The 143,214-nt window shown below is 42.9% G+C and overlaps 8 protein-coding genes across 9 annotated transcripts in view; 5 read left to right on the top strand and 3 right to left on the bottom strand.

Moving 5' to 3' along the window:
* comp (cartilage oligomeric matrix protein) overlaps nt 1–17,557 on the bottom strand; it is an 18,837-nt gene extending 1,280 nt beyond the window's left edge. The window contains 12 exon segments of the mRNA XM_083768037.1: nt 3–54; nt 491–602; nt 998–1,159; nt 5,472–5,579; nt 7,293–7,397; nt 7,964–8,116; nt 9,109–9,186; nt 9,876–10,013; nt 10,605–10,753; nt 11,470–11,595; nt 16,739–16,925; nt 17,423–17,557. Coding sequence (XP_083624163.1) covers nt 3–54; nt 491–602; nt 998–1,159; nt 5,472–5,579; nt 7,293–7,397; nt 7,964–8,116; nt 9,109–9,186; nt 9,876–10,013; nt 10,605–10,753; nt 11,470–11,595; nt 16,739–16,811 — 1,256 coding nt within the window. The 5' untranslated portion in view covers nt 16,812–16,925; nt 17,423–17,557.
* A 5,842-nt stretch (nt 17,558–23,399) lies between these two features.
* tmem38a (transmembrane protein 38A) lies at nt 23,400–37,086 on the bottom strand. 2 transcript variants are annotated; one of them, XR_014569384.1, is made up of 7 exons: nt 36,678–37,086; nt 32,663–32,819; nt 29,929–30,113; nt 28,401–28,488; nt 26,924–27,041; nt 24,928–25,461; nt 23,400–24,324 (listed from the first exon to the last, which is right to left on the bottom strand). XR_014569384.1 is itself a non-coding variant. In XM_083767361.1 (6 exons), exons 1-6 carry the CDS (start codon nt 36,799–36,801, stop codon nt 25,270–25,272), a joined length of 864 nt encoding a protein of 287 aa, XP_083623487.1. In that variant the 5' UTR covers nt 36,802–37,086; the 3' UTR covers nt 23,400–25,269. The 2 variants fall into 2 exon arrangements, 1 of the variants encoding a protein (XP_083623487.1); XM_083767361.1 differs by having other exon boundaries at nt 23,400–25,461.
* A 1,068-nt stretch (nt 37,087–38,154) lies between these two features.
* On the top strand, nt 38,155–40,761 carry smim7 (small integral membrane protein 7). Its single transcript, XM_083766456.1, has 5 exons — nt 38,155–38,231; nt 38,730–38,771; nt 38,880–38,935; nt 40,075–40,165; nt 40,607–40,761. The coding sequence occupies exons 1-5, from the start codon at nt 38,206–38,208 to the stop codon at nt 40,620–40,622; spliced, it is 231 nt and encodes a 76-aa protein (XP_083622582.1). The 5' UTR covers nt 38,155–38,205; the 3' UTR covers nt 40,623–40,761.
* A 1,870-nt stretch (nt 40,762–42,631) lies between these two features.
* LOC310860308 (mediator of RNA polymerase II transcription subunit 26) lies at nt 42,632–49,796 on the top strand. The gene is made up of 3 exons (XM_083767157.1): nt 42,632–42,944; nt 46,261–46,335; nt 46,536–49,796. The coding sequence occupies exons 1-3, from the start codon at nt 42,882–42,884 to the stop codon at nt 48,156–48,158; spliced, it is 1,761 nt and encodes a 586-aa protein (XP_083623283.1). The 5' UTR covers nt 42,632–42,881; the 3' UTR covers nt 48,159–49,796.
* Nucleotides 49,797–51,718: 1,922 nt separating this feature from the next.
* slc35e1 (solute carrier family 35 member E1) lies at nt 51,719–66,165 on the top strand. Its single transcript, XM_083768229.1, has 6 exons — nt 51,719–52,152; nt 53,773–53,843; nt 58,383–58,520; nt 61,461–61,586; nt 62,201–62,446; nt 64,175–66,165. The coding sequence occupies exons 1-6, from the start codon at nt 51,822–51,824 to the stop codon at nt 64,391–64,393; spliced, it is 1,131 nt and encodes a 376-aa protein (XP_083624355.1). The 5' UTR covers nt 51,719–51,821; the 3' UTR covers nt 64,394–66,165.
* A 10,069-nt stretch (nt 66,166–76,234) lies between these two features.
* On the bottom strand, nt 76,235–81,696 carry LOC310860138 (prostaglandin E2 receptor EP4 subtype-like). The gene is made up of 2 exons (XM_083766914.1): nt 80,345–81,696; nt 76,235–76,613 (listed from the first exon to the last, which is right to left on the bottom strand). Exons 1-2 carry the CDS (start codon nt 81,128–81,130, stop codon nt 76,275–76,277), a joined length of 1,125 nt encoding a protein of 374 aa, XP_083623040.1. The 5' UTR covers nt 81,131–81,696; the 3' UTR covers nt 76,235–76,274.
* Nucleotides 81,697–95,384: 13,688 nt separating this feature from the next.
* Nucleotides 95,385–114,255, top strand: LOC310860846 (uncharacterized protein; the record flags this gene model as incomplete). Its single annotated transcript, XM_083768036.1, has 9 exons — nt 95,385–95,478; nt 96,779–96,933; nt 106,766–106,864; nt 107,917–108,048; nt 109,425–109,547; nt 109,681–109,743; nt 110,295–110,348; nt 110,428–110,524; nt 113,711–114,255. The coding sequence occupies 9 exons, from the start codon at nt 95,385–95,387 to the stop codon at nt 114,253–114,255; spliced, it is 1,362 nt and encodes a 453-aa protein (XP_083624162.1).
* Nucleotides 114,256–115,437: 1,182 nt separating this feature from the next.
* Nucleotides 115,438–134,497, top strand: LOC310860975 (uncharacterized protein). The gene is made up of 15 exons (XM_083768200.1): nt 115,438–115,479; nt 118,048–118,756; nt 121,774–121,885; nt 123,521–123,576; nt 124,678–124,715; nt 125,213–125,250; nt 125,926–126,055; nt 129,503–129,662; nt 130,575–130,863; nt 131,303–131,325; nt 131,429–131,483; nt 132,026–132,068; nt 133,261–133,423; nt 134,213–134,246; nt 134,384–134,497. Exons 1-15 carry the CDS (start codon nt 115,477–115,479, stop codon nt 134,469–134,471), a joined length of 1,941 nt encoding a protein of 646 aa, XP_083624326.1. The 5' UTR covers nt 115,438–115,476; the 3' UTR covers nt 134,472–134,497.
* The last annotated feature ends 8,717 nt before the right edge of the window (nt 134,498–143,214 follow it).

The following is a 143,214-nucleotide window of genomic DNA, read 5'->3' as shown; positions in this document are numbered from 1 at the left end:
CCTTGTTGGTGTCACAGGGGTCACCAATCAAGTCATTGTCCTGATCCAGCTGATGGAAAAAGAGGGAAAATAATGTCTCTCAAGTATTCATCAATACTCCCTGCAGTGAACATTTATTCGTTCATATTTTATCATTGCTATTGTTTATCATCATTTGTTTAGTCATCAGCGCGGTTATTAAATTATCATTCATGATGACTATCATGTCTTCCATATGTGAGTTCTGAATGAATCAAATTTAAAAGCATTATTTTGAATGAAAGGTTTGGATGGTATCGTTGGCATACAATCATCAGACTGTAAAGCTGTCGCTGATGACTCGTGTTTGGTGTCAAGCTAAGGACTGTACATAATTCCTTCTCTTCACTTTCAACATTCTGTTGTATGCTGCTACATGAGCACGTTAAACCCAAGTTACAGTATCATTCATTTCATAACAGCTTATATAATAGTACTGTAAATATCAATAAAAAGACAGATCGTCACTGATCAGGGTTGGGGACATAAGGACAACTATCACAGGCGTCTCCCACGTTGTCTCCGTCCCGATCCTTCTGGTCAGTGTTAGGCACCCTTTTACAGTTGTCCCTTTGGTGAGAATTCCTAACAGCCAACACAGTGGAGAGGACTTGGCTTTTATTGGTTATACACAAAGTGCTGATGTGGGTGATAGAAGCAAAATGGTTTCAAAAGTTACGTGGTAAGATTTTTTTTTTTCTCGAAATAATTAAATGATAAACAAATATACTTATTAAAGGACCACTTCACCACTTTTCAACCTATCTTCATATAATAGGTCCTCACTAATAATCATAAAAAATGTCACGATTTTTGTGTCTGTCTGTGTCTCATAGGACGGCTGCCCACAGCCCTCCTATGAGACACAGACAAGAGTAGAAAAGAATTGCACCATGTTTTCATGATTATTAGTGAGGACCCATTATATGAAGATAGGTTGAAAAGTGGTGAAGTGGTCCTTTAACTGATTGACATACTAACCGTCACCATCGATGTCCTCGTCACATTCGTCTCCCAGTCTGTCTATGTCGGTGTCTTTTTGGTCGTTGTTTTTGATGGCACGACAGTTGTCACAAGCGTCACCAAAATCATCCTCGTCGACGTTCCTTTGATCTACGTTGGGCACCAACACACAGTTGTCCTATAGTGTCCAGAACCAGAGAACAAATAGATAGATTTACATTATACAGTTCATAACATCCATTCATGGAACTGTCTGCACAGGCTTCCTGTGCGATACAGGATTGATCAAGGTTTTGCTTTTTGTTTTTAAATGTTTAAATGGTTTGGCACCCATTTATCTCTCTGAACTACTCAAACCGTATGTTCCCACAAGGACCCTCAGGTCCTCTGACCAGCTTCTCCTGGTGGTGCCTAAATCAAGGCTGAAGCTTAGAGGGAACCGGGCTTTTGCAGTCGCAGCTCCAAGCTCTGGAATGAGCTGCCCCACTCTTCAGGTGTTTAAATCACGCCTCAAGACATATTTTTATTCTTTGGCTTTTTTTTTGTTTTTAATAATAATAATAAAAATGTCCCCCCCATTCTGTGTTTCCTACAACTGGAGGTCTGAAAAAAATCATTAACATGGTGAAACACATCTTGATGATGTCATCAAGATGTGATTCACCATGTTACTTTGGTGAATGGTACTTTATACAGTTAGTAGCCTAAAGAAATGTATGGGTTTATATTCATTCTATATTCACATTCATCTACTTGTGTGTCTCTTTGAGAGTAGTCTCTCAAGACAGACTGTTGCCTCGCATTTCGAGGAACAACAGGGGAGGCGCTGTTTTCCCGAATATTTGACGATGGGATTCTCAGATTGCTTTGAGAGAGCTGTGAACTCTCCAGACCAGACGGTGGCGGTATACACCTTATGGTATAGTAACCCGCCATAAAACTCAAAGAAGAAGAAGAAGAAGAAGAAGAAGAAGAAGAGAAGAAGAAGAAGAAGCTGTGAGGCGCTCTGAATCAAGCCATGAACCATTGACCCTAATTGCATGCTGCAGAGCACAGAATGTTCTGGAGAAAACAGGAAAGAGAAGCCTGTTGAACAAACAATTTGGCAAACAGGCCTATATGAATGTGAACAGATTGTTTTCATTTAAAGAGATTCTTTGGTTGATCACAGTCTATTTTGAAAGAAGAGTGCTGTATTTTGATCTTTTGAGAAGTTTGATCCTGGAAGGCGCTGGCTGGAACCCTGTCTATTGTGTGAACTTTGTGAACACTGACTTGGTGAGTGAACCAAGCAGCAGCCATGTTACACTATGTATAACTTTCATGTTTTGATTTAATTGTATATCGTAATTGTATATCCAGCTAATTAGTAGTAGGTAAGATGAAGACGATGTTTTATTTTTGTTTTCTAAACTTTTAAGGGTGTTATCCTAATTATATGACCGTTTTTTAAACAGGTCAGGTATTTTGCTTTGTCTGGTGACTCGAGTGGGCATATCACTCTGGTGAGCTACCCAAGATTCTACCATCAAGATCCTCAACAAAGCAGAACCCTTCAAATGGATAGAAATGGAGGTTTTGGTAGTGTGGTGTGGTAGGACTCAACACTACCACTGCAGCACACAGTGAGACTTTGTATTGCACCTTGCATACACATTGCACACTACCCATACCTGGATGTACTCTTAACCCATTCTGAGTGACCTGAGATCAGATTCACACGAGGTTTCCACTGGACACACACTGGTCTGATTAACCCATTCTGACCTGAGATCAGATTCTAAAAAGTCAGTCGTTCTTCGATTTTTCTAAAAATAGCAGACCTACAAGCTCGTATCGCGATATGAGCTTGTAGATCTGCTATTTTTCAATGGCTAAAGCATAACATGATGCCCAACACCAAATGGGTGCCCAGTCAGAATGGGTTAATACCTGTGAGAGGGTGTTTATGGGTTATTATTATTATTGAGTTCAAGTGAATTGTAATGTGATGGTATAATATAGTGTAGATATTTTATTTCTGCATTCCCTTGAGTGATATTGTGGATATTTGATTATTTGATTTGTTGGGAAATTGATGCCTTTACTTTGAATAGTTTAAGGTGAAACAAGAAGGTAATTTGATAAATAAGAAGGTATTTAAATAATAATAAAATAAGAGGAATACATTTGTTAAGGTATTAAATAATAAATAAAATAAGAGGAATTAATCCTTAACTAACTTATACATAATAAAAAGTATTTACCTGCTTTTCCTGTGGAGCTAATGGGGTTAATAGGAGCTACTTATCTGGTCTCTCACAGATTTCTAAGTACAGATGTTTTGGTTGAAGACCTGACGCCTATAGATTTCTTCTCCACTGTGCCACAGGTAATGAGGCGGTAGATGACCACATTCCGAGTCTGCCCAATGCGGTAGGGCACCGGCTTTAGTTTCCACATACTATTGGTTCCGACTTGCGGTATATGCGCGGTCTACGGCGTGGGCATCGGTGGCAGGGTTCCAGCTGGGGTCATAGATGACCATACGGTTGGCAGCGGTCAGGGTGATGCCTACGCCTCCCACTTGGGTGGTCAGCAAGAAGACCATGTAGCGTTTGTCTTTCTGGAACTTCTGGATGGACCTCGAACTCCATGTTGGAGATGAGACTCATTGTCGCCATCTCCCTCAGACAGACATTCCAGCAGACCCGGCTCAGATCCAGCTTTAGTAGGGAGCGACCTCGGCTAGAACTTCAGCCTCAGGACCTTGAATTCCATGTTGGAGATGAGCGTTTCATCCGAGATGCCCTCAATCCTGCATGCTGCAGACACATTGTCGCCATCTCCCTCAGACAGACATTCCAGCAGACCCGGCTCAGATCCAGCTTTAGTAGGGAGCGACCTCGACTGGTCGCACAGTTTCTTCAGGACCATAAGCTCAGCAAACGGTGACCTGGTGGTGGTGAGCAGCTGCTTGATGTAATTCAGAGACAAGAACTGACGGTAGATGTTCTCCTGTAGCTTGCTCAGGAACATCCAAAGTAGGCCTACGACCTTTCTGGGCATTTCTGCATTCCCTTGAGTGATTTTGTACATTTGTTGGGAAATTGATGCCTTTACTTTGAATAGTTTAAGGTGAAACAAGAAGGTAATTTGATAAATAAGAAGGTATTTAAAGAATTAATAAAATAAGAGGAATACATTTGTTAAGGTATTTAAATAATAAATAAAATAAGAGGAATAAATTCCTTAACTAACTTAAATGACCTTAGATTAGATTTAAAACCTGACAAGGACAACTAAAATACGACTCAAATAGGATAAAAAGTATTTACCTGCTTTTCCTGTGGGAGCTAATGGGGTTAATAGGAGCTACAAGAACTAACGGTAGATGTTCTCCTGTAGCTTGCTCAGGAACATCCAAAGTAGGCCTACGACCTTTCTGGGCATTTCTGCATTCCCTTGAGTGATTTTGTGGATATTTGATTTTGTACAGTTGTTGAGAAATTGATGATGCCTTGTATTGCCGTCTCCAGGCACAAATCATACATTTTTCCAAAGGGGGCACTTAATTTTTCAACCCCCCCCCCCTATGTATAACAAATAGTCGCCTATTAACAAAGTGATGCATTGGAAAAAGGCTACAATTATGCAGAATCAACAACAAATGCATGCAAATATGTTGAGCATTATAATGTCTTCTGCATATATTACCATGTATTTCTATTAACTATTCAATTAATTTGAACATGTATATATTTATAATAATCATGAAGAACTTTAACATTTGTAAAGAATAATAAAATATTGGTAGGGCAGGGCACAAAGTCCCCCCTGTAGAGACTCCACTGATGCCTCCCTTTACTTTGAATGAAACATTAACAAGAAGTTAATTTGATAAATAAGGTTTGTTTGATTTCATAAAAATACAATAAAACAAATACTTACCGGGAATCTAAAAGAGGGATAAATTGCTTAACTAATGTAACTTACGGTAGTTATACTTACCTTAGATTAGATTTAAAACCTGACGAGGACAACTAAAATAAATGGTGAATAAATAGGACTAAACTAGAGACTAAAATAGGATAAAAAGTATTTATCTGCTTTTCCTAGCATAGGGTTAATAGGAGGTACAGTACTTATCTGATCTTTCACAACTGTCTTAAGTACAGTTGTTTTGTTTTGTATGAGTATTGTCATTGTTGTGTATCTGCTATTCTATTGTATGTAATACAAGCTGTCGGGCTATTACTAAACCTTACCCATGGTCTGTGGTCTAAATTATTCTCCCTGCTTACTGCTCCTCCGAACCTAGTATAGCCCTGTAAATAATAACTAAGGGGTTATACACATGTCTGCTGTAGTCTAAATTGTACTGTAAGTACAGTACTTGAGTAAATGTACACAGTGAACTGTGATCACTGTGAGGAATGAATTGTGAACATAGTATTTATGTTGTCATGTAGGAACCTGTGAACATGGTATTTATGTTGTCATGTAGGAACCTGTGTGTTGAGGATTCCATCTCCATCAGCATCCTCGTCACACGCGTCTCCTTCTCCGTCTCTGTCTGCGTCTTCTTGACCAGAGTTTGGCACGGTTAGACAGTTATCCTGGAACAAGACAACCCATTTAACCAAACTACTAAGTATTCTAGAGATCCATAGTGACTTGTATCAATATGTTCAGGCTGTTCTACCGGACAATGCATATCTAGATCAGTGGTTCCCAAACTGTGGCACGTGCATCCCTTGTGGTGCTATGGTTTTTTATTTTAAATATATTAACCCATTTAGGCCTGACGTCGAAATTTAAAAAAACGTCTTCTAAATCCTGACAGTTTTCTGGAAAAACCTTATGTTTCTGTATCAGTGGTGCTCAATATTTCATGTCAACGACCCCAAAGATTATATATGCCTCCGCCCCCCCCCCCCCCCCCCCCCATCTGAACATATGTTGTTCCAGGGACTCAAAGATTTGAGTTAAAATGTTCACTCTGTAATAATAAATATTCAATGATTTGAGGCACATTTTCACGATTCTTCTAAAATAGCAGACCTACGTCGGTGCCACGCTATGAGCTTGTAGATCTGCTATTTTTCAATAAATGGGTTAACATTATGCCAATATATGGCAAATACTGTATATGCAGAATATAGCCATATATATGCCATATTCAGGTTCATACATGTGCATACTGTATATGTGGATAAATAGGAAATATCTGTCTTTATATAGCTTATACTAATATATATATATATATATATATATATATATATATATATGTGTGTATGTATACTTGTATGTGTGTGTGTGTGGGGGTGCATCAGCTGGGTCGGGAGGTAACTGGGTGCATGGCCATAAAGGTAATATGATATGGTGCAAGTGTTGACGTTTACTGATTTTAATCCCTTAACCCATGTAGCCTATGGTATGGCATAAGTGTTGACTTTTACAGATGTTAGTCACTTAACCCATGTAGCCTATGGTATGGCATAAGTGTTGACTTTTACAGATGTTAGTCACTTAACCCATGTAGCCTATGGTATGGCATAAGTGTTGACTTTTACAGATGTTAGTCACTTAACCCATGTAGCCTATGGTATGGCATAAGTGTTGACTTTTACAGATGTTAGTCACTTAACCCATGTAGCCTATGGTATGGCATAAGTGTTGACAGATGTTAGTCACTTAACCCAGTCAGAATGAATTCTACAAATGTCTTATCTAGAAATATCAGTTCTCTGAAAACACTTGAGTTGCTATCGGTGGTATTCAAACTTTTTCATGTCAAGGACCGCCAAAATATCAATATTTTGTCCCAGGGACCCCCAGATGCAAAGATTTGAGCTAAACTTGTTATTATGGATGTCAGATATTATTGGCCTCCCGATAGTATCGGAAATTAGGAGTTGGACAATATCGGGATATTTGTAAAAAAAAAAGTCAATATCGGACATCCCTACATATTATATAATATATATAAATGTTTAATATAAAATATTAAATTGGCACAGATTTTCAAGATATTTCAAAAATAGCAGATCTACAAGCTATTTTTGAATAGCCAAAGTATAAAATAATGGTTAAAGTGGTTAAAATTAAACGGATGCTTTCCTGACTACTGGGTTACGCCTTTTTTATACTTTAAATTGTTTTCAGAAATGGTGTACTGCGAGTCCTTCCAGAATATGCCATACACACAACTGGTCACTCCATCAAGAATTATTCATTACATAATGCATTAATAATTAATATCATTCATTCATAATTCTTTCCAGTGTGTTTGTTTATATGTTTTCCCCTGGACCTCCAGAGTGACTCACCTTGGCACAGTTCCTCTCGGGACATTCCAGCTTGGCGTCGGGGAATCCATCGATGTCTATGTCAGGCCCACACAGGTAGCCGTTACCAGCCCAGCCCACTCCACACTGCCAGGATGGAAAATGGTTGATGTGCATAAAAACAGTGAGTGAATATGAGAACACACAACGCCATTATGACGGCTTTGATAGCAACAGGACTGTAATCCATTATATCGTCGCTGTTGAGTGGACAAAATGGTTACTTTTCAGGAAATGGGGGGGGGGGGAAAGAACCATTCATTGTATAGTTATCATCCAGTCACAAGCTCTTGTTAATACTTTTCATTTATTAAATACTCAAAACCCAAAGACACCCCTCCTAACCATATACTGTACACTTTCACTTTAAAAAGTCTCCAAAAGCGCACCATGTTGAAAGGTTTTGGAACGTGTACTGTAGTAAATGTTGGTAAATCAATCTGACCTGAGTGACCACTAGTTGCTTATCCCATTTTGGGGCGGGAACCCCTTTTGGTGTTTTAAATTTAAATTTAATGTTATAATTTTGAAAATTTGAAAAATCGTGAAAATTTCAGAAAACTGGAGGATTTAGAAGATTTATTTTTTTTGTAATTTTGAGGTCAGGCGGCCTGAATGGGTTATTGACCCCTAGTGGTGGACAGTGCACTGACCTGACACTCTATGCCTCCCTCGCGGTGGACGATGCACTCTGCGCTGGCATGGCAGGGGTTGGGTTGTCCGTTCCCGCAGGCCCTCTCTGGTTTACAGCCCCTCTTCTGGTCCCCAACGTAACCTGGCTTACAGGGGCCACACCTGAATGAGCCCTGAGACAGACAGATAGATAGATAAGTCGGTGATTCTCTAGTTTCGCGAAAGACACCATCAGCAGTGAATGATGACAGTAAATGGTGCATTTATATAGCGCCTTTATCCAAGGCGCTTTACAGAGATTGTGCATTACATTCACCCATTCACACACACATTCATACACCGATGGCAGCGGAAACCATGCAAGGCACCAACTAGCACATCGGGAGCAATTAGGGGTTCAGTGTCTTGCTCAAGGACACTTCGACAGTAACTCTGGGGGAGCCCGGGTTCGAACTGGCAACCTTACGGTTACCATCCAGGCACTCTACCCCTGAGCCACCACAGTATACATCTGATATACAGATCTGCACTGCAGAAAGAAATTCACACAACAGCATCATTACTGTATCCTGCACTAGTCCATATGCAGTCATTGACAACGGCATCAACAGAATGCACTGATGTCAATACAACGTCAACATTATTGTCGCGGTACAATTACCGCAGTGTTACTTATACTGAGGAATAAAATGCACAGATAATATTACGATAAAGTCAGTATCCAAGCAGTAGCCTATGTCCGAGAGATTACAACCCACATGGGCTATTACATCCATCACATAGCTTGGCATTTAGAAAGAGAGAATTTGTTGAATAATCCATTCCACAAAATTATTTTGAAATTTCCGACAGCAAGGGTGTTTTTCAATGTTTAAACAACCGGGGTCCTCCCAGGGGTCTGTACTTGGCCCCTTTCTTTTTGCCTCTCCAGTGACAGTCTCCATCTCTTTGCCAAAAAGAGCTGATCTACAAGCTCAGTTGAATCTACAAGCACTGTGAACTTGCAGATATGCTGTTTTCACGGAATGCAATGCATCGTTATGCTATTTCTGCAAGCTGCTTACAGATTTTCACACAGCATGCCCAGGATTGGGATGCTAGCTAAATTCAATGTGGTTAAGTTCAGAACAAAACTGTCAGATAGCCTATTATTCTGTAAACTTACAGGAGTGTTCATGCAGATGGAGTTCTCCACACAGCTTCTGTTTTTGGGACCCTCGCACTCATTAATGTCCTTGCACACCTTTGTGGGAGAAGAAACGGACACTTTGATTGATTGATTGATGTTTGATTGACAGAAATGCTGAAGCATAACTATCAGTAAACTGATACAGTAAATAGCAAAAAAGAACATGTATACTGTAAATTAAACATTTTCCAACTGGAGCCTCAAAGCCCATTGAGGGTTGGTACCTGTTTGTTGGCAGCAGCGTAGGCCTCAAAGCCTCAAAGCCCATTGAGGGTTGGTACCTGTTTGTTGGCAGCAGCGTAGGCCTCAAAGCCTCAAAGCCCATTGAGGGTTGGTACCTGTTTGTTGGCAGTAGCGTAGGCCTCAAAGCCTCAAAGCCCATTGAGGGTTGGTACCTGTTTGTTGGCAGCAGCGTAGGCCTCAAAGCCTCAAAGCCCATTGAGGGTTGGTACCTGTTTGTTGGCAGCAGCGTAGGCCTCAAAGCCTCAAAGCCCATTGAGGGTTGGTACCTGTTTGTTGGCAGCAGCGTAGGCCTCAAAGCCTCAAAGCCCATTGAGGGTTGGTACCTGTTTGTTGGCAGCAGCGTAGGCCTCAAAGCCTCAAAGCCCATTGAGGGTTGGTACCTGTTTGTTGGCAGCAGCGTAGGCCTCAAAGCCTCAAAGCCCATTGAGGGTTGGTACCTGTTTGTTGGCAGCAGCGTAGGGTTTAGGGTTAGGGTTAGGGTTAGGATTGAGGGTTGGTACCTGTTTGTTGGCAGTAGCGTAGGCCAGGCCCACTCCCTGCACCACCGGGCCGGTCCAGCCTGCATTACACGCCCCACAGCGGAACCCTGGCGACGTGTTGATGCAGCGCACACCCATGTGACACGGCATCACCGTGCACTGCACACACACACACACACACACACACACACACTTATTGTGAAGTAGGAATTCAGGACCTTTCACATCCAGATTCCATTGTGTATCCTATGGAATTTGCAGAATACATTATGATCCTGCATATCTTTCCTTGCGACTTTTCAGTTCCATCGACTAGAAGCAGATGAACTGAAAAGTCTACTAGTGGTCTACTACATGGTTACAGCCATTTATTATCCTTTTAAATAAAAATCAATTATGATAAAATAATCAATTTAGAAAATAATGTGTCAGCAATGTGACAAAAAAACTAATTTGAGGCTTCATGTGTCTGTGTAATTGATAGAAAATGTGTCATTTTGAGGGTGAACTACTCCTTTTACGTGCACGGTTGAACAAAAAACGAATGAGAATTGAGAATTTATTTTGGGTCAATTGGTTGATGAAATCCTTAATCTTCCCATGGGATGGTTTCAGCAGCGTCTCCTCTCACCTCGTCCACGTCCTCACAGCTTATAGATTATTATATTATATATATTATTATATAGATTATAGATATAGATTAAATCCTTAATCTTCCCATGGGATGGTTTCAGCAGCGTGTCCTCTCACCTCGTCCACGTCCTCACAGCTGGTTCCGTTGCCCACCATGCCATCGGGACAGGGACCACAGGAGACGCCGTCCACCGTCTCCGTGCATTTCGTCCCCGGGGGACAGGGGTTGGGGTCGCACGAGGGACGAGGTGCCGTCCCTCCCATCGCTATGCAACACACGACACCGGGTCAGTGATCTGCTGCTCATTTCATTTGATTCAGTTTAACCCATTCTGACCTGAGATCAGATTCTAAAAATGTCTTCTACATCCTGACAGTTTTCTGAAAAAGCTATGTTTCTATGTCAGTCGTTCTTCGATTTTTCAAAAATAGCAGACCTACAAGCTCGACATATGAGCTTGTAGATCTGCTATTTTTCAATAGATAAAGCATAACATAGTGCTAAGACTAATGTACTAAAGCACTGTGTATGTCTCTAAACAAAATGGTGTACAAATGGAACCAAATATGGTCTTTTTCTTATTTTATTTGGACAGGATAATGAACATTAATAAACACTAAAACATGATTTATGTAATCGCATACACATGATTGAGTAAGTGTAAATATGCCGGATTTCCATCCGTAGTCCCCAAAACATACAAAGATAATAGAGAATACATAGATAACACAGCACTCACTTACAGTGAGACAGAGAGGCATATTTAAATACATAGATAACACAGCACTCACTTACAGTGAGACAGAGAGGCATATTTAAAAAAACATTTTAGAACGCCTATAACTAGAGAATTTGTTTTCCAAGTGACCCATTTGGTTACATTTGAAATACTCTTGAGTTATGGGTCCTTGAAATTAACAAGGCTCAGAACCATTGATCCAAGGCCAAAATAATCAGCATTAGTGAAGTTTGTATACTCACCACATGCTTCACACTCCATGACAGTGTTCTTCAGGAAAACAATTTCTTTGATCTGTTGCTTCAGAAGTTCCTTGATCTCTGCCAGGGCCATGTTGGTTCCTTTGATCTGATTGATAATTTCCCCATCTGAATCACAAAACAATGAACACCAATAAGCCATCGTATGAAGCGCTTTGTTAATTCCACCATCACACCAAACATGCCCAGCAGCTGTGGCACGCCACTCACAAAATATAGCACATTAAAGCCAGAATTCAATGGGTATTTAACCACCATACCCATATTTGACTATTTAGATACATACCTTTACATAACATAGCCATGTGTGTAACTAATTTCCCAAAATATTTGTAACATGTACATTGCCATTGCAGTATACATGAGTAAACAGAGCACCATACACCTGCATGAACCATTAGTAATTTGTTCATTCATTATGCCTTTTCTTTCTTTGCTTCTATTATCTATTTTCACTCACTTCTATTTTTATTATTTTATTTTTAAAGATTTTTTGGCATTATAGATTGCAGTGTAAATTTAGGAAGGAAACGGGGGGAGAGAGAGACGGGGAGAGAAGGAAACGGGGGGAGAGAGAGACGGGGAGAGAAGGAAACGGGGGGAGAGAGAGACGGGGAGAGAAGGAAACGGGGGGAGAGAGAGACGGGGAGAGAAGGAAACGGGGGGAGAGAGAGACGGGGAGAGAAGGAAACGGGGGGAGAGAGAGACGGGGAGAGAAGGAAACGGGGGGAGAGAGAGACGGGGAGAGAAGGAAACGGGGGGAGAGAGAGACGGGGAGAGAAGGAAACGGGGGGAGAGAGAGACGGGGAGAGAAGGAAACGGGGGGAGAGAGAGACGGGGAGAGAAGGAAACGGGGGGAGAGAGAGACGGGGAGAGAAGGAAACGGGGGGAGAGAGAGACGGGGAGAGAAGGAAACGGGGGGGGGAGAGAGACGGGGAGAGACATGCAGCAAAGATAAAGGAAACGGGGGGAGAGAGAGACGGGGAGAGACATTTAGCAAAGATAAAGGAAACGGGGGGGAGAGAGAGACGGGGAGAGACATGCAGCAAAGATGGTTGGGAACAGGACTCGAACCCAGGATGCACTGCCAGGCCTTCATGTAGGTGCCTGGACCGTTGGACCACCTGCCCAGGCCTTGACTCTGTCTCAATCCTTTTCATCTTTACCAGTTTCGCCACATATTGCTTCAACGTTGCGTTATCTAAACAAACTTGAATTAAAACTCTTTCCATGCCCATGACGTCTTTAACAACTTTTTTCAAAGTGTCAATTTGTGCCCTTGACGACGTTGATGACTTTTTGATATTTTCGGGGTACAGACGACCGTCGCTTCCACTAACCGTAGGCGGTAGGTAGGTCGTTTCCATAGGAGCCGATTTCCATAATGGTGAGCGATCCAAAAATGTCCCCTCCATTCAATCCTGTTATTACCACGGTCTTTTCTCTGAATCTTTTCTCCATCCCCACCTGGATTGGCAATTAGGTGATATTTGGACCTCAATGAAAAATCTTCGATGCCCCGCGGTTAGCATATTAGTGCTTCTAGCAGCACAGAAGGAGCTCCAGAGTGTCTCAAAGATAGCGGATAGGGATTCTGTGCCAGTGCCTTGCGTTTCCTGGTGTTTTGAGTGCAGAGGGGGCCAGGCACAGAGCGCATCCATATACTGTAGGCTGCACCTTTAGTAGCTAAAGAGTGCAGGGACGGGGGACACCGAAAACAGCTGATCTACAAGCTCTCAGCGCATCGCAGTGCGACACATTGTGAGCTTGTAGATCAGTCGTTTTGAGATTTATTTTTGGCTACAATTGCCCCTTTTATGGAAGTTCAGCCCTTGCCTCTCTAACATTCTCTGCACGTCCCTAGTGGAGAGGCAGGCTACCATTCATCATGTGTACACTAGAGGCAGGCTACCATTCAACATGTGTACACTGTGTACAGTGGAGAGGCAGGCTACCATTCATCATGTGTACACTAGAGGCAGGCTACCATTCAACATGTGTACACTGTGTACAGTGGAGAGGCAGGCTACCATTCATCATGTGTACACTAGAGGCAGGCTACCATTCATCATGTGTACACTAGAGGCAGGCTACCATTCATCACGTGTACACTAGAGGCAGGCTACCATTCATCATGTGTACACTAGAGGCAGGCTACCATTCATCACGTGTACACTAGAGGCAGGCTACCATTCATCATGTGTACACTGTGTACAGACGGACTCATTACCATTCATCATGTGTACACTGTGTACAGACGGACTCATTACCATTCATCATGTGTACACTGTGTACAGACGGACTCAGTCATCACACCACGTTCCCTCCGGTCCCATGCCTGCCATTCCTACAAACCATAACACTGACTGAAATAACATCCATCCACTACCACCTCCTCGGCAGTATTCTCAGTAAAAGCCTCCGCTTTTGGGGAGGAATGAGCAGAAATCTCTCAAAAACAAAACAAGGTTTTCCTTTACAGAAATGTGCAACGCAACATGATCTCAAGTTGTTAATGGTGTTGTGTAAGTGATTCCGCCATGGAGTGTCTGTTCAGTAACAGGGGTCTTCCTGTCTCTCCAGGTCTTTAGTAAACAGAACATGCATTTCAAGGTCACATTTTTAGCCAATCGGGAGAGAGAACCCATACGGAATACAGGATAAACAAATGAAATGGAAGTAATGAAAACAAATAAGAAGTGAGCAGAGCAGACTGCAGATTTGATCTGGAAATCTATAAAGATTTAAGATGATAATTGGGTACTCTCTGAGTGGAAATTGGGAAACCACCTGAAAATGTTTTTTTTTTTTTTTTTAAGAACTGTAGTTCTGAACAAGTCTGGCACTCATCAGTTTGAATTACAATCAGAGCCCACTATTCAAAGTGAGACTTTTTGCTGTGATATTTTCAAATGACTGAAATGTATAGAGTGTCATGGTCTGTCTCCCTACAGACTATGTTTTCCTTGTCAGCCACTCCCACTCTCCATTCCCTCTCTCAGTCATTGTCACACACTTGTTTCCACCCCCTCTCCAGCCCTACATTGCCATGCCCATTCCACACCTGTGAACACTCCTGCAATCACCCTGCTCCCTATAAGACTGGACTCATTCCACACCTGTGAACACTCCTGCAATTACCCTGCTCCCTATAAGACTGGACTCATTCCACAAACACACTGTCAGATCATACTTCCTTGTCCCCGAGCTGTCCCGTGTTCCTGGTTCTGTGTTTTCTGAGTGGTTCTGCGTTATTGGACTTGTGATTACTCTTCTAAGGTTTGCATTCCTGTTTCCTGTTTTGTTCCTGTTTTTGTACCTTTTGGAAGAGTTCTTTGCTTTTTGGAATTCCCTGAGTTTTGTTGTGAGCTTAACAGTTTTTTGGCTTAATAAATCATTTAATTTGAACATTCCTGCTCTTGTCCTGCATTTGGGTCCTACCCCCCCTGCCTATCGTAACATAGAGCTGAAGTGCTTAATTTATGTTTTGTAATAATAATTTTGGCCTTTATTGATTGATTGAAAGCAATCTGACTGGAGATGGGGAGAGAGAAGAACGATATTTGCCTCTGAGATGTAGCGGAGCAGATCTACTAAAATCACACCGGTGTGAAAGTGAGGGGCGCTCTTATCATCGTACATTATCTCATTCCGGCCACAATTTGCGTCCTCACCTTCGTCATCAATGTTTACACTGACATCAAATTTGACGTAATATGACTATGCGGTCAAATTTACACTATGACGTAAAGTTCTCCATCATTAGGAATGTAATGCTTGTGTGGTCACACACAAAGCTGGACATAGGAGGGTATTGCTGTAAAGTAAAAATTACACTTGTGTGAATTGAAGGGCGCCCAGATTCTTGGGTGCATGTTCTCATGTCCGTGAAAAATGAAATACTTTTTTTTACAAGATGTATTTATATCAGCAAGATGACGTCTTACCATAATTTACCCTAAACAAACATTAAAGTCCATAGACTTTGGCTAGCCTATGACGTAATTTTGGAAAGCCATGCGGAGAGAGGGGGGGCAGCGCCCCTCAAAAATGCCTCAAAAGTGTATACTTAAGTACAGTACTTGAGTTAATGTACTTAGTTACTTTACTACACCAGTGCAGCCCTACACAGAGCGAGTATAGAAATGCTAATGCTCAACTAGTTACAGTATAATGAGAATTAATGACCACCAATTTTATGACCCGTCACCCTATGAGCTATGAATGTTTTTGGGGTAAACTCCTACAGTATCCTAAGTTCCTCCTACACTGTATACAAATGTATGAGGGGGAGGTGCTCTATAAAAAACATTAAGAACATATTCCTTTTTAAGGTTTGTTCCAAGAGCATAGCACCAACACATCCTACAAGCGGAATGCCTAAATTCTAATTGTTAAAAATGTGTATTGATAAATGCCAGTAATCAAATAATGGAACAATGTATAAAGATAGATATTTGTCCTATCTGACACTCTCTCACACACACACACACACACACACACACACACACACACACACACACACCCTCCAGGGAGCAGTGCAGGGACGTGTGTGTGTGTGAAGGGAAAAGAAGTGTGTTCTTTCCATCAGGGGCATCTCTGTTTTTCTGAATGAATTCCATGAAGAGGAGAGCTTCTAGACATGGTGGAATGTACTGGAGTCATTACATCTGACCCCATCCACTCACACAGCCACTGAGGTGAATATCTGACCACCTTTTTAACCACATTTGAAGGGATAGTTCACCCCCAAAATGGCCTTTTTCTATCGATTACTCACCTCATGGAGACTTGAAATCATGGATATTCATTTGTTTTTGTCGCATTCCTAAGCCAATAATTTCAGGAGACTCTTCGTGTCTCCATAGGGAACCACTGCTGGCCATCCAATTATTGGCTTAGGAATGCGACAAAAAAACGAACAATATCCATTATTGTCTCCATGTAGACTGTAGAGAGTAGTCGATAATAAATAAAAAATAAACCTGCTGTTCCTACTATTGGTATTAAAAATTATGAATTTCTTGTGCAGTACTCGCATTTGATAGAGGAGAGGATGCCACGTTATAAATCTCCCAGGGGGAAATTGAGGGTGTAAATAAAAATGACAGTGCATAACAGAAAAAACCATCAACATAGCTTTTCAAGCATCTTCATGGTGCTCTTCGTCAACATAAATAAACTGTGTTTCTATCATCATCGGATACAGTAACGTCTCCCGCTGCAATATGAAGTTAAATGTTGCACTCACCCCGGCTCTGTGCCGCTGCGGTTTGTCTAGTATCCACACACAGGACCCCAAACAGCACCAGACTCCACAGCATGATCCCAAATGACCCCCAACGACGACCCAAGACAAGAACGAGACCCCCGCCGCTCTGCTCTGGTCCTACAGAGACCACCAGCCTTCACACCACTGACCAAGTTGATCTCCTGCCCTGCCGAAAGAAGGTTTCCTTTACATAAATGCATATTGCAACATCTGAAGTTGTTGTTATACTATAATGAATAGAATGGTTGTTGATATTAATTTTAAACCCTAGTCAGGAATGCTGACTCAGGAATGCTGACCAACAGTAGGGAGCCCAAAAAACACCAAAAAGTGTTGAAAAAAATTCATGTCCTAGGTCCTTTAAGGCAAACAAATTAATTTAATTCATTATAAAATAAATCAATATCATTGTAATACCTGCAATGTGACAAGTTGTGAGCTTGTAGATAGACTGTTTTCACACAACATCCGTAGAATGTATAAAAATAGGGCATACATAGCTAATCAGACTAATCGACTTATTTGATTAACAAAAGGCAATACTGATTGTTTCATATTAAATAAAATATATCAATAAAATATGCGATTGGTTAATTAATTAACGGTTAAGTATAATGACAGAGTAATCTACGGTAAGGAACTAATGGATAGCTGCAGCCATACCTATGAAACAACAGACGAAAGGAAGAGTGGAGTTTCTGCAGTTTGCAGAGCTGTATATGTGGTCCAGACAGTCCTCTATCCTGGCCTGAGATCAGTTCATGGAGACAACTCCTCTTCCAGGTCTGTATCCGTCTCCTTACAGAAGACACTGTGGTGCCTCCTTTCCTGCTGCAGGGCTCTTATAGCCCCCGCCCCCCACCCCCATCACTATACAGCCTGCCCAGGGAGGGAGTTCAACCCACAACCGCTTGGCTACTGGGAATTATTAATCATCATGTCGCCCTGTTTAAAGGAATTCCGACGAAAATCCTGATATGGCGGTCTGGAGTCGATGTTAGTTATTTTGGCAACAGATGAAAACATTGCAGTTGCGTCGGTGGCTCACTAGTGGCTCATGTACCATTGTGAGTGTGTGTGCAACTGTGCATGACTGCATGTGCGTGCATGCTCGTGTGTGTGTGTGTGTGTACGTGCGCATGCGCTCATGCATGTTTGTGTGTGTGTGTGTGTGTGTGTGTGTGTGTGTGATTAGTATGTTTGCCAGTGATTGGTTCAGCAGATGTTGGTAACATTCCACTGCGGCACCCAGGAGGCTGTGGTACAAACAGATCTCAGGGCTAACGGTGCATTCGTCCAGGAGCTCCACCGCGCTCAAGGAAAACTGGAAACACAAGCAGTAAAAAACAAACTACTAACATGCTCTGATCGTATGCCAACGCAGCCAAAGCACATTTTTGTCCCCTTTGTTTTTGTTTGTTTTGTTTTATTTCAGTTGGTGATTGTGAATGATACATCCTGATCCTTGTCTTTTTTTAAGTACACATTTTTGGGGGTTTTAGCACCATAAAACGGTTTCATTCTGGGAAGATGCGTCCACCTCCTCCATTGCAAACTAGTGTCTGACACACTTCGATGCTTTGAGTTTCACAGTCGGCGACCGTGTGTGTGTGTGTCATGGGACAGATTGTAGGACAGTGAGGTGTACACTACTGACCAAGGTGTACACTACTGACCAAGGTGTACACTACTGACCAAGGTGTACACTACTGACCAAGGTGCACACTACTGACCAAGGTGCTTGTGCAGTGAGTGAGGTTGTCCCACAGTAGGCCACAGCCGCCACACAGTAATGTTTGTTTATAGAAGGAAGTGATTGGGGCCGCACTGGAAGCTGACACGATGGTATTAAAATACTCACTATTTATGAACTAAATACTTAACAAGACCTCTGTTGCATGTCTTTACATCAATTTAAAGCGGTCTCCAGCAGGAGAAAACACGGGGGATGATTGTTTTAACTCCATGATGATGGCTTCCACTGCTGTGTGGACTGTAAGGAGCAGGGGTTAAGGTGTCAGATGACCTCCTGTTAAGTTAATCAGCGATGGTTTATTGCTTGCTCCTACAAAGGTTGGACAAGGAGGCCATTCGGGCCAAAAGGATACTCTCTTTCTCAGGGCATACGACCCCGGATTCACCTCTGACCTCTGCTGTAGGCCTCCTATAACAGCTTGTGGGTTATGTAATGGAGATGTTGATGTTGTGTACTATGGCCCAGTTCCTCCAGTTCCTTCACACTGACATTTCCACCAACATGATTCACAGAGCTAGAAGGTAGATAAGTAGCTATAGCCTGGGTTCCCGCCTGATTTGCTGCGTTCCGCGGATCTGAAAATGTCACAGTTACATTTTCAGATGAGCGGAATACAGCGAATCAGGCTGGAACCCAGGCTAATATGTAGCCTATAGCGGCCAACCGTTCCCGAGCCATGCGGCCCATACTGTAGGCCAGGAGCCTATAATCTCCTGTTTCTGAAGTGTGAGGCGCCTTGATGTGTACATTGCCTGGACATGGCGCTAGTATGTTGCATTGTATTGTATTGTCTTTGTTGATTCATTGAGTACAATGGACCGAGCTGCCACCCTTAGATCTCCATATATGGAGCTGACCTGACATTCCATTATGTTGATCTGACCTCATCAAACCCTAATGTACACTCAAGACACACTCCATATATGGCCAGTACAGAATTCATTCCATATGTTGATCTGTAATAAACTGCTTCACTTCATTATAACCTAAATTCAAATATTATAAGCACATTTTTGTAAGTCAGTAAAACGTATTCCATACAAAAATCTATTAAGTCAATCATGTCAAACTAAACTGAAGCATTGGTTGTCAGCTCTATCTGCATGTATGCCAAACCTCTTTGCACAAACAATCTTTATCCATATTCCATAAACGAGTCACCTCGGCAAGAATGGAGTAAAGAGATAAAGCACGCACAGGTGCAAAGGACAGGAAGAGGGGCCCCTAGAGGAAGTGGGGCCCCTATAGAGAAAGAGGGGCCGGGGGGGAAGACAAAGAGCCAATGGTTCAGATGGCATCCGTGTCAGTCATTGATCATGTCATCAATCACAGCCTTTTTTGGTGACCTTTTCAAATTAAATGTGTCATTTTGGCTAACAGGGCTGGGTGTTTCTGGACTTCTGGTAGTATTTAAATGATATTTTAGCAGCCTATTATTTCACTACCATGATGAAACCCAAACAACTGTTTCTAAAATACTGTAACGGTGATGATGACAGTATAGTATGATAACAGTAATGCCTGTGTGCAAAGTATCCTTCTTTATGGTGCTGAAACATGGACAATGAATAAGGAGTTTCAGTTTCGGGATCGTCTTGATGGAACATACACAAGACTCCTCATGCGTGTCCAGAACCTTTCATGGAGGGACCGTCCCACTGAAGCTCAGATTTATGGAGGCATCCCTCCCATCTCAGTTGTTGTGGCACAAAGAAGACTTTGAAAGAAGACACTGTAGAACACCAAGTCGGTAACGATGGAAATTGGGAGATCCATGCCCCATCCGGCTATAATACCCGTTCTAGCCGTGTCCCTTTTATGCCCATATATGAAGATTTCTGTATCTGTCTCCCTTTATGGAGTTCTGTGTCAGGCATGCCCAATTCTGCTGTAGTGTGATGTCAGAACAGGCCAGCTCCATATATGGAGCCTGGCCAGGGGCCCTGTCCAGAGCACGGGCACGGTGCCTTTTGTGGCAGTTCTGGACAACCGTGGGAACGACTGACTCGACACCGGGCACTGCGCACGGACATACGTACACACAGAGACATGGTGCATTTATAGATCGATAGATTCTTCTGTGGAGACTACCTGCCCATCAAGAGGAACAAGAACGCTCACATTTCCAGATGTTCCGAGTAGGGACACAGGACTGACTGTGAATGAACTTGGTGTGGCAATGAGCAACTTGTGTCGCAGATCTCGAGGGCACTGGAATGAAGAGGAGTAATGATGAGGTCTGTTTGGCAGTGGTGTCACTCTGTGTCCACCAGAGGTTGCTAAAACAACCCAAATATGCACACCTCTAGATCAGGCAAATATCCTCAACAAGTCAACATAATGGTAACTGCTTGTAATTAGGTATACATTTTTATCTCAGTATGAAGCTAAAATGCTTGATATATTTTTGTATATAATATTACAATTACTATATCAAGCAATTTAGCATAATGATATAACTTTTACAAATTGAGTAATCTATATTAACATTAGAGAAGTTGTCACGTGGCGCAAGCGAACTAGCCAATTAAAAGATGTGCGCATGGCCCAGGCCGTAGCGTAACGGTCTGGGCACCGGACTGGTAATCCAGTCGCAGTGTGCCGCGGGTTCGACTCCCGGACCCGACACGGCCTTTACTGCATGTCATCCCCCCATCTCTCTCCCGTTTCCTGTCAGCCTACTGTCTGTCCCTTCAAAAATCAATAAAAGGCGTAAGCCGCAAAAAAAAAAAAAAAAAAAAGATGTGCGCATGAAAAACTGTTCGCAACACCCCCACACAGGAACACTGTTGCCCTTTCACCACGCTAAATTCGCCAGGTCTATGCAAGTGAGCACAAATGACATGTGAGAAAATGCATTCACAAGCCCACAAATGCCATTCAAATGCCATTCAACACACACTACGACTCGCTTACAATTCGCGAACCTGGCAACTACTACTCCGTCTTTTAATTGGCTACTAGCTCTGCCTCTCAGCCTGTGCTGCTCTGATCTAGCCTGGTTAATAAACCAGACCGAATCAGCCGTTGGCAAAAATAAATTGCCTGCCGGCGGATTACGGTCTGGAGAGGCTCAATTGTACGCCCATTTCCTACGCCAGAGAAATGGGGCGGCCAATCGGGACACAGTATGCAATATGGGCGGGCGAGTACATTTGATTGCACACACACACACGCACGCCTGGAAGCCACGATCTCTCTCTCTCTCTCTCGCCACGCCACGCACGCACACACACACACACACACACACACACACACACACACACAGGAATAGCCGTGCAGCCTATACACGGCGTCAGTGAGACAGGACGTTATAATCTTGAATTTCAGTAAATAACTGTCTTTCTCCGCACGCGCACGTGCGCACACAACATTATTCAAGTGAAATGCGTAACGACAATATTGGGCTAATATAGGCTACCAATATGTGGGTAGCCTACAGGGATTAATGAATATATATATAATCATCTATACCAGGGCTGCCCACACTTTTTTTTAGCTACTTTCCAAACGACCAGCCCATATACCCACCAAATAAAACTATCATCCCATTGCTGAAAATAGTTACAAAATGTAATTGAGGAGCCTTTCATAGGCTACATACAGTGGTGTCCCGTCCGTCTGTACCAGGCTGACTTCTATAGGTTTTGAAAGGTATACCTTTCATTTTTTTATTCTTTATTTACCCAGGGAAGTAGCTGAGCACAGGTGCTCATTTTCAGCAACGCCCTGCACATCGAAACACACACACACACACACACACACACACACACACACACACACACACACACACACACACACACACACACACACACAAACACACACAAAATGTCATGTCAAAGGTACCTCTGGACGCCACACCTCTGATGGGTGGGGTTTAGTCTTAAGGGGTGTGTTTCTTTCACCCACTGTGTAATACAATAAATGGACGGTAGGTGGCAGTAGTACAGAGGCCAGAGAACTATAAGACAAACGCACATGGAATGGTAAATAGAGGGGGGGAATGGAAATGGTAGGGTTTTTATTTTTGGTATTTGACTTTGCTACTGATGATTGTACGCAACAACAAGTATTGCATTGTGTTTGAGCTGACAGGCCCTTTTTGATGTCAATCAATCAAGTCATCTCAGGTCATCTCAAGCGGCAGATGCAAAAATCTTTTTTATATTAAAATTATATATATTTTTAGGGCCATGTCATGTGGTCTAACTGCAAAGCCTGCAAAGTGCGCGGCAACGTAACTCTGGGATGAGCGACCGCGAAGCGGCCGCGAAATTCTAGTATTACAACATTTGTAAAAGTTACTTGTGAAGGTATTCCCAATAGTGCTGATTGTAGCTTGTTTGTTTATTTTAAATTAGGGTTATAGCACACACCTACATGTCTTTTGCTCTCTCTTTCATCGAATTTATTAGCCTGACACTCAGACTGAAAATTATTTTACTACTTATGTATCTTATTATACTGTCTCATATGATCAGCATAGTTCTAGCATCACAGAAATAGTACACAGTATAACAGTGTTAACTGTGTGTAACTGTTTTGGTATTTCTTTCTTTTTTTACTCCCAGTTTAGTAGTTATGCCGGCTATAATAATCCAGAGTCAACATTAAGGTTTTTGAGCCTCAGGGCTGTATTTTTCATGTCTTAAGTACCAGGTCTTATTACTTAACTTAAGACCTGGAGGCGTGGTCAATGCTCTTTGGCCACTCAGAATAGCCAAATGGCATTGATCACGCCTCCAGGTCTTAAGTTAAGTAATAAGACCTGGTACTTAAGACACGCAAAATACAGCCCACTGTCTCCAGAAACTATAACCCTGTGCCCGACAAGAACAGTTGCGTTTCATAACGTTGGTGATGAAATGGAATGTGAAAGCAACAGGTTTTCAACATGACTTTATTCAAAGACATGGTGTAATTGTCTTTCCTCTCCAGTGTAAAAAGCAGCAATGTTTCTTCACATCTGTTGCTTTATTGATTTTTTTCTCTGATTTTGTGTCAGATTTTGTGCTTTTCTTCCAAAATGCGTTTCTGTTCAGAAATAAAACTTATATCACAGATATCCGGTGAAGGAGGGCCGTGTTCAAGGCAGAAGACGTCCCAAACCATTGGTTCTCAAACATGTTCATGTCAAGGACCCCCAAATTGATATGTATTTGGCCGCCATTTGAAAGTATTTCGTGACTTATTGTAAAATCTGTCAAAAATAGCTGAAATATAAAGTGATTAAACTGATTGCTGGGGACCCCCTGGAACCCCCTCAGGGATCCCCGGGGGTGCCTTGGACACCACTTTTAGAACCACTGTCCTAAACAATCCATGCTTCTTCCACAACATGGTTTACCACAGTATACTTATGCACTGATAAATACACAAATAAATCAAAAGTCAATATGAACAGTTTCATTCCAAAACAAGATGTATCCAGTGTGGGAAAACAAATGCTTTTCTGATGGCAGAAATTAAATTATGAATTAGTTAATAAATATGCATTTATTCATTCAGCTTTGCACCCTATAAAAAACAGGTAGTTTTCTTCCACTAAGTATTGAATAGCTCTATATTCGTACGGGCTTTGCTACAGAGTGTAACTCTGTCTCTCTGTCTCTCTTTAGTAAACAGAAGATAGATTTTCAGGTCAGAATACCAATTTCTTCCAATCACAAGAGAACTGATACAGGATAAATTATATTGAAAGTGGTGAAATGAGCAGGAATTGAAGCTTGAAACAATCGTTTATCTCTCCTGATTGGCTGAAATTGGCAATCCATCTCACTAGCACTCTATAGCAATGATTACTATCAGACTATTCAAATCACTTAAAGGACAACTTTAGTTTTTTTCAACCAAGGTTCATGTTTTAGGTTGTTATTAGAGAAACTAAAAGGTGAGTGTTAATTTTCTTTCATTTGCTGCTTTCTTTTGTTTTGGGGATTTTAGCAGTTTTTGACAGGGGGGCGGGGGCATTCGAGCATGGGGCTAAATATGTATTTTTTTACAAATTATTATGGCGATTTATTTTTTTATTATTTACTATAGTCCTAATAAACCCCAAGAAATTACATCTGACCACAAAAGATCACAGGATCTACTGAATGTGACAAACTGACATATTGAGCCTATACACACAGTATAAGCCTTCCCCCAGTAGGCTACCTTCACATTCAGTAGATCCTGTGATCTTCTGTGGCCAGATGTAATTTCCTGGGGTTTATTAGGACTATAGTAAACAATACAAAGATAAATCACCATAAGATTTTGTAAAAAAAATACATATTTAGCCCCATGCTCGAATGCCCCCGCCCCCCGGTCAAAAAGAGCTAAAATCCCTAAAACGAAAGAAAGCAGCAAATGAGAAGAAATGAACACTCATCTTTTACTTTCTCTAATAACAACCTAAAACATGAACCTTGGTTGAAAAAAACTAAAGTGGTCCTTTAAAAATTATATTCTATAGTAGCGTCTATGTTCATGCTAGCAGTCATTATTTCCAATTATCACATTTTGGTATGAAACATTAGTACTGGCTGGCTCGATGTCTCCAATGTGTTGAGTCCTCGTGCTGTAAAATATGCAGAAAGCCCCATTTGTCCTGAATAGAAAGGGCCTCATTTGGCATACGCCAAACTTCCCCTGTTCCCTCGGTGAGGATCAGGAAAGCCCCATCATCATGTGTGTGAGCCACGAGAGGAGGTGTCTCTCTCTCCTCTCGCTGGTGGTCTCATCTCAGGGGGGAGTGGAGGGTGGTGTTCTACTCGGCTTTCTTGGCCTTCCTCTTGCGAGTGCCTTCGGTCAGTTCCTCCTTGGCTTTGGCGGGTGAGGACGCGGCGCCGTGGTGCTCTTCCTCGCCTCCGCCCAGAGCGGAGCCAAAGAGCAGGTGGCACACCCACGACTCGACCAGGGCGAAGGGAGAGGCGTGGGAGTGGCGGGCGGTCAACGCCACCTGGGAGAGAAAATGTGCTGGTTTAGAGCAGTCGTTCTCAAAGTTTTTTTTTGTCTCGGGTCACGCCTGTATTTCACTTTTTCATCCAAGGCACCCTTGAATTACGTTGTTACTTTATAGAACCTTTCATTTAAACCCCTTATTTGTATTTAAAAAAAGCAGACACGTCTGAACTGAGTGGTGCTGTTGGGATGTCGGACTATTTGCTGTGGGACTATTTGCTGTGGGACTATTGGCTGTGGGACTATTGGTTACCAGACTATTGTGTACTGTACTGTACTGTACTGCCTCTCATCATCATGCACCTGTGCATGTGCTACACCGTAATTTGTACTGCACTGTGCTCTGTGCTGGTATTACACTAAAAACTCAGCTTCCCATCATCATGCACCTGTGCAGTGTGCACAGTATGAAGCTCAACAGTCACTTTGTCCCCGGTTGGTACCCTAAACAGACATACATTCATACATAGTGACACACATTGCTGTTCTTTGGAGTGGCTGCACCACTGAATAAGAGAGACTCTACGAGTGTGCTGTTTGTGAAACAAGCTTCTAAATATCTGAAATCCTTTACTTGAACATTTTTTGTGGTAAAAGCGCTCAAAATGTCTTCTTTCTTGCCTTGATCTCCTTACCCCCCCCCTCTCTTCTTCCCTTTCTTTGTTTTCTTGGAAAACAAAAACAAATTTCCCACACTTTTTTACTTTTAACTAACAATAAAGCTAATTCTGATTTATGTCATATTATGTACATCTTTTCCCCTAAGATACAGTATATGTCACGAGGAAAACCCGAGAGAATCATGGTTTCCATTACGACAGATTGAAAATAACTTCATACTTGACATTTTACCACTGGAACACATCCCTATTCTGGAGGGAACATTCACCAAGAATAGCAGATCTACAAGCTCACAATCAGCTGTTTTTGGCAAGGAGGTTTGGTGGTCTGTCTTACTAAGTAATGAGGGAGTCTAAGTGGTTAAACTGAAGTGATATTATAATCCAAATAATTAGGTAAATATTAGGTATTCTGAGGCATCCCTGGACATTGAATGTTTTCATGAACCTATTTTTATTGTACTATTTTGACATTGCTTGTAACGCTGCATCCACCCTGTTTGTTCCATTCAACAACAGAATAGCAGAGCCCTCTAGTTTCTCCATAATGAATCAGCTGTTAGATTGTACTGTCCTTGCAGAGCTATGGGATTTCCAGTCATCATTTTATTGGTTGAAATTGGTTTGTACTACTAATGTACCAATGTAATCACACATTAGTTTGTTTTAGAACAGATGTTAACAATTAACTAACCACTCCCACCGAGTTGCTTGGTGGGAGTACACAGTAGAGTGTGTGTGTGTGTGTGTGTGTGTGTGTGTGTGTGTGTGTGTGTGTGTGTTCTCACTGATTATTTTATTGACTATTTTACAGGAGATAAGCTTGGTGAAGGAGCTCACCTTGGACGTGACCATGAACAGTGTGAAGACGACGATGAGCAGGCTCTTGGACACAGGCAGGTAGTGAGCTTCCTGCAGGGTGAACAGTATGGCTCCGTACAGGCTGGCTTTGGTAGGGCTGAGACAGAGACACAGGACAACATTCATGTTTAGCCTTTGTTGACAGTGACAGTAAGAGAGTAAGGGAATGGTATTCAGCAATTGGTTTGTCCGGCTAGCAATGGAACAAGGGGAATCACCGATTGCATTCTATGTACCTGAATGTTGTAAGCGTGTTTTGATCTGAAAGGATTTCGACTGAGTGAGCAATAACAAATTAGTAATTCTAGTCCATACCCGTTGGGGGTTAAGAACAGCCAAAGTAACACATACGCAGACTGTATTGTTTCTGTCGCAAAAGCATAACCTGGCAACCGGTCATAGTTAAAAGATGATGAACAGGGTACAATTTGGTAAAGTGAAAAAGGGCTTCGAGAAGCCCTGCATATAAGCTAATGGTCAATGCCCATGAGTGCAAATTCAGATAAATTGCTGCAGGCACTCAGGAGATATATTCTGAGGACAAAAGTTCCATGACAGAATCTGTAAAGTTATAGGGTGAATGGGTGATCATAATATACAATTCTCACTGAAAAATGATATTGATTGAAATGATATGATAACAACGTCCTCAGGGTTTCTCATCAAAGTGTACTGAAGACTAGCTAAAAGGACATTCTCCTTTTAGCTAGTCTTCAGTACACTGACACTCACCGTTTACCTTCCATTTCACTCCTTCTGCTGCAATCTAATTGAAAGTATATTCCATACATGAACCACCTTTGAGATAGCCTATAGTTAGAACAGGTGTGTCATTGCAATTCCGTTTTTACTAAGTAGGCCTACTCTACTTAGGTACAATGTTGAGGTATTTCACTTGAGTATTTTTGTCAATGCTTTATATTTCTATTCCACACCTCAGAAGCAAGTAGGCCTATTGTACTGTTTTCACAACTAACCTCTCCCACAACTTTATTTTAAAACTTTAGTTACAAGTTACTTTGCAAATTTTGATTATTATTATTATTTATTACTATCATAAAACAAGCATTAAACAAACAACAAAAATGGCTGATCTACAAGCTCTGCACTGTTTACCTAAATGAATCTCATTCCTTGTGCTGTTATCCAACACAAAGCTGTGTGAACCCACTTCCGGCCAATGATAAGTATTCATCTGCATGTAGCATGTCTGTCCTGGTAACTACAGTCTAGTCTTTGGTTTCTCTCAGCTCTAACAACCCTCCATGCTTGAGGAGATTAATTTACACATCGACACTCGACAGTCATCGGGCCTCTGGAAGATTGACACACACACACACACACACACACACACACACACACACACACACACACACACACACACACACACACACACACACACACACACACACACACACACACACACACACGAACACACACACACACACACACTCACAATGACATGTTGAGGATTTCATTGGTCTCGGGTCTCCACACGCCACGCAGCAGCTGCTCAAAGTTGGATATGAGAGCCACTCCAGATCCTAGACGGGATAAACATAGGAAGTGGAAATAATTAGGACAGAAAACCCCTGTGTCTCGCTGCCCCTGGGTGCATTCCTGGGGGTCTGGATGTTCCATAGTTGCATTTATTTCCCACAACATTATAAAGGCTCTGCTATTCTGTTGTTGAATGGAACAAACAGGGTGGATGCAGCGTTACAAGCAATGTCAAGTGTTTTAGCGATAACATACATCCTTCCATAAATGTATAGAGACAGGGGGCACCTGCCAGTTGACTGTATTACTATATACTGTACATACAGCATGAGTATGAGTTTCATCCTGGCATTTGCCAATGCAGAACTGCCCGTCAAAGCGAAGACTGGCCAACTACAGCGCATCCTCGCCAGACTCTTGCGTAAAGAAGTCAAAGACGTACCCCAAACTACATAGTGCTGCTTTAACGTTCTCTACCATACAGATTATTAAAAATCACACCCACTGGTGCTGCCACGTGGTGGGGTTTTGCTGATTTTTGGGGGCATGTTGTTCTTATGTCCGTGCCACAATTAATTCCTGAGATGCAGTAATTTTATTGCCTGTCCATCCTAGCTTGTTTTATGCAACACATTTATTACAAGATGTATTATTAGCCAGATTACTTCTTACGTTACATTTACTGCACTAAACAAACGTTAAACTGTATAGACTTGGCTGGCAAACAAATTACATCATAACTGCCCTAAACAAACTTTAAAGTCCATAGACTTGGCGCCGCGGGGGCATACATTAGTCCGATGTACCAATAGTCCGACATACGTGGCCGGTTAAGACACATGCGTGGCCGGTTAAGACACATGCGTGGCCGGTTAAGACACATGCGTGGCCGGTTAAGACACATGCGTGGCCGGTTAAGACACATGCGTGGCCGGTTAAGACACATGCGTGGCCGGTTAAGACACATGCGTGGCCGGTTAAGACACATGCGTGGCCGGTTAAGACACATGCGTGGCTGGTTAAGACTCACCCGTGGCTTCCGTGTGCGGTTAGGGTTAGGTTAGGGTTTGGGGTTTGGGACGTCGGACCAAAGATATGCACCCAGACTAGGCTGGCAAACGTTTTCCCTTAATAATGCTCTAAAACATTAAGGGCTGTATTTTGCGTGTCTTAAGTACCAGGTCTTATTCCCTAACTTGAGTAAACTAAAGACCTGGAGGCGTGATCAATGCTCTTTGGCCACTCAGAATAGCCAAATGCCATTGATCACGCCTCCAGGTCTTTAGTTTACTCAAGTTAGGGAATAAGACCTGTTACTTAAGACACGCAAAATACAGCCCTATAATGTCCATAGACTTGGCTGCCACATGATGTCATTTCTGAAAGCCGTGCATTGGAGGGGCTAAAATATCATGAGTTTCTCTCAGACAAGTCCCAGGTTGTAGGATAAAACGGAGCATAGTCGGAGAACGAGAGACACCGACCTTTGACGTAGCCGACGATAACCATGATGAAGAAGCCGTGGTGGTAGGCGTGGTGGGCGTGGTGGACGCCTGCGGCGATCTTGCGGCAGCGGACCACCTCCTTCAGAGCGACCAGCACCAGCTTGACGGGCAGGAACGCCACGCATCGATAGAAGAGGTTCAGAGGGCAGAAGAAGACCAGGTACCTGACGGGGTGTGTGGGGGAGACAGAAACACCGTTTGAAACATCCCATTTCTTCACAGCGACATGTTGTTGTAGCCACTAGCCAGTGGTGTAAAGTATAACTACATTCGCTCATCGTACATTTTATGCACTTTTACTTCTACTCCACTACACTACTACAACTCAAAGACAAATATTATACTTTTACTCAAGTACACTACAATTATTTGAATACTAACAAATAGTTGCTTAAAGGTATATTCAGTGATTTCACTCAAAAAACCTTAGGTTTCGTTTTTGGCTGTGGGACCCAGCCTTTCGTCCAATCAGGATAGAGAGTCAAAAACGAAACCTAAGGTTTTTTGACCCCCAGGGGTTAACTGGGGACAGGGAGGAACTCCTTATATGGCCAGCACACTCTATAGTAGGGAGGATTATCACAACAAAACAAAGAAATAAGTGATATTTGAATTAAAGGTATATTCAGTGATTTCACTTAATTCAAATATCACTTATTTTTTTGTTTTGTTGTGATAATCCTCCCTACTATAGAGTGTGCTGGCCATATAAGGAGTTCCTCCCTGTCCCCAGTTAACCCCTGGGGGTCAAAAAACCTTAGGTTTCGTTTTTGACTCTCTATCCTGATTGGACGAAAGGCTGGGTCCCACAGCCAAAAACGAAACCTAAGGTTTTTTGAGTGAAATCACTGAATATACCTTTAAGTGAAATCACTGAATATACCTTTATTTTTTTTATTTTTTTTTTAAGATATTTTTTTGCGGCTTACGCCTTTTATTGATTTTTTAAGGGACAGATAGTAGGCTGACAGGAAACGGGAGAGAGATGGGGGGATGACATGCGGTAAAGGCCGTGTCGGGTCCGGGAGTCGAACCCGCGGCACACCGCGACTGGATCACCAGTCCGGTGCCCAGACCGTTACGCTACGGCCTGGGCCGAATATACCTTTAAAGACACATTGCGAGCTTGTAGGTCTGCTATTTTCAAAAGATTTTTATACATTTTCAAAACTTGTGAAACAGGACATTCCGCGTGTTGAGTACTTCTACTAACTTTTATTATATTTTTGTACTTTATTCCAGACTTTTACTTGTAACAGAGTATTTCTACATTATGGAATTGATACTTTTATGTAAAAAAATGTCAGTACTTTTTCCACCACTGACAATATGGCCTGAATGATTACCTGTCTATTATTATTCTATTAACATAATCATATAATATATTAATATTATATTAATAATAATATATGATATATATTATTAACATAATCTATCTATTATGTCTATTAACCACTTAGTTGACCTCCAATGGCTCTATAGACTATACTCCCTTCTTTGTGCTACTGGACACTAAATATTTTAACTAAAAATAGCCAATCTACAAGCTTAGCTTACAATGAGTCCTGTTGTGAGCATATTTTGCCAAATGTTCATCCCAGAATAGGAAAAATATATAGATTATTTATTAATCTATATTCTTAAAGCACTAAAACGCAACTCGGGCTCCCGCTCAAGAAATTTCTACTGCTGAGCTATAATGTTAATAACCTGACTCATAACCTGAAAAAGCTGGCAGAAGCTGACACGTTCTATCTTTCTCTGTGTGGATCAAGGCAGGAAACTAATTGTTTCGTCCTCTGGTCACAATGTTATGGAAATTCAATGTATTATACCAGCCTTATACAGACATTTTTAGAATAGAGGGGAAGCTCTAAATGGTAGTTGGCTTGCTTACTTGTGGCTGGAGACCATGAGGACCAGTGGTCTGTTTATCTTTGCTAATCTGTATATTTTATCCCCATTTGAGTATCCTGGTTTATTCTGAAGAGTCATGCTTAAATCTACAATCCGGGACTCATTTTAATGTTAGCTGTCACTGTGTACAGCCAGTGCAGCGACGGATGCTGGATCTGCCTTCCAACACGCTGTGGGAAATTTGAGAAAGTTCTGAGGTTTGGACATTTCTTGCAGATTGTGTCTATGCACGGTCACTCAGAGAGGGATTACAGAGGTGTTTGTGCCTCCTGGAGGTTGGCTCGTGAGACTAGCACCTCTCCTCAGACAACATCTCTTCAAAATGATCGCCGCTTTCACTGCTGGCAGAATGAAACTGGGAGTGTGGAAACAATACTAAATAAATCACTACTTTGACTCGTCAGAACATCTCGATCTAGAACAGCCCAAAAGACTTCAGAGAGAGACTCGTCCAAAGTTCTGAATGACCTAATTTAGAAGTTATTGCCAATGCCTACCCAAACAAACTTTGGCTGTTCGGACGGAGTATGTAGCTACTGTAAGTAACTCTCTCCACTGAGAGAAAGAGACAATGTATCGATCGTACATAAAAACGCAGGCAACACAAAGGTAAATGTCCCATTCTGGTGAAGGACAGAAGGACACAGACATCCAGCGAAGGTATGTGGTTCATCACAACATTGAAACAAAAAGCTGTGTCTCGCCAAATGTTCCATTAAGTTTTATAATGTACAAACTTGAAACTTTATCTCTTCCTCGGTGAAGGGCAAGAAAGGCATTCTGTGAACTTTCTCACCAGACAGCTGAGGCCAGGAGGATGTGGCTGTTGTGTTGGAAATAGTCGAGGGGGCTGACACCGAGCATGATGTCTGCCAGGATGTAGCTTCCGAAGCAGTAGAGCATGGCACACAGCCATGACGCCACCGGACTCCGACGGGACACTTCCACAGCGCCTGCACATAACAGTTAATACAACTAATTCATTTAATTGATTTTTTTCCCCCCAATCAAATAATCTAAATTTTGTTCATTTGTAGATTACATGGTAGTGTAAGTGCTATTTTTGGGTTAATAGAAAAGTAATCATTCGTATATAGCATGTTTGTTCAGTAACAGGGGTCTCCCTGTCTCTCCAGCTCTTTAATATCCAGAGATAAACCCATTTATCAGCTTCAGTTTGATGTTCTAGTTTTGTCTGCTCTCTTTGTGTCATCACTTCCAATTTGACTTGTTTATGTATGAGATCCACCTTTAATCCAAATTTGAATCGATAGCTAAATAAAATAATAGCTACAGCTGTAGAAACTATTCATGATATAACTGTATACATCATAAATATTATCCAATAAAATCCTTTCCAATGAACTAAATTTAATGCCTACATTCTCCCAAATGTATTCCTTAAGTGTGACTTTTATCAAATGTTATGCCTGCTTTGTTGTATTCTGTTGTAGCTCTTTTATTCAGTTTGCTCTATTGATGGTCTATTGACCCTGACCCTGATAGGAGGGCAGGGATCCATGTGTCCACTAGTCTGCATTGCAACTATTGATAAGACATATATTGATAAGCATCTATGGAGAAGACATCTATTGATAAGACATATATTGATAAGCATCTATGGAGAAGACATCTATTGATAAGACATATATTGATAAGCATCTATGGAGAAGACATCTATTGATAAGCATCTATTGAGAAAACATCTATTGATAAACATCTATTGATAAGACATCTATTCTTACCAATTTTTATCTCATACATAACAGGATAAACAAGTCAAATTGGAAGTGATGACACAAAGAGAGTGAGCAGACAAAACTAGAACACTATCAAACTGAAGCTGATGAATGGGTTTATCTCTCTTATCAATGGATATCTTCTCAATACATATGGAATGTATTGAGAAGACATCCATTGATAAGGCACAGCGCTAAGGGCCTACAATCACGTACTGTACATGAAGAAAGCTTAATTCATACTTGTACAGTATAGGCGTGTTCAATTTAGAACATTCAAATAATTATCTTTAAAAGGGTCATGAAACCCTAGGCTAAATTTGTAGTTGTGCGGTAATAATAGGTTTGTTAAATTTAGGTGTGCCAAATTGGCACATTGGCACTACCAATGTGCCAAATCAAACACGCCCACACCCAGTATTAATTTGATTAGGCGCAGCTGTCGTGTTGCTTGGTCTGCATATGCTTGGTCTTCTGTTTATGAGAACATAAACAGAACTATTTTATAATGGCGGCACACTGTCATTAGAGGAACAATGCAGTGGAGACACAACAGAAAGCCACTTAGGGTAAGACTTCATTCCAGGGCACCGATGTCAGACAAATGTCTTAACAAATACATGAGCTTAATCTAGATTGTCTAATCTCTATACCACACACGGTTGGTTGAACATGTTGGTGCACACCCTGATAAAGAAATACAAAACAATTCACACCCTCTCTCTTGTCAAGTAGCCTAACATATTACTACACAGTACACTACAGACTGTGTGAACATATGCCTAGTCAAAAGCCTCCAAGGGTACTACAGATCCCCCAACAACAGGTGGGGGTATCGGGGTTGTGGTGCGATTAGCGCCATGGTTCGAGTCGAGCAATCTGATCCTAAGGAATGTCACCCTATAAATACATGCAGGTTCCCTGCTTCTCCTGCTTTGCAACTGTTGGGCCCGACTTAAACTTTGACCCCTGTGCTCTCTCTCTCTTTCTCTCTCTCTCAGTGTTTAGTCTGTTTAGTCCCATAGTTTGTTCTTTCTTTTGGTTATATTCTGGTGGAAACGTTAGACAAAGAATAGCAGATCTACAAGCTCACAACAACGGATCGGCCATTTGTGGTGACGGGATTGGATGTAAACAGAATAAAGCAAATCCAAGCCAACTGTGTTTCCGTTTACGAACTCCCTCGAAGGTTTAAGTTGTGCATGAAATGATCAAAGATAGGTTTCTCTCTCTCTCTCTCTCTCTCTCTCTCTCGCTCTCTCTCTCTTTCTCTCTGTCTATAGCTATCCACTCTTCTCTCACTCTGCTCAAGTTCCCTCAAAGCTGTGTAGCCTATATTCCTCAAAGCTCATTGATGTGTGATGTGTTATCCTACACTGGAGTCAGTGAAGTGAATAGGAAACTACAGTGACATGTTGGTGAACTCTGTGTGCCGGGCCGTAGCTGCTCTTGCAAAGCAACAGGTTTCTCATTTGCAAAACAAATGGTCTCTTCGGGCAGGCCTAGTGCATACGTGCAGTGTGCAGGGTTGCCAAGTCTGCTTGTTTCCCGCCAAAGTTGGCTTGTTCTTTTCCAGAGTCGCGTTTTTTTCCCCCCCGAGTCACGGGTTGCGGTTTTTTGGGCTTGTTTTAGAAATATGTGAGTATGAATCACATACTATGTGTTATAGTATAATATGTATAATATATATATATATATATATATATATATAAATATATATATATAAATATATATAATTTATAATAATAAATGACCAAAACATTCATAATTATAGACATACATAGAATATTTAGTTATTAGTATTCTATGGCAATATTATTGTGCTTGTATTGGCTTGTTTTTCGAGAAGATTTGGCTTATTTCTCTCTGGCTTGTTTTGGGCTTGTTTTTGGAGGTGGGTTGGCTTTCTCTCACAAGAGTTGGGAACAGTGGCAGTGTCCCAACCATGGAGGCTTGGAGGATGAATCTTTTGTGTTTGTACCAAAACACAGTCATCAACTGATGTGTACACAGCAAAATCACAGGTGTTAAATTTGCCATCTGAAAATGTAGAAATAGAACCAACTGGATTTGGTTCAATTTGTACACTCTCTGTGAGTTATGGGACTGTGTGATGAGAAGGGTGTTATTACAATGAATACATCAGATGGTGCAAAGTGTTACAACTTTCAACGGTCACTGTTAGCCGCGTATGTGTACAAAACCCAGTAATTTGACTCTGTGAGGGTGTAAAAATTACCAATTTGAGTCCAATTTGACCTGGAGTTAAACACTGCAGATTTATTTACTATGAGAAGGGACAAATATTGAGGAACGTAAAAGGATTCTCGCCTTCAAAGGGGCCGTTCATCTCTATTTAAATGTCCAGCTATTCTGTGTGTGTGTGTGTGTGTGTGTGTGTGTGTGTGTGTGTGTGTGTGTGTGTGTGTGTGTGTGTGTGTGTGTGTGTGTGTGTGTGTGTGTGTGTGTGTGTGTGTGAGTGTGAGGCCCACTAACTTCTATTTAAGGATCTTCTATTTGCAGTCTGAAGCTGTTGGTATGCACTGTCTGTCTATCAGATTTCATGCTGCTCACTTGGTATATAGTTTTCAGAGTCAAATCATGAATAAAAGCATTAAGTTTAAAAGCATTATGTAATAAAGTTGGTTGAGATAATCCCCTGCAGGGACTGGTTCAGTGGCTGGCCACCACGTCTCTCCTCTGTGTAAAGTAGTTCATGTTGCTGCTATGAGCATAATGACTGCTAAAATAGGAGATTGCCTTTTTTGGAAATATCCTGTTGGTGCATGCAGTAGCAGCCTGTGCAAAAGGGGTTCCCTCATGCTTGTGTATATAGGCCTATAATTTCAAATTAATGTATCAATAACTAACTAATTGAAATGAGAGATAGATATGATTGAACAATACATAGTACACAAACACACACACACACACACACACACACACACACACACACACACACTGTGACTGTGTGACACACACAGCTAGTGTATAAAAAACTAATGCATGGAGAATGTTAGAAGACCAAAACACGCACAAGACTGACATTAAGAGGAAGAACTGCGCACTTACCGGGTTCATACTTGAGGTAGAGACATGAGACAATATAATAAGCAACGTCAAAAACGGGAAACATTCCCAATTTCGAGAAAGTGGCGGCGAGATCGCCCAGATTCAGAGCTGCCAGTACTTCCATGGTGTTCAGCGTCTGTTACAAGTGTCGCATGTAGTAGTTTTGTTGATAATTACAATGATTATTATCCCTGACTGTCCCCCTTTTCTCCGGCGTGCGTGTCGCCGCGCTGGTGCACCCGTCTTCTTCACCAGTCCTCCACAACAGTGACAGACACTCAAGCCTCCTATTAATACACCAGTCCACAGACATATAGGCTACATCTGCACAGCCGTACAATCCTATTAATAGGCTATATGCCCACATCTGCACGGCGCTGCTGTGTGAAATGTCTACATGTGCGCGCTGTCGCTTGCAAACAAGAGCCGATCTGCAAGCGCGCAACTTTTGTCGGCATTAATCTCGCATGAGCCGCCGTCGTACCACGACCGGGCTTGTGTCAGACTCATAGTCATACTCATAGCCTATGATGCGATGCAGAGATATTTTGTTTTGTATTATCGTAGCAGCCTATATTTCTGGCTTAGAAAACAACCGAAAGATCTTTATATCTGCGTGATCCTGTCTATTCATGTTCCAATCCGGATGCTGAATAAAATGCTTTCAGGCTGGACCGTTATTGCTGCATGTTGACAATTAGATTCATTGGCAATGAGCAACGACATCCAATAGAAATTAGTATAATGAATAGTCGTCCAATAGGCCGTTGTTTTCCAGGCCATGGAACTCGCATCCATCCCCATCCATTAAAGGTGCAGACTGCAGACATGTTGGAGGTCTAAAATGCCAAGACCGTATAGGCCTGTGTGTGCTAAAAAATCAAATAGGCGTACAATTGTATTTATGTGAAACTAGGCTACATATAGTAGGCTATAGTGTTTATTATTATTATTATTATTATTATTATTATTATTATTATTATTATTATTATTATTATTATTATTATTATTATTATTATTATTATTATTATTATTATTGGTAGTAGTAGTAGTAGTATACATATTTTAAGCTAGAGCCGGCTAGGTTTATTGAATCTTGAATCTAATAAAAATAATAAAAAGATAATGCATGAAAGAATAAATAAATGAAAAAATAAAGCTGTAGCCTATTAAATAAACCAACATAATTATAAATCAACTAATGAATAGAAAATAGGATAATGTGTAATTGTGTATTGTGGCATGAATCCGTGAATCGCATGAATAAAGCGTAGATAGCCAATTAGCAATTAGCCATAGCCTGCCCTGCAGTGACCTATGCAATCTATCTACTTTCACTTTACTATAATGCGTAATATACATTTGCCAAGATGGCGTAACAGCGCCCTCTGGCGTCACATAATTGTTTAGCCCAGTTCACCAAATTCCGAAAACAAAAGCCTGCTCATCAAAACACCTATTGGTCAGATGCACTGATGACGTATGCGGATACGGATGTGTGGCGTCTATCTAATGTGATGTGGACAAAATGTTGGGGGATCTGCTGATATTCGGGTAAATTGAATTGCAATCCATTCAGAAAGACGCCGTGCATTACTTTAGACATGTATTTTAATGTAACATTATGTATGCTGTCGTGTTTCTGTGAATGTAAAATGTGTGGTTGTACGATGGCAATAAGCTGCCAGCTCACCACGTTAGCTTAGCTGTAAACACAACAACACAAACACATATTCTCACCAACACCAAGGTTGTGTAACTATCAGTTATTTTGTCAGTGATTATTCTAGCGATGTTTTTAATTGATCGAATAGAGAAAAAAAATAGAGTTTTTTTGTAATCTATATTTATTTTTTAAAACATTTGATATATCAACTTTGTACTTCGTTGCACAGCAAACATGTACAAATAATGAAAATAGCATATAGGAAATAATCTATTATTCATTTATGTTATTCATTTATTGATCATTATTGTATCTGTTAAATCGATTAGTTTGATTAATTGTTGCATGCCTAATTGTCACACTATTTCTCTGTATTGTACTTGCAGGACTTTGCTTGTGAATGCAGGAGCTGTGTTGAATTTCAAACTGTAAGTACTTAGTATACGTTATAGCCTGAGAAAATAGTTTTTTACAAATATCAATTAGCAAAATCCACAATAAAAGAAATAAGTACAAACGGATATTTAAATTTGCAGAAAGAGGAAGGAGTCACACCAAGGAGGATTTGGAGAAGATCGAGGACTGACAACTGGTGTGTGCCACAAGAATGTGACAACTGTGTTTGTTTTATGGTTTAGTCTTGTACTGTAGTGTAGACTATATTGCTTAGTCCATTGTGTCCTTGAGAATGGTTCCATTTGTACACTCTCAGGCCCCTTTTCCACCGGTTGGTTCCCAATGGGAACCGGTTCAGTTCTTTTTGGTTTTTAGTCCATGAGCCAGAGCTACAAAATTGAAACATTAATTATGAATTGATTAGGCAAAACCATACCTATATTAGATTGTTATCACCGTGAAACTTCCCCAATTGAGTACTTACATGAAGACAATGATCTATTGTATTCAAATTTTTACATTTTGAAATATGCAAATGGGGCATAATGTAGGAAAATATGCAAAATAATCGAAAATATGAAAAAGCTACTATTGTGGAAGGGTTATCATTTATTAATTTACTTGTATTGATCCTATAAACAATTTAATATAGGGTATAGTTTGCCCACCAATTTTGGAGCTTTGGCTCATGGACTAAAAACCAAAAATAACTGAACCAGTTCCCATTGGGAACCAACCGGTGGAAAAGGGGTCTCAGAGTTAAATAAGTGTTGAGAAATGTACAGTGTAGTGTAGTCCTCCCAGGGATAATATAGTTTCATCAAGCTGTGGTTTAATGAAGTGGTTCTCAAACTCGGGGTCTGGAGACATCCCATGTTAAATGTGTTACTACAGGATCACAATTCACAATAATTTTAATCCCGTTTATACATAGTTTATAATTTGGCTAAATAGCCAAAATAGCACATATATGAGCTATACGAATTTGCATCTCCTTTTCCTTTTTTTCACAATTTAGACATTTTTTAAAGTTTATTTTTATTTTTACTAAGAAACAAGTAATAAAAAACAAATCTTCTCTTCTGTGGGTCCGTGAAGCAAAATATTTTCAGATGGGGGAACACCACGTCCAAATACCGGTACAATTTGGGGGTCCTTACATGAAAAACGTGATATTCCATATCAAAGTGTACTCTGTACTTGGACTGCTTAAATTGCAGATCAACAAGGCATATCAAGGCATACATCACAACGTGCATTGCTACTTTTAGCAAACATTACCTCCAGAATATACACTATGCTTCAAGTGGTTAATTTAATTCTCTTTTCTTTCAGGTGACAATATCAGGGAGTTCCTGCTCAGCTTACGATACTTTCGGATCTTCATTGCGTTGTGGAACATCTTTATGATGTTCTGCATGATCGTGTGAGTTGGTGCATTTTCATGCTTTTTACACAATAACTGTATCTCCATTCTTCTACTTTTTATGTTATTTTGATTATTTAATTCCCTACAGTTTCTCACAAAAGTAGGTGTGTGTGTGTGTGTGTGTGTGTGTGTGTGTGTGTGTGTGTGTGTGTGTGTGTGTGTGTGTGTGTGTGTGTGTGTGTGTGTGTGTGTGTGTGTGTGTGTGTGTGTGTGTGTGTGTGTGTGCGTGTGCGTGCGCGTGCGCTGTATGTTATGTTATGTTAACAAGAGCTTGTGACTAAATAATATCTACATTGGAACACGCAGGTCCTTTTTTTCATTTTCTGAAAAGCAATGCTTTTGGAATTTGGACAGACAGTGATGATATGTACAAATGTATGTCCAGATTATTAGTATAGATATTAAGTGACACTACATGTTTGTTTTTAATGTTTGCAGATTGTTTGGGTCATGATTTCCCATCTGGAGCCTGGGGTCTTCCAAGGATGCAACATGCACACAAATCAAAGATGGACACTAATCTTCTCTTTAATATTCTGCTGTGTTCTTTTTGGCTCTTTTAACTGTTATTGTATTACATGTACTTGATTAACCTCAAATGTTGACCTCTTTTTTTGTATCATCAAATGGTGTAAACCAGTGGTTTTAATTCCACGGAGCCCCAGACTTGTAAAGGTCCATTTGGACTTTGGAACCCTGAGGGTCTCTGGAGTCTGGACCACACTTTGAGAACCACTGGTGTAGACCCTGTGTCTTCAAAAGTGGTCCTAGCAGGTCCTCAAACTTACGTTTGTAAATACAATAATACACATTAACATGAATCCAACAAATTAGCAAAAATAATTTGCAAACAGACAACAACAAAATTAACGTCGTACACACCACTGATGATGGTGAAGTCAAATGAATCTATGAAGCCATCAAATCTGCATCAGTTCACTTGGAGGAAACCCATAATCACTTAAAAGAATTAAAGACCTGTGGAAATACTTCCTAGCTTTACTCAGATCTCTCAACGGTCAACACATTGATGAGACAACCAGCTAAATATTGAAGAACTAGCTTTGAAAGCCTGAAAAACATTGAAGACCTCTGGTGTAGATGGTTTAGAATAGATGTTTACAAAACCAATATATTTATTTTGTCTTAATTGTTCTTAGGCAGAACTATAGAATTCTGTTACATTTGGGCTTCTTTCTTTAGGTTGTAAATATACCGTTTTCCCTGACATCAGTGGTATTTCTTGTACACACCTATTCTCTCCGGGACTGAATGCTTAACTTATACTGTAGCATAGCTCCAGGGCATCGCTTCACTTATGAAAGTCTCCAGCTTCACTTTTTGATTATTAGTTGTTTTTCTCGTATTTTCTTTTTTGTTGTATTGCATTTGTATGTGTATCTATTTGCAACGATTCTATACTGGAGTCAACATGACACAAATGTAGGCCTACAATTATTGTGATCTCCATCATTACTGCTAGGCTTTGAATCAATTTGTATTATTATTTATAATAAATATTGTCAAGAATACAGGTGTAAGAAAATTAGGCGTGAAATTATTTTATTTTTTATTAGCGCCAGTTTTCAGGAAAGGGGAGAAGCATAGAGATGGAAGTGGGTGAAAAACATATCGTTGATGTCGGGCAGCCAGAAACCTATCCATATTTCATAAATTGACGCCCTGCTTGATCATACCACGTCACACAAAAGGATTAAAAGTAGTTAATACAACAGCTGGAAACGTGCCATAATGCATTTTGAGTTTGTACATCTGATACTTTTGCCGTTTTTTAATTTGAATGCTGAAAAGTAACAGTTTTGGACAAATCACTTATAGGCTTGATATATTTGTGTGTTTTTTTTGGTTTAGTTTCTAAACTACTTACATGGTAAATCAGAATTGCAAAAGTCCATAACCCTCTGAGATTAAAAGAAAATGATGCATAATGTCATTAGCCAGTTTTGTAATAAAGTTTTACTCTGAAAACCATACTGTAGATGTCCTCTTATCCTTCTACATATAGAAAATGAACTGAACATAATACAATGCTATAGTTTAGAATTTACATCTACCAGACAAAGCTTGTGCATTTAAAGAAAACATAATTTACAAGAAGATCCTGTAAATGTTGTCAGAGTGGAGGACTGGGGGTTCTTATAGTTGACATGATTGAACATTGAAATAACTGTCATCATCAGGACCACAATGGAATAAGCCCTCGGTGGGGATTTTTGTGTTTAGCTTGTATAATCGTACCACTGTACTGTTTTGCAAACTGTTAATAAAGTATTCAAGCTATTAGCGTGAATCAATCAAAACCTCAGGTACATGACATAGTACATACAGTAGGTGTCGGTGTCGGTTTGCAACCCAGACATCTAAACAAAAGAAGAAGCGGAGAAATGTCCCGTCATGCAGCGCGGCTCAGAGGAGCGCTCAGCAGAGAGCAGAGAGGGCAGAACAGGAGCACCGTGATGATGGAGGCCATGAAGCCTGTCTGACAAGCCCGACAACTCTCCCAAAGAGGATTATTCACTCTGCTCGCTCACTTTAAAGTCTACCAGGCGCTCTCCGGGGAACGTGGGAGCGACGCGCCGGGCATCATACCACCATGGTGCGGTGCTGGCTCTCCTCGGGGCGGGTTGTTTGTCGCCGATAGGCCGCCCGTAGTGAAGCGCTGTTTGCTCTCTCTCTCCCGAGAGGCTGGAGGATGACAGCGACCCCGCAGCAGATGAGAGACCGGCTGCTGGCGGCCATCGACGGCCAGAGCAACGTGAGTAACACCGCTGACCCCAGCCCGACCAGAACCCCAGCAGAACCGTTGCTATTGACGAACATTTAGAGAGTGAAAAAACACACAGAGAAGGCTGTTGCCGAGCCCGAATCCTCCCCCAGAGGCTGACACTCCACACAAAGCGGAGTGTAGTAGAAGCATAATATGAAGTGTCAATAAGAAGAGTTGGTCAGATGAATAACGGCAGTGTCTGTGTTGTTGTTGACTTGGACGAGATCACAACCTGACGGCCAACATCGATGTATATTGAAACAAAATGACGTGTTTTAATGAAAGCCTTTTAACTCCTGCGAGCTGACAACTGTTTGGTTTTGTAGATAATGTTCTTGACGGATAGCGAGTCAGCGACACCACTGTACTGAGGATTACAAATCAGTTTAATGAGCTAGTGAGCTAATGAGCTAGTCAGTCACTTGTACTGTCTGGTGGTGGTAGAAATGAATGGAGGCTTGCTTGGGAACAATGTCAGACAAGATGCCTAGAGGCTAATTATACGTTTGTTACAAGTTTAGTCATTGGTTATTACAGTTAACTTAAGTTAACTAGAACATTTACTTATGGCAGGTCTTGTATTAAAAGTAAATGACTTATCATAACCCTTACATTATTGGAAGTTCAGGGTTGGGTCAGATTGCTGAAATGTAGTCAGTTACTGAATACAAATTACAAAGCCAAATTGCAATTAGTAATGTAATCCCTAATTTGATTACAAAATATGTAAACTGGTCTGAATATTGCGGAATCAAACATGGCAGCAGCCACAGGGAGTTGAGTTCAACTAACAATTTTTCTTTCTTTTTTCCCCCCAACCATCTCAAAACATTTTTAATGCAACTAAAGCACACAGGTCAGGATAAACAATAGGAGCCATTCATTGACTGTGGATGTGGTTTGCTTGTCAACTGGTCCTTACAGGGCTGAGAAACACAGTATGGCAGTTGTTCTTTTCATAAGTAAATAGCATTGTTTATCCAATCAACAACCCATCAACTTGGTGAAACCACCTTCACAGCAGACAGTGCTGTCGAGCTTGTATAGATGTAATTAAAAATGTAATCAAGTTTCCTTGACAGTGTATAACTATATAATCTAATTACACATTTTTAAGATTGTAAATCAGAGCTGATTATAGAGTAGTTATTACATGAAGCCAGTTACTGGTTGTTACAGATCTAGATTCGGAATAATACTAATACATTAATAATAATAATAATAATAATACACTTGTCTTTATAGCACCTTTCATGACATGAAAATGACATGTCAAACATCAAATGAGCAAAACTTGAGCTTAGTTTGCACAAAGTCTGAGCATGTGAGTTGGCCCCTGCATGGGCCACCACTAGTTGGCCAAAATTCTGTGCAAACTTGTTTTCACCTAGCCAATTCTTTCTCCAACTCAGTCAGAGCCCTTCATACGGCCTGTGAGAGATGTTCAGTTGTTTGGTTGATTTATTATTGTGTTCTCCAGAGCAGTGGTTCCCAACCTTTTCTGGATCAGGTCCACTTGAAAAACTCACCCACCCATCTGACCACTTAACACAGCGGCCATACACAGTTTCAGAGCCGCGGGCATTTTCAGAGTACATTTTATTTTAACGCTGCTGCTCTCCAGAGTCATGTGTACATACTGTCTCACTCAATGGGTAAACTTGTACATTTCTATGAACTTTCAGTTTGAGTCTGAAACCAGCAGTGGCAGTACATTTTCCATGTGCAGGTGCACATATGAAAGTTCATACAAATAACGGTTTAGCCCCCCATCTGGTCCCAGCCAGGTCCCATCTCCCCATTGTATGCGCAGTCGAATCTATTTATATTAATCTGCAAACCATAAAAATGACAAATCGGGTCCCCATTCTCAGTATGATTGTAGTACTATTTATATTGTGCTGAATCACAACAAAAGTTCTCATGAGGCCTGCGCCATGGCTCAGTGGTCCAGGCATCTTGGCTGGCAATCCAGTCTGGCAGTGTGCCGCGGGGTCGACTCCCGACGCCCGACGGCCTTTACTGCATGTCTTCCCCCATCTCTCTCCCCATTTCCTGTCAGCCTACTGTCTGTCCTTCCATAAAAAATATGAAATGAAGGCGAAAGCCCCCAAAAAAAAGTTAACTCATGACACTTTACATATATAGAGCAGGTCAAGACCACAATCGTAGGCTTTTAGGCCAGTCAATCTAAGCTAAAAAGGGGTGTGACCCAAAATAAATTGCAATAGTAATCGTTCAAGGTTTCTATGATCCTTAGGGTCATCCAAATAACATATTCAAAATTGTGAATGAAATATTAGTGGCGAACACAGATCCGACACAGGGGTAACTTGACACTATAGCAAGTAAATACAATGTTGGGACATGTGGAGTTTGCTTTGGAGTTGCCCAAACTGCAAGTGCACATTTGAGTGAGGAGTCTGCTATAAACACAACACTATATATATATATATTTATAGATTGCTATAAACACAACATGAGATCACGACACTGGTATCGGCTAACACAGCAATTGTGGTATCGGATCGGAAGTGACATCCCTAATTTATACTTTCGTATCATGACGATGTTAGTCACTCGCTGAAAATGGCCAATCTACAAGTTCAAAAGGCTTGTGATTTGTAGTTTGTTTCTATTTATCGCGAGTGACACTGTCATACGATGATGTATAAATCAGACTTCAGACCAATCTCAATTGGCCAAAGATCTGATTATTTTGGACTGACAGTCTGAAAATAGCCGTAGAGACCCAACATTCCCACATGCGCCGGCGGAAGAAGTCGGAAAGCGTCTCCTGCCGACAAGCTGCCGTCGATATTGCCGTGCTCCCGGGTCGTAACCCGTTGATGAGGAACTGAGCATGTTCGGTCGTTGCCGACCTCAGTAGCCGTCAATATCCGTGTGATATATCCGTATTGACACACTAGTCATGAGGATTCAGGGCTGACTATTGGTGCAGAAGCACATTTGAATTAGATGCCATATTCTCAACTCTCAATTCCTATACCAATCGATCAACTTCAAAGCAAAGCTAGGCAAAGATTTGTCAGATTCTGTGAGTGAAACAAGTGACCAGGTCTATGAAAACAAGCCCAAATACGCAACTTCAGAAACAAGCCCATACTAAAGCAACCCACGTCCCACAACTATGAATATTTAAGTGACTTTTCCAGGTCTGCTTATAATAAGCAGACTTGGCAACACTGGGTGAATGTAATGCACATTGTTAAGTACTTTGGAATTGGATAAAGGTGATACTAAATAATGCACCATTTACTAATGTAATATGTTGTTTGAGCAGATCCGCAACATGGTGATGGTCCTGGAAGTGATCTCTTACCTGGAGAAATATCCCATCACCAAAGAGACACTTGAGGTAGGTTATTTTAAGAATTGTTGTTTTTAATCAAATAAGAACATCAATTAATTAATCTAGTTCTTCAGCTCTTCAAATTGTATTGCTTTGGCAGCTCTTTTAAACATTCACTCTATTCTTACCTGTACCTATCATCATGCGTTTCACGCTTCGTGCTGTTGCTGCTAAGACACCAAAGATTTTATCTTATGTCTTTAAAGGAAACCCGTCTGGGAAAGCTGATCAATGACGTCCGGAAGAAAACCAAGAATGAAGACCTGGCTAAAAGGGCCAAGAAGCTCCTGCGGACCTGGCAGAAGTTGATTGAGCCGGGCCCGGGTCACGAGGTGCTGTCCAAGGGCCACACGGAAACGTCCGGTTCTTCCAACGGCACTTCTCACCCCTGTCGGACTGATTTCTCCGCCCCTGCCACTCCACCCTCAGCAAAGGCGCTACCATCGGCAAAAGCGCTTCCGGAGTTGAAGAGCAGAAATGACTTCAACAACCGTCACTCCCCCAAAGCGGAGAAGCCGCCGAGCAGCCAGAAACGGAGAGGGGAACAGAAGGAAGGGCCGCGCTTGCCAGCGAAGATCGCCAAGACGGCAGTCTACGATAAAAACCAGAACTCGGTGCGACCGCTGTCAAACGGAATCTCTGCCGTCCCTGACGCTCCAGAGCGGGAGATATCTGAGCATCCGGACAACGACAGGGTCAACAAGATTCCCGTCAATGCCGTCAGACCGCACCCGAGTTCCCCGGGTTTCAGCAGACCCCCGAGCACTTCCTCCTTACTCAAAACGTCAGTGTTGCAGCAGCATGCCAGACTGGAACAGGCTGCGTCAGGGGTCCCACACCTGCCCAAGAGCCCCAGGACTGGGAGCCCTCGTTGCTCCTCTCACAGCCCTCGAACTCCAAAGCAGGACATCGTCATCATCAAACCGCCCGTGGCCAAAGCGTCAACTCTATTGAGCCCCGCCGAGAGCACCGTGTCTCTGGACAGCTCTGGACTGGGATGTTCTCCTTTGCCTTCTCCACAGCCTTTAACTGCTTCTGTTCAGGGTTTGCACACCATGGACACTTCCTGGTACCCCTCAGATATGGACTCTCAGAGCAGCTGGACATCCAGGCCTCCTGACACTCCCGCCTCCCCTTACACCGAGGGGGTGAGCGTCGAGGCAGACGACACCATAGGAAAAACAGGAAAAAAGAAAAGGAAAAAATACAGGCCTAAGGACTATGTGGTGAACTTAGACGGACAGAGCACGGCAGACAGCACTAAACCAGTCAGGTTAAAAGACAGGAGACTGACCTATGACCCCTCCACAGGTCAGATAAAAACTTCCATCCATAAAGAGTCTTGCCAACAGGAGGCGGAGGTCTCTGAACCACACAGGACAGAAGCGCTACACAGGACAGAAGCGCCGAAACAAAACGTGCCTGTTCCCCCTAGTCCGTTCCAGCAGACCAACTGGAAAGAGCTGTCAAGGAACGAGATCATTCAGTCGTACCTGAGCCAGCAGAGCAATGTGCTGACCTCGTCGGGGGCCCAGACTCCCGGGGCCCACTTCTTCCTGAACGAGTATTTGAAACAAGAGGAGCACCACATCAAGGAGGCGAGGAAGACGCACGTGCTGGCATCCAACCTCCCTGTTACTGACTTACCGGGGGTCAGCCGAGAGGTCACAGACGACGACATGCAACGATTACACACACAACACTGGCCCGGGGTCAACGGTTGCCGCGACACCAAGGACAATTGGTATGACTGGACAGAGTGCATATCTCTAGAGCCGCACGGAGATGAGAGCAAGCTGAACATACTACCATATGTGTGTATCGACTGAAACATCCTTTATGAAGCGCTTCCGCCTCGCATATCTCCTTACTCTTTTCGACTACGAAGGGTTAACCCAGAACCTTCCAGAACCTGAAACCTTCCACAACCGTGAAGTTCTGTGATGGTGTTTTTGTTTGTTCACATTTCTATTATTACCAGAACCAATCCTGAAGTAGTTGTAAACAAACTAAAACAAGAATAGCTGCCCTACGTGCACAAAGAGTGTGTTGTGAGCATGTAGATCACCTATTTTCGCGAAACTCACAACAAAGCCAATACAAGCTCACAACACATTGCGACGTGGTGTGAGCATGTACATCTGCTATTTTGGCTATTTAGAACATTTTTGTTCTGGGTTCCCAGTACTCCGTGTTAGTACTACCTCCTGAGCAGGCCCCAAAGTAGGTTCTGAGAACCTCATCTGACTGAAACCCAACCGTTAGCGTATGGAAATAAGTCCAGAATCTGTGACATAAGTTCCATGCTACGGTTCTCTTGGTTCCTGTAGTCGAAAAGAGCCATGTCTGAGAGGGCCGAGGTTGAGATGTGTCTCAAGGCAGTTCAGGAAGGCCTGTGCTGCTTCTTGACACCTAAAATGACACGCTGCCTGTCATAATAGCAGTTGCTGATCAGTGTTTGATGGGAAGTTATCTTAACCAATTCATCGCTGTAGTTGTGGAAATAAAGGTATAAGGCTATGCATAAGCTGCCAGAGTTGATGTTTCGAACCGTTGGTAGTCTTGAGACAATACAAGCCACGATATGTGCTTTCCTCTCTCTCTTTGTACAGGAGAAAATGTCACGTCCGAATGCACGCTGACATTGCCCAATAGGAAACATGCATACCTCAAACTATCACTTATATTCTTTATTTCTTTTCGTTTTAGGGTCCACTCCACAGTTCTGGGCTTCTGGCAATGCCTGAACAACACTTAGTTCAGCAACAATTTCAGCTTTCAAAGAAAGCTGAAAAAGAAAGAGAACATGATTACATGAATCCATGAATACGTATGCTATACGTAACTACTGTACAAGTACACATACTGACATGACATTCTTTCCTCATTCATAGCCTCACAGGACACATACTGATTACAAAGGGGTTTAGGCCATCATGTATGACTTTATTTATCTTAACTTTGCATATTCTCTTCATTTTGCAGTTTTACATATATGTTCATACTAAACTCAGTCATTTCTGTTAGATTTATTAAACCTGTTATTTACAATGATTTGGTTAGATCATCTTGGATGGTGCAACAGCAACATTCCACCTGCAACCTATCTTATACAGGTAAATGATCTCCAGAATGACACATTTTTATAATGTGAACTTCTAGCTTTTTGTTTTTCAGCTTTTCCCCCCCACGTATTTAGGTTGTAAAATAATTGACAAATGGCAGAGCAGATCATGTGACACGGCATCTTTTGTACGGTGAGGAAAACTGAAAGCTAAATTAACATGCTGGAAATTGTACTTATTACCATTCCTTTAGATATTGTTTGCCTTATGGAAACCTGTGTTTTCCCTAAAAACAGAGCCTTAGTGAATGTACAGAAATTAGCCTTTTGTGTTCAGTCGAATGCAGAAGGGAACATATTTGCTACTTAGTCCTTTTAAGTGGACATGTTCATATGTGTTAATAAAAAAAATGCTGAAACTGTGGCTGTCTTTTACATTTTCTGATACAGAATTTTGTATTCATATTCTGTAAGAATGTAATCCATTGTTGTCTCACTGAGGGCTGAACATGTCTATGGTGGTGAAGTGGTGAAGCCTGAATAGAGGAAGTGACGTTGTGTTCTCACTACATCCCATCACCTGGAGGGACTACTGCTCTAATTGGTTTATTGTCTAGCTCAGTGGTTTTCAACCCTTTTCATATATCGAGGTCCATTCAGCATTTGAGACATGGAACAACATTTGATGCCATTTAGCCTCAGAATATTTTTGTTGGAAAAATATTTTGTCCACAATAGAAAGTATGTGCATGCATAAAGCGAGTGGCAAAGCGAGTTTAATGTAGTTTAACGTTGTTTAATGCAATCTTATTGGACTTTTGTTTGGATGTATGGGCTGTCAAGGCCAGAAAGTAGTTTTTTGGCACTCAGTAGGCGTTCCCGCATAACTTCCTGGTTTGTTGATGATGTCACCCTCTAATATACCCTCTATTCCATGCTGTATTGATGTTGGTACCAAAAAGTTGATCAAAATCACTTTGTCTGACTTTTTGTAAATTAACTTAAGTAATGCAGATGTTTAACACCATCGGGGCCCATGACGTAAATCACTGTCAAGTTCAAGTGCACGGTCATGTGCCCAAGACGGAATCTCCATCAAATTAGTGCTATGAAAACTGATCGCATCGCTCTACAGCCAATAATTTAACTCTTGAGTGTCAAAAAAACCAATTGGACCCTGGACCTATAACCTATAAAAACCTAATGGACCCTGGACCTGTAAGAGTCCATTTGGTTTAATTTTACACTCAAGAGTTAAAGATCGTTTGGTTAGCAACTCCATCATTTACTCTAGGGACCACCTGGAACCTCCCCAGACCACTGGTGGAAAACCACTATCTGCATACTGAGCCTGGGCAGCATTCCATTTCAGGTTCATGATCCGGTCGGGTCTGCCAGGAGTGGAGGATGGTAACTTTCGTCATGTTGTAGTCAATGATTTGTAGTCCTCTGGCAGGAAACCACAAGGCGGAATCAGAAGTACCCAAAATACTTCCGTGATCATAATTTTAGGGCCTACCAAGGTTAATTAAATGAGGTTTGGACGCGAAGACCGTATGGTGGACTCCATGTTGCTCCCTGGAAGGAAAGAAACATGCGCAATGTGGGCTATATGCAGCCAACACTTCCGCGTTCAGCTTCCTTTGTCTCAATTGCGCATGTTTCTTTCCTTCCAGGGAGCAACATGGAGTCCACCGTACGGTATTCGCTGTCTAACCTTATTTAATTAACCTTGGGGCCTAAAGCAGCAGCTTCCTCCAAGGTGGAATGCCTGGTGACGCGAGGTTGGCTCTAGTGGTTCCACTTCTCAAACATGTTCATGTCAACTTTAAATGTATGGGGGGTCCTTGACAATTTTGCCTCCTGGGGGTCCCTGAACCCCAGTTTGAGAACCACTGGTCTGGCAACATCCAGAAAACAGTAAATAACATTTGACATAGGAACAATTTAATCAATACACATCAGGCATTGTACATAACGTAGTTGTAATAACTAATCTCTGATCTGATGAGTTTAGCTTCAAAACAGTTTTAGTAGATCTTTGAAGGTAGCTGTCGACTGGGGTACATTGTAATGAATGATTAATTTGACCTAAAATTACTCAATTTAGTATCAAAATGGATCTAGTAAATATGTGCTGCATACAACGTATTCAAAACGTGTCGTTTTCTTCGTGCCATATTACAAAATGAGAAAAAGTAAGCTTAAAAGTTTAAGAATCAATTAAACCCCGTTGCCCCTGACAACCAGCCAACCAATGGAAGCGCTCACTTCGTCCGGGCTATGGGAGTCTTTCGATACAGTACTGTCACCACGTATGGTCACCACCCACCAGCACACAACACCAACACGCACGCAACAACACAGCCTAGCTAGCGTGCCGGTGGTGCGGTGACTCGTCTCGTCCTCCTCGGCTTGGAACGTGAAGATGGCTGCGGTGGGGGAGCGTCCCCCGGGCAGAGAAGGGGTCCGCATCTTCTTCCTGTGCACGTGCTGGTATACGGTAAGCTCCGGTGGCAACATAGTCAACAAGATCATCCTGAACAGCTTCCCGTACCCGGTGACCGTGTCGCTGTTCCACATCTTCTCCATCGTCGCGTTCCTGCCGCCGCTGCTGCGGGCATGGGGAGTCCCGAAGACGGACCTGCCCCGCGACTACTACCGCTGGTACATCCTCCCGCTGGCGTTCGGGAAGTATTTCGCGTCCGTCTCGGCGCACTTCAGCATATGGAAGGTTCCCGTTTCGTATGCGCACACTGGTGAGTACGTGGGACTGGTTTTTATTTGAGGGACTTTTGTTTAGTTGTGTGTTTACACACTGTGTGAAGAAGAAGCACCGGTGGGGGACGGAGCGGGAGCGGAGGAGAAGCTCTTTGCTGATGTGTCCACCCCCCTTTAATGCGCCAGCTGATGTTAGCTAGACGCTGGTTACACGGACATTGGCAACTTGGAGAATTCCGTGACTCTTCAGTTCATGTCAATATTTGGATAAATGCAAATCTAATGTGTAATTCAAAATAAGTTATGAATAGAGTTCTCGTTTTTTATTTAAATTGATCCCTTGACTCTTGCAGCAGTAGGACTAACTATTAAACTACTATGGTGGAAGCTGGTAGAATAAGAATTATTGTATGGCAAAAAGTGTTTGACCAAATAAATAACGTCACAACATTCAAATGCATTTGATTCGATTTTGACATGCAAAATAACATATATAAAATGCACCTTTTTAAAAACACAACATATTTCCCATTGTTGTAGTAATAAAACCTATCTTTTAAATTGCTACTCATTCAACTTCGTGCACACCTAGTCACCGAATTGGATAGGTCACCAATTCTGAGGTAACAGCCCTGCTAATGCCAGCTAGGCTAGCTCAGTTTGCCCGATCAGTCACAGACTAGTGCCAACAGAGAAGCGACTCTTCTTGTCAGCAACGATGTGATTGGGTTAGTTTCCCCTTAAGTCATAATTAAAAGCACGCTTGGTGTGAAATTCCCTTTTGCGTGGACTTCAATTACTCCTAAAGGGACAGCTTGTGACTTCTTTTAAGATGACTAAATAGCTCCTGATGGCTAGGGACCGTTAGCAAGGGGGGGTTAACACACGTCCCTAAACTTGTCTAGCACACAGCAAAATCTAAAGTCTTAGTTTAACTCCTGAAAGAACATTCTTCCAGCTAATAGACTCTCTCATGGTTAAACTACCACTCAGGATGTTGTGTGGTCCTGTCACTCAAAACTCAGCACAGCACTTCTCCACTTCTCTTTTTACCCTACTTGTAAAGGGCCCACGCTGCCCACCACCACACCAACTATAAAACATGAACATATGGTTTTAGTAGTGGATGGAAGAGTCAACTATGATGATGACCGTGGTGAATGATATATTTACATTTATGGTTGTAGTGCTTTGTGTGTGGACAGCCCTTTAGGTTGATACATATGAACTGTTAAAGACATTATGTGACTGACTTACACCTTCACTGCTAAATAATGTTTTGTGTCTTTTAAAACACTGTAGATTGCTCTTACACAGTACACACACGTCAAGGCACAGTGGAATCTTGCTTATCAACGGTGCGGTAGTTAATGACGCAGACACTGCCTTTAGGGTTAGGAGGATTCTCAAGTGTGACACGTTTTGCTGTTTGACAAGGGTGTGTACGCCACATTGAGACATTCAAATCACGACATAGGGCTTTATTGTAGTTCATGTAAAGAAAGTATGTCTCCTACGTTTTGAAAGCGATTAAAAATTCCTTTCATCCGTGTCCGCTTTCTAACATTCTTTGGCACAGAACAACCTCAAGTAAACAAACTGGTCGCTGTGTGTATTTTAAATGTGACATGATCCCTTCTCCCTGTTAACCCCCACAGTCAAAGCCACAATGCCGATATGGGTCGTGCTGCTGTCAAGAATTATCATGAAAGAGAAGCAGACGACTAAGGTGAGTGGGCCCAATCTGGGAAATCTGGCACAGGACCTGCACTGTACCTGGAAGTGTTATAGAATGTGTGCCGGAGTGGTGATGTGGCATAACTTGAGCCGGAACAACATCTCGTATTTCTTTCGTCTGTAGAGGCTTTTGTCCTATATAGTGTGTGTGTGTGTGTGTGGGGGGGGTGTGTGTGTGTGTTTGTGCGCACGCGACTGGGTGTGTGTGCACGTGCGCGACTGTGTGTGTGTGTGTGTGTGTGTGTGTGTGAGTAGCCGGCCATGACCATGCGTGCTCTTGTGCAAGGCTGGAAACTGCATTAAACTCAAAATATGAAACAAATGTTATGCAGCATTACTGGCCAACTTGAGACACCTGGCATCCACAACTAACAAATCACCGTCTGCATTGTAAGTCTACTAGTAGTCTAACTAACCTACTTAATGTCCTGCTAGTGCGTCCCACAAATCACTAGTCGCTTTTAACATTGTGCTAGCCAGATGTATTTTCAAGGTAGATATGTTTCAGATAGAAATGTTTCTGATCAATGGCAATGAATTGGCTGGTTTATTTATTTCTACTTTGGCTGAAATGCTGCCTTTAGGAGTCCCAGCCTCAGTCTACCATCAGTCTGTCATGTTTAGTTAACACTAACAGTGCGGGGTCTGGCTTGGTCGTAATGCAGGGTATGGACAAATGTCAGAGATGTGCTACTGTGTCTGACTGTTGGCATGCTGCACTGTTAGGAAGCAGTCTGACTGTTGGCATGCTGCACTGTTAGGGAGCAACACGGAATGCTGTTGAAGTACGCTTTAACAAAAATGAGGAATTAAAGTATGAAATCTGTAAGCCAAGATGTTGACGGGGCTTTAAAGAGTCCAAACAAGGGTATGTGCTGTAAAAAGTACAGCCATTCACACTAAAGGTTTTTTATACATTCAAATTGATTAAGAATGAAAGTACCGGTATATTGACAAAAGACATACGCAATGCACGCACTCGCTGTACTCTTCAGTTTATGTTTGCATCGTTTATGATGTTGGTCAGCTCTGTCCTAGCCTCGGTACCCAGGCCTTTATGATGTTGGTCAGCTCTGTCCTGGCCTCGGTACCCAGGCCTTTATGATGTTGGTCAGCTCTGTCCTGGCCTCGGTACCCAGGCCTTTATGATGTTGGTCAGCTCTGTCCTAGCCTCGGTACCCAGGCCTTTATGATGTTGGTCAGCTCTGTCCTGGCCTCGGTACCCAGGCCTTTATGATGTTGGTCAGCTCTGTCCTAGCCTCGGTACCCAGGCCTTTATGATGTTGGTCAGCTCTGTCCTAGCCTCGGTACCCAGGCCTTTATGATGTTGGTCAGCTCTGTCCTGGCCTCGGTACCCAGGCCTTTATGATGTTGGTCAGCTCTGTCCTAGCCTCGGTACCCAGGCCTTTATGATGTTGGTCAGCTCTGTCCTGGCCTCGGTACCCAGGCCTTTATGATGTTGGTCAGCTCTGTCCTGGCCTCGGTACCCAGGCCTTTATGATGTTGGTCAGCTCTGTCCTAGCCTCGGTACCCAGGCCTTTATGATGTTGGTCAGCTCTGTCCTAGCCTCGGTACCCAGGCCTTTATGATGTTGGTCAGCTCTGTCCTAGCCTCGGTACCCAGGCCTTTATGATGTTGTTCAGCTCTGTCCTGGCCTCGGTACCCAGGCCTTTATGATGTTGGTCAGCTCTGTCCTGGCCTCGGTACCCAGGCCTTTATGATGTTGGTCAGCTCTGTCCTGGCCTCGGTACCCAGGCCTTTATGATGTTGGTCAGCTCTGTCCTAGCCTCGGTACCCAGGCCTTTATGATGTTGGTCAGCTCTGTCCTAGCCTCGGTACCCAGGCCTTTATGATGTTGTTCAGCTCTGTCCTGGCCTCGGTACCCAGGCCTTTATGATGTTGGTCAGCTCTGTCCTGGCCTCGGTACCCAGGCCTTTATGATGTTGGTCAGCTCTGTCCTGGCCTCGGTACCCAGGCCTTTATGATGTTGGTCAGCTCTGTCCTAGCCTCGGTACCCAGGCCTTTATGATGTTGGTCAGCTCTGTCCTAGCCTCGGTACCCAGGCCTTTATGATGTTGGTCAGCTCTGTCCTAGCCTCGGTACCCAGGCCTTTATGATGTTGTTCAGCTCTGTCCTGGCCTCGGTACCCAGGCCTTTATGATGTTGGTCAGCTCTGTCCTGGCCTCGGTACCCAGGCCTTTATGATGTTGGTCAGCTCTGTCCTGGCCTCGGTACCCAGGCCTTTATGATGTTGGTCAGCTCTGTCCTAGCCTCGGTACCCAGGCCTTTATGATGTTGGTCAGCTCTGTCCTAGCCTCGGTACCCAGGCCTTTATGATGTTGTTCAGCTCTGTCCTGGCCTCGGTACCCAGGCCTTTATGATGTTGGTCAGCTCTGTCCTGGCCTCGGTACCCAGGCCTTTATGATGTTGGTCAGCTCTGTCCTGGCCTCGGTACCCAGGCCTTTATGATGTTGGTCAGCTCTGTCCTAGCCTCGGTACCCAGGCCTTTATGATGTTGGTCAGCTCTGTCCTGGCCTCGGTACCCAGGCCTTTATGATGTTGGTCAGCTCTGTCCTAGCCTCGGTACCCAGGCCTTTATGATGTTGGTCAGCTCTGTCCTAGCCTCGGTACCCAGGCCTTTATGATGTTGGTCAGCTCTGTCCTAACCTCGGTACCCAGGCCTTTATTTATGATGTTGTAAACACTTTAGTGCAGAAACACTTTATTGTCAATCTTCAGAGTCAGGATATCTCAAATACACAATGGCACTGCCACTGACTGAGATCAAACGGGCACATCTGGGTCTGGTGACACTGGCCCTCATTTATCATTTTATCAATGGAGTGTACGTTTCACCGTGAGCTTTGGCGTGAGGTACGTCAAAGTCCCAGTAGAATGATAAAATGTCGAAAATTGCGGCGATCTCGCTGTACCTGCGCCCATTATTTGGTCTACACCACGTTGATAAATGAGGGCCAGTGTGCTCATGCTGACAAAACAATAAAACGCGCGCAGACCAGTTGAGTGCTCAAGTATATTTTCTTTAGGTATGTGTACATAACACGACGGCGGGTGTATACAGCGGTTATTGCCAGTGTGGCCAAGCCCATTCATTCAGTTTCCTTAAGTCGCATCCTGTTAGGAATAACCTTGGTTAAATAATTAACCAAACAAGTTGGTCTGCTTAGGACCTTGATTTTACGCTCCACACTTTATTGTTTTTACTACACTCTTTTCATTCTGGAGGTGTACTGTACATTAGGTCTGCTGTATTTTATTGCATTTAGACATTTGTGTGAAAGTTCTATGGTACTGTTATATCTAGAGTCCTCTCGGCATGCTTGCTAAACTTTGTGTTACAGTGCTACCGAGTTGTGCTGTGCGTACGTCACGTTGACCTGTGTTTCTCTAACTCTTGAGGTCAGAGCACAGTCTTTCTTAACCCATTCTGACCCGAGATCAGATTCTAAAAATGTCCTCTACATCCTGACAGTTTCATTATTAACCCATTCTGACCTGAGATCAGATTTTAAAAGTGTCTTCGATTTTTCAAAAATAGCAGACCTACAAGCTCGTATCGCGCCACTCGGTGGCGCGATATGAGCTTGTAGATCTGCTATTTTTCAATAGCTAAAGCATAACATGATGCCGACACCAAAATGGGTGCCCGTTCAGAATGGGTTAATGACATTTTCTCAGAGAAGCAGGTCTCATGGTTTACAAGATTTCAAAGACCTTTATTTGTCACATACTCATGACATGTATGTGCCGTGGAATTGTGCAGAAAACTCTGTGCAAGTACTGTACTGTCCAATATAATAAATATAGTACAAGTAATCTATTAATACATTATCATACAAGTAAGGTACTAAAAAATATAATAATTGTGCAGAAAACATCATTATAAATCTATAGTTTGTTGCAGGCAAAAAAAAAAAAAAAAAGTTATGTGTGTGTGTGTGTGTGTAATTGTGTATGTGTATAAAAATAAATAAATGCCTGTCCGCCCACCCAACAGAGCACAGTAATTTGGGCGGACAGGCATTTATTTATTTTTTATATTTTTGGGTTTGGGATCACTGATAGAGAAAGTAGACTGACAGGAAATGTGGGGAGAGAGAGAGATGGGGATTGACATGCAGCAAAGCTTGTTGGAATTGGGAGTCGAACCCGTGACACGCTGTCAGGTGGCATTAGCAGCCCTAGGCGCCCAGACGGCTACGCCAGCCGTTCAGGCCGGCATTTATTTATTTTTATTTACGTCTGGAAAAAGTCTTAAAAGTCTATTAAGGAGGATTTATTTAACGGAATGACTGCGCTGCATATTCATGAGGTTCTTGTATCTTCCCCTGATTATCTGTGGGACCTGCAAAGGCGATGCTTTTCCACCCAAACCTTGGTTAATAAAAAACCTTGTTGTGTGCTCTAGATTCAGTCTACTTAACATGGGAATGCTATTTGTCTTGTGGCTGCTTGCGCTTGCTGTCTGACACGGCCTACTTTCCCCCTTGTGTTGTTGTCCTCTGTTTAGGTGTACGTGTCTCTCATCCCCATCATTGGAGGGGTGCTGCTGGCCACAGTGACCGAGCTGTCCTTTGATCTGTCTGGACTGATCAGCGCTCTGGCCGCCACCCTCTGCTTCTCGCTTCAGAACATCTTCTCTAAAAAGGTACAGTTAATGAATGAATTAATGATTGCATCACATCTGAGCCAGATCGATGCCAACAGTTTGAGTAGATCCCACTTTCGGAGAGTCCAAGACCACTGACATTTTCTGGTCAATTTATAAAAGCACAATATATTTAATGCCAATAAGACCTACAAATGCCTTCTAAATCTGTGGTTTTCACGCATTCAAGATAAAAAAAAAGAAGTAAAATCTGACATCTGATATTTTTGAATAGCCAACGCAAAATTATCTAAAATTACATGGGTGCGCTTTCCTAGTTTTAACCCATTTAGAGTAGACCTGTTGCAACCTATACGTTCTACATTTCAATCTGGGAGCTACCTCTGTGTCTCATTAGTTGTTGCTATACATGTAGCAATAAAAGTATGTTTTAAAACATTTTAATAAGAATTTGAGTCTCAGGTCTAAACATTTTGTGGAAAAAGTGAAACATTTTCTAATCAATTCTAGGTTTCTAAGTTTGAGAATATTTAACTAGAATTTATTTTATTTAAAAGGGAATACCACTCATTTTCAACATTTTACTATGTCATTAATTTACCTTGGAGTTGATGTGTGGAAATAAAATAAAAAAAGTCCCCCCCCATTCTGTGTTGAAATTGAGTGGTATTCCCCTTTAACCCATTCTGAACGGGCACCCATTTTGGTGTTAGCATCATGTTATGCTTTAGCTATTGAAAAATAGCAGATCTACAAGCTCATATCGCGCCACCGAGTGGCGCGATACGAGCTTGTAGGTCTGCTATTTTTGAAAAATCAAGAACCATTGACATTTCTAGAATCTGATCTCAGGTCAGAATGGGTTGATCAGACCAGTGTGTGTCCAGTGGAAAACCTCGTATGAATCTGATCTCAGGTCAGAATGGGTTAAACACTTCAGCCCTATTACAAAATGGAGCAATTACAGTGAAGGATGGCATCTCATTTATTGGTTGGGTAGAGAGAGCACTGCAGCACCAACACATTTATTAGTTTATTTATTTATTTAGCAAGGGCAGCTCAACGACCATCCCAGAATTAGCTCCAGAACAGTCCCTGGCCAGCAGATAATTACATCAATCAACCACTTTTACAGCCATGTGAGACTACAAAGTTCATATCAGTGTAATGCAAAACATTACATTATTCATTAAAACCTTAATTTAACCCCAATTAAAATGAACAAATAAATTTCATGAATAAATAATAATGATCATATGATTGGTTTGATTCGAGCCATGATTGTAAAAATAGAACATTGTGTCTGTTGGTGCTGGTTGTTCAACATGAGGAACTGCTAAACTGCTGGCCCAGAGTTGCTTTCATACACGGCCTCAATGTAACATCTCTTTTCAGTTCAGCTTGTGTGGATAGCTCTGGCAATTTGGCATTAGAAAATGTAACCTTTCCATTGTTAGTTCCTTATCAACTGTATATGTGAACATTTGAGTTTATTCAGAATGGATAAGATAAGATAAGACCATGCAACGGCCTGAAGCATTTATCTATTTGTTGGCAAAGACAAAATGGCAAAATTAAAGCGCTCGCTCCTCTGCATTTTCTTTTTTTAAACACCAGTACATCCAACATAATTTAGCGGGAAATTGCATCATGACAGTTAAATGTTATGTACAGTAGACAAAGCCATTACATTTACCAGAATAATATATATGGCAATATTCTCTGTTTTAATTTGTGATATTTGGAAGGGATCATGAGGGCATGAACTCGGAACCTTGAGTTAACAAGAACTAATGCCAAATATGTCTTATCGGGGAGTGCAGGGCTACTGTACATGAAGTTCTGGTAGGCTGGACAGCATTTAGTACTTGCTGTATTTATGGTTCGATTCCTTTGGCAGTTGTTTTTTTCCAGGCTTTATCGTCTTGTCAGATGAATATCAAATTGGAAACAAGCACTCGTCCGTGGTAAAGTCCCTGCCCACCACCACAGAGGTTGTGGGGTCGATTGGCACTGTGGTGCAACCGGCTTTGTCGGGCGTCTGCGAACACAATTGGCCCGTGTTTGGGCGGGGAGGGTGATATTTGTCACTGCATGCGTTTCTACGGGCTGGGGTGGCAGCTGTCAGCATGGAGTGATGGGGCGGGAGGAGTAGGACGAAGGCTCTAATTCCTCCTGGTGGGGGCTCCTCACTGGCAGGTGAGTCAGTACAACAGCAGTGACAACACAGACATATGTGTGTGGGGAAGAATTAAAAGAAAGTCTGTGCATGCATAAAGTGAGTGGCAAAGCGAGTTGAACCCATTTTGACCTGAGATCAGATTCTAAAAATGTCTTCTACATCCTGACAGTTTTCTGACAAAGTTTCTGTCAGTCGCTCTTCGATTTTTAAAAAATAGCAGACCTACAAGCTCGTAGCGCGCCACTCGGTGGCACGCTATGAGCTTGTAGATCTGCTATTTTTCAATTGCTAAAGCATAGCATAACACCAAAGGGGTTTCCACCAAAAATGGGTTAACGTTTAACACAATCAGATTTTCTGTTTGGATCATTGGGCTTTAAAGGCCAGAAAGTCACTCTGTATCGTTCCCGCTTAACTGGTATGATGATGATGTCATGTCTGGGAACAAGGTTACTTGCCAAAGAGGAATTATTAATCTGGACATTAACGTCGTCTTGTTTACTGGTCTGCGTTGAAAGAATGTATTGCAATGGTCTGTTGAGCATGTTTCCCTGGCTGCTTCCGTTATGTCTCCTCATAATGGGATGTCTGTCCTTGTTGAGCGTATGTTTTTATTTATTTTTGTATGCAAGGTGTATTTATATAATTTATATAGCTCTTACTACTAAGCTTTTACGGATAAAATTTTCTGATTACATAAACGCATAAAAACAACTGCCATTAAAGGCACAAAAGCCAAAAAATAATAATAATAATAATAATACTATAACGAGCGGCTGTCGCTTGCTGTGTTTCAGGTGCTGAAAGACACAAGGATTCATCATCTGAGGCTCCTCAACGTTCTGGGATTTAATGCTGTCATCTTTATGGTTCCAACCTGGGTGCTGGTGGACCTGTCTGCTTTCCTAGTGAATGGAGATATGGTGAGTTTGGTTGTTCTTTCCTGCTCATTTTCTTTCTTTCTTCCCTTCTATCTTTCTCCCCTGTCCCATCCCGTTCCCCTTCTCTGGGAAAAAACGGCTAAGAGGGAGGGCGTGTAGGAAAGCTGCAGGGAGACATTGTAGTAGAGACGGACAGTAGGAAAGCTGCAGGGAGACATTGTAGGGGATAGACGGAGTGGCAGCGGTGGCCGAGTGGATTGCGGAGCGGGCTAGATATCGGAAGGTCGCCAGTTCGAATCAGCGGTCCGACACGTTAAAATTACCACCGTTGAAGTGCCCTTGGACAAGGCATTGAACCCCTACCATGAAATGCTCCATGTGGGCCTGGCTGTAAACAAGTATCTGATGCTTAGTCCAGTTACCCTTGGTAAACTTGATTTACCAGAACGCATTTCTTCTCTTCTCTTCTGGTATTCAGTTTTGGACCAGGAAGACTGTCGTCATGGTATAGAATGTACAAATGAATAAATAAAAACATGATTGCGTGTGTATATAAATACATGATCATGTGTAATCGATACAGTGGTTCAGCGCTGCTCTAGCTGATGATTTGACCGTGCCGTGCTGTTCCCCGTCTCGCTCTCTTCCCACCCCAGGCGGACATTTCCAATTTTGCCCCCACCTTCATGCTGCTGCTGGTCAGCGGCTTCTGTAACTTTGCGCAGAACGTGGTCGCCTTCAGCGTGCTGAACCTGGTCAGTCCCCTGAGCTACGCCGTGGCCAACGCCACCAAGAGGATCATGGTCATCAGCTGCTCCCTGCTGCTGCTCCGGAACCCGGTCACGTCCACCAACCTCATGGGAATGATGACCGCCATTGTGGGTGTCTTCCTCTACAACAAGGTAAGACTCTTGTTTGATGGGTAAAGGCCTTTTGAACCACTTGAATCCTATACGTGGTTAATGTCCACGAGTCCTTCAGGACTCTGTGCTAGTGGCCTTTCTGTGCGTTTTCCCGCAGAATATGGATGCTGGGGTTTAAGTGGTTAATACCTATCCGAGTGGACCAGATTTAGATATTGGGTATTAAAGCTATTATTTGATTAATCAAACCTATATTTCTCTTATTGACATAATGTTTGCTGAGATAATTCTGTGACCACAGATGGGATAACAAAGTTATCCTAATTGGGTTTTACACAACATCCAAATCTCAGATCATGAGAAAGTTTTGAACTTATGGGCCCTGGTATCCAGACATCCTGCCCCACAGTCAGCTCCTGTGAAGAATACATCTTTAACTAAAGCAAAGAAAAAATGAAAAGGAGGTGGAATGTTTTTTGTTATTTTGTTTTTATTCATTTATTGCATTTTTGGAGGTGAAATCCAGTACAGCCGGCAGTAGGGCATTCACTTCTAGTCATTTTTACTAGTTGACTAGTTGCCTAGTTTACTAGTCGACTAGTTGACTAGTTTTTGTTAAAAGTTTTGTTAAAATAAATATTTGTACATTTAAAAACTGTGTACATTGGTGACTATAACTATAATCTACCTGATCTTGAGGCCTACAAGATCAGGTAGATTATCAACTAGTCAACTAGTACCAGCAAGGTCAACTAGGGGGTCTACTAGTCGACTAGTAAACTAGTCGACTAGTAAAGTAGTTGCTTAATGCCCTAGCCGGCAGTAGCAGTCATTCACGGTAGACTATGATATCAACGTGAGTTATTGCTTCCAAGGTTATCGGACACACTTTCTGATATGAACAATAAGGCCATCACACGCTTAGCACTTTCTATTCACCATATTCCATTTCCACATGGTGCCCATTTAGCTATTAAGATAAATTAATGAAATGCCACCACGTTGTGGTGACATTTCTTCCCAACCCGCAAATGACGTGAGAGGTTTTTGTCCCCTCAGCCCAGCACTAAACACATTGCCCCCTCGAGGATGTTTTTCTGTGTACAGTGGGTCTGTGGGGACCAGTTGCACCACCTCACACTAAGTTCAAACTAGTTATAAGTTATAACTTAAATGGCTTTTAGTAATGTGTAATGATTGACTTAACCCATTCTGACCGGGCACCCATTTTGGTGTCAGCATCATGTTATGCTTTAGCTATTGAAAAATAGCAGACCTACAAGCTCATATCGCGCCACCGAGTGGCGCGATACGAGCTTGTAGGTCTGCTATTTTTTGAAAAATCGAAGAACGACGACGACATTTTTTAGAATCTGATCTCAGGTCAGAATGGGTTCATCAGACCAGTGTGTGTCCGGCGGAAACCTCGTATGAATCTGATCTCAGGTCAGAATGGGTTAAAAGCCATTTAAGCTATATAACTAGTTTGAACTTAAGTGTGAGGTGGTGCAACTGGCTCCATTTGTTGTGTGGTTTTTGGTTATGTGTTGATGCCTTTGAACAGACTGAAGACTGCGAAGAATGTGAATCCCGAGTCAATCATGAGTGGAACATGTTGGCACTGTTGTGTAACGAATACCTAATGTCTTATTCCAGTAGTGTCTTTTAACCGCTCGTCCCGCTACTGCTCTGAAGCCAGCCCGTGTGTGTTTACACATTAATGATGTGTGTGTATAACTTTACACCGGCTCCTTTTTGTTCCAACAGGCCAAGTATGACGCCAACAAGGAGAAGAAGCTGCTCCCGTCCAGCAAGCAGGACCTGGCGTCCTTCGACACGCCGGCCCTGAACCTGGACAAGGTCCAGATGAACGGCGTCTTGGACGTCCAGCATGGCCGCAGCTCCGTGCTCACAGACCACTTCCAGTACAGCCGACAGGCCTACACGATGAACTACGGAGCAGGGAACCACCAGTACGTGGTGTAACCTCCCCCCCCCCTTTCCCCGAACACCCACCCACCCAGCCAGCCAGCCTTCTCTGATGGACTTTACTGTACGTATATCCTGGGCGGGTGGGAGGGGTCCGTGATGAACCCACCCCCCCCCCCCCCCCTCTGTCTCCCTCACCATGCCTGCAGAGACTGAAAGGCAAGTGCTCGTCGCTAAAGGTGCCGCGGGGGCAAAATGAGACGTGTGGAGCGGTGCAGAAGACGCGCACGTCGTCCCATACCTAGTAGGGCGAGAGGTGTCTTGGTAGTTTGTCATGTGAGTGACATAAATAAAATCTGCACACCAAAAAAAAAAAAATGCTTCGAGCCCCGGTGGAAACGTTGCTCTAACAAATACTGGCAGACGGGAGTCTTTTTCTTTTTTTTTGTGTGCAGATTTTAATTTTGCCTACAGTGAGATGTGTCAATCATGAAAGGGAGCCAGTGTGGTCAACCCCCCCTCGCTTCCTCCTCCTGCGTAACGTTGCTTTCCGACAGCTGCATATCATTGTTAATTTATTTCCAGGGAATAGGGCTGGTCGTGTTTGAGGAGGTTTCAGTAGTAGGCTATAAGGTGTTAGGGCCGATTCATACTCCTATTTTACCGCTGTTTCGGCGCTGTAGTGCCGAAATGATTTCGGCTCGTCAGAAATTTTCAGTAGCACCGAAGAGCCGACTTTAGGACGGTACCCGCCCCCCCCCCCCGAACCTCAAATGACGTCAAATTGTAGGCTCTTCAGCGCCGAACCGACTTTTATTCGGCTCTAAAATAGGAGTATGAATCGGCCCTTAGTTGGGCTGGGCAATAATGGACAAAATAAATTGTCAGGATTTCTGTGCCTGTACATCTGCTCATTTCAAATGCCTTTAAAAAAAATCACACCCGTGTGAACTGAGTGGTGCAACTCCCCTCTCCCCCCCCCCCCTCCCCTCCTCTCTCTCTCTCTCTCTCTCTCTCTCATTAACAGGCAACAGTGCAGCACTGTCTCTCTGTTTCTGGCACAACAGCGCCCCTACTGGTACTCATAGTCATACTGGTGCTCATTAACCCATTCTGACCTGAGATCAGATTCATACGAGGTTTCCACTGGACACACACTGGTCTGATGAACCCATTCTGACCTGAGATCAGATTAAAAAAATGTCAGTCGTTCTTCGATCTTTCAAAAAATAGCAGACCTACAAGCTCGTATCGCGCCACTCGGTGGCGCGATATGAGCTTGTAGATCTGCTATTTTTCAATAGCCAAAGCATAACATGATGCCAACACCAAAATGGGTGCCCGGTCAGAATGGGTTAACGTCACATAGGTGAACACCGACATTGCTGTTCCTTGGAGTGGTTGCACCACTCAAAAAAAGGCTTAAGTGATTAATACCAGGAAAAGACAACACTATTACAAGTCAAAAATCCCAGGTGATATCTGCGTCTCATATCACAATATAACATTGATATATTGCCCAGCCCTAGGCGTTAGACAGAGCAGTAATGTTGTGTAAATGCCACGTGGAGAATAGAAATGGTCCTCACTGACTACCTGAAAGCATCTCATTAACCTTTGTTTCCACAGCAAGCCATACCTTAATATTCTTTTAGATTATTTTTATTTTTATTTTGTTTTTAGCTTGTTTGTTTTTCGTTTACTTTCAGAGGGAAGTATGTAACATTACTGTTGATGAATTACTGTGAGGGTATTGTTGGCATGGGAAAAGGAGCCTTTGACCACAAGAGTGGTTCTATTTCTAATAAACGACGATTTAAGGGACCCTGTGACATTTTGAATTTTAGTTCAGCGATTTGTCATCAGCAGGCACTTATATATATATAAATATATATATATGAAAAAAAAAGCTTTTTGGAAAATGGGTTAGATCGTCATTAAGGGTATGTGCTTCCAGAGTCAGACCCATTTAAGTGTTATGTTTTATTTTCTTCTTCTATTTTGTCTGGAAATCTTGTTAAACAACATACCTTTTTAAAACAGGTTTAGAGGAGCTGTGTGAACTGTCTATTCAGAACAATCATCCCCAATAAGTCTACCGAAGGCTGAGGTTCAAAATGTCCACTCCTTTATCTACTTACCCGCGTCTCTGAGAAGTGTGACTCATGTGTTGAATAACTTGAATGGGGCAAAGTCCTCCCTCATGAGGATTGATTGATTGTTACTGCCACCTGGCATCTTGTCAATGAATGTCTTCAAACTTTTACGGTAATGAAGACACTTTTTTTTTAAACATATCCCGCCTCCGGGAAGCAGCACCTTCATAGAGATGCCGCAGATACCTTGACAGTGAGACGAGTTACGCTCACTAATCCATTCTGAACGGGCACCCATTTTGGTGTCGGCATCATGTTATGCTTTAGCTATTTAAAAATAGCAGATCTACAAGCTCATATCGCGCCACCGAGTGGCGCGATACGAGCTTGTAGGTCTGCTATTTTTGAAAAATCGAAGAGCGACTGACATTTTTAGAATCTGATCTCAGGTCAGAATGGGTTTAATCAGACCAGTGTGTGTCCAGTGGAAACCTCGTATGAATCTGATCTCAGGTCAGAATGGGTTAATGCAGTCTATGCCCTGTCTAAGGACATGTGGCTAGTTGAACAGAAACAGCTCTTAGCATTATACTTGGTGGACTGGAGTCTTCCAGGGCTTCCAGGGCTTGGTGGACTGGAGTCTTCCAGGGCTTTGTACCCCTCTTGTTTTCGCTCTACATTAAATAACTTCTCTGCCTCCCCAGATATTCTGACAGACATTCTGATATCAGAATGTCCCTAAATTGTGGAGCCTCGATATGAAAAGGAAATGATATTAACCATTAAAATATGTGTGACGATGGCCAATGACAGATTGATATAATAGATCGTTTGACCATAACCATAACCATGCATAAAAACCACAGACACACAACCACTTTTCAACCTAGCCTCACTATTTTGGGCCTAGCTTTATAGGCAGACATGGAAAACAACATAGATCTAGTTTTGCATGGCACTGGGGGTTGGTTGTACAAGGTTTTTGTCTGACAACAAATGGTATCCAGTATACATGTTCCAACATAGCCAGTTATCACATACTAACTGCAATGGTTATAAGGAAATGACAACCACAGTGGTCAAGGAAGTGGAGCTAATCCACAGATCTGTGCTTCAGCATACCAGGAGCCAAATTGTATTACCAGTCAAACTAGAGACTACCAGTACTTATCTCTCTCTCTCTCTCTCTCTCTCTCTCTCTAAGAAGCACCTTTGCAAGTAGCAAGCTATGGAGGTGATTCTGAAAGTTTATTAAGGCGGGTATGATAATTTAAGTAATGTGTTTTGGTACGCTATACAAATTCCAAATTTCCTTCCCTGATGGTAAGATAATAGCCTCTCTGGCTGACACAATTGTTGGTTAGATTTGATCTTTAGCCAGCCCAGGAATGTTTTATATTGGTTTACATTTAGTCATTAAACATTAGTCAATAAGCTCATGGGTTGTTGGAGAATTTAACCTGTGTCCTGATGTTTTACTGAGCAGTCTTTCTAACCCCTGAAATTCCCTTTATTTGTCATATTTCTATGTAGATAGGATGGGGATGAGGACGAGTATCACAGGAATGTAGTCCCGCTTGGAGACAATCGGAGGCCTACGTCTACCGACATCTAAATATAAGGTAGTTGCTAGAACAGAGGCGAACAACGGCCACTATCAAACCATATCACCGTTCCAATGTGAAGGAAGGCACCCACAAAACTTTGGTACCGCAATGCAATTTTGTTTGTTTGTTAGTTTCTTTTCTCAGTGAGGCCCGGCCTTAATCGGGAAGGCATGTTAAGGCCTACACAGGGCTCCAGTAAATACAATAGGTCACATTCAGAATCAGAAGTGTCATTGTTGGTACCCTGTCCTTAACCACCTTTAGGTCACATTCAGAATCAGAAGTGTCATTGTTGGTACCCTGTCCTTAACCACCTTTCATGTCTTTTCTCTCTGTTTGTATTCATGTCAATCTATAGATTGCAAGTCTTGCCTGATGTTGAGCGACGCAAAGCCAGTTTGATTTGTCTTATCTGTCTCGGTTTAATTTATATTCCATCTCAGGACGGTGTGGCTTGCCATATAAAGAACGCATTTTAAAGTTCTATTTGGCAAGAGACTGGTCACACAGTCCTTGCACATACTGTAATGTCTGTATAGTTCATCCAGCATAGCTGCCTGTAAACCGTTCCACTTAAACCCTGCACACTGTACTGTACTGTGCTCTGTACTAGATCATTTAGTATTTCCCTCTACACCAAATGTCTTTGCCCCAGAACAGGGACACTAGGACCCAGGTGGTTAATAATCAGGCTAATTCATGTGCAGTGGTAGAGCAGAGAAAAGATAGGAAAAGCGTGAAAGTACAGTTCCACTGTGGCTTATTTACAACGTTCATTAATCACACACCAAGGCATTTTTATTGATATCACAAATCAACACATTGCAACCGTTGCTTTCAACATGGAAGGTAATCTGGGCATTCTGTTAAGGCCTCCATCATGCTATACAACCACAGGGTGGAAGCCTGGCTTTTGATTGCGGTTAGTACAGTGTCTGAAATCCTGTGTTGTTTTGAATTAAATGTTAAGCATGGTATTGTGCTCCAATTTACACGTGACAAAATAATGTACATCCTCACAACGCTTCGTGATGCGACGCAATGTGAGCTACATTCGGCACACGACAATGTGGTACGATGAAGTACGAGCCGAGTGGGGGCAATGTGGTACGATGGGGACAATGTGGTACGATGAAGTACGAGCCGAGTGGGGGCAATGTGGTACGATGGGGACAATGTGGTACGATGAAGTACGAGCCGAGTGGGGGCAATGTGGTACGATGGGGACAATGTGGTTCGATGAAGTACGAGCCGAGTGGGGGCAATGTGGTACGATGGGGACAATGTGGTTCGATGAAGTACGAGCCGAGTGGGGGCAATGTGGTACGATGGGGACAATGTGGTACGATGAAGTACGAGCCGAGTGGGGGCAATGTGGTACGATGGGGACAATGTGGTACGATGAAGTACGAGCCGAGTGGGGGCAATGTGGTACGATGGGGACAATGTGGTACGATGAAGTACGAGCCGAGTGGGGGCAATGTGGTACGATGGGGACAATGTGGTACGATGAAGTACGAGCCGAGTGGGGGCAATGTGGTACGATGGGGACAATGTGGTTCGATGAAGTACGAGCCGAGTGGGGGCAATGTGGTACGATGGGGACAATGTGGTTCGATGAAGTACGAGCCGAGTGGGGGGGGCGATGTCCACAAAGAGAACATTTCTGAGCGACGGATCCCCTCGGATAACAGATCAAGAGCACTACAGCATTGGACACTTGAATCATTTCGATTTTTTTTAAACAAATCTCTTCTGGGGGGGGGCCAGAGTGTGCTGAGCAGAGTCCACTGAAGCGTGTCTTTTACCACAGAAATGCATATCGTTGCTGTTGGGCTGAAACCTCTTATCTTCATATATTGACACTTGCAGCTCTGTTTTCTGTGGACACAGCCCCATCAGGCTTTTATCTTTTTTTCCCCCCTGTATGCCGAGAGAATGGTTGACACTCTTTAAAGTCAGAAACTAGAGTCTGTAGAAGATTTGAGACACTGGCTTGTTTTGCTGTGCATCTCGTTAACTGGAATGTAGTGAAATGCTGATGAGTGGCGAGAGGGAGGGAGGGAGGGGAAACGGACTACTTTGTGTAAAAGTTGTACAAATTCGGTTAACTTTGCGTGTGCGACTGTGCGTGTGTGAGGGATGATGACTTTTTACTGAACCAATGTTTATAGATTTTTATTTATGGCGCCAGTCAAGGTACAGAAACGTTGTATATAGAGGTGCAGCTAAGCACAGTCTTGTCTGCTTTATGTTTAGTAAATGCTATTTTTAAATGTCATAAAAAATAAAATGCATTGTGGGATTATGACCAATGTGATGACGTGGTTGTCTTGATGGTCAGTCCGGTTTATCATTGGCCACTTGTCGGCCTGACCTCAAAGTTAAAAGAAAATCTTCTAAATCCTCCAGTTTTCTGAAATAAATATTTTCACGATTTTTCAAAAATAGCAGACCTACAAGCTCGAGTGGCGCGCGCTATGAGCTTGTAGATCTGCTATTTTTCAATAGCTAAAATTACAACATGTTTAAAACACTAAAAGGGGTTCCCACCCTGAATGGGTTAAACCCTGTATGACCCCAGGGCTTTATACTAGGTTCGCTAGCATTTCCCTCTACACCAGATCAGCTATAGATCAATAGATCCCTCTACACCAGATCAGCTATAGATCAATAGATCCCTCTACACCAGATCAGCTATAGATCAATAGATCCCTCTACACCAGATCAGCTATAGATCAATAGATCCCTCTACACCAGATCAGCTATAGATCAATAGATCCCTCTACACCAGATCAGCTATAGATCAATAGATCCCTCTACACCAGATCAGCTATAGATCAATAGATCCCTCTACACCAGATCAGCTATAGATCAATAGATCCCTCTACACCAGATCAGCTATAGATCAATAGATCCCTCTACAATAGATCAGCTATAGATCAATAGATCCCTCTACAATAGATCAGCATATAGATCAATAGATCCCTCTACACCAGATCAGCTATAGATCAATAGATCCCTCTACACCAGATCAGCTATAGATCAATAGATCCCTCTACAATAGATCAGCTATAGATCAATAGATCCCTCTACACCAGATCAGCTATAGATCAATAGATCCCTCTACAATAGATCAGCTATAGTATTTGTTGCTGAATGTTCGAATGCACAACACATAAAATAGGCCTTACTTTATTAAAGTATGTTTTGTAGTAATAATCTCAACCCATAAATTAACTTTTAAGCTTTCAGATAATTGGTATAGTGGACTCCTCAGGTCTGTGTGGGTTGGTTTGGCAGGGGCTCCGAGACCTCTAGGGGATTCTCTGAGTAACTACAGGGTGCCCACTGGTCCAACATATTAATAGAGAAGATGTCTAAAAAATACAAGACCTTTAGTGTCACCAACTCCATTCATTCCAATGGAACAAGTTTTTTCTTTTCTTTTTATTTTTTTTACAGCAATGGTGTAACGTCACGTGCAGCCTCTAATAGTTCCTGGAAGAGACAAAATGCAGCAGAGTTACAGAACAGACCAATGTTTTATATTTTTTAAATCTTGTAATCCTGGGCTCTACGCTCCCTCTGCCAGCCCTCCAACCTGAGGAGAGCAACGGACTGACCTCATGCTGCCTTCAATGCATGAGGATTCCAACTCCAAGCCGCTTCTTTTCACCTGACGGGGGGGAGTTTCCCTGGTTGGACGTAGCACGTGGAAGGAACACGTTATTCCAACCAGTTCCTTTCCCCTCCATCAGGCGCCCCGGCTGACCAGGGGAGGCAGTATAGAGACCAGGATTACTGCATGTTTTTGGGTAAGTGTGATCCACTTTTTAAATGATTTTTATATGATCGTCACTTCTGAATCAATTTAACCCATTCTGACCGGGCACCCATTTTGGTGTCAGCATCATGTTATGCTTTACCTATTGAAAAATAGCAGATCTACAAGCTCATATCGCGCCACCGAGTGGCGCGATACGAGCTTGTAGGTCTGCTATTTTTTGAAAAATCGACATTTTTTTAATCTGATCTCAGGTCAGAATGGGTTCATCAGACCAGTGTGTGTCCGGCGGAAACCTCGTATGAATCTGATCTCAGGTCAGAATGGGTTAACATATCGTTGCTGTCGGGAGGAAACGAAATTTTTGAGGTTTTTGATTTTATTTTTTTTGTTTCATAAATCAGTGCTATTGAACACCCTTTACGTCTGGTTAAAAAACATATTTGACCATATTGAACCAAAGTAAATTATTAAAAAGCGCTTCGGACAAAACCTCTTAACTCCATTCGAACCTCAGACTGTCTGCTAAAATGGCTAACTCCACCACCTCTCCCCCTCTCATGTGAGTAATTGACGATATATATTATATAGTCACAACACCAACTTTGATGAGGCACTATTGCTTTGTTTTCAAAATATAAGGTTTTCTTCATTTCCTGAAAAATATATTTTTCATTTTCTGAAACAAATTGAAGTTTCTTTTGGGTTTATTCCCGACAGCAGGGAGATAGAACTGGAACTAAAGGAGGACTAAGCAAATCACATGAATCAAGCATTTTGGTCTCCAATCTGGCTGTGGGTTCTGTACCTCTGAGGGTTCTTCTATGGCCCACTGGGGTCCACAGCTTGTTATGACTTACTGTACATTTTGTGTACCGTAGCTCCACCCAAGTTGAACCTGACGAGAGATGTACCGTAATCGGCGAGTAATCTTGACACGTTCATTTCAAAGTACCCTTTTAACCCATTCTGACCGGGCACCCATTTTGGTGTCAGCATCATGTCGTGCTTTAGCTATTTAAAAATAGCAGATCTACAAGCTCATATCGCGCCACCGAGTGGCGCGATACGAGCTTGTAGGTCTGCTATTTTTTGAAAAATCGAAGAGCGACTGACATTTTTAGAATCTGATCTCAGGTCAGAATGGGTTCATCAGACCAGTGTGTGTCCGGCGGAAACCTCGTATGAATCTGATCTCAGGTCAGAATGGGTTAAAATACAAACTGAAAACGCCTGTATGAAAAATGCATAATTTATTGGCAGATATCAAGATAGTGGCTTAGCTTGTGACAGTGTAGTCCTGAGAAACAGGAGAATTTAAAATGCCTGGTTTGTTTCTCTGGGTCTCAGATTTCAGCCGCTAGGAATACTACGTTTCTTTGGACTCACATGGCACTCACATGTTTGAAACATAATGAAAGATTATTCCAATTTGACATACTCTAACTCTAATTTGATTTAAGTCTAATTTTTACTTCTCGGTCCTTGCCATTTGCAGAGAGTAGACGGCCCCCATCTTCAACAAATGTTATGTGCATTATTATCCCATTCTGACCTGAGATCAGATTCTAAAAATGTCTATTACATCCTGACAGTTTCATTATTAACCCATTCTGACCTGAGATCAGATTCTAAAAGTGTCTTCGATTTTTCAAAAATAGCAGACCTACAAGCTCGTATCGCGCCACTCGGTGGCGCGATACGAGCTGATACAAGTGCTGCATTTTTAGCTCAAATATTAGCTTGAAGAGCTAATATTCAGTGAGTTTCAACTAACCATCTGTAATGTTTATTGAATATGAAGAAAACGTGAACAAGCACGTTATCTCAAACCTAAAGACACTTTGGGAAATTATGGATGAGATTTATTATAACTGTGGCTAAGGTTGTCGATGGAAAATGACATGAACCTGGCGTGATGCTTTTTTAAGGGCAACTTGAACAGCAATGATTTCAAACATAACGCTTGTGGCTTCAAATTCTCTAACTCTGAATTCTCTGAATTCAAACATCAGGCATTCCAGTTTCACCTGATTCTTGGAATACTCTCAAAGCCACAAGAATCATCTTCACGTTAACGTTAAAGTAAAATGTCTTTCTCTTCTCTTCAGAATCCAAAGAGAGCAGAACAGCTGTAACCTGACGCTGCCAGATGAGGGCGGTATTGGGTAACCATGTTCCCCAACACAGCAATCATCTGGGATCTCTCAGGCAGTTGAGCTGACAAAAATCCGTTCCGTACCGGACCAATCAGCGTGAGCTAAGGGCGAGATATGTGCGAAACCGGACGTGAAGCTATATAGACACGTCAATATGATTGGTTGTGTTTGCACGCCCACAAGGGTGATAGACAGACGGTCCCATCCAATCATCTACCAAGTATCTTGAAAAAAAGAACAGCCCCGTCATCGAATTTGCTTCCGCGATCCCAGATCCCAATAAGCTGTGAAACAAATTTGTGTAGCAAGCTTCTTGGATCTGGCAGCGTCAGGTTAGAAGAGCTGTCATATGCATAATAATGCATTGTATATCTAGATCAGGGGTTCTCAAGCACCCCCCCCCCCCCCCCAGATGACAGTGACAGTGAAGTGACCATTAAGGACTTTTAAATTAAAGCCCTAGCCACACCAAAGTGTCACCATGCAACTCCTTGGGTCCAAACGGTTAACGCTAAAACCGTCTCGACGCTTTGATGTGGTTTGGGCCATTGAATTCCATGCGTTGAATATGGTCAACGTGCAACAAGACATATATCACACCGCAAGGACAACGCTAACACCGTCTGGACCCTTGTGGTGTGGTTAGGGCTTAAAGGGACACTTCACCCTTTTTGCAAAAAAATATATGTTAATGACGTTTAGAAGCTTTAGATCACTTTCCTGGGGGTATTTATGTGTGTAATATGTGGTTTTAGTTATTTTAGATTGTAGCAGTGAGCCTGTTGTCTCTGATGTCATGGACACTGGTCTCACTACCTTCCTGGACTACAATTCCCATAATTATTTGGTGCACTGCTCCTCCTTGCGGATAGGGGGAGAGCTGTCTTACTGAGACAACATGTAGTCCAGGAAGGAAGTGAGCCCAGTGTCCATGACATCAGAGACAACAGGCTCACTGCTACAATCTAAAATATCTAAAACCACATATTACACACATAAAGCCCCCCAGGAAAGTGTTCTAAAGCTTCTAAACGTCATTAACATATTTTTTTTTGCAAAAAGGGTGAAGTGTCCCTTTAAGACCGTAATTCAAGAAAAAAAGAAAAAAAGGAGGAAATAAATGAAATAAGTTCATTACAGCAACAGTAATCAAATATAGCTATTACTAAAACTCTGGTCACAGACTGGCCAAATTATATAAGAAAATGGCAAACATTTTGAAAGTATTTACACAATATTTATCTGTGGAACCGAGTCAAACTAAATGTAATAATTCAACTCCAAGTGCTTGTTAATGTTATAATTACTTTTCAGAGTCGTGGCCTGAAAAGGTTGAGAACCACTGATCTAGATGGAGATGCTCTGTTTCAAAGTGTCACATTCAGAAACCACAGTACACCAGTCACCATACCATGTCAGTGTGCTGCTTTTATCTTATGTTGACCACAAGACAGACAAAGAAATGTCACATCCATTAAGAATGTGAGTCCTGATTCATGAACATGAGTAGTCAGGGAAAACATACATGTTATGCTCATACAGCCTTTACACGGCTGACATACTTGAATGTAGTGGTGTACCAACTTTTGGTCTACCATGACCTATAAGTTAGCTTAAGTTCAGTGCCTTTTCATTTCTAGAAAACCTGACCCGGAACCAGAGAAGACAGAGAAAGGTCCTGCTAGTAGAAAATAAATGCATTGATTTAAAATGAAGGTATTGATTTGGAAGAGCCCGTCTGTTCCAACAGTTGATCACCAACGCCCTCCAAAGAACATTGTGTCAAGCTGCTGCGAGGCCAGAACCAGCCTGCAGGTGGTGCTCATTCACCACCCATCTCAGTTTCGGTTGGAAGCCAAGGTACCTTTTTCCACTGCACAAGTGTTCAATACCAAACCCATCCTGGGGCAGGTCAGTATGTTTTGCACAGCCTTTTGTTCAGTACGTGCATGTACGATAGATGCTTCCTGTTAAGGAACATATTGCACTGTTTTCTACCATACAAACAGTACTGTACTGGATTCAAATGGAAGAACCAGTGCGTTCTGCACAGTACTCTCGTACAGCTAGTATGCCTGTACAGTACTGGCCCTACTCAGGGCAGCAGTGCTTCAGGAGGTAGAGTGGCCGCTAGTTTGAAATTGTGTGTAAGTGGTTATTAATTCAGTAAAACTAGTGAAGTCCTGTGAAGTCTGGTTTAAGCCTGGTCGTGGTTCTTGACGTCATGCCTTAATGATTTCAGTACTGTCCATCTGTTTACAAAAGTCTGTAGTAGTGGTGGTCGGTTGTTTATGACGGCTGAGCGCTTTCTGCGTTGTCGTCGCTCGTCAACACGACTGCGGCCGGCAGCTGAGTCATGATGTCTGCGTTGCACAAAAGCTGCGTGAAAATGTGAGTGTCCTTGGTGAACTCTGGGCCGAGAAGGTGCCTCTGCGGCGTCGTCACCACTCTTCTCTTGCGCGTCTGGCAGATGGTTTTGGACACGCTGAGTATTCTGCGAAACAGCGTCCTTCTGAGCAAGATGTAGATCCAGGGGTCAAGGATGGGGTTGACTGACGCAATCCGGATCGCAGCGAGGTCCGCTCCGATGTCGTTGACCTGCGTGAGCTGGTTGGCAAAGACACGCACCTGGAAACAATTATGGCAATGATTAAAATGTGTACATCTCTACATGCACAATAAGAGAAGAAGGTCATTTCTTATAAGAGAAGGAGTTTCTTGTAATAAACAAAATGCCAAGCTTTCGGTCCGATGACCTTCATCAGGACAAATCCCTATCATCTTTGGCCATTAAATAGTAGGCTACTTTAAATATTTTGTTTACAAATGCAATAGATCCCTATTAGGGTACCCAAAGGCCTGCCTGCCTGAGGCCTGCCTCGGCCTGCCTCGGCCTGCCCGGTCAGGGTCCCTGAGTACTGGACAAAATATGAGTTTACCCAGAGAACCAGAGGATGTCACACTTTGGCTGGGGCAGAGACGTGACCCCCTGGAGGTCAGAGTGCACTCATCTGTTATACATCACTGTTATGCTGCGTTCACACTGGCATATGCAAAGCTACAGTCTACCTATTCATTGTCAATGGAAGCCAGCGACATGAAGATGGAAAGATGCATCCGACGTTTGTAGCTGCTGCAAAAGCAGCTACAAATACACTGTGTAGCTTTGCATCTTTTGTATCTTTTGCATCTGCCCATTGTGAACACAGCATTCCTGTCCTCTCTGGAGGAAGTGCTTTGTATCACTCCTGGTTCTGAACGTGGGCTCCAGGGACACCCCAGTGGTCATTGATTCCAGGGACACCCCAGAAGAAAACATAAATCTTGGAAATTTGGAATAATCTTGGTAATTTTTAACAACACAATCTTCTCTGACCCTGGCACAAAATCTTTACAAATGGGGACATACAAAAATACAAATTAAACCATTAAACAATTGAACCACTGGCTCAAAGCACCTAAAAATGACATTTGAAAAAACAGCAATGTCTCTCTCCAGATCACTGACATTTCCTTTTACATTTTTTACCACAATGTTTGTCTTCTCTCCCCAAACACAGTGAATTTCCCTTGCTATAGGCCTACTAGATAGGGGCAGATATATTAGTACGAGTTAAAGGTATATTCAGTGATTTCACTTAATTCAAATATCACTTATTTTTTTCTTTTGTTGTGATAATCCTCCCTACTATAGAGTGTGCTGGCCATATAAGGAGTTCCTCCCTGTCCCCAGTTAACCCCTGGGGGTCAAAAAACCTTAGGTTTCGTTTTTGACTCTCTATCCTGATTGGACGAAATTTTGAGTGAAATCACTGAATATCCTAATCCTAATAATAATAGAGCGAATGTCTGAATGTCTGTCTGTCTGTCTGTCTGTCTGTCTGTCAGAAACAAACACTTATCTCCTCATTGCCTGCACCAATCGCTCCCACTTTTCACACAGGCATTGACCATAATAATATGGAGGTCTTAACGAAGCCATTTTTCCAATAAGATGAATAATGAATTTATTAGTGAATAAAAACCAGTTTATTTGTCCGTGCTCTATCTCCGACCGAGCCACACTATTAGCACACATCTCTCCATGCCAAAATAAATCTGCACGCTCCCACAATCCAGCTAGGCTACTTTTTTACCGACGCAACTGTCATATTTACTGTACAGATATTGTTTTTACATCACCACACGATCATGGAGAATTGTAACTTGAAGAATTGTGTGCCTGTGGAGGGGGTGTGGGACGCATAATTCGATAGGTCACCGTTTGTAGTGTGACGTAGGAAGCGAAACCCAGCCCCGTCGGAGCATCTGTTCTGTGTCCGTGTTGGATGTGAATGACCAGCGACACACAGCCAGGACTGCAGCCGCTCCGAGGACACTGTTTCTGGGCTTATGATCAGTGACACACAGCCAGGACTGCAGCCGCTCCGAGGACACTGTTTCTGGGCTTATGATCAGCGACACACAGCCAGGACTGCAGCCGCTCCGCCGCTATATATAAATGCACCATTTACACTGTTCGCCCCCTCCTCAACCACCTCCTTCGCCGTGCATTACACATGGGCTACATGCACGCTCAAAGCCTGGACACTGACAACGACAGCTTACAGCCCTGCGCGCACCCAGCGTGGCTGCGTGACACACTGAACAGCACGATCACAACGGAATGCTTATCTGTCGGGGTCTCGGGGTGGCCAAATGGAGACGTTTGGAGAAGACAGATCCCGTGCCGTCGGAACAACACAATGACAAAATACATACAGACAGATGCAATGACAACGACACGTTCCTAAATCACACAAAACATCTAATTCTTATCCTGATTATATAAAGAACAAACTACAACTTGCTTTGAAGCCCAAAAAGCCAACCTCCGCGTTCACCGTTTAATAGCTTATATCTCCACGGGCAGCAGACGGTGAGCGGTTAGGGACCGTCTACAAAGTGCAACACCGACCTTGAAAATATTCAATAACTTCCATTTATAGGCAGAATATCACCACCATATTTACATCACACATCAATGGTGTACTTATGATTGTACTACAGCATTTAATTAGCCTATACTTTAGTGCCCAACCCAACTTCCCAAGACCATCTGTAAACAATCCCCCCCCCCTAGGCATTGACCATAATAATATGGAGGTCTTAACGAAGCCATTTTTCCAATAAGATTAATAATGAATTTATTAGTGAATAAAAACCCGTTTATTTGTCCGTGGTCTATCTCCGACCGAGCCACACTATTAGCACACATCTCTCCATGCCAAAATAAATCTGCACGCTCCCACAATCCAGCTAGGCTACTTTTTACCGACGCAACTGTCGTATTTACTGTACAGATATTGTTTTTACATCACCCATTTATATGAAATGATAATCCAACCCAGGGCGCAGTACCCCCCGCGGTACTGAACAACTCATCTCCCCATAAATGCAATTACTACACTACTAACATGACAATGACTGTTTGAGACTTTCAGTTCTATGTATGACTATGATGTACTGTTTTTCCATTTCCAGTGAACAAGTCTATATTAAAGCAATTCTTCCTCAAAATACATATATCAATAATATGATATATTACATCACATTACCCACACTGTACATTTGGGAATACCTGTGCGACAGCCCATACTTTCTGTGCTGCATGTCAAACTGGGGTCTTTCATACTTTTCAAATGGGGGTCTGTGGGCTAATAAGTGTACATTTTACAGTCCTTGCCATGAAAACATTTCCCTACCATGCATTTATACAAATATTTTCATGTTATAGTGCTGTTTCTATTCACACAAAAAAGACACAAATATATTATACAAGTTAAAATGAAGAGCAATTAAATATATTTATGGGGGGCAATAGTCCATACAACGGGTAAGGACTATGTATATTAATACAATAAACAAGCAAAAGGGCATTGCCTGACCATGGATCACACCAAAGGACCTGCAACATGACTGAGGAACACGTTCCACTTCAAATCATATTTATCCAACTGATTATTCATCTTAAAGGATAACCTCTCCAAAGCAGCCACAATACCAAGCTATCAATGGTATACTTATGATTGTACTGCAGCATTTTCTTGCAAAAGAAACTACAGTAGCCTACTAATTAGCCTACTTTTGTGCCCAACCTAACTTCCCAAGACCATCTGTAAACAATTCCCCGTTCCCCCCTATCAGTAATGTGATCTATTACAACACATTACCCACACTGAACATCATTTGCTGTTCATATATTCAGAACGGGTAAGGACTAGTACCTTTAATCGACCACTTTAAACATGGCTTTCCTATCTTGGGTAGCCTACTATTTATTATTATTATATGTCTTTACTTTTCTTTTCCCGACCTACCACTAACGGTGCGGAGCAGGTCAGCACCACCGCCGACGTCATGACCAGCACGGCGATCATCTGCGTCTCTGCGGCGGAGGACAGCGCTCGCCACCTCTCCCTGACGCTGGCCCGGGTCACCGGGCGCTGCACGGTCCTCCGCCGCATGATCAGCAGCGTCCCGCACACGAAAAAGTTCAACACTATGGTGGCCACGATCAGCACGAGGCTGACCCCGGCGTACAGGAAGGAATAGGCCGCCGCGGCCGCCGGCGCGCTGCCGGGCGCGCGCTTCCAGTCGTGGATGAAGCACCACGTGCGCGACGGCTGCAGCTCGCTGCTCGCGATGCCCATCATGGGGAGGACGCAGAAGGCCCCGTTGGACGCGTAGATGAGCAGCAGGGCCTTCTGGGCGAAGCGGCGGTCCACGCCCCACCGCTGGTAGGCGTAGGGGCAGCAGATGGCCAGGTAGCGCTCGGCGGACATGGCGCACATGATGCTGAGGCCCGTCACGCCGAAGAACAGCAGCAGGAAGGACTGGAAGGCGCACAGGTGCTGGTTCCGCAGCACGTCCCTGGCGATGGTGAGCGGGCTGGCCAGGCACGTGCCCAGCAGGTCGGTGACGGCCAGGCCGCACACCATGCTGTAGAACGCCGAGGACTTGCGTCCCTGTCGGTGCCGCGACGCGGACAGCACCACGATGGCGATGACGTTCCCCACGGCGCCGCCGGCGAACATGAGGATCGGCACGGCGGTCGACCTGGTTTCGTCGATAGACCCGTGCGTAGAATTAGTGTCATTTTCCATCGTAAGATGTATATATATATAATATATCCCTTCGGTTAGGTTGTTTGTAAATCCCTGGTTTGTGGTCCCTTTTGGTTAGATGCTGATTTCAGAATTCATCCCTCTTTGGATCCACTATAGGAGAAATAATAAAGACATATTCCGTAGCGTATGTGGCCTCTCCAAGCTCTCAGACGCGTCCAGCATTACGCACAGCTCTGAGCACACTGCTCAAGACTGCTGCTCTGATATAGCGACGCCCCCTCAGTCAACCAGGGGGCTGGAAGGAGAGGACAGGAGGATGGATGGTGTGTGAGCGATAGAGGCGAAGGGTTTCCTCTTCACGTCTCTCTGGCGTCACGGTGGAGCCACAGGGCTCTGGGCTGGCTGTCGGGGAGGTCAACAACATTCAAGGGGTCAGGGTTTTTGTCAGCACTAAATTTCCCCCGAAAGAAAGACGTGCCTGCCGGGAAAAGCGCTTAGGCTCAGCCTGCTGATTAATTTCACTCCCGAAGGAATGAAAAAGGAGCCCCAATCCATTAGGGAATCCCACTGCAGTGCAATGACTACAGCCTCACGAATTCCAGTTGTATAACAAAGTTATGTATGTCATGTAGTGTTGAAAGTAAAAGGTTTCAGTTTTATAGCAGGTATACGTGCTTTGGTCCTTTTGGTCACAGATGGTCATAAAGGTTTCAGTTTTATAGCAGGTATACGTGCTTTGGTCCTTTTGGTCACAGATGGTCATAAAGGTTTCAGTTTTATAGCAGGTATACGTGCTTTGGTCCTTTTGGTCACAGATGGTCATAAAGGTTTCAGTTTTATAGCAGGTATACGTGCTTTGGTCCTTTTGGTCACAGATGGTCATAAAGGTTTCAGTTTTATAGCAGGTATACGTGCTTTGGTCCTTTTGGTCACAGATGGTCATAAAGGTTTCAGTTTTATAGCAGGTATACGTGCTTTGGTCCTTTTGGTCACAGATGGTCATAAAGGTTTCAGTTTTATAGCAGGTATACGTGCTTTGGTCCTTTTGGTCACAGATGGTCATAAAGGTTTCAGTTTTATAGCAGGTATACGTGCTTTGGTCCTTTGGTCACAGATGGTCATAAAGGTTTCAGTTTTATAGCAGGTATACGTGCTTTGGTCCTTTGGTCACAGATGGTCATAAAGGTTTCAGTTTTATAGCAGGTATACGTGCTTTGGTCCTTTTGGTCACAGATGGTCATAAAGGTTTCAGTTTTATAGCAGGTATACGTGCTTTGGTCCTTTTGGTCACAGATGGTCATAAAGGTTTCAGTTTTATAGCAGGTATACGTGCTTTGGTCCTTTGGTCACAGATGGTCATAAAGGTTTCAGTTTTATAGCAGGTATACGTGCTTTGGTCCTTTTGGTCACAGATGGTCATAAAGGTTTCAGTTTTATAGCAGGTATACGTGCTTTGGTCCTTTGGTCACAGATGGTCATAAAGGTTTCAGTTTTATAGCAGGTATACGTGCTTTGGTCCTTTTGGTCACAGATGGTCATAAAGGTTTCAGTTTTATAGCAGGTATACGTGCTTTGGTCCTTTGGTCACAGATGGTCATAAAGGTTTCAGTTTTATAGCAGGTATACGTGCTTTGGTCCTTTTGGTCACAGATGGTCATAAAGGTTTCAGTTTTATAGCAGGTATACGTGCTTTGGTCCTTTTGGTCACAGATGGTCATAAAGGTTTCAGTTTTATGAAAATAAATTATCTTCCTAGCTACCCCTCCAGGGTGTGTTATTCACAATACCAGTATCACACTGTTTAATACCTCATGCCATTGGAGCAGGGATTTGTTTTATAGAACAAATCACGAGAGTTCAGGTCCAATAGGTCAGTGGTTCCCAACCTGTGGGTCAGGTCCACATGATTTGGGAGGGCCCAAATACAATTCCAAGTGCTTGTCAGGGTGGGGGGGGTCACAGCCTGAAAAGGTTGGAAACCACCGTAATAGATATGATATGTTATTTTTTGTGTGTGTTGTTTATGTTTTAAGTATTGTACAGCTCTTCACTGAACGTGTGTGCGTGCGTGTGTATCTGTCTGTCATGCAGACTGACTGTATACACATTCCACTGCTTTGTTCCAGATGACTGTACATGGCTGTAAGGAGTGGAGTTGCGCGGTGTGTTGGACAGAACACGCGCTGAATGTCAAAGTGCACTTAATTCATTAGCAGGCGGCTGGTGTTTACATTGGGGTTCTTCTCTGCAGACCTCCTCAAGCTCACAACAGCTCACAAAACAGGTACACTATGCATTGTTGTACACACAGATACACAAGCACAGTCACATGCACGCACAGACACACACAAGCACGTGTGCACACACTCGCACAGGGTCACACGTGTATTGTCTTCTCACTAAGTTCTCATGATTGTAATTACAGTAGGCTATGTTGTTAGATGTATGTAGCTTATTTCCTTAGTTTTGTTTGTCAGATCAACACATACAGTACTTGATCTGACAAAGTGATATAGATGCCTGCAGAAACATGGATATGGTATACACATGCGTGCACACATGCGCCCACACACCCTGTGTGTGTGTGTGTGTGTGTGTGTGTGTGTGTGTGTGTGTGTGTGTGTGTGTGTGTGTGTGTGTGTGTGTGTGTGTGTGTGTGTGTGTGTGTGTGTGTGTGTGTGTGTGTGTGTGTGTGTGTGTGTGTGTGTGTGTGTGTGTGTGTGTGTGTGACAAAGTATCATCATCATATAGACGCCTGCACACAGAAACATGCGCCCGCACACACTCTTGGAAGCAAAGTGCAACTCCAAGGCTCGTAAAGTTCAACATGATAATATTTAGGTGAGGCGACTAGTGTTTGTTGTACCATGGTTAAAACATTGAGTGAGTGAATCACAGGATGCACAATCTGCTAATGCTTACTTTATGGTCTTCGTTGCTGTGCAGTTAAATGTGTAGTGGGTGCATTTCAAATGTCTTAACATTCGTGTTCTGTGATGAGGTCGTAAACATTTAGAGATGCTCACAACGAACGAGTCTCTCTGGCCAAGAGGGAAACCCCTGAATTCAACCCGAACATTGTAATCACATACTTGTTATGATGTTGTTATATCCTAATTTTAAGCCGTACTGTCGCTACAAGCACATGTACAACCGTAAACGGAGAGGAAATTGTGATTCATATGATTATTGTCATTGCTTATAATATGAAAACGGCCACACCACCTGTAGTAACACAGTGCCACTGTGTTGTTACAGGTGGTGTGATATTTTCCTGTTGAAATAAGTGTCGAATAGCTCTATATAATAGTATATATATATATTATATTATGATAGTGTTCTCGCCCCTCCTGTTTTTATGCGAGAGCTTCTGGGAACTCTGGCAATTACTATGATACAGTAATCACTGCTAAAGAGTGTTTGTTCTGTAAACACTGTCTCATCAGCTCTTTACTAAACAGAAAACACATTTTCAGGTTGGGATACCAATTTGATTTAATGAGCAGACAATTGTAAATGGAACCCAATACAGTAAATGCTATTCCAATGATCTCCAGATTAAAAGAAAAGTGTCTATACTTTCAGCCATAGCGAGGTTCTCTGGCAGGGGATTCCATGGAATGAGTAATGGGCGTATACGTTACAGTTCTCTTTACATCTCTCCAGGGGTTCGCCCCCACTGTCTTGGACTACCAGGAAGTGGTGAGAAATATATGCAGGATGGTCAAATTACAAAAAATGACAAGTGGGAAAGGGGACTTCCCGATTAGACCCCAACCGTCCTCCGTATCTCACTCCTCCCAGGCGCCCTGGTTCTTAAACTGTTGTTGAACTTTGGTAGAATCTTAGGTTGTGTAGCTACTTGGCCAAATTGGCCATAATATTGTCAGTAATCATTATTAGTTGCTCCTGTGCTATTATGCTGCCTGAAAGAGAAAGTGAGTCATTAAAAGTATCTCTCTCTTTCTCTCTCAATTCACTATCTTTGCACACAACTTGTTTCATCATGCAGAGGATGCAATGAACATGTCATTGTTCATCAGGAACATTTCTCAGCGGCTTATTTCCCTTCCCTTGTTGTCATGAGCATTTTAAGTGTTGGAGTGGAGCAATTAAATTAATAAGACAATTTTGTCAAAAGAATGTCTAGGCTACAGCAGAAGTTTGTCCATGATTTAATTCCATGTAAACTTGGCAGCATAGTCTAGAGTTCGACAAAATCAAATAAACCGACCAGCACTGTTAGTAAATAGTGCCATCGTGTTGGATAAGTAGATTGGCATCATATAAAGACTGCAAGGCACGTTCCACTGGGTTTGTGTATATTATGTACCAGGCTGCACAGTGAGAGAGAACAGGCCATTTAGGGCAGTTAAACAAGCAATGTTGGCAGTGTGCAAACAATTACTAAAACATCATTCAACTCTTCCTTTCTTGTATCCTGTGTCCTACCTTGACACTCTCTTGCAGGATCATTCACTCTGAATTATTCCAGACAATAAAACAGACAAACTAGTCATTTCATATCATAGTAATTGTAACAATTGTTTTCACCATAGATCATTTCCATGAGGTGTCCGGAACACCGTACTAATCCTAAGAAATTGGAAATATTTTGAATTGTCATCAGTCCAAGATGGCCGCCAATTATTGTCAAAAAGTCATATGATGGTAACCGATTTATTTTCTTTTGCAACGCACAGGTCCTGGGCCTGGTGAGAGCAGGAGTGGACCTGGTGAGACGTAGGAGGGACCCGGGCAGGAGTCCTTCCACGAGCCAGACCTCCCAGTCCCGGCAGAGTAGTTTGGGAGCGGCGGACTGTTTGTGGCCCTGGTCTTTTTGCCATATACATCATTTCTATGTATCCAGAACAACATACTAAAAGTCCTAAAATAAGTATGTTTAATTCGCATCAATCCAAGATGTCCACTATTGTAAAACAAAAACAAAAAAAACATGGAAGTTGGAAGTCACTATAATTTTATATGGCCTTTTTACAGTAACGGACATCTTGGATTGATGCTATGTTCTGACCATCAAGTCAAGAGTCAAGCTGACCTGCATGGCACAGGCCTGATATCTATTTCATAAGAGTACAGCATGATCCACATGACACACGCAGTTCTTGTCTTATCTTTGTGCATAACTAGGCTCCCTCTCCCAGCTTTCCCCCAAAACTAGTGTCGCCACCATCACCTTGTACTTCTAGTGTCTCGGACTCTGCTTGCCTCAACAATATTACTAATTGATTCCACGATACTTCCACCTCCGTAAATAATGTTTTCATTCATCCATGACACCCCTGACCTGAAATACATTGTTACTTTACAACACCTTATATTTATGTTATATTACGGTATGTAAATATGTAAAATATTTCCCCCTAAAATACCGCATGTCATGAGCAAAACTTGACAGAATATCTGTTGCCATTATGACAGATGGAAATGTTGTGAGCTTGTAGATCGGCTATTTTTGCAGAAGAGATTCGATGTAGTTTGAAAAAGAAGTACAGTGCAAGTAATAAGTGTAGACGTTCTAAGTGGTTAAACTGAAGTGATATTTATGCATTCCAAATGATCAAAGTATCCTGCATCACCCACTTTGAGAAACCCTGTTATGGATAGATGTTAGGTTTGATGTCTACCTGCTACTTTGTAGCACTTGTTCATTTTCTTGGCACTCGCTTACTTGTACTGCACAGTCCTGTTATTGATGGCTTGCGCGCACAGACTTTTGGAAGGTAGAGATGCCACCCCCCACCCCCAAAACAAAACGATATCAAATAAAAGTAGAGCTAAATTGTCTATTATGTTACTGAAGGACAGCTTGGCACATTTAGAAACCACAGAAGCTTATAATCTAGACCCTATCAAACAAAAGTTGTATACACCTTATAGTTACAAATATGGATGGTAATGATTCATGGATAAGTGCTAAGCATTTATAGACAGATGAAAAAGCATTTAATTTGCACAGCATGTTGATAAAACTCCAGTTGGTTTTAAATGTTGTACAATTTAGGCATTTAGGCAGGTGCTCTAATTGCTTTCACGGGAGGAGAAAATGACCTGTTTTAGGTACATACAGTACATACCGTAATGATTTTAATCAAATATTTCTCTTACGGAACGGAACAGAACAGAACAGAACAGGACCACAGTTGCCCTCCACTCTGCTCTCAGTCAGTAGCCTACAAAGGCCACGCCATGCAGGTCATTCTGCTGGCAGCTGCCTCCCACGTTTTGCCCTTGTGATGATAAGTCTGTTTATAGAACATAGCACATCTCTCTCATGCACGTCACACACTAAAGTGTGAGCTTGCTGGGTCCCTCTGATAGACTTTTGAACCATTTAGACCTACGTCAAAAAACATTCACTTTGAAAGAATATATATTAATAAAAGATTTGCGCCACATTTTTACGATTAAAAAATAATAATAGCCGACCTATAAGTTCGTAGCGCGGCACTCGGTGACGCGCTATGAGCTTGTAGATCTGCTATTTTTCAATAGCTAAAGTATAACATAATGCTTAAAACACCAAAAGGGGTTTCTGCCCAAAATGGGTTAACCCATTAAGACCTGAGACCAGATTCTACAAAATGTCTTCAAAATGTCAAGGACCCCAAATATGTATTTGGCCGCCGAACCTCCCATCTGAAAATATGATGATTCAGGGATCCCCCAGAAGCAAAGATTTGGACCCCCCTGCCTTACGGCACGCTATAGGGTGCCACGGCACGCACTTCGAGAAACCCTGCCCTATAAAGTGACTCTGGATAAAAGATAGACCTAAGTGAAAACAAGACGTATGACGACAGTGTGGCTCCCATGTGAAACTCAGACTTCATGTAGCCTAGTCTATGGCGCACTGCATGTCTATGACGTAACGATGGGACTCAAAATCTGGGCAAGGTTTCAGACCAATCCGACCCCCTTCCATATGTGCCAAGTCTCTGTGTGTACGTCTGTAATCAACTTCAGTTTTTTTCAACCAAGGTTCATGTTTTAGTTTGTTATTAGATAAAGTAAAAGATGAGTGTTAATCTTTTTTCATTTGCTGCTTTCTTTCGTTTTAGGGAATTTAGCTGTTTTTGACAGGGGGGCGGGGGCATTCGAGCATGGGTCTAAATATTTATTTTTTAACACAATTTTATGGTGATTTCTTTTTTTATGGTTTACTATAGTCCTAATAAACGTCAGGAAATTACATCTGGCCACAGAAGATCACAGGATCTACTGAATGTGAAGGTAGCCTACTGGGGGAAGGCTTATACTGTGTGTATAGGCTCAATATGTCAGTTTGTCAAATTCAATAGATCCTGTGATCTTTTGTGGCCAGATGTAATTTCCTGGCGTTTATTAGGACTATAGTAAACCATAAAAAAATAAATCACCATAAAATTGTGTTAAAAAATACATATTTAGCCCCATGCTCGAATGCCCCCGCCCCCCTGTCAAAAACTGCTAAAATCCCTAAAACGAAAGAAAGCAGCAAATGAAAGAAAATGAACACTCACATTTTAGTTTCTCTAATAACAACCTAAAACATGAACCTTGGTTGAAAAAAACTAAAGTTGTCCTTTAACTCGAGAACCGTTTGTTCCACAGACTTCTAATTTGACACGCGTATCACACCGCCACAGGGATTGCAGTGCTGCGGTGTTGAGTCCGTCGGATCGCCGGTTGTCCAGACCCAGCACAAAAGGCTCTGCCCCGGGCTCCGGACAGCTAGGGCCCAAATCCAGTTCACCCCTACAGTGTAGATCTCCATATGGAGCCGGCATGGTCTGACATCACAATGCTGCGCGACCTCTCCCTTTATTAGCCAATATTGATCACACCTGAACACCCCCCAACAGGTATACTGTTCTATAAATGCACCAAATCTCTGTACGTATGTCTGTAATCCACGTACTGTAACTCGAGAACCGTTCCACACACGCGTTCCACACCCCCACAGTGAGTGCAGTGCCCCGTGTTGAGTCGGTCAGAACCCACGGTTGTCCAGAACCGCCACAAAAGGCCTCTGCCCAGGCTCTGGACAGGGCCCAAATTAGCCAATTGATCACACCTGATCACCCCTAGTTGCTAGTTCTCCACATAGACATATATAAAGGCTAGATGGCTCAAGGCGGAGTCTCTGACGTAGTTCACGCGGCGGCCATCTTGCTGAGGGACTACAGTACAGTACAGTATGTTCAATGGCAGCTCAAACAAAACTATGCCATAAACCCTGTGAACTCGGTCTACAGCTACTGTATGGTGCCGATCTTCCCTTTTAAGGAAGACTTTTTATTATGATCAGAAAGCCATTTGGCATTTTGCCACAACATATTGCCGTGCTCCAGATTCCATTATACTTTTAAACATGCACTATTACGAATATTCTTTGAGCCTTTACAGTTGGTTTCTGCCTGTTAAACGCCTGTAATCACGTCACATATACGACGGACTCAACATAAACGGACTCAACATAAACATTAATCCTTTTAAAAGTGTACAGGAGTTTATCTGGCTGACATCAAGTCGTTGACACTTCCACAGGGAATATACACTCGTATAGTAGTACTGTATACAGTGTACTGTACATGGTACAGAGTACAATGACCTCATGCTCAGGGCAAGACGTACACTGTACGATCCTGAGTGATAACCCATTAAAACCGGGAAAGCATTTAGATTATTTTATACTTTAGCTAGCAGATATACAAGCAGATATACAAGCTCAAATTGTGAAAATGTGTGCACATCTTTGAATATATATTTTTTAAAGCACATTTTAAAGGACCTATAACATAAAACCAACTTTTTCCATTTATTTTGTGTTTTTGGGGCTCCCATATGTGTTTTCGATCCCCACAAATATAACCAATTTTGAACAATCAGGCTTTCATATCATGTAAGTGCTTTAATGGAAATTGCTCTCAGGAACAGCTCGGCTGATTTTGGTCTCATCGTGATGTCATCAATGTCACCCTACTTTGTATAATTCCTCCTCTTCTTCAGTCTTCAGTTCCAAATTTGCATTTCCACTTTGTTTACAATGTCCACCATTGTTGATTTTCCAAGCTGGCATGGAATGGAAACAAGCCTGGTTTTATCTAGCATCAGTATTATAATGACTGAAATATTAAATAATCTGCATATCAGCACCCTCTCCACCTCAGGACATTGTGGTACTGCAGCTAAAACTGCTTTCAAAGTCCAGAAAGAAATGACAAGGACTGGTTATATCAGAGTGGTGATTGAGGCTCAAACCATTAGAAATAACTTTGAGGGACATAGACAATATGATATTAAATATTAAAAGCAGTTTTAAAATGCATGTTATTTGCGCTTTAAGTCAAATATTTGCTTCTCGGTGTCCCTAGCAAACCATATTCAGATGGGGGTCGATGGCCAAATACATATAATTTTGGTTGTCCTTCACATAAAAACTGTTATAGCCGTTATTATTTTAGGAAACTCTTAGGATTTAGAAGGCATTTGTGGAATCGGCCTGGGTGGGTTAATGTAACTCTGAGAGGGTACAAATGGACCCGAAAAGATCAGTTGCTGTATGGGAAACTCTTAACCCCATGACTCAAAAGAAATGTGTCTCATCAGATTGAGATAAGAGGCTACAGCCAGCATGTATACATTCATACTGTAGAGATCCATATTTAGACATGTCGTCACTTGAATAGTGTTCATATAGTAGATGGGAATATCCATACTGGAACATGAGACTGTCTGCTGTGTGTGTGTGTGTGTGGGTCAGTGCGTACCTGTATGTCCTCCCAGGGTGGACTCCTCACTTACAGGAGGGCCAGTGTGGGGCATAAGACTAAATGGGGGTGTTCATTGGCTACTCTACAAAATATAAAAACATTATAAAACTCATTATAAAAGGTTCAGGTTCAGGTTCAGGTTTATTTGTCATTTGTATAGATACAGAGTATACATACAATGAAATTTATTTTGCTCAGAGCACTCTCCGTCTTACATACACAGGACATAAACAAACATCTATAGTGCAAGAAAAGACAAAACAGGAAAAGAAAAGTGCAAGTGAAGTGAAGTGCAATACAGTTCAAGGTCAGCTGTTCAGCAGCCTGACTGCCTGGGGGTAAAAACTGTTACTGAGACGGGTGGTACGAGATTTGATGCTCTGGTAGCGTTTTTTGGAGGGGAGTAGTTTGAACTAAAATAAAACTCGCCTTCGGGGGCACGCACAGCTAGAGTCCATAGACTTGGCTGCCACATGACGTCACAATGAAAAGCCAGGCGTTGGAGGGGATAGCGCCCCCCCTCGCAAATCACACCCAGTGTGAAGTGCGCAGTACCTGTGTTGAAGTAATTGGTTCAGGACGGTGAGGCCAAACACAATCCAAGGCTCATACTATAGTCATAATAGCTGATATGGTACCTAGAGAGAGAGAGAGTGTGCGTGCGTCTTTCCTGTGCTTTCGTTTGTGTTCTTGTGAATCTGTGTGTCACTGTGAATATTAACCAGAAAACCCAACATCCCGCCACACCAGGAAGTGATGCCACTTTTAGAGAGCATTCTTCAGTCAGTCAACTGGATTAGTTTAGTCAATTTCCAGTCTTCCAGCTACAAACTTTGGCTCTGTCCACTAAGCCACATATTGTGGCTTTTCCGTGTGATTCCAATTTTGTCAACAAATCCTCAAGTCATTTAAAGGAGCTTTGGTGGAAACCAGCGGCTATTTCAGAACCCTCTAGCTATAGCTTCAGCTAATACACGCCTCTCTTCTTGTTTCTTGAGGATTTGTGTGAATTTCCTGAGAAATGTTCTGTATAATCTCACTGAATCCAGATGATTACTGTGGAAATGTCCTCCATCGCTGAATATAGTCCAATAATAATGATAATGATAATAAAATTTGACCTCAAACTAATTGCAAAAAATAAAAAAAACTCAGCTGATTTTGTATCTTCAATATATCCTGAATAACAGAAAAAAGTTGCCTGGAATTGTCTGAGGGGAAAAAAATGCCCTGTATTTTCTAAATTTCCTTTTGCTTTAAGTAGCATGTGACATGTCAAACTAGGGTGTTTTCATGATGCTGAATCCATTCCAAGCATTAGTTTTGCATAATATAAACCAAATGTGCTGACCTCATCACATTTGTGATGACGGCTATGGCCGTTTTTAGCCCAAGGAGTGTTTTTATGCAAAACTAATGCTTGGAATGGATTCAGCATCATGAAAATATTTGCCTTATATATACTGTAGGATCATGTCAATGGTGACCATCCTGTACAGGACATTTACAACACTTTCCCCTCAGATAATTCCAGGCAACTTGAGTTCCTGTACTAGAAATGTATGACGTACAGACCACGGTCTGACCACTTGCTACACGTATTATTGTATACAACCAGGGCGCTCCACTAAACTAAATATTTGTCAGCATCTTGTCATAATGGCTTCCTAGGTCTTTATTGATTATTCTAGAAAGTCCTGTCCAGTTATCCTTCCCGCTAAAGGCAGGCTAGTGCTGTGGTCATCCCGTAACGGCGTAACCCATCAACCCTGGTGTTCTTATTTTGGGCATGCCATTATAGCTAACATTTTTCAAATTTAGTTAAAAAGCAGATCAGATATTTGTTCGTAAGACAGTTGTACATTGGGTGTAAAGGAGCACGTCACCCTTTTGCAACCTTATCTTCATAATATGATTGGTCCTCACAAAAGCTCACAGTTCAGAAACATGTTTTTTCCCCCGAAACAATGAGGAGAAATCATCAGTGGCCGGGCATTTCAATGCTGCTGGTCATGATGTCTGCACTCTGAGGTTTCAGGGCATAGCGACGTCACGTGGGCGACCGGGACATATTGTTAGTTCAGAGGGAGGCCTTTTGGATCCACACACTACAGACGGAACACCCTGCAGGTAGGGATGGGTCCGATTCATCGATTATCGTTGATAGGACCCGAAATCGATTATGAAAATTAATAATCGATAATCGTTTTTTTTGTTTTTTTTTCCTGATTTCTTTTCTAAATGAAAATCTGTTGGAAAGGCAATATTGTCATCCAAACAGGACAGGGCTATAGGCCTACCAAAGTGTGCCTGGGATGTGTCTGTGTAGCTGCATGACTGAGTGGAAATTGATTCCAATCAAGATACAGGTTTGGAGGATTTAGCAGGTGTTGGGAATTTACCTAATCAGGCCTAGGCTGGTGTTGCTATGGTGATCAATTGGATCAACAGTGGTCCAGGGACCACCAGTGGTCCCTGGACCACTGTTGATCCAATTGGAGTTAGTTGATCCAGATGGAGTTAGTAACCAAATGGACCCTTATTAACTCTCAAGAGTTACAATTATTGTTAATCAACTACATCAGGGGTTCCCAAACTTTTTTGACTTAGGTACCCCTTGGGGGGAAGATTTTTTTTATTTGTAGGGTTCATTAAAAAAAAAGAAGAAAAAAAAAGGAAATTAACCCCCCCCCCCCCCCCCAAACGATTAATCGATTAATCGTTAATATTGAATTATACAAATCGATTTTCATTTTGGACACATTTACACATCCCTATAGTGGAGTTTCATTATAGTGTGTCAAAAGGCCTCTAATGTTCTTTTTTAATCTCTTTGTATTTTTGTATATTGGTATTGGTATGTGTTGCATTTAATATACCAAAGTACACATTGGTATATTTGTGAATCTCGTATAAGCCAATTGATTACCTGCTTGCACCTTTCAGGCATTTAGTGGGTTTTATAGTTATACTCTGCTCTTCTTTCATTGTGGCCAAAGTATAAAATAGGGCTTAAGTACAGTACAGTACAGTACTTAGTTATTTTCCACTTCTCTTTAGAGCTGAACCTCTTCATGTTCTTGCAGAGGAAGTCCATATCATTTACTTTATCTTATGGTTTCAGTTCCCAGCACAGGAGCATGGTGGATACTCACAATGTGCACACACCCACACACACACACACACACGCACGCACGCACACCATGCATGTACAGTACGTGCATGCACATACGCACTCTTGCACAGCAGACAGGCACTGGTGTTCATTGGTCAGACAGCTGGAATTGTTGGCAGTCAGCCATATTTAATGTTGCATTTATTTCAACAAAATACCACAAATAAACCCATGAGAAAAAAGTAAAAAACCCAACCCTGCACACAGCCACACACTCCCTCCAGGGAGCACTGTGCACTGATTAACCTCACCATCACAACGATGACCAACCATCCACAACCCATCCGCTAAACACTTCCATACCTCTTCCATTTAATATTAATCACCCATAGTTGCAATACCAACCCTTGACAGCCCAAACAGAAACAACAGATTATGATTGTATACTATATTAAACAACGTTAAACTCACCAACATTGCAGCTGTACGGAAAGCTTGAACTATCCTCTTTCTATCAGTAAGCCTTTTGTTTCATAAAAATCCACCATAGACACCATAAATTCCGTGCAGGTGATACGAGTTCAAGTTTGGAAGCGCTCATTTTCAAGAAAACGTCCTGCTGCCTCCTGCATTATGTACAATTTCGAAACAGGTGGTATGCAGGTGGTATGTTGAGTTATTTACAATGACTCAACAGACACGTGCTTCCAACTCCAACGCTTTTAAAAAGTATCACCTCCACAGAATGTATTGTCAGAAAGGTTTATATGTTAGAAAGAAGATAATTCAAGCTTTCCGTAGACTGCAGCTGTAATGTTGGTGAGTTTAATGTTGTTTAATACAATCAGATAGGACTTTTCTGTTTGGATGTAAGGGCTGTCAATGGTTGGTATTGGACTTTTCTGTCAATGGTTGGTATTGCAACTCTAGATCCCAGATATTAAGAATAGGAGAAGAGTTGCTACCATAGACCATTGTAGATATGGTTGTGGTTAGACGTGGTTACATTACATTAGCTGTGGTTAAAGACATGGCCAAATTAGGGTCGCCATGTTGAAAGTGGTTAATAAATCACCATCTTGACCTTTAGCCTGAAGGATTTTCACACGGATCATCATGTCTATGAATCGGAGAGAACAGCACAACGGAGCAGGCTGCCTCCTCAACAGGTGAGCCAGACTTTTTATAACGTCTACTATAGTTTGTGGTCGTTTTGATGATTTAATGTAGTATTTCTGTTTTCAAGAGAATCCACCAAGATATATGCGTAGTGCGATCGTGCGTTATTTATTGAGTGTTGAGTTTCTCTTAGAAAACAAAAAAAAAACATACCAAACTTTTTCCACTATATGTCCATCTCTTCCTCCTCCAGGTTCACTTTCAGGTATAGCCCAGCATTATGGAGACAGTCCAGGAGGAGGTGAATGCAGCTGCTAGTGCTCCTGAAGCTCAGAACCTGAGTGCTGTCAGAACCTGGCTGTCCAGTAAGAAAGGTAGAACACTTCTTACACCTATGGGTTTGTTCATGTGAATGCTTTGAATGTGCTTTATATCTTTTAGAGGTAAAACTCATTGAATATACTACTCTATATTATCACGTGTGTGTGTGTGTGTGTGTGTGTGTGTGTGTGTGTGTGTGTGTGTGTGTGTGTGTGTGTGTGTGTGTGTGTGTTGCGTGCAGCAGTGCTCTTTTTTTTTTATAGGGAATCGTATTTCTTAGCGGAGGTTTAAATTCCACTTCAGCTGCTGTAAAAGAATGGCTTCTAGCCAGCAGTATATGCACTGTCTACTCTAGATGAAATAAAGACTGAAGGATTGTCAAATGTCATCTGTTAAAGCTCTTTAAAAGCCCCTGGTTTGCTTCTGCCTTTGAACTTTGTTATCAGCAAAGAAACTCATGCAAAAAAAAGAAGAAGGAAACATTCATTTCAGAAATGGAGCCTAACCCCTGAACTTCATTTTGGCTGAATCTAAAACCTCTGTGTGAACTGGGCCAGGCTCTGTCTCACTGCCACTGCAATAAAAATAGCATTTCTTCAAAATGTTTATTCATTTCAGTAGTGAAAAACAGAATGTTTACTTTCTTGATGGCTATGAATCTTTTTAATCATTCAAGAGTGTGTTTTAACGTGCAGGTTTCTGTGGCCATAGAACTCAACTCATCAAACCACATTTAAAGCTTAATATAATTATGTGTAAAAACACATCTAAATACAAATAGCAGTCACATTAGGACTAGCATCAATAAAACGTGGCGGATGGTGGTTACTACACAGTGGATTTAATGGTGTTGAATTGAACCTTTGTCACAACTAAACACACAGTTTAACACACATTGACATGCCCATAAACACAGACTGTGTAATTCCCAGGAGAGAAATCAAACATTGACTAAAAGCCAATGAGTCAGGACTCAGCAGGGACAACTTCATGCGTCAAATGTAGTTTTTGACGCACACACACACACACACACACACACACACACACACACACACACACACACACACACACACACACACACACACACACACACACACACACACACACACACACTTTATATTATACTTACTTATGATGACAAAACTGTCCATGCAATGTTTTCTCAAATTCTACTTGTGGGGACAATTGGCCCTTACAAGTATAGTAACACACACACACACACACACACACACACACACACACACACACACACACACACACACACACACAGGGATGTGTGGGCGTTTTCTGACCCGTGCTGTTGGCTTGCCCCCGCCGCTACGCTCCATTAAGAGTTGTGTTGGCGTTCCCCAGGGGCGGCGGCCGCGGCGGTAGCCAAGATGCCCGGCGACCCCGCCTCCCGTTTCCATGGAGACGGCGTTCGCTACAAGGCCAAGCTGATCGGCGTGGACCCGGTGGTCGAGGCGCAGGGGGACAAGATGTGTGTGGACGCCATGATGAAACTCAAGGTAGGATGCATCTGTTTCATGTGTGTGGACGCCATGATGAAACTCAAGGTAGGATGCATCTGTTTCATGTGTGTGGACGCCATGATGAAACTCAAGGTAGGATGCATCTGTTTCATGTGTGTGGACGCCATGATGAAACTCAAGGTAGGATGCATCTGTTTCATGTGTGTGGACGCCATGATGAAACTCAAGGTAGGATGCATCTGTTTCATGTGTGTGGACGCCATGATGAAACTCAAGGTAGGATGCATCTGTTTCATGTGTGTGGACACCATGATGAAACTCAAGGTAGGACGCATCTGTTTCAACCTAGGGGGCAGTCAGCCAGATATTTCGTGAAGCCTCATTTGAAATCGGTAGTTCATATAATGGCCTGTTGTGGCGCTGGACTGGACCCAAAAAGCCCCATAGCTCCATAGAGGCCCATGTATTTTGGCCCAACTTCACCTAGACTGTATTACCTTAATAAACATGGTCATGAATACTTTCTTCTTCCAGTCACTAGTTTAAAGTCTCATTTCTAATGTCATAATATTCTTTTTGGAAAATTATGGTCCCATTAATTAAAAAAATGACCATAAAGAAAAAAAAACATCGCGTATGTTCTGAGGGGCGTGGCTACCGTTACAGTCTATGATCGGGATTCCCCTCCCACTCGAGTCAAAATAAAAACCAACGGAGAAGAAGGGGGGAAGTCCCGCCTCGTTGTCTGGGCAGCCAATGGCCAGCTGGTCCAAAACGGAGCCAGCCAATGGCCAGCTGGTACCAAACGGATCTAGAAAGATGGCGACTTACAGTGCAGGAATAACAGGCTTCATTTTACGTCCATGTTAGACCCGGCGAACGCTTTGTCCATATTTTTTACAGTCTATGGTTTCAACTCCACACCCCAAATCTACAAGCTCACACGGCTGCCGCATCGCAACGTGTTGTGTGGAGGGTGGAGAGAGAAATGGGAGTTGCACCACTCAGTTCACACGGGTGTGATTTTTTCTTTTTAATATTTGAGATCCACCCTAAAACATGATCAACAGGTAGTATTATTATTATTATTTTCAAATAAGTGTCCATTATTTGTTAAAATGTTTGTTTTTATGTGGATACGCCCACCAGGTGGGCGGTGATGAGTGGTGATCTACCTGAACTGAAGCCGCACCCACAGCTGTTGTTTTATGATAAAGGGGGAGGAGTTAGGGGAAGGGATAATATTGTGATGTCACTATATCACAGTTTCTTTCATTGGCACGTTTGACTGTCAAGGTTTCAGCCTCCAGGAAGAAACTAGGGGTTACGTATGTAACCAAAGTTCTATAACAGCGAGCAAGGCTGCTCACTTATGGGAGTTTGCGCCCCCTGGCGTAAACACAGAAGCATTTATATAAACTCACAGACAATTTTGCCTGGGACTTTAAGACGATCATGACGTTGAGACCCCGCCCGCCGGGGCACCAGTATAACAGTGCGTCAACGTCCCTTCGTCTTCATTCGATAACAATTGTTCTCTTCTCAAGCAACAAGAAGGGAATCTTAGTGAGCAGCCTTGCTCGCTGTTATAGAACTTTGGTTACATACGTAACCCCTAGTTCTAATAATCAGCTTAGCAAGGCTGCTCACTTATGGGAGACTTCATTAACTCCCTTATTGTCATCGCGAAGTCTGGACCCCTAGGGCCCGTACCTTTATCTGTGAGCAAAGGACCACAGTACGTCCCTCACCAGGACTACTGCACCCCAACGGGAAGGCCAATCAGACCTAAGTCTGCCATATGTGCCTAAGAGGGGCCGACAGAACAACCGTCTTAACGCCCTGGAGAAGACCAACGTCCCCCGCGGGGGACTAAGTCTCTCCACTAACTGGAGGCCACGCCCAGGACCGCATGCGCCGCTGGCGCCGCTGTCACATCCAGTCTATAGAAGGTGGCAAAGGTGGAAGACGATGCCCAAGTTGCAGCGGAACAAACATCCTGAACAGAGACCCCCCTACAGAGGGCCCAGGACGATGCCATACAAACATCCTGAACAGAGACCCCCCTACAGAGGGCCCAGGACGATGCCATACAAACATCCTGAACAGAGACCCCCCTACAGAGGGCCCAGGACGATGCCATACAAACATCCTGAACAGAGACCCCCCTACAGAGGGCCCAGGACGATGCCATACAAACATCCTGAACAGAGACCCCCCTACAGAGGGCCCAGGACGATGCCATACAAACATCCTGAACAGAGACCCCCCTACAGAGGGCCCAGGACGATGCCATACAAACATCCTGAACAGAGACCCCCCTACAGAGGGCCCAGGACGATGCCACACCCCTCGTGGAATGTGCCTTCAACCCTACGGGAGGCACCATATTCCTGCCAGAGTAGGCCCGCTCTATAGCCTCCACGATCCACTGGGAAAGCCTAACCTTTGAGATAGGCAGTCCCACAGTCTTGGGATCCCAGGAGACAAACAGTTGTGTAGTCTTCCTCGTCGCCTCAGTCCTGTCCAAATACAACCTCAATGCCCTCACCGGACAGAGGTTATGCCTCCTCCTATCCTCCTCAGAGGCAAAGGGGGGCGGACAGAACGCCGCCAAGTCCATCGGAACCGGGGCAGCTAGGCGGTTCTTAGGTAAAAATGCCGGATTGGTCTTCATGACCACCCTTGCATCCCCACTGAACCTCATGCATTCCGCACTTGTGGACAAAGCATGGATATCACTGACCCTTTTAGCGGTCACCAAAGCTAATAATAATGCTGTCTTTAGCGACAATAGCTTCATACTCAACTCCTCCAAAGGCTCAAACGGTGGCCGGGACAGAGAGTCCAAAACCAAAGTAAGGTCCCACGAGGGGACCAGAGACTTGGTCACCGGATGAAGGTGGCTAGCCCCCTTCATGAACTGGCGCACCAGCGGGAGCTGGCCCACCGTCTTGTCCTCAAACCCGATGTGGCAGGCTGAGATAGCAGCCAGATACACCTTGACAGTACTAAAGGCTCTGCCTTTGTCCAAGAGGTCCTGGAGGAACGACAGAACGACCCTTACTGGTGCTTGAAATGGCACAACTTGAGCCGGTGAACACCAGTCTTCAAACAACGGCCACCTCATATCATAAGCATCCCTGGTCGACTGCGCCCTCGCACACTGAATAGTGTCGATGACACTCTGGGGAAGACCCTCCGCGCCAAGATTCAACCTCTGACGGGCCAAGCCCAGAGGTCTAGATCTTCCGGCCGTGGGTGGAATATCTCGCCTCCCGCCGGGTCAATAGGTCCCCGCGCAACGGAAGCTGCCAGGGCCGACCGTACAAGAGAGGGACTATGTCTGACCTCCAGGAGCCCCATCCTGGGGCCACTAAGATCACTGACAGACGCTGTGTCCTCACCCTCTCCAGCGTGGGAAGGATGAGAGACAACGGGGGAAACGCGTAAAGCAGGCCCTGGGGCCAACGGTGCGCCAAGGCATCCAAACCTAGCGGAGCCGTCCCTGCTATGAAGAAGAACAGAGGACACTTGCTGTTCTCTTCCGACGCAAACAGATCCACTAGTGGCTCGCCGAACCTCTCCCACATCTGCCTGGCCACTGTTTCGTGCAGTGACCAAGCCGCGTAGAGGTATCGGCCCCTGGGCAACAGATCCGCCCCCGTGTTCTGGAGTCCCGGAACGTGGGAGGCTCTGACCGAAAGAAGGTGCTGAACCGGACATGGAAACCGCTGATGAACCGTTCGAAATGCTGCAACGCCAACATTACCGCCATCAGCTCCAGGTAATTTATGTGGGCAGACTTGATGCTGCCACTCCATACACCCCTGGCTGTCCTGCCTTCGTGGGTGGCACCCCACCCAGACAGGCTGGCATCCGTCGTGAGTACTTTCCGGGATACGACCATCCCCATAATCACGCCTTCTGAGAGGAATTGAGCGCCTCTCCACTGACGTAATGCCTCAAAGCAACCCACCGACACGTCCACAAGATGATGACAACGGTGTTGTCCTACACCCAGTGACTGCATCCACCTCTGAAATGGTCTCATGTACAATCTGCCTAGCCGAACAACGGATATTGCAGAGGCCATGAGACCCGCCAACCTCTGACAGGTTCGGAACGGGACCCTGTTGCCCGTCCGAAACAACGCCAGACATGACCGAAAAGAGCGGATCCTCTCGTCGGAGAGACGCGCCGTGAAAGACACCGCGTTCAACGTCATGCCTATGTAATATATTGATTGCGTCGGCACTAACACGCTCTTGGCGTAATTTATGCTGAAACCCAGAGACGTCAAGTGATCTACCACCTAGTCTGTGTGTAGTCGCAGTGTCGATGCCGAGTCCGCATAAATCAGCCAGTCGTCCATAGGGATGGGTATCGTTAGGATTTTTTCGAGTCCGGTACCGATTCCGGTTCTGCTTATCGATTCCGGTTCTTAACGGTTCCCTATTTCGGTTCCAAAATGATATAAAAGAGGTCAACTGTTTAACAAAAAATCTCAATGTCAATTTAAGACATATAATGAATAAATAGTGTAACATCCTCTTACATCGCTATCCGAACGCCACTAGAATGGGCCGCATTCCCTCTTTCTTCTTCACGAGAAAGTAGCGGGAGTAAAACCCGGTGTTGCTCTGCTCCATGGACACCACACGTATAGCCTTCTTCTCCAACAGAGACGTTATCTCGTCCTGGAGAACCTCGGCTGCCTGACCACTCGCTTGCGAGAACAGAACGCTCCCACAAGTGGGAGGTCTTCTGGCAAACTGTAGTTTGTAACCCTTCGAGATGGTGTTCAACACCCAAGGATGAACACCACAACGATTCCACTCCTGTAGACACAGCGCCAGAGGGGTTGAAGCCAGCTCCGAACGGTCAGAACCTGGGCCTGGGGCCTCTGTCCTGCAATATGGACCTGGGGCTCTGTGTCCACGGCAGTTACACTTGCATTTCGGCCGACAGCCACGGGCCTCCTTGAAGGCCCGGGCTGCGGGCCCATTCCCTTGAGTTTCAAGTGACGATTCATGAGACCGGTTTTCAGTAGAGAACACTGCTTTATTAAGAAAGGTGGTGGCACAGAAAACACTGGAGAGACATTCATTTTCGCAAAACAAGTCCTCTTTCTGTCTACACCAAGAGCGTTCGGCATGAGGCCCGTGGCCACTATGCTGCGCTTCAGAGAAACTCGGGGAAGGGTGGGGGAGAGACAGTGTCCGATGTCTCCCCGTGGGGCAGGTCCAGTTATTTCGCCTTCCCACCAGGTGGCCCTCCTTTCCTGGCCCCTTTGTGGGGGCCGCCGGCCGGAGAAGCCGAGGGGCGCCTGGGCCTGTCGGTCTTCTTGCGGTCGCTGACGGAGCCCTCTGAGCGTCAGGGACCTTGAAGGTGCTCCTCCTGGACCTGGAACGATCGTCCCTGTCCTTGGTGCGCTCGTAGGTCGGCCTGTAGGGTTGAGCCTGCTTGGGCCGTGCTCCAGACGCCGGGAGACAAGCGCCGATGACCTCCGTGTCAGTCTTCGTTTGTCCGTCGTGGGAGCGCATCTCCTCGAGCATGGATGCGAAGAGTGTTGAAGCGGAGACTTTTTGTTTCAGTGGATTGCGTCCCACTTTGGGGGACAGCTCCAGCCACCTGGCCCTCTCGAGGACCAGAAGTCTCGCCATGGTTCCGCCCACCATCTCCGCCTGGGCCTGAGTGAGACGGAGGAGCTCAAGGTGCAGGCATCTCAACTCAGCCATGTGTTCGGGGGTAGGCTCGTCACCCGCCTCCAGCAGGACATGAGACGCTGACCCTTGCAGAAGGGTCGTGGCGTTCAGTGCCCTGGCCGCAGTTGAGGCGCACTTGTAGGCAGCTTTATTCATTTTGGAGTCGTCCTTGTCCGCAGGCAAGGAGAAGTCGTGCTTGTCGTCGTGGGCGAGCAGGCCCCTGCATGATTTGCAGGCCCTCTGCAGGCACTGGCTGTCAGCGTCCGCTAGGGCGCGACGGCGTCGACGACGGGCCTTGGTCGGGGACTCAGACATCTTATAACGCTAAGATTCACGTGGAAGCAATAAACAAGGCAAGAGGGGGCCGAGTTAGTAGGCAGCCACGTTTAAGTGGAAGCTAGCACAGAGCTATCACTAGCTGCTGTGAAAGACCGTCACTTTTTCTTGTAATGCCAAGATACACGTGGACAAACAAGCCACAAACAAGGCTCGCTGGTTATAGAACTCCGGTTACACACGTAACCTCCAATTCTAATAATCAGTTTCACAAGGCTGCAGCCTGTGGGGAGCCGAGTTGGTAGGTAGTCACGTTAAAGTGAGGGCTAGGACAGAGCCATTGCTGGCTGCTGTGAAAGACTTTATGTGGAGACTTAAAACAGGGCTATTGCCAGCCACTGTAGAAGACGCCACGTGCGTGTGGAAGCTGAGAATAGAGCTATCGCTAGCCGTTATCAAAGACCGTCACACAACGTGGAAGCTAAACAGTATTATTACTATATGCTGCTCAGGTTACCACACCGTCAAGGGTTTAGAAAAACCGCGGGACGTGTGTGTGTCGTCTAGAGCGGGCTATTACTAGGCCAACGAAAGTTTGTGTGGAAGCAAAAACTGGCTGTTGCTAGCCGCGTTACAGACCGGCACACAGGTAATTTAAGAAGCCAGCTAGGGCCGCCGGGCCACTACACAAAGCTAAATTACCCACTAAGTTAGTATTAACCTAGTAAAGAAAGCGGACTTACCGTCTTTCTTCTTCTCGAAGCCTCTGGGAAAAGTAGTTTCCGCGGTACCGAGAAGCTTTCTCGTCCTTTGTGGAAATAAATCAGATACTAATCCGTAAGGGAGACTTTGCTGCGCTGTGTCACACATGAGAAGAAACAAATGAATGAAGATGAAGGGACGTTGACGCACTGTTATACAGCGGGCGGGGTCTCAACGCCATGACGTCTTAAAGTCCCAGCCAAAATTGTCTGTGAGTTTATATAAATGCTTCTGTGTTTACGCCAGGGGGCGCAAACTCCCATAAGTGAGCAGCCTTGCTAAGCTGATTATTAGAACCCTAAATACAAAGGGAAGACATCATTGCACATAGCAACCACAACAAAGGGTACTGTCACCTCATAAACACATGAAAAGCTGGGGGAAAAAAAAAAAATCACGGCACTCTTTAACATTAAATCTCACCTACTGTTTGTCTGTGTAGGCGACAAACAGTAGGTGAGATTTAATGTTCTTAAACTGACTGGGTGCATGTGTGGAAGTCCTTTTTCGAATTTACTTTTTACATTTAGATTTTTTTAATGTGATACTGGGAAAATAATTTGTAACAAATGGGGTATTTACTCATGACCCATGAAAATGAGTCTGCGACCCCAAATCACTGTCCATTGTATGGTGCTGTTAAGAAAACGAACCCATGCAGCATGAGGCCAGCAAGGACCCACACTGCCAAAATAAACCTGTCTGTCTGTCTGTCTGTCTGTCTGTCTGTCTGCCTGTCTGTCTGCCTTCTTATCAGCTATGAGGGCTGACATTTGATCACGAATAATATTTACACCAATAATCTCTATGAATTCAATTCTTCGTGGGGTGTGTAATTGATCGATTGATTTTGGGTGAAGTATGGTAAACTACTCCTTTGACCACTTCCAACCTGGCGTCCCTGTTTTAGGCATGGCGGTAAAAAATAAACAAACTAAAACCATACAAAAAAGTGTACACTATTACATAACCACTTAAGCCTTATAAGGCTTAAGTGGTTATGTAATAGTGTAGTGTCACTGAGGCTACGGCCTCTACTGGGATGCATTTTCGTGGACCCAGTGGATTAATTTAATTCTACCTCATGGATGAAGAGTCTGCTGGTGGTCATGGGACTAACCACAGGGTTATGGGATCTATGTAATGTGCTTTGATACAGGGACTAACCACAGGGTTATGGGATCTATGTAATGTGCTTTGATACAGGGACTAACCACAGGGTTATGGGATCTATGTAATGTGCTTTGATACAGGGACTAACCACAGGGTTATGGGATCTATGTAATGTGCTTGATACAGGGGGTCCTAACCCCCCATGGGACTAACCACAGGGTTATGGGATCTATGTAATGTGCTTGGTACAGGGACTAACCACAGGGTTATGGGATCTATGTAATGTGCTTGGTACAGGGGGTCCTAACCCCCCATGGGACTAACCACAGGGTTATGGGATCTATGTAATGTGCTTGGTACAGGGGGTCCTAACCCCCCATGGGACTAACCACAGGGTTATGGGATCTATGTAATGTGCTTGGTACAGGGGGTTCATGGGACTAACCACAGGGTTATGGGATCTATGTAATGTGCTTGGTACAGGGACTAACCACAGGGTTATGGGATCTATGTAATGTGCTTGGTACAGGGGGTCCTAACCCCCCATGGGACTAACCACAGGGTTATGGGATCTATGTAATGTGCTTGGTACAGGGGGTCCTAACCCCCCATGGGACTAACCACAGGGTTATGGGATCTATGTAATGTGCTTGGTACAGGGGGTCCTAACCCCCCATGGGACTAACCACAGGGTTATGGGATCTATGTAATGTGCTTGGTACAGGGGGTCCGAGACACCCTAACCATCGACAGGTCACGTTTCATTCCATGACCTCTACGATTGCAGCTGAACCAACACACTAACGTTGCTCAGGGTCAAAGGGTAAACTATTAATATTATTATAATATGCTCACCCTTGACCAATGAATGTAATGACCAACAAAACTACTGTCTACTTCGCTACTCGCTCACCGAAAAACAAAGGCTGTTTTGTGTTGTTGAAGGTCTATTCTCCAGGGTGAGAATCCTCTCTGGACCCCACTCTCTCTACTTTTGGGGGCTTGGGTTAAGGTTAGGTAAAACATTCTTGTTTTGTTTCTTTCTACCCAGAATTGTGTATTCATGCCAAAATCCACATCATAGACTTGGCTACTAATTAAACATGCTGTCCCTTGGCTTCACTGTCTCCAGTTTATTGTATACTTTTAATATATAAAGAAAGAGACACATACATACATACATACATTCTGTACTGACCGTGCCCATGGGAAGTCCCTATAAGTTATTCAGCACTTTTATAAACATGGTGGTTTTTATACGGCCACAACTATTCGACACAAAATGAATTCCCTAACTAGAAAAAGTGCCCTACTGGGCACAGGTCTCCACCAGGATGAGCAGATGTGAAGAATTCCAGGCAAAGGTTTTTCCTTGGCCTCTAGGGAGTTGGCATAGAAAGTTATCCACAGATCCGTGCAGTTAGAGGTAAAAACACTTTTGGGCCACTTATAGCGCCACCTTGAGGCTGAGTTGAAATTGTTCATGTGGCATTTCGTCCTCGGCCTAGTGGGAATGTGGGTGCACAATTTCACGGAAATCACGCGATGTGTTCATGATTTGCAGCATTTTGTTTGAAACTGAGCACTCCTGTGAATTTTGGAAGCCAATCTTAACCAATCAGGATGGAGTCTGAGAAATCTGAAAGAGCGGTTTGGTTGAATGGCTCTAGAGAGTCTTTGTACCAATTTGCGTGATGTTTGGACAAAATCTGTAGGTGTACTGTGCAAAAACTTGTTTTGCACAAAGCGGCCTCCTGGTGGCGCTATAACAGGCCGTTCTGGAAAATTTGGGGCAGAGGTTCATGGTTGGCATCCAGGGAGTGTGTGTGCAAAATTTGGCATCGACCGGGTTAACGGTGGCTGAGATTAGCTGGTCACGGACGGACGGACGGACACACGGACACACGGACGGACGGACGGAGTGCAAAACATACTCTCCCCATGCCTTCGGCTGGTGGAGACAATGAGACATACGGCAATCAATCAATCAATGCTGTGTGTTTTCTCAGGGTCTAGAGCTAGCTGGCAGAAGCCAAGGGAAGCACAAGCAGAGGGTCTGGCTGAAGATTTCCACCAGCGGGCTGAGGATCGTGGATGAGAGGACTGGGGTGAGTGACTCAGTCTTACTGGAGACCATTTCCCTCCCAGTTCCTGCCAGTCCCTCATTGCCAAACATGTCCCAGTGCCTCACACCCCCCCCCCCCCCCCCCCCGGTCATCCCCTGAGACCCTATAGGTCATAAACCCTTGTTTAGAGAATGTAGCCAAAAGCAACACATGCACATGCACATGCACACACACATGCACACGCACACACACACTGTCTATCTAGCTAGCAGCACTGATGCTCAACATTATGTTTTGTCCGCAGACATGAGGATGTGATGTCATCCTCCTATTTTAATCTTCTTCTTAGAAAGTAGAGTGAACCAAAATTACATTTACATTCCCTGAAGTAAATGTAGTTCTACAGAAGCTTTCCTTCGGGAAATATAGTATTTGATTATGTAAAGCTGCTCTACAGGGCTGGGACTCTGGGAGTGGGTTTTTTTTAAACTTTGGGTTGGACCTTCAGGGCTGTATTTTGCGTGTCTTAAGTACCAGGTCTTACTCCCTAACTTGAGTAAACTAAAGACCTGGAGGCGTGATCAATGCCATTTGGCTATTCTGAGTGGCCAAAGTGGCAAACTGTGGAAAATATTATAAAATGTCTTATTCCTGAAGTTGTTGATTTAAAGAAGAAACATCTCCCTAGCCTATGTCGTCTCTGCACCTTATCCCACATAGTCTCTTTTGCCAACTTATGTATGCACTCAGCCCACAGATCAGGGTGGAAAGTACAATCCTCACAATCTCAAGGCTTTGTTTCCGACTGCAGGCAAATCCACATTTTTCTCATGTCTCTCATTTTTCTTTATGTCTGAGGCTACAATCTGTTCACAATTACTGCCCAAATCCCACTTTTTATGCTATCCAGATTTGAAATAGCTTAGTTTTTATCATGTCCAACAGTCCAAACGACACCAAAATGTTTGCTACTCAGTTTTGAACCATAATCCTATGTGGTTTGAAATTAGATTCAAATCTGCTGTTTTTCACAGATATTCTGAAAACATAACAGTGATGTCTGTGTTTTAACGCGACCTTTCTGTCTCCGTCAGGTGGTGGAGCACGACCACGACAGTGACAGGATCAGCTCTCTAAGGAAGGACGAGTCTGACCCCAGAGCACTGGCGTACATTTACCACCAGCCTCAAGGCTACTGTCTCTTCTACATCAAGACTGTCAACATGGTAATACAACGCTGAAACATGCTTGCTAGTTAGGTAAAGTTAGCTTAAGTTGTGGCAAATCTGCAAAAAAGAATGCTTACCACTAGCTTTCTTCACAGATGTGTTCATAAAGGTGTCTACTATCACAGAGAATTTTGTTCCAACCCAACTCCCTTGGGAAACTTTGTGACAGCTGCTGAAAGTTGGGGTACCATTATCAACCAATATAAGGCAACACATTCCAAATTTCATTATACTTTAAGTAACATGTGACATGTCAAACTAGGGGTTTTTCAAGATTCTGAATCCATTGCAAGCATTAGTTTTGCACAAAAAACACTCCTTTGCCTAAAAATGCCCATAGCCGTCATTAGTTTTGCACAAAAAACACTCCTTTGCCTAAAATGCCCATAGCAGTCATCACAATTAATGTGATGAGGTCAGCACTTTTGGTGTGGCTATGGCCGAATTTAGCCCAAGAAGTATTTCCATGCAAAACTCATGCTTGGAATGGATTCAGCATCATGAAAACCCCCTAGTTTGTCACATGCTACTTAAAGTATAATGAAACTTGGAATTATTTGCCTTATATTGGTTGATAATGGTACCCCAACTTTCAGCAGCTGTCACAAAGTTTCCCAAGGGAGTTGGGTTGGAACACATTTTTCTGTGAAGAAAGCTAGTGGTAAGCATTTTTTTTGCAGATTTGCCACAACTTAAGCTAACTTTACCTAACTATGCTCACATACTCCATTTTCACACTTGTGGTATAAGTGTAACACGTTCAGCAGACACTCTTATCCAGAGTTAACTGACAAGTGTGAGATCAAAGTAAGCAGAGTAAGCATGAACTCTAAACAACTAGGTATTACCTGTTGTTGTAAATAGTTACATATAAGTAGACTGCAAAGAGAACAACGTAATGCTTCAAAGTTACTAGGATACCAGGTAAACATAGAACCTGCCATCTGTCTAAACAACATGCTATCGGTCAAAACAAATGTAAATAATGGTAACCCGTACGTAGGCTAACAAACATAGTTCTAAACAACTGTCTGTACATGCATGTATCTTCTTGCCTCTACAAGGAAATTAAAGTTACTTAGACTTACTTGGGAACAAAGTCTTGCCCCTTTTCCAGGATTATGCCAGTATGAAACATTGGCAACATTGCCAGTGGATTTATGGTTTTCAGTGCAGGACGGACAGGAGCTTAAGGCTGCTTAGAGGTTACAGAAATGGGCTTATGCTACAACAGTTGCTAGTTTGAATCCCGTGGGGTGTGCTGGTGGCTGGGAAATGGGTTGTTCCTGGCAGTACCTGGCAGTTCGAGGTGCTGTACTGACTGCAGCAATGTTCAGTGTGTACAAACCAAGTTTTGTTTTGCTGTTGAACAGGCAGACCCTGTCCTGGATGACATCACAACGGTCTGCCAAAGTCTGGACCAGGAGACAGCTGGGACAACAGACACAGACGTCCAGACAGAAGGAACACAAGACAATGTCAATATCTCTTTCAATGTAAATATAGCATCCAATGTAAATATATAACATCCAATGTCTTTACTTTAAAGGGAGAAAAATCTGTTTCCAATATTAGCCTAATAGCCTGTAATCCCATTCCATTCCTGACTCCCCCACCCCGCCTGACCAGGGCCCGGACTCGCAGAACAGTTCCTTATTACTTCTGGAGGACAACACAGATTCTCAGCCAAAGGTGTGTGTGTGTGTGTGTGTGTGTGTGTGTGTGTGTGTGTGTGTGTGTGTGTGTGTGTGTGTGTGTGTGTGTGTGTGAGAGAGAGAGAGAGAGAGAGAGAGAGAGAGCTCTCTTTCGGAGAATAGAGGAATATTAATAAGATAAACAAAGTGAGAGTGAAGGCTTGAGGAGTAATTTAACCTAAGTCTAGATCGGCCCTGTGCCCCATTTATAAATAAGCTTCAATAGATATGAGTTCTCTCCCCATTCTTCACTCAAATGTGAAAGAACTAAACCAGTCCAACCCATTTGTCGAGGGGTTGGACTGGTGTTTCCAAAATGTTACTAAAAAAATAAAAATAGATGGGAAAACGTTTTGGAATAATATTGATTGATTGATTTAGTGATTGATAAAAAAGGGAAAAAAGGAAATGATCCAGAGGATGAGCACTTATTATTAATAATTATTTAATATTTAATATTATTAATAAAGTGGTCCTCTGTGTAAAACAAACAAGCATGACACCACATGGAAATGCATTTTATGATTTTGTGTCTATATGTTTATAAAGGTCCCAGATGGTGTGAACCCACTACCCAGCTCCCCAACAGGACCACCAATGCAGGTCATTGAATATAGCCCAATATAATGTAGCAGGTAATTAAATATAGCGCAATATAATGTTGTGTGCTTACGGCTTACAGACATCATCCAGAGATGAACTGATGGACATCTTCAGTGTTTCTGAAGAACTCCAACCAGCCATCACCACCCCACCCACCTCACCCAGTGGTCCACAAGGTGAGTTAGTTAGTTAGTTAGTTAGTTAGTCAAACTGGTTAGTTAATAACTAGTGAATCAAACACATGAGTCATATAATCAGCAGGTGACAGGAGACTTATCTAGAAAATGAGATATTTCATAACCTGTGTGGAGTGTCATGGGCAGACAATGGCAAATGGAAATAATTAGAAGTTCTTAGAAGTTGTCACATTTTTCTTTTTTTAATAAATAAATATATTTTAGGAATAGAAATTAACTGGTTACCTTCCAAACCTACTACAACCAAAATAAAAATGGCTGGATTTTAGCTGGAGACATGTTAATTCTCTAGCCTGCAGGGTTTCAACCTGCTTTGCTGCAAAAGTGGTATACCATAATTGACATTGTACTCTGATCTGCTTGGCATAACATCTAACAATGAATGGAACAACATCCCTCAATGTCAGTATTATCATTACTATGCAGGAAGTTGGTAAGTTAATTGTGACTCACGTCCTCACATAACCTCTGCGAAGTGTGTGTGTGTGTGTGTGTGTGTGTGTGTGTGTGTGTGTGTGTGTGTGTGTGTGTGTGTGTGTGTGTGCAGTTATGTGTATTTGTATAGTAGATACACGTGCACACAGACACACATTTTAACCATTTATGTCCACACAAAGGAGATGCATACAAGGACACAAATATTATAGGTGCAGTAAGGTTACATTTACAAAATCATGGCATGTGTTTACGCACAATTTACAATTTAGGCATTTAGCAGACGCTCTTAATCCAGAGCGATTTACATTAAGCAATAACAAAAACATGGCATACATCACATATATAAAAAGTAGTTATCATGAATCATGTATAAACTAAGAACGTAACAGTGGAGTTATCTATGTAAACTATACATACTATACTATATTTTATATTATATTATACTATTATATTATATTATATTATATTGTGCTGTTTACTTTTCTAGGTAGTTCACCTTTTACCTAGTAGGCCCTATGTGTAATGGAGACCAATGTTCTTTTGCTTAATTAGTAATTCTCCTCACCTGGTAGCTTCTCAAGGGTAGTTATGAGGTGATTAGTGGGTCAGAGTCAGTTCAGTTCAAGCCAGCACACAGTGAAGAGCTCTCACTGCATGTTGAGTTAACCCTTTCTATCAGGCCTTGGACAGGATAAGTCTGTAAGTTTGTGTGTTTTTTGTTAAACTTTATGGCTCTTTAAGCATATCTTGGCTCTTAAAGCAATATGCTTGATATTTTCTAAAATGATGATTGCATTTAGTACAGTGAGTACAACATGTTCTTTTTCATGTGTGATGCATACAAATAACTAATTTTAGTTTGGTTTATGATTGTACAGTATATGACACCAATGTTGTGTTTTCTATTTTTTCTGTATTGCAGTTTTACAATTTATTCATCAGTAAAGAACCTAAATCAAGTCATGCCTTTTGGAGCTTTATTGGGAACTTTGTTAGCTGTCTGCCAAGCCATACAGACTGTACACCAACGTATAGTAAGGGCAGAATACATGTGTACTATAAAGTGCTATTACTACATAAAATGCCATTTTAATGCTGTCTACGTAACAAGCTATAAGTCTGTTTAAAATACTATCTACAGTAAGTCTGCATAAAGTGCTATCTAAGGGCTAGGCTAGGGGAAGTGCTACGGGCCATGGTGGAGTCTGAAGAGGTGGGTTTTCAGACTACGGCGGAAGATTGGGACACACACACGTGCCCCCGCACGCACGCGCGCACACACACACACACGCACACACGCACACACACACACATTCCCATGACCACATGGATCAGGTCCAAGCCATGCCGATGGTCCAGTATGCTATCATGGTCCTTGGACAGCGTCAGTGTTTACTGGGCGTCCATCAGAACCCGTCTCAGGAAGCCCCCTGTTCCCACGTTAAACTGCACGGACGCTCTGTTTACAAAGACCCCCCCCCTCCACCCCCCCATGGAAGAACAGCACATGATCCCTCTTCTGGCAACGCATGAGGGAATCCATCTCAAATATTTTAACTGTCATAATAAATGATTGTAGATTTTACTAGAGCTGAGTGGGTATAGAGAGGCCCTCTGGGAATCGGGAGGTCGCCGGTTCGACTCCCCTGGCCGGGTCAGCATACTTGTACGTGTCGGAAGTGTCCCTGAGCAAGACACTTAACCCCTAGAGTTCCTGCCCCCATGCATGCGCTCATCATTACCCTCTGAGCAGCCATCAGCTGGGGTAAACTTTTAAAGAAAATGTCCTGTGGGTCCTGTGCGTCATCAGTGCCCATACCCGGGGCGGGGTTGGCGAAAGGGCCTTTCTGTGTGGAGTTTGCATGTTCTCCCCGTGTCCCCTAGGGTAGGTATACCCTCACAAAAACATGCAGTAATCCTGGTCTCTAAACCCTTTCGACCAATTCCTTTCCCCTCCATCAGGCTGGCCCTGATGGAGGGGAAAGGAATTGGTCGAAATAACGTGTTCCTTCCACGCACTACGTCCGGCCAGGGAAACTACCCCTCTGTCAGGTGAAAAGAAGCAGCTTGGGCTCCTCATGCATAGAAAGAAGCATGAGGTCAGTCCGCTGCCCCCCCCCCCCAGGTTGGCAGAGGAAGTGTAGCGCCCAGGATTACATTAGATAATTGACACTGGGTGAAAAAATCGGTTACAAAATTGTGGGATAAAACATTTATAACAAAAAAAGTCCTTCCCCCCGGGGACCAGATAATTCTCCCTTTAACTAAACAAGGCAAAGCAAGGCAATTAAGCTTATCATCTGTATTATATATTACACACGTGACATGCACGGCACCACTCTTTTACCTCATATAATTGATTAGATACTGTACTTAGTCGCTAGTTCAGGCCATGTGGCATTTGATGCTGATGGCTGTTACTGGGATTGCATCTATGATGTCAGTCACTTCCTGTGCTAAAAGACCTTGACACTCACTACAGAAACATGTCCCACAATAGGGTTTGTATTTGACCAAGCCTGTAAACAAATTAACAAATACAATTTAGGGGAACATTTTAAGGAACATTTTATCCAGAGCAACTTGCAAAGTGCACAGAGAAAACAGCATGAACCCCATAGTGTGTCCCTCTGCCAAAGAGTGAAGGAGATAAGAAGGAGAGGAGAGGAGACCAGGATAGACAAACCTCCCAGCTCTTCTTGTGTTTCCTGTCTCCTCTCTCCCAAGGTCCCCCTCGGCCCACCCTGTCCAAATCTCAGATCCTCGCCAACTACTCCAGCCAGCCAGCAGGGGGCTCCCCCTATCCATCTCCTGCCAACATGCCCTGGGGACAGCAGGGCCCGTTCAGCAGCAGCCTGGCCCCCGGCTCCGGCTCCACCAGCCCGTGGCTCAGCCCTGCCTCACCGTGGCCCGCCCAGCCTGGGGGAGGCGTGGCGGTGTGGGCGCCAGGAGGTGGCATGATGCCCCCGGGAGGTGGCATGATGCCCCCGGGAGGTGGCGGTGGCATGATGCCCCCGGGAGGTGGCATGATGATGCCCCCGGGAGGTGCCCCTGTCCAGGCTTTCGGTACCCCTGGGGTCCTGTGGGCTCAGGCCACCCCCGTTACTTCTCTAAGCACCATCATGCATGTTCCGTCTGGAGGCCCCGGGCCCCAGCAGCCTGTGGCCCCCGGGCCCCAGCAGCCTGTGGCCCCCGGGCCCCAGCAGCCTGTGGCCCCCGGGCCCCAGCAGCCTGTGGCCTCCGCCACACTCCACCAATCCTTCCTGGGATGATGACAGGATGAGTTTGCTTTCTTTTTTTTTGCTCAGAAGAACAAATGTCTTTGTGGTTCGGTTTTATACATTTACACTAAAACCTTTTTTTTCTCCCTCGTGTTTTTTTCTTGTAACTTCTTTATTTTTTGCCTACTATATGTACAATCAATTAAGCTGCAGTATGGTTGTTTTGTAAAGAAAACAAACTGAAGATGAAAAGGGACTTTGATCTACTTTTTTAGTTTTGTATTTGTTGTGAACAGAGCACATTAATTAACACATTCACCAAGTATATTACTGGTCAAGATTGAACACTAGAAAGTTCTAGAGCTGAAATAAGTTGACAGTTAGTCAGGTACAGCTGATGTTACGTTGTCATTATTTGGCTGTAGGCTATCTGATTTAAATACTGATTAACCAGTATGATCATTTTAATTGTAAAGATGTTATCCTAATAAATTATCATACATATACTGTCAGGTGGTTCTTGGTTTCTCCCACACAAACACTAGCATGAACTTTTAACCTGGATGGCGCATTATATATATATATATATATATATTGTAATTTGTGGTACTACCACCTATAAAGCCTAATAACGCAAATTATAAAAAAAACTTAAAAAAACGTTATCATCAATTAATTAATAATTCATTCATTCTCAAATAACACGTATTAAATGACAAATAAATTTACAAGTTGGTAAATAGTTGATAAAAGTTGATAAATAATGTAACTTAATTGGGTTAACTAAACTTGGTTTTGTTAAGTTTAACTGAGTAGGGATGATACAAACTGCATTTAAAATAAAGAACATAATAACCTTGCCTCCAAAAATGGGACAAGTAAGCACACACAGTGGTGGACAAAATGTTTAAAAAATGCTTGAGTTAAAGTAGTGAAAGTGGCTCAGCCAAATTTCTACTAGTTGAGTGAAAGTTGGAAGCGTACAAAAAAATAAAAAATACTCAAGTACAGATACTAAAAAGGTGTACTTAAGTACAGCACTAAAGTAAATTCACTTTGTTACTGCCCACCATTTAACAGTTCCTCTATTGTTGCTGAAATGGGTACCGTGGACATTACAGTATGTCGATGTGTTTGCCACAGTCATTTATAAAGTACACTATTTCCTCATTCACAGTGAGAGTAGCTAACCAGGCCATCAGTCTCTACAGGGTTACAACATGGAGACGTTCATTAACGACAAACTTTGATAGAATAATCATCCTAGCAAACATGGTAAGTACAAATCTGAATTTTCTCATTCTCTTCTATGTAATCAGGTTGTTAGAGAAACCTAGGCTATGAAAATCTGGGAACTAAATCCTTACCAAGAAATGTATTCACCAATATGTTTCTAAAGGTGTCTAATAACATGTAAAAGATTGAAATTCAACTCAACTTAAGTTATAAAAGTTATAGCATAATATGTGACCATACCATTAACATCCTATATAAGGCAAAAAAGTACTACTTTAAGTAGCATGTGACATATGAAACTAGGGGGTTTTCATGATTCTGAATCCATTCCAAGCATTAGTTTTGCACAAAAAACACTCCTTGGGAGGAAAACAGCCATAGCCGTCATCACAAATGTGTTTCTTCAGTCCCAATTTAAACCCTGACGTCTAGGCTACGTGCCATAACCATGCAATGGTAACGGTCAACACCAGAGGGGGCCTGGTTTAAGACTCATACATATATTAATACTATACTATAAAGTCTGTAACTAGATTACATAATGTAAATGATAGTTTTCTGGGTGTACAATTGGTAATAAGCCATGCATAACAATGAGAGTGTACAAATTAACTAAAGTAACTCACAGTTACAGATGTATCTAGTCTGCATAGTCTGTTTTGGCAGGTAAACTAACACATTCATATTGTCATGTGAAACTGCAGTTCAGTGGTGAGCCTTCAGTTTCACTTCACAGTACCCTGTTGTGGGATAAAAGCGAACGTGGTTGGTTTGCTTCAGTAAAAATTAGTTCAGTATTGTTTTAAATCTCGTCTCATTTCAGCCGATGTGAAGCAAATAATGTGACGTTGGAAAGTGACTTGTGTAAAGAGTAGCACTGCTTATAGGAAGCTTTATCCAGCTGTTATTCATTGACTTGCTGCACTACTGTGCAGCATTATTATATCCTATTAGTCTTATCTCTTATAATAGTCAACCGTGTGTGTGTGTGTGAGAGTTTGTTTTTACCATGTTTACCCAGGGTAACTGGACTAAGCTCAAGAACTTGTTTACAGCCAGGCCCTGCTCATAGAACATTTCATGGTAGGGGTTCAATGCCTTGGCACTTCAGCGGTGGTAATTTTAACGTGCCGGTCCGGGGATACGAACTAGCGACCTTCCGATATCAAGACCGCTCCGCAAACCGTTCGGCCACCGCTGCCTGTGTTTGTGGTGTGTGATGTGTTGTGTCTTATCTCTTATAATAGTCAACCTTGTGTGTGTGTGTGTGTGTGTGTGAGAGAGACTGTGAGTGAGTTGTGTGTGATGTGCTGTGTCTTATCTCTTATAATAGTCAACCGTGTGTGTAAATGGTAAATGGTGCATTTATATAGCGCCTTTATCCAAGGCGCTTTACAGAGATTGTGCATTACATTCACCCATTCATACACCGATGGCAGCAGAAACCATGCAAGGCACCAACTAGCACATCGGGAGCAATTAGGGGTTCAGTGTCTTGCTCAAGGACACTTCGACAGTAACTCTGGGGGAGCCCGGGTTCGAACTGGCAACCTTACGGTTACCATCCAGGCACTCTACCCCTGAGCCACCGCCGCCCCGTGTGTGTGTGTGTGTGTGTGTGTGTGTGCGCGAGCCTGGTTTATTGCACAATATTATTATAAAGCTAATCTTTTTCAGAAGTGCATCTCTCATCTCTCATTTTTCAAATTTAAGTTTATATTTTTGTTAATTATGTGAGTAGTTGTACACACACACACACACACACACACACACACACACACACACACACACACACACCTATCAGTCTGTGTGTTATTGCCATGCATTGTGAGTTGTGGTACAGAGCAGACACACAGGTTATCCATCCACTTCCTGTGTGTTCTGTGATCCTTAGCAGAGCATGAAGCTCATTGGTCCAAAGTGTGACAGCGAGGGCCGTTGCCATGGTTACAGGTGCAGAGCACACTATAGGTGTGTGGTCACACAGCACTTCCTGCTCATCCCGTCATCTTGCTGTCGTTTTAGTTTTATGGTTCAGCTTAAAACACAACGACAGCAGTGCTTCTCAAAGTGGGGGAAACCACAGGGGTCCTTGAGGGGGTTCCAGGGAGGGGCTCCCTGCATGGCAAAATGAGTTTAACCACTTTAAAGTTTAACTTTAAACCATTAAGACCTGAGGCCAATTCTACAAATGCTTTCTAAATCTGTATAGTTCTCACACAAAATATTGTGCACTGCGAAAACAGCAGATCGTAAATGGCAGACACAGCACATCGTTACACTCTTGTAGATTGGCTATTTTGTGCATTAGGGTTAAAAGTGACCACATTTTGTTAATGCCATTAAAAGGTGTGTGTGTGTGTGTGTGACTGTGTGTGTGTGTGTGTGTGTGTGTGTGTGTGTGTGTGTGTGTGTGTGTGTGTGTGTGTGTGTGTGTGTGTGTGTGTGTGTGTGTGTGTGTGTGTGTGTGTGTGTGTGTGTGTGTGTTGTGTCTGGAAAGGAGTTGGGGGTTGCCTTGTGCTGTCACATTGCTAACTTCCGTTCTACAACAAGCAACAGAGCAGCAGCTCTGCATTTGAGTTTCACCTCTCGTTGTCTCCTTGTCAGGGTGAGAGTGCGGACGTCAAGGCTCTGAGGACCAGGCTCCACACCAGCGCTCAGATGGCCCACAGCAGCCACCAGGACGCCGGACCCGCCAGATATCCCCTCCCCGGATTTGGGAGAGAGGTCCTGCCGCGACCTGGGCAGCACGGGGGACGTATTTCCCAAAACGGGGTGGCCCGTCACAAACTGACACCCATGGTTCCTCCCTCCCCTTCCGGTGGGTCGAGCCCCTCCACCTCTCACGGGCTACCCAGGTTCTCTGGGCCTGCGAGGACGGAAACGGGAAGCCCCGGACCTCGACCACTGGGAGTGTTCCCTCGACCTCTGGCCCCTGGGGGCGTGGTCAGGGCGGCTGCCAGCACGCGGCCGGCCAACTCGTGTGGCCGGATCAGGCCTTCTGAGGAGCTGCTCCAGAACATCATGCTGAGCCACCAGAGGCCCGGCCCGTCTGGCGCCGCCAAGCCGGCTCGTCTCAAACCCCTGACCGCGGCGACCTCCGTCCGGCCACTGCCAGCCAGCCAGAGGATCCAAGCGGAGGTGGCGCCGCTGAGGAAGCCCCTGCCCCCCACCACGGGGCCCCAGCCGCCCAGACCCAAACGGCCCCCACACGTCAACCTGGAACCCTACTGCCAGAGGACCGTACGACGAGGGTCACTTCAGCAAGGTCCGCCGTCACCCGTCACACATCCTGTCCGCCTCAAGCACAACGACGGTAATTCACTTTCAGAAGGGTTATTTTTTGTGTTTTCTCTTCATTGAGATAGTTGAGAAATTTGAGTTTAAAGCAAGTTCGTGGAGGACGCTTTGGATTCAGTAGAGATACAGTATTATATGTTGCACTCTGCTGGGACTAGAAATAAAAATAGCTGTTGAATATATTTACTAGTCACCTCTCTGAAAGATGTCTGAAGTGCACATCAAGTGAACGTCATAAAAAAAACGAAATACTAATCGGCACATTCACATAATAGGTTTTATTTATGATCTTTTTGAGAAAAGGTGAAAATGCACTGTGTGTGTGTGTGTGTGTGTTTGTGTGTGTGTGTGTGTGTGTGTGTGTGTGTGTGTGTGTGTGTGTGTGTGTGTGTGTGTGTGTGTGTGTGTGTGTGTGTGTGTGTGTGTGTGTGTGTGTGTGTGTGTGTGTGTGTGTGTGTGTGTGTGTGTGTGTGTGTGTGTGTGTGTGTGTGTGTGTGTGGAGACATGCACCAGAGATTTAGTGAAGAGTGAAAAGGCCAGCGCCTACTGACCCCCGGGGGGGGGATGGGGATGGGATGATATGAAAATCACCCGATTATTGTGGCAAAAATAATTTGGATTTACGATGCTTAAGGGACAACTTTGTTTTTTTTCAACCAAGATTCATGTTATTAGAGAAACTAAAAGATGAGTGTTCATTGATGAGTGCACTCTTTTTTACACGTCCATTGATCAAGGATATTTTGAGTGGTATTGAATTTGAAGATAATAACCATCTTATAAGGATTCATGAGGGCCTTATTTACCGTAGTTATTAAGGACCCTTTATTGTTGTTTTTTATTGTTAGGCTTAGGCTCATGGTTGGAACTAGGTCTGTGTGTGTGAATTTGCATTAGGCCTACAGTGCAATGATATGTTACTTATTATGGTATATATATATATATATATATATATTTTTTTTTTTAGTTTGTTATCCATGTTGACTGTTGTGTTCATATGTTATACAGCTTTGTATGAAGCTTATATGTCTTCATACAAAGCTGGCTGCCAGCTAGTGTTCCAATCCAACCATGTCCATGACAGTGCATTTGATTCAAATAGGGCTGGGTTTAACTATAGGAACCTGTACAGGAAGAACAATATGACTTAATATTCCAACAATAATAAGGTCATCTGTAATCTCTCATTCTCAAGAGAGAAGTAGTTTAGCAACAATCACACAGTTACAGACAGGACAATCAAAACGGAGGGACAAGATATAATCAGGTGATACATCCTGTTTTTGTTTGTTTGTCACTGTGGTTGAGAACTCCTCCCCTCCTATCTCCCTTTTGTTTGTGGTAGCATAATGATGGCACACTTGAATGCATAACTACATACTAGTGGATTAATTACTTTAATGTATAACTACATAGTGGATTAATTACTTTAATGCATAACTACATAGTGGATTAATTACTTTAATGCATAACTACATAGTGGATTAATTACTTTAATGCATAACTACATAGTGGATTAATTACTTTAATGCATAACTACTAGTGGTTGTACGGCTCAACTCCCAGCTCCCAGTGACCAACAGTATCAGACTGTGGTCACTGGGCAGCTCCCAGTGACCAACAGTATCAGACTGTGGTTACTGGGCAGCTCCCAGTGACCAACAGTATCAGACTGTGGTCACTGGGCAGCTCCCAGTGACCAACAGTATCAGACTGTGGTTGTACTGGGCAGCTCCCAGTGACCAACAGTATCAGACTGTGGTTGTACTTGGCAGCTCCCAGTGACCAACAGTATCAGACTGTGGTTGTACTTGGCAGCTCCCAGTGACCAACAGTATCAGACTGTGGTTGTACTTGGCAGCTCCCAGTGACCAACAGTATCAGACTGTGGTTGTACTGGGCAGCTCCCAGTGACCAACAGTATCAGACTGTGGTTGTACTGGGCAGCTCCCAGTGACCAACAGTATCAGACTGTGGTTACTGGGCAGCTCCCAGTGACCAACAGTATCAGACTGTGGTTGTACTTGGCAGCTCCCAGTGACCAACAGTATCAGACTGTGGTTGTACTTGGCAGCTCCCAGTGACCAACAGAAGCAGACTGTGGTTGTACTGGGCAGCTTCCAGTGACCAACAGTATCAGACTGTGGTTACTGGGCAGCTCCCAGTGACCAACAGTATCAGACTGTGGTTGTACTTGGCAGCTCCCAGTGACCAACAGTAGCAGACTGTGGTTGTACTGGGCAGCTCCCAGTGACCAACAGTATCAGACTGTGGTTACTGGGCAGCTCCCAGTGACCAACAGTAGCAGACTGTGGTTGTACTTGGCAGCTCCCAGTGACCAACAGTATCAGACTGTGGTTGTACTGGGCAGCTCCCAGTGACCAACAGTAGCAGACTGTGGTTGTACTGGGCAGCTTCCAGCGACCAACAGTATCAGACTGTGGTTGTACTGGGCAGCTCCCAGTGACCAACAGTATCAGACTGTGGTTACTGGGCAGCTTCCAGCGACCAACAGTAGCAGACTATGGTTGTTTGTATTGATTGAATGATTGAATATTTTATTAACAGTTTGCAGAAAAAAGCACAGGAAAGTACAGTTCAATACAAGGCTATGGCTTGTTTCCATCTGAGTCCTTCCTTCATAGGGCCGATTCATACTGCTATTTTAGAGCCGAATAAAAGTCGGTTCGGCGCTGTAGAGACTACAATTTGACGTCATTTGAGGTTCGGGGTCATTTGAGGTACCGTCCTAAAGTCGGCTCTTCGGTGCTACTGAAATTTTCTGACGAGCCGAAATCATTTCGGCACTACAGCGCCGAAACAGCGGTAAAATAGGAGTATGAATCAGCCCATACTCAATTCATAGAAGATGAAGATATTCGCTTCCGGATGTGAATGTGTGCACATGTAAAGGGGATGCATGCTGCAGCAAAAGATTCCACTTACATGGAAGCATCTCCCAGATAAAATACTGTTTACATAGAAATAATAGTTCTAAAACAGAACGATGATGATCTTATGGTTCCTGTCCAGGTTCTCTGTCATCTGGAGGCAGTAATCTGTCTCTACCTGGGTTAGTCAGTCCCGCTGGACCCCCGAGACCCCCCTACAAACCCAGCAGCCTTCCACGCCAGTGCGACCCTATGTGAGTATACCACTGATGGAAAGTAGTACATTTACCCAAGACCTGAACTCATGTACAATTACACTTTCACTTTACTTGGGTATTTACATTTTTTAGATACTTTACATTTCACTTAAAGTGCAAGACCACTTTGGTAGAGGTTTGGGTTGTGTAGTTCCCTTGCTTTGATGTAACTCCAAATGTGGACAAGAAATCAGAAAATGTCTCCAGTGATTAGAAATTGATAATTCAAAATATGCTTCTCATTGACTTAATGTACATTGTACGTTGAAACAGCTCTCAAAGGCATTCTTTTAGTACGTAAACAAACACAAAGTTGATTCAGAGACAATATATTTTTATAAAAATATAAAACAATATATAAAAAAATATATATAAAAAAGAATATATATATATATAAAAAATATATATAAAAAATCGGTATTTGGAGATCCGGATCCACAGATCCAGTCCGTGTTTTCTTCCTAATAAAAATGGCAAAATCAACAGGAAGTTAACATTTTTATAAGAATATATTGTCTGAGTTATATCAATATAACATTTTTATATATGATATATAATATAACATTACGAGGTTTAGTGATGTTGTCCGAATCAACTTTGTTTACATACTAAAAGTATGAATACTTTCATACTATGTCATATAATCCTAGGCTTTTGACTTTGTTCCATATGTTCCCAAAACTTATGTTTGGCCTTGAATATTGTCCATTTGTTCTTCCTGGAGTCTCAAGCGGTGTGTCAGTTTCTCCATGAGACATATATCCTCTATATCAACTCTAACTTTTACTCAAGTGATATGGTATTGCTAAGTTTTACTTCCACCTCTGTCAAACACTTTCTCTCCACTGCACATCTGGAGTGCTCGTTTAAAGGGGCATGCAACCCTATAGGCTGATTTTTGTATTATTATTATATATTTTTTAGTCCAGGTTAAAGACAACATCAGATTAAAAATATGTACAGTAAGAAATGCATCTGTGGCTAATCAAAGACCCATTGGTGTGCCAATGTGCAATCACAGACAGTAGTCAACAGTATTATAAATGCACATTGATGCACCTATACAGTACATCTAACACACCCATTATTCATTTTGATTATCTGCAGCTGTGTCGCTCACGTCACAGTGTAGGCTAAGGTCAGCCTTAGTGTTTGAGTTGGAAAAGCCTAGGGCTTTTCTCCCAACTTTAACTCTGAACATGCACATGTGTGCCGGTATACCAAATGGTCCATTTGGTTTTATAAACTCTCAGTTAAAGCTGAGTAATGTATAAATCTACAATGAGGCTTTTATTGTGTGGACCCGTACATGAAAACTCTGGATTTAGCTGCTAAATATTATGTGATGTATTCCCATGCTTTTGTTCTTGCTTAAATGTAAGTCGCTCTGGATTAAGAGCGTCTGCTAAATGCCTAAATTGTAAATTGTAAATTGTAAATAACACAATAAAGCAGAGAAGACCTATGTACAGTGAAAGTAATCCCAGATGATATAGATTTGTAAAGTCAATGCTGTTGACTTTACAAATGCTAATGAAAAAGACAACAATTATTGCAACAATGCATGCATTGTCATATTTGTAAGTATTATTGTTTGTTTTAATTCACTTTTCTTTTGTCCATGGACTAAAGTCAATCTGACGAGGACCAGGACACCTATGATGACATAGATACCTTGGAGAGGAATGGTATGTGACATCTTAGCTCTTCTGCTTCTTAAAATGCAACCTGCTTAACTCTTACTTTGATTGGTTTTTATCTATTGTTGTTTTACTTACATGGTAGTGTTGAAATTTCAGTAGATAACTAGAAAAAGTGCCCTTCTGGGCACAGGTCTCCACCAGGAGGATAGGAATATTTAGGAGTAATATAAACATGTTTTTTGTTTGTTTGTTCCAATCTTTGCCAATCAGGATGGAATATGGGAAATGGTGCAGATCCGTGTTGATGGCACGCATGCACAATCCACCTGTTGGTGGCGCTATAACAGGGCAATGTGAAATGGGTGGGCTATATTCCTCAGCCTAGTAGGAAAGTGCGTGAAAGATTTCACGTGAAATTGCACGCTGCGTTCATGATTTGAGGTTTTTTGTTCAAAACAGGCCAATCCTGCAAAATTTGAAAGCCAATGTTAGCCAATTAGGATGGAATATCAGACACATCCGTCTTGAGCACATGACAGTATGGAGATAGAACGATTTGCGGGATTTTTGGACAAAATCTGTAGGTGTACTGTGCAAAAACTTGTTTTGCACAAAGCGGCCTCCTGGTGGCGCTATAACAGGCCGTTCTGGAAATATTGGGGCAGAGGTTCATCGTTGGCATCCAGGGAGTGTGTGTGCAAAATGTGGCATCGACCGGGTTAACGGTGGCCGAGATTAGCTTCTAACGGACGGACGGACACACGGACACACGGACGGACGGACGGAGTGCAAAACATACTCTCTCCCCATGCCTTCGGCCTGGTGGAGACAATAAGACCCTGTGTTCCTGGTTAACTGGCTATATTACATCCATGTATTCTTTGAAGACAAATTCAAAAGATCATTTTAACACACATACTTTCTTGGTGCTGAGCTAAACTGCGAGGACAGTGAAATAATTTAGAAAAAAAGACTCCCAAATCAAATGCTCCAAAACGTTTTAAAACACTGTTTGCCCTGTCTGAATAAAGTTTGCAGCAATAAAAAGGTGAATTGCAAGCCTTTTTCCTGAATCCTTTCAATAAATGCACTACCATGTCCCAATGAAGACAATATAGTTTCTGTTTTCTGTTTTTTCATCCACAGATTCCTGGACGGACTGCAGTTCACAGCATTTGACTGGAGTAAGGACACAATATTAATCATAACGCCAGATTTTAAAACATAGGATGTAGATTTTGCAGGTGCAATAAGAGCAGCAGATTGGTGTCACTTGCCAGCAAACCATGCAATGCATTATTGTGCATTTTAATGTTGTATGTGTAACTAAAATAAATACACCAGCTAGGTTTATCTAGGACAATTTCCTGTTGAACATGCACTAGCCTGCTCATGGCCCACGTAAAGGACAATTACAGTACCCTGAATCATGAAGACAAGATGTGTATAGTGTTTAGAAGAACTGTGTGTTTGTGTACGTGAACGTGGGAGAATGATGACTAATTCTAACGAACAGAATAACAGACTAAAATATGGTATGTGTTGTTATTTACAGTTTATATCCGCTTTGCTAAAAAGCTTTTCAGAAGTGTGTTCAGGTAAAGAAAACTAGACGGACGTGTTTGAAGTATATTAAAGTGATTACGGTAACTAATCTGTTCTTGGACGTTTTCTCTTTTAGGGGAGTGACGACAGTGAGGTGTATGAAATCATTGACGAGTAAGTGTAATACAGATGCAAATAATAATAACAAATATAAATAAATTCAATTAAATTACAGATAAAGAAATGGAACGCCTAGACAACAAAGGACTTTTATCTCTTGCACTCTCGCCCACACAATGCCAGTAATGTGAACCTATAGGAATGGCACAGGGAGGAGATCCCAAACACTTTTTTGATCAGCAGTATCATATTATCTTCAAGGGCTTTAATTTGTCAATGTTATGACAGATGACAGGCTATTTTATTTTAATTGTATTTTTTGAGTTCCAGGGCTATTCAACGAACTTCCGGGGCTGTAGCCCCAGACACCCGCACCGGGCCCCAGACACCCGCACCGGGCCCCCAGACACCCGCACCGGGCCCCCAGACACCCGCACCGGGCCCCCAGACACCCTTTAGCTCAATGGTTCTCAAAGTGGGGTCCAGGCCAAATACAAATTAATTTGGGGGTTCTTGATGTAACCCCGCTCAAATGTTTTCATTTCAATGGAGCCCCTAGAGTCTAGGGGCTACATTGACATGAAAACATTTGAGAACATTTGAGAACCCCTGCGAAACTGTATCTCCAAAATAGGTTTCCTATATGATTCTCAAAGACAAAGAACCACTTTTAGTGATATATTATCACATTTTTTGTGATATGTTTCTCTTTCTTTCGCATTCTGAAAGAAGCCAACTGGAACTGAAGAAGGGATTCTCTGAGAAGAAGACAGAGGTGAAGACAGAAGGACAGCAGGAGGACAAGAGACAACAAAAGGAGAGACTGAAAGGGGAGCGTGAGTTCAGGAAGAAATTCCAGGTAGGATGTGGAAATGCTCACCTGCATGTCCATCTGTCCATGAAAAGTAAGAGAGCTGTGTGACATAATAATAACTTTATTTGTATAGCACTTTTTAAAAACAAGTTTACAAAGAATGTTTGTGGTGTGGTTTGGGGAGGACTCCTCCCTGAGTGGCTGAATGTTTGTGGTGTGGTTTGGGGAGGACTCCTCCCTGAGTGAATGTTTGTGGTGTGGTTTGGGGAGGACTCCTCCCTGAGTGAATGTTTGTGGTGTGGTTTGGGGAGGACTCCTCCCTGAGTGGCTCCCAGGCAGTCCGCAGCAAAAGGACGAACAGTTTAAACACATACCTATTATATTAGCCCTATTATATTATTATTATTACTAGAGCGGTGCCCATTGGGCACTAGCCTACTTGGAACGATCCAAGTTGGAAATGAATGCCCCACCCAGTTTTTACTTGCACAAGCAGAGCGCGCAAGTAATGTTTTTCGCCCGGTCTCTTCCGCCGTGACAGCTGTCCCGCCATTTGATGTTTATGCAGAAAAACAGCAAATCTGTGCCTGTTTTGCTGGGACCAAATGACCACAAATGACCATATTTCTTACGTCATCATTTAGAGCTAGTCATACGTATACTATATACATAATCAGTAAAAATTAAATAGCAAATTGTGCCTGATCTGCTGGGACCAGAGTACGTGGTGTGTATGTGTATGACTAGCTCTTCACCCAAACTTATATAGATAGAAACTTGAATCATACTTAATAATACTAGGTGTTTATATGCATAAAGTAGGTAGGTAGCAAATAGTTACATCTAAACATTATACATTTCAAACGTTCCTTCACAGAGATACTGAGATTTGACAGTTTACAGCGGTCGAAAGGACTTTTTCGCACTAGTTGGCCATTTATGGCCTACTAGTGTGCAACAAGCAAGTATGCACTCGACAGAGTGCAGTCCTAGTTACTTGCGCAAGCAGAGCGCGCAAGTAATGTGGTCGGCCTGTCTCATTTGTCGTGACAGCTGTTCCGCCATTTGAGGCTTACGCAGAAAAACATCAAATCTGTGCCCGTATTGCTGGACCAATGATGACGAAATGACCATATTTCTTACGTCATCATTTAGAGCTAGTCATACACGTATTTCTTACGTCATCATTTAGAGCTAGTCATACACATACGTGTATGACTAGCTCTAAATGATGACGTAAGAAATATGGTCATTTCGTCATCATTGGTCCAGCAATACGGGCACAGATTTGATGTTTTTCTGCGTAAGCCTCAAATGGCGGAACAGCTGTCACGGTTTTTGGACCAAAGTGACCACAGAATACCGCTAATCAACTTACAACTACACACTTTATACAGTATAGAAAAGAAGTATATATGTATACATATATAGTATATGCCTATATACTATATATATATACTATATATATTTCTTACGTCATCATTTAGAGCTAGTCATACGTATACTATATACATAATCAATAAAAAATAAAATACCAAATTGTGCCTGATCTGCTGGGACCAGAGTACGTGGTGTGTATGTGTATGACTAGCTCTGTCATACATATATATGTTCTACTTTATGTACTTTACTTATGTACAGATCACCTAAAACAGACCTTTCAAAATTAAACACATTTCTCGAAAACATGGTAAAGTATATATCATCTCCGACTTCTGCAATTTTGATAATAGGAGATTTCAATGAAGACCATAATACTGAGATAGAAAGAAGTATAAAGACCTACATGTCAAAATTAGGCTTTAAACAATTAAATACAAATCCAACTACAGATTACGGAAATATTTTAGATCATGTATATTTTAACAAATGTGAAAGTATTAGTATAGAAATTGAAGTTAGAGACACATATTACTCTGATCATGATTTAGTATTAATATCACTATAGTCCAACATGAAATAGATTTAAAATTAAAATAGTTTTTTTAATTCAGTTTATATACTTTTTTTTATAGGTGTTTACATGCATAAAGTAGATAGGTAGTAAATAGTTACACCTAATAATTACACATTTCAAATGTTCCTTCACAGAGATATTGAGATTCCACCGTTTACAGAAAAAGTATACTGTATAACATATTTTAATTCAGTTTATATACCTTTTTTTTCAACACATATAAATGATTTATTTGTCTCTGAAAAACAAAAAAGGGATCCAGAATATATCTACAACAATAAAACAGTATTTCTTATATAGATAGAAACTAGAATCATACTTAATACTAAATGTTTACATGTATAGTAGGTAGCAAATAATTACATCTAAACATTAATCATTTCAAACGTTCGTTCACAGAGATACTGAGATTTGACAGTTTACAGCGGGTGAAAACATTACATGCGCGCTCTGCTTGCGCACTAGTTGGCCATTTATGGCCTACTAGGGTTAGGGTTAGAGTGCAGTTGTAGTTATGTCTGTGTCCCTTTTATGCCCATATGGAGTTCTTTGTCAGGCATGCCCAAATATGGAGTCTATGCAGATGTCAGAACACATTGTGAAGAACAAAGACTGTGATGTCAGAACAGGCCAGTTCCATATATGGAGATATAGGGGTGATCAGGGCCAGATCCCAGGCAGAGGCTTTTGTGCTGGTTCTAGACAACTGTGTATCCGACGGACTCGGCACCAGGCACTTGCACTCCCTGTGGTGGTGTGGTGGAATTTGAAGTCGGTGGGGCAAACGGTTCTCGAGTTACGTGGATTACAGACGTACGTACGCACAGAGACTTTATTTATAGATATCTCCAAGCTCTCAAAATGCCGTGATGGGTTGTGAACTTGTGAGTCTGTATATTGGCTATTTTAAAATATATAAATACTTGATGTTTAAAGCTTTGGGGGTCCATGACATGCAAATGGTGGAGAACCACTGCTGCAGGATATCATCAATGTATTGTATACTCTGAGTGTACTCTGTGGACTCTAAGTCAATAGGGTTCATTTGTAAACCCTCAGAGTTGAGTTGACAGTATTGTAGGAGCCAAAACCTTATATTTAATTATATTATTTATTTATTGGCCCTCTAGTGGTGGTGTTCTGTATAATAATATTGTCTGCTCTCTGCCCACTGCAGGATACCTTATAAGGCACTGTGTGTCACAATAGGGGCGTGACAGACTGGCAAGCAGACAGTCTTTTGACCTTGCAACTGAAGGATCTCTGTGTACTTTATTTTATCCTACAAGTTTAAGTTTTACGTTTTTTGCAACCCTGTAAAGGAAGAAAAATAAACAACTTTGATCTAACACCGAAACCAACCTGGAATGGACATTCTATCATTTCATTCAAACAACAACAAGCAAGCGTCTTTAGTATAGTCAGTCTGCCCAAGAAGTGGCTCGAAAAGTGTTTTTAACAAAAGGATAACTGGTCACTACAAGTATAGTATAGTGTGTAGCGTTAACATGCAGTGTTTGTCTTTCCTGCTGCAGATCAAAGGGGAAGTGGAGGTTCTCTACGTGGCTCAGGTGCGACAGGACTGGCATGGAGGCAAACTGGACCTGAACGTGCACCAGGGAGACAGAGTGGAGATCCTCCGGGTGAAGGACAATCCGGGCGGCCGGTGGCTCGCTCGCACCCTCAATGGAGACTGTGAGTTGTTTGGGTTTGGGCCTCGACCCACCTCAAACCCAAACGAAAACATTTGTCATGCTGTATTTCAAAATGTACTTTTTTCATTGCTCCGATGTGCACCAAACTTGGCACAAACACTGTTCAGGGTATGGCTTGAGGATAGTCACACCAGCGGCCACATTGGACAGTCCATTGGCACAAACACTGTTCAGGGGTATGGCTTGAGGATAGTCACACCAGCGGCCATATTGGACAGTCCATTGGCACAAACACTGTTCAGGGTATGGCTTGAGGATAGTCACACCAGCGGCCATATTGGACAGTCCATTGGCACAAACACTGTTCAGGGGTATGGCTTGAGGATAGTCACACCAGCGGCACAAACACTGTTCAGGGGTATGGCTTGAGGATAGTCACACCAGCGGCCACATTGGACAGTCCAGCTTGCTTCCAAAAATGCACACATAGGCCTGGGCCGCGGCTGAGCGGTCCAAGCACCTAGGCTGGTAATTCAGCCTGACGGCGTGTTGCGGGTTCGAGTCCCGAGCCTGTCGGCCTTTGCCGCATGTCTTCCCCCCATCTCTCTCCCCCTTTCCTGTCTAATTACTGTACCCTATCAATAAAGGCAAAAAACGCCCCAAAAAAGCACACATACTGCTGTTACACAAGCAACAGCAGTATTACAGCAGTCTTTAACACTCAAATGGCTATAACTTGATGATCATTGACCATCCCTCTGATCAGTGCAATATGGAACAATAGCGGTCTGAAGATCTAGTTTTTCATGAACTGTCAGTATTGCAAAATGTGCTGAGCTACAAGCTCAGAATGTCTCACAATGCAAGACGCTGTGAGCTTATAGATCGGCTAATATCATTGTTCATTGTGCTGAAAAGTAAATGGATGTTTATTAGTCTTGTCCTCTTGCAGACGGTTATATCAGTAACACCTGTGTGGATGTGGACTATGACGAGGTGAAACGTAAAGTTCTTCGAGCCAAAGGGTTGGATGCATATCCGCTACCACCACCTCCACCCGACCCCTGCACACCGCCTCTACATCACCCCCGCCTACCGCCTTCACCCGACCCCCGCCTACCCGCTCTGCATCACCCCCGCCTACCACCCCAACATGACCTCCGCCTACCGCCCCCTCCACCCGACCCCCCTCTGACTGACGACATCTACTACGATGTGGAGTCGGGTGACCACATGGACAGGTGAGGGTCGTAGGTCATGTGTATTTTCGTGGCTATTATTCGATCAATCAGCTTTTTTGTATATATTTGTTTGGCAGGAAATGGGGAGAGAGAGAGTCACAGGAGTGACACGCAGGAAAGGTCGTCGGGATCGGGACTTGCACCCACGGCATAATTACATTCACACACACATTATAACACTGATGGCTGGAGCAAACCATGCACGGCACCAACCTGCACATTGGGAGGAATTAGGGGTTCAGAGTCTTGCTCTAGGACACTTCGACACTTAACTTTGGGGGAGCACGGGATCTTGTACGTACAAGATAAAATATATTTTGAATGCATGGCCATTCAGGGGCTCCGTAGATATGGTATATAAATAGCTATTAATTATGTACAGTATTACCTCGATTCTGTATCCTGTCTAAGTTGAGTTCTTTATTGTTTTTCTGCTTTGCAGCAGCTGGGCACAGGAAAACGGTGAGTGCTGACTGCGTCAGAATGGTTCATATTCGTGATGTTTATGATAGGTGAAGACTGAGTGAATAAGACTAGTGGTTATCTGTGTCTCTGTCTCTTTCAGATTTTATAGGTCCATCAGTGCCAGTGGATTTCCCCGCGCCTCCTCATGAAATCAGGTATCTGTCCAAGTGAAGTTGAGCAATTCAATTCAATTCAATTCAATTCAATTCAATTCAATTCAATTCAATTCAATTCAATTCAATTCAATTCAATTCAAACACACTGTCTTAAAGGTGTTTGCACACTGGTGCGTTCTGATTCTGATCAGGGTCGATTTGATTCGTTTTACGCAGCTTTCTAGTGGGGCCCAGTGGGGTGTTGGTGACAGGCTGACAGCTAGTGATAGCCTACTACTTTCGGATCTGCAAAACGCACCAGTGTGCAACCACCTTAAGGACTGTGAGTAGAGCAGAGGCCCACTGTTCTCATTTAGCTCTCATTTGCAAGTTGGAACCTATTTTAATGAATAGATTGTTATTTTAACCAATCTGTATGTTAGAATGTTAATACAATATGACTTGCACATCTGCAGTGGTTATTACAACTAAAATAACGGATCGGTTCTTTTCGGCAAGCAACACTGTTAGTACTACAATATGGAGTTGACTCCATACTACAAAGTATAAATTAAGCTTGTGTTGTTGACAATTTGTTACAGGATAGATCCTAAAGTGGAAATGGAGCTGAGAAAAAGGTTTAAGGTAAATATCTCTTGTTACTTAAAGCTGCTATAAGCAATAATTTGAATTACCTTTTTGTTTTTGTATTCAGACTGCCGTCTGAATACAAAAGAATGTAGTCACAGAGACTACATTTTTTGGGAGCGTTCTACCCATTGCTGGCTGTCTGAATACCAAAAAAGAAAAAGTCATTAAAATGTTGACATTATTGCTTATAGCTGCTTTAATTTATTTACACTACGACAATGGTCATTGGGAACGCATGCCCCCAGGTTATGGTCATTGGGAACGCATGCCCCCAGGTTATGGTCATTGGGAACGCATGCCCCCAGGTTATGGTCATTGGGAACGCATGCCCCCAGGTTATGGTCATTGGGAACGCATGCCCCCAGGTTATGGTCATTGGGAACGCATGCCCCCAGGTTATGGTCATTGGGAACGCATGCCCCCAGGTTATGGTCATTGGGAACGCATGCCCCCAGGTTATGGTCATTGGGAACGCATGCCCCCAGGTTATGGTCATTGGGAACGCATGCCCCCAGGTTATGGTCATTGGGAACGCATGCCCCCAGGTTATGGTCATTGGGAACGCATGCCCCCAGGTTATGGTCATTGGGAACGCATGCCCCCAGGTTATGGTCATTGGGAACGCATGCCCCCAGGTTATGGTCATTGGGAACGCATGCCCCCAGGTTATGGTCATTGGGAACGCATGCCCCCAGGTTATGGTCATTGGGAACGCATGCCCCCTGGTTATGGTCATTGGGAACGCATGCCCCCAGGTTATGGTCATTGGGAACGCATGCCCCCAGGTTATGGTCATTGGGAACGCATGCCCCCAGGTTATGGTCATTGGGAACGCATGCCCCCAGCCCCAGGTTATGCTCGTTGAGCATGTACAGTAAATGAACACCGTTGCTCACACCAGGCACCACGTGGACGGGTGCACTGATGTTCCAATCCGCACCAAACTTGGCACAAACACAGTTCAGGCACCAAAACAACTGTAACACTATAACAGTGTTACGGCAGTGTTAAACACTTCAATTTGCAATCACACATTGCTCTGATCTTAGTGGCCTGAAAATCTAGGATATAAAACGCACTTCTCGATTATTCGATGAATCAAAACGTGATCGATAGACTAATTGCTAAGAATATAATTGATGGTTTCAGCCCTGTACTGGTCTAAACCTGAATGTTCTCTTCCCAGTATGAGGGACCCCTGACGGTTCTGCACACCATGATGGTGGACCCCAACGGCATCATCAGGAAGCCGGGGGGGAAGGATTTGGCCGTAGCACAGGGAGAGATCCTGGACGTCATCCAACTGACCAATGACACGAAAGCCCTGTGTCGGAACCAGTACAGACGATGTAGGTTCACACACCACTTCCTGTCTGAATAGTCTTTACCTCATTTGATGTCACTGTTTCCCAGCGTAGAGTCTGAGGACCACAAGGGGTCCAATTAAACACCATGAGTCTGTAACTCTCTTACAGCGAAAAACGAAATGAAATGGGGGTCCAAGGTCTAATGCATGCATATCAAAATTGGGGGTTTATGTGCTCCTGGTCATATTATTGTCCACTCATTTTGTATGTGTGTGGCAGAAATAGAATATTGACAAAAACATTCCACCACAAGCCAGCATGGTGATGATCCCTGGTCACCGTCAGTTAACAGCTGTTTATTACATTCATGGCCTGAACTGCAGCAGCCAGTAATTCACGCCCAGTAGCCAGGTTCGTAGCACCCTCTTGTGGCAGGGATCACTTGGTTTTGAATTTCTGGGAGAATTTCTTTCTGGGAGAGAAAAATGGATAAATGTTGAATAAAACATTCACATAATACTGAAAGTATCGTTCATCCAGAAGATAATGTTTCACTCGTCATTTTAATTTATTTTATGGATGCATAGCTTTGTTGAAAATTAAACCATTATGAGATGGAGTAGAAGTTCATCAATCAATAGAACAATTTAGGCAACATACTGGTACGTACTATCAAAAATAATCTGTACATTGAAACTACGGAAACTATGGGATATCAGGTTAATCATGAACCCAGAATCTGTCTAAATCTAAATGGCAAGTCTTCACATGGCCGTGAAGGCTAGGTCAGGTCATTGTTTTGAAGTCTTCATCTTGTCTTCCTGCATACAGATGGATATGTCTCCAGGGCTCTGCTTCTCCAAATGTAAGTCTCCTCTGCCCGTTGTATAACTAATATTTGACTAAAAAGATGCCCTGCATTTGGTGTCGCTGTTCAGTAGCCTACAAAAAAAGAAAAGGTGTTTTTGTAGTCCATTCAAGAGTTTCAATGTTCTTTTACAGGGAAGGGGACGATATTTATGATGATGTGGACACTTTTAACGGTATGTTCTCCCAGGCTCATCAGTGTGCAACCACAACATTTTTGTGATACTAATATTAATGTGGCAAATACACTATGCATTATGCATGGTAACAGTAAATGGTTATGGTTTCATAAATGTTTACACATTAACATTTTTGGAGATAAGAGCAGGGAGAGCTTTTTTTTGTTTAGTTCTTTCGGTCCGTTGAATAAACTATCATTTTTGGGGGGTGTATTTTTTTTTATATTGATCCATGCAATTTTCGCCTAGTGTTATAAAATGAAATGCATGATAACACTCGTAAAGCTACCACTGGGTGCAATGCTATCACATATTTTCTAACTATGTATTTGTATACCTTCACAAAAATCACTATGAGCCTTATTCAGCCAGATGGTACAGACCAACCCCCCTGGCTCACGGTCTATAAGTAACTACTGTACAGTACTTTACAGTACATACAGCCACAGGTAACGCTTCTGAGTTAAAACTATCAGGTGTGTCTAACCTGAGGTTAGACATACAGGGGCGGTATGAGGTACTGGAATGGCATAGACATATTAGTCTGTGTGTCTAACCTGAGGTTAGACATACAGGGGCGGTATGAGGTACTGGAATGGCATAGACATATTAGTCGGCAGTATGAGGTACTGGAATGGCATAGACATATTAGTCTGTGTGTCTAACCTGAGGTTAGACACACAGGGGCGGTATGAGGTACTGGAATGGCATAGACATATTAGTCTGTGTGTCTAACCTGAGGTTAGACACACAGGGGCAGTATGAGGTACTGGAATGGCATAGACATATTAGTCTGTGTGTCTAACCTGAGGTTAGACACACAGGGGCAGTATGAGGTACTGGAATGGCATAGACATATTAGTCTGTGTGTCTAACCTGAGGTTAGACACACAGGGGCGGTATGAGGTACTGGAATGGCATAGACATATTAGTCTGTGTGTCTAACCTGAGGTTAGACACACAGGGGCAGTATGAGGTACTGGAATGGCATAGACATATTAGTCTGTGTGTCTAACCTGAGGTTAGACACACAGGGGCAGTATGAGGTACTGGAATGGCATAGACATATTAGTCTGTGTGTCTAACCTGAGGTTAGACACACAGGGGCGGTATGAGGTACTGGAATGGCATAGACATATTAGTCTTTGTGCAAGTCCACATGAAGTATACAATAAAATCAAAATCAAAAGATAAGATATGCATCGGTATATAGGTCCACGAAGGAAGGCAGTCCGCACAAGGTGAAATCTACAGGTAAAATCCACATGGTAAATTGTAAAAGACACAAAAGAGAGTAAAAATGGAGCAAAATTGACCCGTAAGAGTCCATTTGTTTCCACAATCTCTTTTCTGATTTATGAGAGGTCCGTGGCCTATAATGCATAATACACTGGGGTTCCGGTTTGGGAATCCATGCACTAGATTAGGACATGGTGTCTGTCCCTCCATTGGGGTACAAATGAAGCTTTTGTTTTGATTTGATCTCTTTGCAGATGCTGACATCTATGACAATGACAACCTACACTGATAGAAACATCCATCACTGTTTCGCACAGCTTCTCAAAGTGGCATATTTTGAGAATTGTATGTCAATTTACAATAATGCACTATTTACTGTTGAGATTTAAACACATAAAATATTTTTTTGTTATTTGATTGTGTCATGATTTTATATTGAAAGCACCTTGCTCTTCCATAGAAAAGGTGAACAATTTTGATTGACCATGTTACTGATCTTGTTACAAAGCTCATTTTCTTATGAGTAGCCTACACCCCGAGAGTTTAAAGTAAACCAATGGAAACCGTTATTACTCTGTTGTTTTAATGGTAATGACTACAGCTGTGATTAAATTATGACAATTTAATACCAGACAACAGATTTTAGGTCAAGTTCAAACATTAGTCCTAATGTTAACCAGAGATCAGTAGCCTAATTCTCACATTTTCAAGATTTTCAAAAATAGCAAAAAGTGTGTGTGTGTGTGTGTGTATATACAGTATATAGGCTATCACCATTTATTAAAATTAGTATTCATTTAAAGGACCACTTCGCCACTATTCAACCTAATCTGTGACCACACATTCATGACCCAAATCGGCGCTTGTAAAAGACATTTTAATTATTGTTCCATAAAGTCAACGCTCCGCAGGTTGGCAGGAGGAAGTTCTTGCCAGCTTGGCTTCGGTGGGATCAGCCGTGGTGCTGAGTCAGCTCGGTCCGTGTATTTTACGGCCATTTGAATTCTAATTTCGGTGTTCTGAAAACTGTCAAATATATAAATGGTAAATTAAAACATAGAATCTGGTTCGTTTTAGAAATTGTTCGTTAAAAACTTAGAAATAGGTATTTAAAACGGAAAATATATATGAAAATATATGTCTTGAGTGACAGGCAGGCTGTGCTGCTGTTACTGCAAGCAGACACAGGCAGCACTGTTGACGATCGCAGTAGGCGATATTATATTTAATGTATCCTTTATTATTGTTGTAGCCAATTTGATCATTTTATTCTGTGATTAATTTGTTGTGAAGTTGCTATGACAACCTGGGAATAGGTGGGTCCAGTCAATCACAGGCACAGCCTACTTGTATGTGTCACAGGTGTACGGCAGCAGGGATTTTGGGAAACGCCACAGGGAAGCCACACAGTTTTTCAACCGTGCGTGTTTTGTTTGTTTTCAGTTGTTTTGAGTTATCCTTTGTTTATTTTGCATCACGAGTTATTGTTTAAGTTTAAGTACCCGGTTTATGTTATGCCTTATCCACCCTGCAAGCAAAATAAAACCTTTTAAATGCACTCAACGAGACGACCTGCTTTACTGTCATCATCACCACGCGTTGGAAAGAGCTTCACACCATATCCCTCACTGGCATCCTTTCTTAGAAAAGTTGCCTTTACATACAGTTGAAAAACTAGCTTCCAAACAAAATCGTTTGAAGACGGATGGACACGGAACTGACGGAAGGACAGCGCCCCATTCAGTGCCTTCTTGCCGACTCATTCTTCACGCTACAACAGCCCGCAGTGGAACGCGGACCAAACATCAAAGCGACGGTGAGACTTTATTTATGAATGAATACAAGTTGCGGAAGGAGTGGCCTTCGCGCAACGGGATACAGGAAAATCCCGAGTAATTCTAAACAAAGACTCCGCCGATTGACAAACAAAGATGAGTAACGTGGGGAATCAGGAAATGAATGCAGCCGTCAGTCAAACTGAAACGGAGAATGAACTTGCTAAAAGGCCCTCCAAACTCACGTATAAAGCACTGGAGGCAAAAATCATGTCATTGCAAAAGGAAAGAAATGCTGGATTGAAGCACTTGTGCAAAACCGCCAAGGAGTTGGATCAAATGATGGCTTCAAATGAAAATGCTTCCATCATACAAATCAAACATGAAATGGTGTGGAAATTGTGTGGGACAACTACAAGGTCACATGAATCATTAAAGCCTTTATTGCCTGATAATGAAATGTCTAAACAAACTGAATGGTTTCAGAGTCACATGCACAATGTAAATGAAATAATTGACAAAGTGGAAAAATGGGTGCTTGCGAACAGGGAGCAATGCACGCCCACACATGACAATGATGAATTCAATGACGTGTCAATCAATGCAAATAAGGCCGTGGATGGTCCAAATAACACTGATGGGTCAAATCATGCAAATGAGGTTGTGGGAAACAGTGGTTCAAATGACAATGAGGGGTCAAATCATGCAAATGAGGTTGTGTTCAATCATGGTTCTAATCACAATACTGTGTCACATGCAAATGAGGTTCTGAATATTAATGACGGTTCAAATAACAATGCTGTGTCAAATGGAAATGAGGATGTGGATAATATTGGGCCAAATGACAGTGTTTCTAATACTGGTAAATCAAATGTGTCACGTGGGAGCTCTAGACACTCTGTGTCTTCAACTGCCTCTGCATGCATCATGGCAGAGGCTGAAAGGGCTGCACTCCTGACTATGGAGGCTGCCTTAAAGGAAAAGCATGAGCTGGAAGCCATGGAGGAACAAATACGGAAAAGAAAGGAATTGCTTGAAGTGCAAAGTCAAATTGCTGCTCAGACAGCCAAGGTGACTGTCCTCAGGAACAGAGGGTCTGACATTGAAAGTAGAGTCACAGATGGAATGAATTCATATCTGTCAAAATCAAAGTCTGTTCTCAACCCCTCTGCTGTGCAATTTGTTCCACAAACCTCAAGCCGTCAATACAGTCTTCCACCAACAGGTGGCAGCAAAGCTGCAAACTCAACTCTATCACATCAGAACCCATACAACCAGTCCAATTCAGCCACAGGAGCTGCCAAAGCCATGCCATTACAGTCTCAGAAGCTGCAGGTGCCATACAGTCTGTTCAATACTGCAGCCACAATGCCAATTGGAACAGGAGCACAGCCCAAGGAAACCATTTCACAAAGAACCAGAACAAAACTATATGCTCCAAATCACAAACCAAGCATGCCTCAAAGGTTTCAGCAGTCATATTCCACTGCATATCCACCACAACAGAACCAAGTCAATGAGGAGGACAAAGACAGCATGCCACAAAGACCTCAACATCTACATCACACTGCATATCCACCACAGCAATCCAACCGACACAGTGAGAACCAAGACAATATTTTCACAATCATGCAAAAGCAAAATGACATCACAGCATTACTAGTGCAACAGCAATCTTCACTATCACTACCCCCCCAGGGATATACCGATCTTTGATGGAAACCCTCTCGAGTACAACACGTTTGTTAGAGCCTTTGAACATGGAGTGGAAAGAAAAGCTGCTAGCAACGTGGACTGCTTGTACTACCTAGAGCAGTACACTCGTGGGCAACCTAGAGAGCTGGTGAAGAGCTGTCAACACATGCCATCTGACAGGGGGTATCCGAAGGCCAGGATGCTTTTACATGAACGCTTTGGAAATGAGCAGAAAATAGCCACTGCATATATGGAGAGAGCACTTGGATGGGCACCTGTGAACTCAGAGGACATCAAGGCTTTACAAGCATTTTCATTATTCCTACGCATCTGCTGTAATGCTATGGAGGACATCAGCTACATGTCAGAAATGAATATGCCATCTAACATACGTGCAATAATCATGAAGTTACCATACAAACTTAGAGAAAAATGGAGAAACATTGCTTTTGAGCATCAGGAGAAACGGCACCGGCAAGCAGGTTTCAGTGACTTTGTGAACTTTATGGAGAGACAAGTGGCTATTGCTTCTGACCCACTTTATGGAGACATTCAAGACACATCAGTCTCATTGTCAAAACTCAAGTTTGGAAGTAAAGCATCGCAGGGACGCATACAGGAGCAAGGAAGCAGCTTTGCTACGTCTGTGGCATCTGTTAACTCTGAAAATGAAAAAGAAAGAGACTTACCTGATAAGCCAACAAGAGGATCCTGCCTGATGTGTGAAGAGGGCCACAGATTGGAATTGTGCCCTCAGATGGAGAAGAAGCAGCATTGCGACAAAATTGACTTTCTAAAAAGGAAGGGTGCATGTTTTGGGTGTCTGTCTGTCGGGCACATAAGTTCACAGTGCCACAGTAGGTTGTCGTGCAATATATGTAACCTGAAACACCCTACCATTCTCCATATCCATGCAAAGGAATGGGAAGAAATAAGATCACAACAAGATGAAAACGGAATAAGTCAAGCCACTACTCCCAAGACTTGTGGTCATATAGGGGCCGGAGCACAGGATTGCGTCTTGTCTATTGTGCCTGTAAAGATCAGGGCAAAGAAAGGCAGTACAACTTTACAGACTTATGCGTTCCTAGATCCCGGCAGTTCATCTACTTTCTGTTCTGAGCAACTGATGAGGAAGCTAAATGTGAGAGGAAGGACCACTAGATTCCTAATGAAAACAATGAACCAAGAAAGTTTTGTCAACAGTCATGTCATCTCAGGACTAGAGGTCGCTGCACTAAATGGTGACACCTACATTGAGCTGCCTGATGTATACACCCAAGGAAAGATGCCTGTGACTCGTGATAACATCCCACGGCAAGAAGACTTGTATGCTTGGCCATATCTGAACTCTGTGGAAATTGCTGCTATTGATGCTGAGGTGGAGCTGCTAATTGGAACTAACTCTCCAGAAGCAATAGAGCCATGGGAAGTGATAAACAGCAGGGGTAAAGGACCTTACGCTGTTAGAACTCTATTGGGATGGGTTGTCAACGGACCACTGAGAGGAGGCAATGAGAGTGGGATTAGCTGCCCCACAGTCACAGCCAACCACATATCCATGGCTCGGATAGAGGAATTGCAGATGAAGCAAGACAATCATGACTTCAGTGAGAAATCGACAGAGGACAAGCAACAAATGCCCACACAATATTGCAAGCCCATGCACATTGCTGACACGTCAGCTGAACTCAAGAACGAACATTCCTGCTTGACGTTGCCTTTTGGAGAGGACAATGTTGTCATGCCCAACTACCACCACCCCGCTGAGCAAAGGGTCCTTGCTATAGGAGAAGCCAGAGACATCTCACAAGGGAGGTACGTTGACACAAAAGGGAATCCAGCTGACGAGGCCTCTCATGGGGTGAAATTTGAACACCATCTCACTTGCAGTAGATTGATCCATGGCCCGGAGTTTCTTTCCAAAAGTGAAGAGGAATGGCCTATTTTCTATATTTCTATATTTTTATATTTTCTATATTCTATATTCTCTTTGTGGAAAAGGCTTAAGACCTCAGTTGTGTGTTTTCTCCAGCTGAGGAAGGCATTGCAGCTGTTGAGTCAAAAACGAAAAGAAATGCAAGCTTCTCTTTCCAGCACCGGATTTGAGACAACTCAACATAAGAACAAAGCAGAAGAGGACATGAAGAGGTTCAGGGCCACAATGGGTGGTCACACCTTATGTCCTGAAGATATTGACACAGCTGAAAGTGCCATCATTCAGTACTGCCTAATGGACAAGGTTTGTGATGAAATCACTGCTTTAAAAAGAGGAACATCTGGAGCGAGGAAAAGCAATCACACTCACCAACTTGATCCAGTGCTGAAACAAGGGAGCTTTGTCGCAGGAGACGTCGTCATGGTAGCTGAATCAAATGCGCCTCGTGGATCCTGGCTGTTGGGCAAGGTCCTGCAGACCTTTCCTGACAGACATGGACTCGTGCGGTCTGTGAAAGTCCGGACCAAGTACAACGTCCTGGAGCGACCGATCACAAAGATCTGTCTTCTATTGGAAGCTGAATAGACTGAAACCCATTCTCTACTACTGGGGTTACCAACCCTATTGGATACACGCATGCATACATACATACATGAACTACACGAACATTATGAACTACATGAACATTGAACACTGACGTGGACTATTTATTTGGCTACAATGTTTTGTTTTTGTTGAATTGTTATGTTTTCATACAGTAACAATTAGGGGCCGGAGTGTTGTAGCCAATTTGATCATTTTATTCTGTGATTAATTTGTTGTGAAGTTGCTATGACAACCTGGGAATAGGTGGGTCCAGTCAATCACAGGCACAGCCTACTTGTATGTGTCACAGGTGCACGGCAGCAGGGATTTTGGGAAACGCCACAGGGAAGCCACACAGTTTTTCAACCGTGCGTGTTTTGTTTGTTTTCAGTTGTTTTGAGTTATCCTTTGTTTATTTTGCATCACGAGTTATTGTTTAAGTTTAAGTACCCGGTTTATGTTATGCCTTATCCACCCTGCAAGCAAAATAAAACCTTTTAAATGCACTCAACGAGACGACCTGCTTTACTGTCATCATCACCACGCGTTGGAAAGAGCTTCACACCATATCCCTCACTGGCATCCTTTCTTAGAAAAGTTGCCTTTACAATTATAGTTATTTAAACATATTAGTGTGCTTTTAGATCACATTTTAACGCACTGATGTTATTATATGCCTTTATCTTCTGGATGATTGAACCTCAATGGAAACGGTGCCACTGATTAAACATCCGCTTTGCAAAACTTTGCAAACAGTTAATAAAGTATTCAATAGATAGGTAGATCGATAATAAAAAAAAAACATTGATAGATACAATAAAAACAGTCTTTCTCATATTTTTATAGATAGAAAGATATGGATGTAGAGAGAGATGAGATGGAGAGATGGATTCAATAACATATTAAGACTATAAGTGCCTCATCATCGTCATCTGTGTCGATTGTTATTACAGGTATTTCTTATTCAATTGAATGTTTATAGAGCTGGGTCACTAATGCCCTTGGGCCAATCATCTCATCATGACAACCAAGCTATGGAAGTCAGTGAAGTATAGCGTCATTGAAGTATAGCCTATAGTAATGAATAGAGGTAAGCTATGGAAGTCATTGAAGTATAGCCTATAGTAATGAATAGAGGTAAGCTATGGAAGTCATTGAAGTATAGCCTACAGTAGCCTAATGAATAGAGCTATGGAAGTCATTGAAGTATAGCCTATAGCCTAATGACTAGTAGTGGGAATAGGCATGCACGGCTTGGGATATCCGTGGATATGCTCCTCAGGAGGAGGATTCTAAAAACGATTCATAAATCCTTATGAAGCCTTGTTTATACTTCACTGTGCAACGGTCCTATGCTGGAAAATAGCAGATATGCAAACTCACAGCACATCTCATTCAAGACACTGAACTTGCAGATCTGCCATTTTTGACATCCAAATGCATGGTTAAATGGGCCCTAAGAGATGCGGAAATTAATTAGAAAAAGTGCCCTTCTGGGCTGCGAGTTTCAGAGATGATTCAAAATGCATATTCTGTAATGGTAATCATCACACA

The sequence above is a fragment of the Protomyctophum parallelum genome, assembly GCF_964188405.1.
Source record: "Protomyctophum parallelum genome assembly, chromosome: 6".
Classification (NCBI taxonomy): domain Eukaryota; kingdom Metazoa; phylum Chordata; class Actinopteri; order Myctophiformes; family Myctophidae; genus Protomyctophum; species Protomyctophum parallelum.
This window is presented reverse-complemented; position numbering and strand designations above follow the sequence as displayed.

Bases quoted from the DNA above. Each gene is read 5' to 3' on its own strand.
- tmem38a (XM_083767361.1), bottom strand. From the start codon at position 36,801: ATGGAAGTACTGGCAGCTCTGAATCTGGGCGATCTCGCCGCCACTTTC. The intron at 30,114-32,662 runs GTGAGAAAGTTC...ACACCCCGTCAG, and splicing joins CTCCTGGCCTCAGCTGTCTG to GTACCTGGTCTTCTTCTGCC. The intron at 25,462-26,923 runs GTGAGCTCCTTC...TTTCTCTCCCAG, and splicing joins TGTTCATGGTCACGTCCAAG to GTGGCGTTGACCGCCCGCCA.
- smim7 (XM_083766456.1), top strand. From the start codon at position 38,206: ATGTTGGGGGATCTGCTGATATTCGG. The intron at 38,232-38,729 runs GTAAATTGAATT...TTGTACTTGCAG, and splicing joins GGGGATCTGCTGATATTCGG to GACTTTGCTTGTGAATGCAG. The intron at 38,936-40,074 runs GTGTGTGCCACA...CTTTTCTTTCAG, and splicing joins AGATCGAGGACTGACAACTG to GTGACAATATCAGGGAGTTC.
- LOC310860308 (XM_083767157.1), top strand. From the start codon at position 42,882: ATGACAGCGACCCCGCAGCAGATGAGAGACCGGCTGCTGGCGGCCATC. The intron at 42,945-46,260 runs GTGAGTAACACC...TTGTTTGAGCAG, and splicing joins CCATCGACGGCCAGAGCAAC to ATCCGCAACATGGTGATGGT. The intron at 46,336-46,535 runs GTAGGTTATTTT...ATGTCTTTAAAG, and splicing joins TCACCAAAGAGACACTTGAG to GAAACCCGTCTGGGAAAGCT.
- slc35e1 (XM_083768229.1), top strand. From the start codon at position 51,822: ATGGCTGCGGTGGGGGAGCGTCCCCCGGGCAGAGAAGGGGTCCGCATC. The intron at 52,153-53,772 runs GTGAGTACGTGG...TAACCCCCACAG, and splicing joins CGTTTCGTATGCGCACACTG to TCAAAGCCACAATGCCGATA. The intron at 61,587-62,200 runs GTGAGTTTGGTT...TTCCCACCCCAG, and splicing joins TCCTAGTGAATGGAGATATG to GCGGACATTTCCAATTTTGC.
- LOC310860138 (XM_083766914.1), bottom strand. From the start codon at position 81,130: ATGGAAAATGACACTAATTCTACGCACGGGTCTATCGACGAAACCAGG. The intron at 76,614-80,344 runs GTAGGTCGGGAA...AATTGTTTCCAG, and splicing joins CCTGCTCCGCACCGTTAGTG to GTGCGTGTCTTTGCCAACCA.
- LOC310860975 (XM_083768200.1), top strand. The intron at 131,484-132,025 runs GTATCTGTCCAA...AATTTGTTACAG, and splicing joins GCGCCTCCTCATGAAATCAG to GATAGATCCTAAAGTGGAAA. The intron at 132,069-133,260 runs GTAAATATCTCT...TTCTCTTCCCAG, and splicing joins AGCTGAGAAAAAGGTTTAAG to TATGAGGGACCCCTGACGGT.